Source organism: Leptodactylus fuscus, chromosome 1 (genome assembly GCF_031893055.1).
Source record: "Leptodactylus fuscus isolate aLepFus1 chromosome 1, aLepFus1.hap2, whole genome shotgun sequence".
Classification (NCBI taxonomy): Eukaryota; Metazoa; Chordata; class Amphibia; order Anura; family Leptodactylidae; genus Leptodactylus; species Leptodactylus fuscus.
In genome coordinates, this window is record NC_134265.1 from 235,879,390 (window position 1) to 235,986,080 (window position 106,691).

Here is a 106,691-nt window from a genome sequence, read left to right on the forward strand (position 1 = left end):
GGAAACTCTTAGGGCCCCTTCACACGGCGTAAGTGTGCCACTCATTTAGACAGGTATACACGTGTCCGAGCGTGGTGCTTCAAAACAGAGCCCATTGATTTCAATGGGAAGTGCGCGTATATCGGCATATATGCGCACTTCCCATTGAAATCAATGGGCTCTGTTTTGAAGCGCCACGCTCGGACACGTGTATACATGTCTAAATGAGTGGTGCGCTTACGCCGTGTGAAGGGGCCCTTAGACATTTTCCGTTCTGTTAGATCCACTCCTGACTTTGACTCAAAAAATTGCAACATAAAATGCTGCATTTCCGCAATGTGTGGCTTTAGCCTAAAAGTATCACAATGCAGCAAAAATGCACAAAAATAGTGTTGAAAAATTCCACCTCAAAGTAAACCCACAAAAAGGTGGTATAATCATAGGCTAGATCATCTATGGCTAAGGCCCTACATAGTGAAATGCAACTAAAAATGCTGCAGAAAAAAAATTCCAAAAAATGCTTTGCTTTTTTTCTGTGGCATTTTTTCTTGATTAGGCTAAGGCCCTACGGGACGACCCACAGTTATAAAGCGCTGCAGGAAAAACCGCAGCGGGAACGCATCGTGGATCTTACCGCAGCACTTTAAACAGAAAGTTTGCTGTGTTTTCCTTCCTTACAATTATATCTATGGGAAACCGCCGGCTTTTCCGTAGATAGAATTAACATGCTGCGATCTCCAAAACCGTGCCACTTTGCAGTTACTGTAAAATGCGATTTTCCCCAACCCGTGGGGTCCCGGCCTAATTTGTCTTTTTCTCAGTGTTTTTTCTTTTTACATTATATATAGGGATTAGAGATGAGCGAACGCCGTTCGATCAAATAGGTATTTGATTGAATATCAGGCCGTTCGAGGTATTTGTTTCTAATCGAATACCACGCGGCAAACACACTAAAAATTCATATCCCCTCCCACCTTCCCTGGTGCGTTTTTTGCACCAATAACTGTGCAGGGGAGCTGAGACAGTAACCACGACAACGGAGGCATTGAAAAAATTTTAAAAAACCATTGGCTGCCGAAAACATGTGACCTCTGATTTATAAGAACATCGGCTGCAATCTTCGTGACATTTGCGGTGAGAGATAGGGAGAGAAAGAGATCTGCTGAGGGCTAGATAGGTATTAACTTCTAGTAAGCAGGGAGAAACAGAAGAAAAACAACAGCTCTTTTCAGAGCCATATACTGCAGGAAGAGGAGTCCAGTTTTCCACGGGGTGTCCCCCCAAAACAGGGATACAGAGCAATTCAGTCCAGATATATAAGCTAAACCCAGCTTTGCAGGCGGTGTCTCCCCAAAACAGGGATACAGAGCAATTCAGTCCAGATATATAAGCTAAACCCAGCTTTGCAGGCGGTGTCTCCCCAAAACAGGGATACAGAGCAATTCAGTCCAGATAAATAAGCTCAACCCAGCTTTGCAGGCGGTGTCTCCCCAAAACAGGGATACAGAGCAATTCAGTCCAGATATATAAGCTAAACCCAGCTTTGCAGGCGGTGTCTCCCCAAAACAGGGATACAGAGCAATTCAGTCCAGATAAATAAGCTCAACCCAGCTTTGCAGGCGGTGTCCCCCAAAACAGGGATACAGAGTAATTCAGTCCAGAAATATAAGCTCAACCCAGCTTTACAGGGGTCATATTTTTTGATCGAGTAGACGGATTAAAGAGATAAATAGGGGGCGTGTCTAAGCAATGGCCGCATGAAGACATCTTTCACCTCAGCTCCCAGACCCCGAGTCGTTCTAGCTGTTCCCTGGGGGTTCTACAGCTCTCCTGCTCCCCCCAGTCATGATGGTTCGCCGCCTGGGTAGAAAACCTACCTCTTCTTCCCTGGGCAACTCGCAGATAGCCCGGTTCCTGCTATCTGCAGCTTCTCCCTCAGTGCCGCGGACCGGATCCAAGATGGCACCAGCGCGCGCCTCCTCTGCTGCTGCCGTCCCGCCCGGCGCTCTTCAGCCTTTCCTGCAACCGACATCGTCGCAGCCTGGGCCCTCCACGCTCCTGCCACCACCACCGGACCCAGGATTGATGCCACAGTGCAGCCAGGTACCGTCTTCCCTGCCCCTGCCTTTACAAGATGGCGGCCGCGACGCTGCTGAGCGGCTTCCATCGCTGTCTCCTCTGGCGGCAGGCTCATTAACCCCTGTGCCACCACTGCTGCCCTCCATAATGGCACTACCCTCACTGTTGGACTCTGCTAGGGGCCCCCCAGCCTGCCTCCACATCCTCCTCTACCTGCATGCCTCCACCTGCCACCTCTCCCTCTCTGAACCCTTTCTCACAGACTCAAGGTCCATCCTCAACTGACCCTAATGGGGGACCCCTCCATCCCTCCTTGAATGTGGACTCTCACATGTTTGTGCCTCCTGCTGCTATGGGTCTTACCAGCCCTGCTCTCATTACTCCTGTGCTACAGTCCCCAGGCTCCCATGCTGCTGCCTCCGCTGACATGGACCTGGATTTTTCAGCTACTCCAGTGGTGCTACGAGCCCACCCTCCGTCTGATTCCTCCGATTCTTCCATGCAGGGCGAGTTGTCCAGGTCCTACCGTCGTCTTAAACGTATTAAGCTAGAATGGAACCTCCTGGGTACCCTGCCCACTATCGGACCTAGAAGCTATTGTCCGCAGGGTTGAGGAGAAACAGGAGACCGTCCTAGCAGAATTTAAATCAGAACTCCAATCCCTTGCTGGTCAGGTTTCCACCCAGCAGCAACAGTCGGCTCCCCTAGATCAGCACCTCACTGAGGTCGAACAGTTTATCTCCACTCAGCGTGCCTTCAACCAGCAGGTCTTGCTCCAGGTGGATGACCAAGAGAACAGAGGCCGCCATAATAATGTGAAGCTGAGAGAGGTCCCCGAAGTTGTTTCCTCGGCTGAACTTCGCTCCACAGTAACTGCACTCCTCAATACGGTCCTGTCGTGTCCTGTGGAGACGGAGATCAATATCGACAGGGTCCACCGTGTCATGAGTTCAAAGCGTCCTGCCTCGGATCCCCAGGATGTCTTGTGCAGGATCCATTTCTTCAGGGAAAAGGAGGACATTCTCCAGGCCGCCTGGCGGCTTGGTCCAGTTTTCTATCTTGATTCTTCTATTCTGATTCTCCCAGATGTCTCCCGCCGCACTCTTGCCATGAGGAGGATGCTCAAACCGCTTCTGCACTTGATTCTGGACTCTGGTGCTACATATCGATGGGGTCATCCTTTTCACCTGCAGATCCGCAAGAATGGAGTATTGTTCCTCCTCCGTTCTCCTGACCAAGCAACACCCTTGGCCCAGTTCCTTGATCTTCCAGATTTGTCGTTGCCGGACTGGCTGGCTTTTCCGCTGCCCCCTCCTTAGCCTGCTGGCCTCCTCTCCATCTCGTCCTCGGCAGCAGTGTCCAGTGGAAAGTTCCTAGTGGGACTTCGGCTGTTACTCTGTATCCTTCTCCTTGGCATTGATCTTTGGACTCTGTTTTGCCATAACCTGTTTGTGCCCCGGCCTGGCCTGTCATATGTTATTCTGTTGACATCAGCTTGTGTTACTTAAGGTTCGTACCCTGGCGGTGGTCACCGCGGATCTTAGTCTGCGGGGTCCTCCATTATTGTGTCCTGTCCCCACCTGTGGAGGCGCGCCACAGCTTGACCTCTCTTCCTCGGCTCTCGGGTTGGCGGTTTTGCCGTCTCCCGTTCTGAGAGTTCTCCCCTTCTTTTTGTCGAGAGGCGGGTCGCGGCACGGGCTCACAGGCTTGTTTTGGCCTACCCAGGCCGCTTCCTGATTAATAGGGATGGATTTTCTTTGTCCCCCCCTCCTCCTCTCATGGGTTTGTTAGCCTTTAAGGTTATTTATTGATACTGCTCGGGGAAAGGGTGGCAAAGAGTATTAATTCCACCTTCCCCCCGTTAGTTAGGGCTTTGGCAGTTCTCCGGGTGTGTGCTGCGGCGTGCCCCTGAGACCTGCTTTAGTGGGTTTTCCTCCACTGTTTGGTGTTACCCACTATGGGAATACAGTAACTTAGATCGGGATAGCTTGTATTGTTTGTTTTCTTTATGATTTTGCTTGTCTCTTTTTTTCTTTTTTTTTTTTCTTTTCTTCCTTTCCCTCCTTGTTCCCCTCTTTCTTCGTCTTTTTTTTTTTTTTTTTTTTTTTTTAATTAAGATCTCCGGTGACCAGGGATGGATTTCTTGGTGTTCTCTCCTCTCAGCACCTGAGAAGAGATTTTTTTTTCTTTTTTGCTCCGGCTACTGTGGTGTAGGAGGTCCCTTGTTGTGTTCATACAGGTGACGTATCTCTGTGATGGCGCTGCCCCCACTTTCTCATCACCCAGGTACCTTGACTTGTATCACAGTTATTGCTCAGAGTCCCTTTCTGGGAGAGTTGATATCTTGATAGAGCGCTCTGTGTCATGGCAGTTTAAGGTCGCCTCTTCTGATCATTCGGGTGGGTTCCTGTTTGTTGTGGGGGAGCTGGCACCATGTTTATCCTTGCCGATCTTTATCTATGCTCCAGAAAGTGTTGGACTGGTGCCATCGATCCCCCTTCGGACAGTGGGTCACCTGGGAATGCGCCTTCTCTGACTCCCCTCCTCGCCTGCTCCCCCAGCTGGACTCCACATTCCCTGCCTCTTTGACTTCTTGCCCCACTATAGGTGCCACTTCGTGATTGTGGCTTGGAATCCATGGATACTTTTCCAGGGGGCGCTGGCCTACCTGAGGTGTTGTAACCACATGACTAGCTGTGTCCTTGTCTCTGGTGACCGGAGTTGCTATCCTTCCTCCCCCTTCTTCCCCCCACTCTCTGATGGGGATTCCCTGGTTTCTATTACCGCTTTTGATGCACGATTTACCCTGCATTGTTTTCGTTTGTCTTGGCGTGTTCTATTTACGGACCCTCTTTTTGTGGGTTGTCTTGTTAATTGCTCTGTCAATGTTTTTCTGTTTATTTTTTGTTATAAATACATTTATAAAAAAAATTATAAAAAAGAAAAAAAGAAATAATCACCAAGATGTTTAGTCTCACAAAACGAATCATAGCTAAATAAAAACACAGCGAAAACTAATTGCGTTTTTATCAATTACCATTAAAACAAACATGCTAATTAGTCCCACCATGCACCCTGGGCATTCCGTGCATGCCCCCCCCCCCCCAACGTCATACCTTAAGCACGCCCACCTTTCTTGTTTCTGCCTCCAAGCCCTCCTCCTCCCTGTGATTCAACGCGTCCAGCGTCTGTCTTCCCAGCGGTTTCGATTAAAATCTCATGCGATCTTTTTGCCAGCAGTGGGTTTTTTTTGGTGGGTGGGTTTGGTTGGGTAGTTTATTTTGGCCAGGATTTTATTTTTGGTGGTGGTGGGGAGACACCCCCAAATTTGGCAGTGTAAATTGGGCCAGCAGTTTAATTTTTTTTTTTTTTTTTTTTTTTTGGGGGGGGGGGGGGTTTAAAAACCTGCGGGCCACAATAATCTGACCAATTTTGGGGGGGCACCCCCCCTCCCAAAAAAACCAAAGAACTGCTGGCCCAATTTACACTGCCAAATTTTGAGGCTCCCCCCACCAAAAAAAAACACTGCTGGCAAAAATAAACTGGCCCCTCCGCAAACCAAAATAAACCACTCTGGTGTTCAAAATCTAAGCAGTCATACGATGCTTGACATGTTTGTATTTGTTTCAGACCAAAAAAGCAAAGCAGAGTTTGGCATCAGCAGAAGCGTGCCGATACTTACCTTTAGATGGCTGCCTATGTACTCCCAGTGAAGCCATACACTTCCGGGTGTACAGAGGGACTGAGCTACTGAGCATGCTCACTATGCTGAGTTCTCCTGAGAACTACGCGAGCATGCTATGCATGCGCAGTACGGTCGCAAAGTTCTCTACAGGAAAATGGCGTCGGAGCATGCGCAGTAGCGCTACGGAGGGAGCGCTACTGCGCATGCGCAAGATTTTAATCGAAACCGCCGGGAAGACAGACGCTGGAGGCGGTGAATCACAGGGAGGAGGAGGGCTTGGAGGCAAAAGCAAGAGAGGTGGGCATGCATAAGGTATGACGCTGGGAGGGCGTGCACGGAACGCCCAGGGACTAATTAGCATATCCATTTTAACGGTAATTAATAAAAAGAGAGAGGGGGTCTTCTGTGAAACGATTAGCAGCACCTGAATAGCCTTTTTAAAGGCTATTCAGGCATATGTTTATTTCAAATTATGAAAATCTAGTGAAAGAGCCCCTTTAAATTTAGAAAAAATATATTTGTGTTTCCGCAGCTAAAATTGACATGCTGTGCATGTTTGAAAACGTAGCTTTTCCACAGCATTTTTTTTCTGCAATGTGTGGATGGGATTAGCCAGGGTCTCATTCACTTTGCCGGTACTATAAAATGCAGAAATTTATATTTTCTGCTGCGTTTCTGAAGCAGCCAAAAATGTTGCGTTTTCACAATGTGGAGCTTTAGCCTAAAGTGGCTAAAGGGGTTGGCCACTTTCAGACCAATATTGAGAGACCAATGTTTTATTGCATGATAAAAAGTAAATACTTTCTGTATACTTTCTGTATTGTAAGCCGATGGCTGGTCAGGTAATGGAGGGGGTATACATCTCACCCAGACTACTCAGGTGGGTGAGATGAGAAAACTCCAGGAATGTTTGTTCTCAGCAGACAACTTTTGTCTGCTGAGCATTTTGGTAAATGCTCAGTACTGGGCTGGATTTTTAGGAATGACAGGTAGCATTGGTAGTGGGACCTGTCATTCAACCCCCCTCCAGTCCACACTTTGGGGATGTTCCAGCAGCGACTCAGCTGCAGAGAGTCTCCTTGTCAAGGAGGCTTAAGAAGCCAGCTCCAGTAGCAACACTTTGGCAGAGTTTGGCTGGAGAGCTGATAGAGAGGTCATATTTTTGGAGTTGTGTCCTGAGTGATTCTACTGGCTTTTTGGATTTCTGTTATTCTAGGTAAGGTAACCTATTCTATATTTAGTTAGAGCCTAGACGGGCAGGTATTTAATTTTGCATTGTTTCCTTTTGTTGCTGCACTACCTTTTTGAGTGAAAATAAACTCTACCTTTGTTTTGGACTAAAGAAACTGGACTTTTGTGTCTATGCTACCCCACCTAGCAACCCCAGACCCTGACAATTGGTGGAGGATGCGGGCATACAGTGATTGCTAGGGGCAATGATACGTCCACTCCTTGCTGGAGAATTATTTTTTTTTATGTCCTGGGTAAAGGCTGCTGTTGCTATACAAACCCGGACTGAAGCATCTCGTGCAGTCAAATGTGCAGCAACAGGAGACCAACCCTTTGCTGCTGGAGCAGATTACGCTCCTTAAAGAGACTGATGTCACTGGCCTGCAGAGACCTGTGGAGCACAGAGATGAGAAGCGGGCTGTGCAAAGAGCTTCGCAAAAGATGACCCCAGATGATGACGTGGAGGCCTTCATGACTGTGTTTGAGAGAGTGGCCGAACGGGAGAAACTGCCAGCTGCTGACTGGGCAGACGTCATTGCTCCCTATCTAACCGGTGAACCCCAGAAGGCCTATTATGACCTCTGCCAGCAAGATGTCCAGGACAATGATAAACTAAAGGCGGAAATTCTTGCTCAGTTGGGGGTAACCACTGCTGTCCATGCCCGGCGGGTACATACCTGGAGCTACCATATGGACAAGCCTGCCAGATCCCAGATGTACGACCTGATTCACCTGGTGAAAAAGTGGCTGGAACCAGGCACCTGTACCCCTGCAAAGATGGTGGAGAAGGTGGTCCTAGAATGGTTTACCAGAGCTCTTCCTCCTGCGTTGCAGCGCTGGGTTGGATATGTAGACCCCAAAGATGCCAACCAGCTTGTCAGCCTTCTGGAAAAGTACCTGGCGACTGAGGCGGAACTCCGTGATGACCCTACAGCATGACCATCCCCCAGGAACACCCGGCGGAGGGCACCTCCCGGTAAGACTGTTCCGTTATTTGAGAGTGGAGAGAAAAGAGCTGGAGATGTGTTTTCTAGGCAGTCCACCACCCAAGGGACTCTCTGCTGGAGAAACCAGGGCTGGTACAGTGTTGGAGATGCAATGAGCGGGGACATATTGCTGCCCAGTGCCCATTCACCTCTGAGCCAATGGACTGTGACGCTGGTGGGCGTAGATCATTATTTGCCAGACCTGTCTGTGCTGCGGCACTGGGACTAGAGACTGGGCCTCAGGTCTGTCAAGTTGAGGTGAATGGCCATTCTGTCCAGGCGTTGTTGGACTCTGGTAGCCTGGTCACTCTGGTGCATGCCGTACCAGAGATTTGTATAGAGGCATAACTATGTCCTTGTTATGAGAATCTAGACCTCTTTTGATGCATCCTATAATTTTATTTGCCTTGGCAGCAGCTGCCTGACACTGGTCATTAAAGGTAAGCTTGCTGTCCACCAAAATCCCTAAGTCCTTTTCATTGGTAGTCTTACCCAGTAATTTACTATTAAGTACATAGTCATACATTTTATTACGTCGACAAAAGTGCATTACCTTACATTTGTCAACATTAAACTTCATTTGCCAAGTCTCTGCCCATGCTTCCAGTTTCCTTAGATCCCCTTGTAATATTCTACTATCCTCCTCATTATTGATTACCCTACAAAGTTTAGTATCATCTGCAAATATGGACACCCTGCTTTGTAAACCCTCTACCAGGTCATTAATAAAGATATTAAATAAGAGAGGACCCAATACTGACCCCTGTGGCACCCCACTGGTGACTGTGGCCCAGTCTGAATATTTACCATTAACAAGTACCCTCTGTTTCCTATCAGTGAGCCAGTTGCTAACCCAATTGCATATGTTTTCCCCCAGTCCCAACAGTCTCATTTTGCATACCAATCGTTTATGTGGAACAGTATCAAAAGCCTTTGAAAAGTCCAGGTACACCACATCCACTGCATTACCCATGTCCAGATACACCACATCCACTGCATTACCCATGTCCAGATACACCAAGTCCACTGCATTACCCGTGTCCAGTCTTGAACTGACCTCCTCATAGAAGCTGATCAGATTAGTCTGACAGGACCGATTCCTCATAAACCCATGCTGATTTGATTATTTACAGTGGGGCAAAAAAGTATTTAGTCAGTCACCAATAGTGCAAGTTCCACCAATTAAAAAGATGAGAGGCGTCTGTAATTTACATCATAGGTAGACCTCAACTATGAGAGACAAAATGAGAAAACAAATCCAGAAAATCACATTGTCTGATTTTGTAAGAATTTATTTGCAAATTATGGTGGAAAATAAGTATTTGGTCACCTACAAACAATCAAGATTTCTGGCTCTCACAGACCTGTAACTTCTTCTTTAAGAGTCTCCTCTTTCCTCCACTCATTACCTGTAGTAATGGTACCTGTTTAAACTTATCAGTATAAAAAGACACCTGTGCACACCCTCAAACAGTCAGACACCAAACTCCACTATGGTGAAGACCAAAGAGCTGTCAAAGGACACCAGAAACAAAATTGTAGCCCTGCACCAGGCTGGGAAGACTGAATCTGCAATAGGCAACCAGCTTGGATTGAATAAATCAACTGTGGGAGCAATAATTAGAAAATGGAAGACATACAAGACCACTGATAATCTCCCTCGATCTGGGGCTCCACGCAAAATCTCACCCCGTGGGGTCAAAATGATCACAAGAACGGTGAGCAAAAATCCCAGAACCACGCGGGGGGACCTAGTGAATGAACTGCAGAGAGCTGGGACCAATGTTACAAAGCCTACCATCAGTAACACACTACGCCGCCAAGGACTCAGATCCTGCAGTGCCAGACGTGTCCCACTGCTTAAGCCAGTACATGTCCGGGCCCGTCTGAAGTTTGCTAGAGAGCATTTGGATTATCCAGAAGAGTATTGGGAGAATGTCCTATGGTCTGATGAAACCAAACTGGAACTGTTTGGTAGAAACACAACTTTTCGTGTTTGGAGGAAAAAGAATACTGAGTTGCATCCATCAAACACCATACCTACTGTAAAGCATGGGGGTGGAAACATCATGCTTTGGGGCTGTTTCTCTGCAAAGGGACCAGGACGACTGATCCGGGTACATGAAAGAATGAATGGGGCCATGTATCGTGAGATTTTGAGTGCAAACCTCCTTCCATCAGCAAGGGCATTGAAGATGAAACGTGGCTGGGTCTTTCAACATGACAATGATCCAAAGCACACCGCCAGGGCAACGAAGGAGTGGCTTTGTAAGAAGCATTTCAAGGTCCTGGAGTGGCCTAGCCAGTCTCCAGATCTCAACCCTATAGAAAACCTTTGGAGGGAGTTGAAAGTCCGTGTTGCCAAGCGACAGCTCCAAAACATCACTGCTCTAGAGGAGATCTGCATGGAGGAATGGGCCAACATACCAACAACAGTGTGTGCCAACCTTGTGAAGACTTACAGAAAACGTTTGACCTCTGTCATTGCCAACAAAGGATATAGAACAAAGTATTGAGATGAAATTTTGTTACTGACCAAATACTTATTTTCCACCATAATTTTCAAATAAATTCTTACAAAATCTGACAATGTGATTTTCTGGATTTGTTTTCTCATTTTGTCTCTCATAGTTGAGGTCTACTTATGATGTAAATTACAGATGCCTCTCATCTTTTTAAGTGGTGGAACTTGCACTATTGGTGACTGACTAAATACTTTTTTGCCCCACTGTATATTGAGATACTCCAGGAAAGCCCTCAAATATCTTTCCCACCACAGAAGTTAAACTTACTGGCCTATAGTTCCCAGGTTCCCTTTTACACCCCTTTTTGAAAATTGGCACCACATTTGCTATTCGCCAATCCTGTGGAACAGACCCAGTCATTACTGAATCCTTAAATATTAGATACAAGGGTCTATCTATGACCATGCTTAATTCCCTCAGAACTCGGGGGTGTATTCCATCTGGACCGGGCGATTTTTCTATTTTAGTATTTTGCAGGCGGCGCTGTACTTCTTCCTGGGTTAAGCAGGTGATATTTAATTGAGAGTTAACATTACCCCTAATCATGTTGCTGACCAATGGATTTTCTTGTGTAAACAATGTAGAGAAGAAGGCATTTAATACTTGTGCTTTTTCCTCCTCCTCCATTGCACCCAGATTATTTTTGAGAGTGGCCACATTGTCAGTTTTTATTCTCTTATTATTTATGTAATTGAAGAATAATTTTGGATTACTTTTACTCTTCTTGGCAATTTTTCTCTCAGCCTCGATCTTTGCCTCCTTTATTTGTCTTTTGCACAATTTATTTTTCTCCTTATAGTTTTTTAATGCTGTGTCGCTACTCTCTTCTTTTAGTTCTTTAAATGCTTCCTTTTTATCCCTCATTGCATTCTGTACCGTTTTAGTTAGCCATATTGGTTTTCTATGATTTCTGGCCCGCTTATTCCCATAGGGTATGTGTTTTGTAGTGCTCTTATTTTGTATATTTTTGAAGATGTCCCATTTAGTTTGTGGAAGAATGACCGATGGATGTGAAGAAAACTGCGCTACTCTCTTGGGATAAACAACACACGCACTTTATTCCGCTTTCTTAAAAACACGACGCTACACACAGCGTTTCAGGGATTCCCCTTTTCCAAGTGTAACAGAAACACACAATATACCCGAACAAGGAATCAGGAGCAGAAATCAGGAGCAGAAGCTTCCTTGCAGGAGTACAATGTGATGCACAGCGTGGACGTGGGTATATTGTGTGTTTCTGTTACACTTGGAAAAGGGGAATCCCCGAAACGCTGTGTGTAGAGTCGCGTTTTTAAGAAAGCGGAATAAAGTGCGTGTGTTGTTTATCCCAAGAGAGTAGCGCAGTTTTCTTCACATCCATCGGTCATTCTTCTGCATCTGTCGTTCCCCAAGGGGTTTTTGGATGAAATCACTGCTGCTGTAAATCTCCCTTGTATTTTGTACATGATTAATTTGAGCGTATTTTCTGTGGTTGCTCGGTATTATTTCTTTGCCATTTAGTTTGTGTTCCCATCACGTTAAGGACATTGTCCCAATTTATGCTACTAAGCTCCTCTCTCAGCTGGTTAAAATTGGCCTTCCAGACGTTTAGTGTTTTTGTACCCCCTTCTAATGAACATCTTTATGTGTACAAGAAAACTTATTATGTTATGGTCACTATTACCCAGATGTCCCCCAACCTCCACTTTTGACAGTGATTTCTTAAAACACATCTTTTCAGATAGGCCTATCACAATTCTTAATCTAAACACATCTGCAGTTAGAATCCCTAAAACTGACCTCTCTCTGTTCACTCTCCCGCACTATCCCACAGGTTAAGATGGTGATGGCTCATACAGCTTTATTTATATGTGTAAGGAAAACAACCTTTACCTCAAAACCGGCTGGACCACTGTATAAGAAATACTACCTCCTATGTTGTCCCTGATCTCGCAAGCAGGATAGGATCCTGAATCTCATTGTGTGAATTGATTTACAGTATTACTCTGTTAAAATCCTGCCAAAGACAACATCTGCATAGAGTTTGTATGTTTGCGTGGGTTTCCTCTGGGTACTCCGGTTTCCTCCCACACTCCAAAAGAAGTACTGATTGGGAATATAGATTGTCAGCCCTTTATGGGACAGTGACTGGCAATATCTGTAAAGTGCTGCGGAATATGATGGCATTATCTAAATAAGCACTTAAAATATATTATTATTACATAATAAATGGGATCTTTGGGAACTTATTTTTACCACATTTAAACCTCTTTTCTTTTTTTTTCTCCCAATAAGGGACTAGAACCAGCGATCAGAGAAAATAAGCATTTTCAAAGGGTGAAAACAAGTAGAGCAGCAGATAAGGGCTCGTTCACATCTGCGCCCGGGAGTCCATTTTGCAGGTTTCCGTTTCCTGCACAAAACAGAGCAGGAGACGGAAAGCTGCAGGACTGAATGGGTTTGAAAGGTGTCCGGTGTGAGCACCGGTGAGCGTTTTATGCTCTCCACAACGAAACCGTTTTTTTTTTTTCCAGATGGACACAGAGTCGGACATGCAGTATTCTGTGTCCGGTTTTAAAAAAAAAAAAAAAAAAAACGGTTTCGCCGTGGAGAGCATAAAACGCTCACCGACGCTCACGGCCGGACTCGGCATGACAGGTTGCCATCTTCTACATGCAGAAGACGGAAACCTGAGAACGGACTGCCGAACGCTAGTGTGAACCCAGCATCAGGAGGTGGTATTAGCAGCTAGGTATGGCATTTCTCATCTAGGCGAAAGTGGAGAAGCATCTGCTCATCAGTGGCTATATGCACATGACCAACCATAGTTGTTTTTCCATATATTATCTGCAACTACAGCCCATTCATTTCTATGTATTTGTGAGGTAGGACACAAGTTGCTTGCAATCTCTGTTTCACCTCTCATGAGTTTGATGGAGCTTGAGGACAGGGATTTATGTGGGTCATTGAGAGCTTCCACTCCAAAATATCAAACACCAATCTCACCCAGCCATGCCTTTATGGACTTTTCTTTGTACACTGGAGCAGAGTTATACTGTAACAGAAAGGCGTGGTCCTCAAAATTTTCCCACAGATTTGGAAGCATACAATTGTCCAAAGTGTTTCCATATGCTGAAGTATAAAAACTTTAAAGGGGTTTTCCCATCTCACTGTTTCAGCAGTTTGCCAGCAGTCTTTTCTTCTCACTTCTTGTATTTCTCCTCCTCCCTCCCACCTGAGAAGTAACATAATACTTATGCAGATCAGATAATATGCACATGCTTGTAGAGAATAGACTCAGTGTTATCTATGTGTTCACAAAAAGATATAACAGACGTTATCAGCTGAACGGATTGTCCTGCTGCCACTGAGTGAATGACGTCACTTGTCTCACAGGTTATAGCGATGTTGTGTAAACAATGGGAGGAATAAGTTCACATAGCAGGCAAACAAAGCAGAATTTCTAAACCAATATATTTAGGAAAAGTCTTCAATTTACATACACAACCAGTATAGATAGGATCCTTGAGATGGGACAACCTCTTTAGTCCCATTTTGGCAAATCACAGAATAACAGGACTAACTAGCCACAAGCCCTGACTATCAGGATGGAACTTACTAGGCAATGTTTTATGCTGTTCCCATAACTCCCATGGAGATTAATGCAAGCCATGAAAAAATCACAAAACACCTATACTGTTTCCTTAGCAACACAGATACGGCGGGTTCACACCTGCACCCGGTCTCCACTTTGCCGGTTTCCGTTTCCTGACTGAGAAACTGTACAGGAGACGGCAACCGGCAGCCAGTTTTCAACCCCATTCATTTGAATAGGTTTGCAAAGTGAGTGCCTGTGAGCATCTTCTGGTCTCCGCGGCGAAACTGTTTTTTTTAACTGGACACAAAGTCAGACATGCAGGACTTTGTGTTCAGTTAAAAAATCTGGCTTCATCGCAAAGACCAGAAGACGCTCATGGGCGCTCACAGCCGGACACTGAATGCCGGGTTTCCATCTCCTGTCAGCAGAAGATGGAAACCCACAAATCGGAGATTGGGCACTGGTGTGAACCCGCCCTTACAGAAACAGAGTAGTTAGTAACTAGTTTCCATAGCTTCCATTCACTTCAACTGGAGATATGGGAACAGAATTGGGCACTGTTGCTTGCCTGTTTTTGTAAGTCCTCCCTTTGTGGGCAGGAATTGCAGTACGTTTTTCCCATCTCCGCCATGATTTGTGCAGATGGCAATAACCCTGGTGGAGTCTTTAATCAGGTTTACTCATGGTTGGATATAAATTATGCCGTTTCCAGTGACTATATTTCTTTTTCCAGATGTTCTTTTTTCCTTTAAAAATAAACTTTATGCTAAGACCCCAAAATGCGGAAGTGCAGCATTATTGATTGCTGTGCAAATGCAGCGGGGGAAAAGACACCCTGCATTAAGCAGTACCTTACATTGTGGAGAAAAAAAAAAACTTTTTTTTTTTTTTTTTTTTTTTGTTACTTTTAGCTAGTTTCCTTACATATTTAATAGGGAAAGAAAAAAAAAAAAAAAAACTTTGAGAAACACAAAGCAAGAACTCAATGAAAAATACTGAGGACAAGACCACAATGATTTTTCACCATGTTTCCGTACATGGGGCCTTAGTGTAAAAAAGTACAAGAACTTAACACTCCACTGAATTAGCCATTTGCTTTGAATAATATTTACACAGACGTATATATACAGCTAACCAACAGATACATTTACATTTAGGCCAAAAAAAAGTGCATGAATAGAAATAAATTATGCAGCTCATTGATGTATATAGTTTACTTGGATTAGAGCTGTAAAAATTGTATGTAGAAAGTCTGCTTATCATGCCTACACATATCTTTAAAAACAAATCCCCAAATTTATCATCTCCCCCCTCGACTATCTATGCAGCCCTTAGATAAGACAGAGTAGGAGACCCACTAAAGGTTTTCATTCATTCATTTTAGGTATTTCTGTTTCCATGATTAGAGATGGCAGATCAGGTGGAAGACGAAGCAGCTCTTCCACTTCCTCTTGTAGCGCTTCGGCCTTTTCATTTATTAACATCTAGAAAATAGGTATTCAATGGGTTATTTAAAGTCCAGTGCTCAAGAGTCAGAGTTTATAATATGCATTATCAGAACTGGCAACAAAGCTTTAAATAATAAAAACATAACATGTTTGATTGTGAAATATATTAAAAGACTGTAAATGGTTAAAGAGGACCTTTCATGTCCTCATGCATAAATGGTTCTATATACCACTAGAACGCCTTAAAAGACTAAATGGCTTTCCCATTATCTACCCCAGGGCTGGAGATAACAATGAGCTATGAGGAACAGTAGGGAAATATTGGTGCTCAAACTAACGGCATCGATATCTCCAACTCTGGGGTACATAACGGGAAAGATGACAGTGCGCTAAATTCTGCTAAATTCAGCGCACTGTCGGCTTTCTAGTGGTATATAAAACCACATATTCCTATGAAAGGTCCTCTTTAAAAGACAGTAAGAAAAAAAAAGAAGAAAAAAATTGTATATTCCTCACCTTGGCTGAGCAAATTATTTGGTTTGCTTGACGTTTTGACAAATGTTCTATGGTTTTTACCATCAATTGTGGATCAGCATTGGCCAAATGAGCAAGCGTAGTATAACCTGCATTGTAAAGTTGTCTGGCTCGGGCCTATAGAAAAAAAACAAAAAACAACTCAGATATTACTATATGTTATGCTATTTTTAATTATCACCCATTCCAATTGTACTGTACATGTACTTTTGCCTGTAGTGAGAACTTATGTGGCTGCAGGGTCATTTGTTGAATCAAGAATGTGTAAGGCAGCGGTATGGAATTATGACAGAAACATTTAATGCAAACAGCACAGAGGAAAAAAAAAAAAAAAAGTCATAAACCATGAAATTTTTCTTACTACAGTTATTGTAGATATTCTGTCTTTTATTGAAGTGAAAACTCTATATGTAATCCTGAAAATCATCTGGTTTAAACCTCCTTTCCCTCGTGAAAAACCTCAGATTTTTCCAAGTGTGTAAGACAGCTCTCGCCCAATGCCCTGTCTCCTATAGCAGACCAGCCACATTAAAGGCTTTATCTAGAAACTGAAGGTACTTTTTACGCTAGGTTCACACTAGCGCCCGGAGTCCGTTCTCAGCTTTCCGTCTTCTGCATGCAGAAGATGGAAAGCTGTCAGACCGGGTCCGGCCGTGAGCGCCGGTGAGAATTTTATGCTCTCCGCCGCGAAACCGTTTTTTTTTTTTTTTTTTTTTTAAATCGGACACAGAGTACTGCATGTCCGACTCTGTGTCCAATTTAAAGAAAATGTTTTCGCGGCGGAGAGCATAAAACGCTCACCGGCGCTCACGGCCGGACATCTTTCAAACCCATTCAAATGAATGGGTATGAAAGAGTCCTGCAGGTTTCCGTCTCCTGCTCAGTTTTGTGTAGGAAACGGAAACCTGTATGAACAGAGATCAGGCGCAGATGTGAACAAGCCCTCACTGATGACCTATTCCCAGGAAAGGTCATCAATATCAGATTTTGGCAGCTGGTAGCCATATACAGTGAAACCTCTCCAAAAGATCACCTCTTTGATAAGACCAGCCCCTAAGAACATATTCTGTAGAGATGAGCGAGTACTGTTCGGATCAGCCGATCCGAACAGCACGCTCCATAGAAATGAATGGATGCACCTGGTACTTCCGCTTTGACGGCGGCCGGCCGCTTAACCCCCCGCGTGCTGGCTACGTCCATTCATTTCTATGCGAGCGTGCTGTTTGGATCGGCTGATCCGAACAGTACTCACTCATCTCTAATATTCTGTTACTAATTTTCAGTTTTCTATACTAGCAATCTTCTTTGAGAAGACCCATCCGGAATATCACTTTTTAATGTAATTTTGGGTGGTCATCTCAAAAGAAGTTCAACTGTACTAGGTATCCAGTGTAAGCAACATGGCTCCACTTCAAGACCTTGGCCGATCTGATACTGATGACCTATCCTGTGCATATCAAATAACTTCAGATCCTGGACAACCCATTAAAGCGGTTGTCCAGCAAGTTAAATTTACCTTAATTCATCCAGTAGATTCTTCATGATGGACCTGGGAGTTCCAGCCTGGTTCAGAACAAGCCCCATCCTTGGATCTCTTTGGTGTGATGTGAGGGCTCGTTCTGATAATGTGGCCCAGGGGTCAGAACCAGGGTAGAACCCACTTTAAGTCCATTCTTTGAGAGATTATACAAGACGTTGATCAAGGAGTTTTGAAGGTGTATGGCTCTAATGAGAGTGCATGGTTATGGGACTGAGAACAGATCAGGAGATAGCTTCATAAGAATGATAGCAGCATGTTTTAAAGAAGAGGAGAAGGTGCCATTGGTTAGTGACAGGTTGAGGAGGTGGATTAGGGCTGAGATAAACAGTGGTAAAGTTGGGGATCAGTTGTAATGAGATTGGGTAAAATGGGCAAGTGGTCAAGTGTGAGTTGGAAAGTTTTTTTTGTAATGGTAAGGAGGGTGGTTAAGTGGGAAAGGCACAGAGTGGTTGTCTGAAGGTTTTGCGGATTCGGTATGTTGAAGCTGTCTCTAATGTTGTCCATTTTGTTTTTGTAATGTGAAGCAAAGTGCTTAACTGAGACGAGAGGTGTAGGAGGAAAACAGTAAGGAGTTAAAGGTGTTAAATAATTGTCTGGAGTTGTAGGATAGAGAAGATATAAGAGCAATGAAGTAGTTCTGTTTTGCAGAAATGAGTGCACATACTGTATATGTTTGTTGTTAGATCATCCTTGAAATCTGTTTTCCATCGCCATTCAGCAACAATGGCAGCCTGCCTCAACTTTTTTGCTAGATCAGTGTGCCAGGGTTGCTCGTTTTGTTTTTTTTGCCAAGTACTAGTAAAGATGAGAAGAGTGACAAACAAGAACTGAGCTAAAAATAATAGAATAGAGGTGAGTGAAAATATGGTCTAGTGTGTCCCTTTTTGTTGGTTGCTGCGGAGAACCCCTGTAAGAGGCCAAAGAAGGACAAGAATTGTCATCAATGACAGAGGAGCTGCAGTAACTGCACCACTGCCACTATACAGTGTGTGGAGCTATCTGCTTCCAGCTCTATGCACTGTATAGTACAGACATACGCTGCAGTCCCGATCACCAGATCTATGTGGACGCTGGCTGTCACCTGCCAACAATCACATATTGATATTTATTTTTAAAACATCCCAAAAACCCTATAATATTTTGTTGGCCACTACTGCCCCCAGTTTTCTTACAAATATATATTCCAGGTTACTAACCTCCAAAACACCAGCTACTTCCATTAGAGGTATTAGCTCTGATTTAACACAATAACTAAGTTTCTTGGTGACGTCCAGAAATAGAGCTTTATAGGCCCAGAATTCATCCAGTTCCTGTATTAAAACAGAAGGACTGTAGTAAAACAAATACTAATAATATCGCACATTTTCAAAACAGATCACAAAACAAGTTATCCAAAAGCATACATTGACAAGATCAAGATGATAAAGTAAAGTAATTTAGAGGTGCTGGTTTCTCTCTACTACAATCGTAGAAGGGCATGAATGCCACCACAACTTATTGTGAATGTTATGTGTGAGGAGCTCTGGATGCCTCTTCAACTGAATGTCACCTCTGTTCCAATATACAGAAAATAATGGAACCAATATGGATTTAGAAACCTCTCGAAACTGATAACAATGGTACATTGTTTTTCACCCATCTCATATATGATGACATTTTTTTACTTAGCTTATAAGGCAAACTTTACAGCTTAGTTTATCTCAAGTCAGGTCACAAGGATTCCTTAACCCCTTAATACTCTGTGCCATAGTATAAGGTAGCACTGAGCGAGTAGTTAATGCTCAGCACTGTAATAACATGGTGCTTTCCTGCTGCAGGAACAGTAGCTGTGGGACGTGGGACTAGCCTACGAAGTCAGCAAATAGTCCGGCTCTTGCAGTTTAACCCCTCAGATGCTGTGATCAATAGAGAATATGACATTTGGGTGTAAAGTAAACAAACAGTGTTAATTTATACATGTACACCGTAAATAAATATATATATATATATATATATATATATATATATATATATATATATATATATTATATATATGTTAATGTGAAAAATTGCAATAGCAATAAAAAGTGATCTAAAAGTCATATATACCAATTAATGGTACCAATAAAAACTACAACTTGCCATACAAATAAAGAACTCTAAGGGCCCGTTCACACGGGCACAGAGGGGGCGGATTATGGCGCATAATCCACGTCATAATTAGCCCCCACTCTGCCGCCTTTCTTCAGGCGGATTCCGCGGTTCGTTAAGCCGCGGCGTCCGCCTGGCGGCAGCAACCTCTGGTGTCGGCCCATTCATTTCAGCAGACTCTGGAGTGGGAAGCCGCGACAGTCGTGGCAGGCGGGTTTTGACCAGAGAGTGCAAAAAAAAAAAAAAAGATAAAAAAAATAATAATAATAAAAGTTCTTAATCCCTCCTTTCCCTAGAATACATATAAAAGTAGAAAATGACTGTGAAACACATACACATTAGGTATACTGTGTCTGAAAGTGCCCGGTCTACTGAATATAGGGTATCTGCAGTGCTCCTGTTCTGTCGGGAAGGGGTTAATAGGAGCACTGCAGATACCCTATATTCAGCCAGACTGAATTTAAAGTGGGGGAAGAAAAAAAAACAGTCCTCAAGCTCAGGGAAGGGGCAGACAGACAACCAAAACACACCCTCCCCTTTCCCAGCACCCAAAAACTCCAACCATTTTAATTTTTGAAATTTTCCAGTAGCTGCTGCATTTCTCCCCCTAGGCTTATACTTGAGTCAATAAGTTTTCCCAGTTTTTTTGTGGTAAAATTAGGGACCTCAGCTTATATTCGGGTCGGCTTATACTCGAGTATATACAGTATTTGTTTATACTTCGCCATATTTTGTACCAGACATCTAGCTTGATATTTCTTTACTTTTTTTTTCTTTTGTATTTTCAAACAAATGGTTGAAAACAAAAATCTACCATAAGATTATGCTATTTTGACTATTCAATTATAATATCCAATCAAAAGAGAGACAAAAGCAGATATGACAAATTAGGACTCCTCTTCCACCCATAGTTATGTTACTATACAAGTTAAAGTACTGTCCAGAGAGATCATTTATGCTACATAATAGATATGGGAATATTCATCTAATGTGTTCATCTAGTAAAATTACCTCGCAAAAATGCAGTACACAGGAACTGAAAGAAGCGGATGAGCTAAGAAGGTTCTGAATAAACCCTCGAGGCATGTTAAATTTTGTAGCGACAGTCCATATATCCAGCTCCTTCGTGAGGGCATGTAGAACGAAGGATAGATAAAGCCGATTCACCACTCTTTCCTCTGTACTCTGAAATGGATTATTATTAATGTTAAATACTACTATTAATACTTGTGAAAGCAAATTCAGATAATTAACAGTCCAAGACTTTCATATTAAAATGTGTCCTAGATCTCTGATAAAGCTGTTTTGTCATAAAATTTGACCCCTCAATGCCTCGGGCAAAGGTAATCGAGGTGCCTTTTCCAGGTGGTGCATGGGCCCTGCCATTTTGGAATGGATCATTGGTCAGACAATCCAGTTCTATAATTTTTCAACATACTTTCTGTACTGATTCCTCACATTTTCTAGATCTCTGCCTGCTGTCATTCATTCTGCTTACTTCCAGCCATTTGTCATGGTCACGTGATGGACACACAGGTGCACAGCTCATTGCAAAGCAGAAGTTTAATTACTGTGCTGTGACGAGCCGTTCACCTCCGTGTTCCATCCCATGACCATAGACTGATTTTTATCCACCTGGAGTAAGAAGAATGAATGACAGCAAGCAGAGATCTAGAAAACCGGGAGTAATTGATACAGAAAGTATATTGGAACATTATATAACTTAATTATACAAATAATAACATTTACATGCTGCGACTGAACATCTCCTTTAATGTGGTTGAGAAGAATCTGTTTTCTTTTCCTCCTCGAAAAGGTGACAATGTTCTGCATGTGGGATTGCAGCATACAGTGTTGGCCAAAATTATTGTCACCCTTGCAATTCTGTCAGATAATACTCATTTTCTTCCAGAAAATGATTGCAATCACAAATTCTTTGGTATTATTATCTTCATTTATTTTGTCCAATGGAAAATTACAAAAAGAATTGTCAAAAAGCCAAATTGGATATAATTCCACACCAAACATAAAAAAGGGGGTGAACAAAAGTATTGGCACTGTTTGAAAAATCATGTGATACTTCTCTAATTTGTGTAATTAACAGCACCTGTTACTTACCTGAGGCACCTAACAGGTGGTGGCAATAACTAAATCACACTTGCAGCCAGTTGAAATGGATTAAATTTGACTCAACCTCTGTCCTGTGTCCTTGTGTGTACCATATTGAGCATGGAGAAAAGAAAGAAGACCAAAGAACTGTCTGAGGACTTGAGAAGAAAAATTGTGAGGAAGCATCAGCAATCTCAATGCTACGTCCTTCTCCAAAGACCTGAATGTTCCTGTGTCTACCGTGCGCAGTGTCATCAAGAAGTTTAAAGCCCATGGCACTGTGGCTAACCTCCCTAGATGTGGACGGAAAAGAAAAATTGACGAGAGATTTCAACGCAAGATTGTTCAGATGGTGGATAAAGAACCTCAACTAACATACAAACAAGCTCAAGCTGCCCTGTAGTCCGAGGGTACAACAGTGTCAACCCGTACTATCCGTTGGCGTCTGAATTAAAAAGGAACTGTATGGTAAGATACCCAGGAAGACCCCACTTTTTACCCAGAGACATAAAAAAGCCAGGCTGGAGTTTGCCAAAACTTACCTGAGAAAGCCAAAAACATTTTGGAAGAATGTTCTCTGATCAGATGAGACAAAAGTAGAGCTTTTTGGGAAAAGGCATCAACATAGAGTTTACAGGGAAAAAAAAAAAGAGGCCTTCAAAGAAAAGAACACGGTCCCTACAGTCAAACATGGCGGAGGTTCCCTGATGTTTTGGGGTTGCTTTGCTGCCTCTGGCACTGGACTGCATGACCGTGTGCATGGCATTATGAAGTCTGAAGACTACCAACAAATTCTGCAGCATAATGTAGGGCCCAGTGTGAGAAAGCTGGGTCTCCCTCAGAGGTCATGGGTTTTCCAGCAGGACAATGACCCAAAACACACTTCAAAAAGCACTAGAAAATGGTTTAAGAGAAAGCACTGGAGACTTCTAAAGTGGCCAGCAATGAGTCCAGCCCTGAATCCCATAGAACACCTATGGAGAGATCTTAAAATGGCCGTTTGGAGAAGGCACCCTTCAAATCTCAGGGACCTGGAGCAGTTTGCCAATGAAGAATGGTCTAAAATTCTAGCAGAGCATTGTAAGAACCTCATTGATGGTTACCGGAAGCGGTTGTTCGCGGTTATTTTGTCTAAAGGTTGTGCTACCAAATATTAGGCTGAGGGGGCCAATACTTTTGTCCGGCCCATTTTTGGAGTTTTGTGTAAAATGATCAATGATTTGACTTTTTTTAAATTCTCTTTTATGTTTTTTCATTGCAAGCAAATAAATGAAGATATTAATACCAAAGAGTTTGTGCTTGCAATCATTTTCTGGAAGAACAAGAGTATTATCTGACAGAATTGTAGGGGTGCTAATACTTTTGGCCAACACTGTAGCTCCATCCCCTTGAATGGGGACATGCTGCAAAAAGAGATAATACCCTTGAACAAGTGTTGTGCTATTACAATATCTTGATATTTCCATAGTCTATCTTTCAAATACAAATACAGATCGCTGATAATATACACAACTTTGTAGATTTTAAATGTACACAATACGGCTATAAACATTACCTTCTTCACACTCTGACCCGATACTTTTTTTGCAAGAAAACTTTCTGGCACTCCCACACTCCCGGCCACTTTCTGATCAACAGCATCAAGGAGGTTAAACTGGAATATATTTGGAAAGTACGGAGGTGAATAATTTTTAAAGATATATCATTTGACAAAGCAGGTTTAATATACTATACAAACTTCATATCACGTTTCTGCTGTCCAATCAGCTGATCCGTTTATCAGATGTATTCCTCTTTTTAAATAGTAAAAACATACCCAACTATGCACATTTTCTTACATTAAAAAAACATCTGTTTGGTTGAGCATGGACATGGATACTAGCGTGCAGAGATACAGTGGGGCAAAAAAATATTTAGTCAGTCACCAATAGTGCAAGTTCCACCACTTAAAAAGATGAGGCGTCTGTAATTTACATCATAGGTAGACCTCAACTATGAGAGACAAAATGAGAAAACAAATCCAGAAAATCTCATTGTCTGATTTTGTAAGAATTTATTTGCAAATTATGGTGGAAAATAAGTATTTGGTCAGTAACAAAATTTCATCTCAATACTTTCTTATATATCCTTTGTTGGCAATGACAGAGGTCAAACGTTTTCTGTAAGTCTTCACAAGGTTGGCACACACTGTTGTTGGTATGTTGGCCCATTCCTCCATGCACATCTCCTCTAGAGCAGTGATGTTTTGGGGCTGTCGCTTGGCAACACAGACTTTCAACTCCCTCCAAAGGTTTTCTATAGGGTTGAGATCTGGAGACTGACTAGGCCACTCCAGGACCTTGAAATGCTTCTTACAAATTTCGAATTTCTCCCTCCCCCCCCTCCCTCACTCCCTCCCTCCCTGTCTCCCTAGCTAGCCCACCTACTACTAGCCCTTCCCAACTAACTGAGACAGCAGACAGGGACGGACAGTTGACCAGAGTCAAAAACAGCTATTTTTTTTTTTTAACACTATATGTCTACAGGCAGATACAGTTTTGTTTAGAAAAATGTATCTGTTAAATGGAGTGCATTAATGTAATGTGAATGCCCCTTAGGGCTTGATTAGATACTTAATTTTAGCAACATTTCCCTTCCATAAAAAAAAAAAAACACTATCTACTGTGTGTTGCAGACTGCTGAGCAATGGCATGAAAAATGAAAACAAGGAATGTATCGCAAGAAAAAATTTTAAAGTCAGGTTTGCTGGAACTTGCGAGAAATTTATCTAAAGCTGCATGAGATTTGATAAATTTGAAGCATCTGTAAGTCTACCACTTATACCCTAAAATGTACTCCACTTTCTACTAAAGTGAGATTGTTTGGTGCATAGACAGTGAAAAGAGTGCGGAAAAATTATCCATCATTTTTATGCACATGAGCTCAAATAGTTGTAAAAATCGACCCTGCACCCAATTCACCTATATTTATACCTCAAAAGTAGTTTTTAGAGTTTATTCATACGACCAAGCCAGTCTGTTAAACCCTATCCAATTGTGTGCCAGATTTACCCGTCTGAAAAGCATGCAGGTAGGGAGATGGATCCCTACTTGGTTTATACATAACTATAATGTTAGGAGACCCTAACTCTCTATAAAAGACAGGCCCAAAGTGATCACACTATTGGACAGTACAGTATTTCATTACTGAAACAGGAAGCCCTAGCATCAAAGATACGTAATGCTACGAGTCTGTGTCTCTGCAGACTGTTCAGCTCAGTAAATCTAGCATACAAAAGGGGAGAGATTTACGATAGAGACTCAAATGAAAATAAGCTCTTCTACTTTAAGAAAACTTATCACTTTACCTGTCTGAAGTAAATCATCCAGTCTGGGCTGCAATGAGTCACCATATCATAGGGGGTCACAAGGTAAAGAAGATGAAGATGGCTCTGAAGGACTAGTCCTTCCAGTCCTTTCCGCAGATCACTATATAGCACCTCACAGTAGGATAAATCAATTGACCCTACAGAAGATGACACATATTTGTAGCATGCAAAAAAGTCAAACACACTATTATAATGTTTGTAAAGTGGATACACATCTCAACTACCCACCTTTGTAAGTAGCCTGTCCCAGTCTTGACACCTCATATACAAGTTGCTTTGTTTCAGGGCAATGTTTGGTGCATACAAGACTTTTGCTTGTGAGATAATCCAGCGATTCTTTTGTTATATCCCATAAAGACTTTTCTTTAATTAGATGTTTTTGTTGAATACTGAATAATGTATGACACACAAAGTGATAGATCTCATCCACTGTTTTTGCAATCTTTAAAAAAAAAAAAAAAAAAACCTAAATAAATAATGAACTACAATAGCAGTGTCATATTATACTCCTCTAGTGACTTTATTTATGATGGTCCTTTATTTGGAAAATTTGGTTATGCGCTAAGAGATATACATTGGAAGCCACTGGGGTCAACCTGGTTTGCTGGCAATTTCCATCACATGATGGATTCAGCCCTTCATCATGGCTTCTGTCATAAATGACTAACATAACTGCTAAATACAGTATCTCACAAAACAGTACACCCTTCACATTTTTGTAATTACTTCATTATATATTTTCGTGGGACAACATGAATAAATAACACTTTGATACAATGTAAAGTAGTCAGTGTACAGCTTGTATAACAGTGTAAATTTAGTGTACCATCAAAATCACCCAACACACAGCCATTAATGTTTAAACCCCTGGCAACAAAAGAGAGTACACCTCAAGTGAAAATGAACAAATTGTGCCAAATTAGCCATTTTCCTTCCCTGGTGTCATGTGACTCAAAAGTGTCTCAGGTGAGATGTCTTAAATTTGGTATTATTGCTTTGACAAAGAACTTGAGTGCCCGTGCTCAGCATGATATCCAGAGTTTGGCTTTGCGAAATAGAGTGCTGCCAGCACTGCTGCAGAGGTTAAAGGAGTCGGAGATCAGCCGGTCAAAGCTCAGATCATACACCGCATCACATTGGTCTGCAGAAAAAAAAAAAGTCTCTTCTAAAGATGATGCACAAGAAAGCCTGCAAACAGTCTGCTGAAGACAAGCAGACTAAGGAAATGGAACCATGCCCTGTGATCTGATGACACCAAGATAAACTGATTTGGTTCAGATGGTGACAATCGTGTCTGGTGGCAACCAGATGAGGAGTACAAAGTGTGTCTTGCCTATAGTCAAACATGATCCCATCATGATAATGACCCCAAACACACCTCCACATGCACCACTGCCTTGGTGGAAACTGAGGGTAAAGGTGCTTGACTGGCCAAGCATGTCTCCAAACCTAAACCCTATTGAGCATCTGTGGGGCATCCTCAAACGGAAGATGGAGGAGCACAAGGTCTTTAAAATCCACCAGCTCCGAGATATTGTCATTGAGGAGTGGAAGAGGATTCTAGTGGCAACTTGTGACGCTCTAGTGAATTCCATGCCCAAGAAGGTTAATGGGATCCTATCATAAAACTCCTTTTTTTTTGTGAGTAACACATCGGAATAGCCTTAAGAAAGGCTATTCTTCTATTACCTTTCGTTGTCTTCTACACGCCGCCGTTCCATAGGAATTATGGTTCTTGTCAGTATGCAAAAGAGTTCTCTCACAGCACTTGGGGCGGGCCCCAGCGCTCACACAACACTGAGGGCATCCGCAATGCTGCGAGAGAACTCTCTCCGGCGCTGCCTCCATCTTCGTCAGCAGCGTCCTCTTCATCCTCTTCTTCTGGCGGTGGCTTGTAACTTCTAGGCCTCGGGCAGAGCAGACTGCGCATGACCACAGGCCATGAGAAAATGGCCGCTTACAATACTGTGCAAGCGGCCATTTTCTTGTGGCCTGTGGGCATGCGCAGTCTGCTCTGCCCAAGGCCCGAGGCCTAGAAGTTACAAGCCACCGCCGGAAGAAGTTGATGAAGAGGACGCTGCTGATGAAGATGGAGGCTGCGCTGGAGAGAGTTCTCTCGCAGCATTGGGTACGCCCCCAGTGCTGTTTGAGCGCTGGGGCCTGCCCCCAGTGCTGCGAGATAACTCATTTACATACCGACAAGAACCAGGATTCCTACAGAACGGCGGCGCGGAGAAGACAACAAAAGGTAGGAGAAGAATAGCCTCTCTTAAGGCTATTCCGATGTGTTACTAACAAATAAAGGGTTTGTATGATAGGATCCCTTTAACGCAGTGCTGAAAAATAAATATACAATTAAATAATTCCAAACACGTGATGGGTGTGCTCACTTTTGTGAAATACTGTAGGTAAGAACAACATTTAACACAAAGGACATATTCCTGAAATACATTCACCAACAACAAAAATAAATTAAATTATACACCCAGATAGAACTGGCAGATTGGTGCAAAACCCTGCTTGCAGTTGTCTCAGGCAGATATGTAAATGATTACGGGGGGCTGATCAGACACAAGAGGGAGATTAAAACGGTTTCCCCACTGCCATACTAATATACTCTGAGGCTACTTTAGTGTAACCCCCTCCACCTCATAGATTGTAAGCTCTTGTGAGTTGGGCCCTCATTGCTATTGAGTGAATTTATTACAATGTAATGTCTCATTTTATAGGTACATGCTTAATAAAGTTCTGCAGAATATGTTGGCGCTATATCAATAAAATATTTATTATTACTACACATGTCTTTACAACACACTAGAAGACATTCTGCCAAGGTGAGACTTCGAGAGAGGTTCTATCACCGGACTGAGAGAAGCAGCATAATAATTTCAGTGAATTTCCCATTATCTAGGCCCTTCTCACCTAGTTGTTTGATGGTGTTGGAAACAGTGACTACACGGGAGCATGCACACATGACAAAAAGGCTGCAGGTAAGGCTGCAGGTAGCCCACCCCACCACAACAGCAGGGAGGATCATTTGATCTGTTGACCAGCATGAACAACTCCCAGTTTTCTTCACCATCCAGGCAACAGGTGGCAGCTTCATTACACATCCCTGTCTTTCCCGGACTATTTCCAAGTGTTTAGCAAAAGAAAATTTGGTGCCACTGCCATTGACAGCCAGCCACAGTCTCCTTTTGCTATGAAAAAAATCAATGACCCTGTTAGTGATCAGAAATATGTGCAGGACATATGGTGGCCATATGTGTTGATTCTTATAACAAGTCTTCCAACATGCATTTTTCAAGCAGGTTATGCTCACCCACACTCAACAGGGTATTCTAGGAACATCTTTGTCAGATTGCAACACATTTTTGTCCTGCCCAGTTACCAGATTTAATCGCCATTCAAGCATTTAAGGGATAAGCTGGAAAGCCAGCTCTGGCGACCTAGGAGTGTACAGAATTTATATCCCAGCTGCATATCTGTGAGCAGATATGCATCAAAACTATACAGAACCTGTACACCTTTATGCCCAACCTTATCTCATCTTGTATCTTGGGTAGAGGCAGCTCTAATAATCTTATCTTACATTACATATATAATCATTACATAGATCATTATATAAACAACATTTGATTCCAACAACTCCTTTTTGTTGTGTTATTTTTTTTTTTTTGTCAGAATGTAAAAATTCATATTTTGGCTGATCACATCTTATATGCAGATTACGGTATATAAAATAATTGTTTGTCACCCGCACATTTTCCACTGAAAAAAAAGAGGATTTGCTACCAATATAATATGAAGTGTAGGATATTTAAAGGGGTATTCCCATAAACATAATCATACCTGTATTTGTAGATAATTAAAAGTTAAACATTTTCCAAATATAAGTATTTAAAAATTCTGCAGCGTTTTAAAGATTTTCTCTAACTTAGTGGTGACAGTCTTATCTTGATCAGTTGCCAATGGTTATGACCACAAATGCAGAAACTTTCTATGGTCTGGGACTGGTCAGGAACCCAGCTATGATTTTCTTATTGTAGCAGAGTTATCAGGCAGGGACATTACATGTATCAGAAGATATCCCGGTCACAATTGGCTGATTTTCTGACCTTACAAAGTTCCTGTATTCATGGTCGTATCCACTGGCAACAGATCAAGACAACAAGACTGTGACCACAAGATATTTAGAGAAAATCTTTAAAACTGTACTAAATATTTAACTACTTGAATTTGCCAAAATGTTTAACTTTTAATTGTCTTAAAATTTAAAAATGGGTGTGTTCGTGGGAATACTCCTCTAATGATCACTTGTTCGCTCCCTTCACCATCACTCAGCAGTGAAAATAACAACTAGCACTATATGATTTGCATATCATCGACAATATTGAGTCCAGAGACTTTTCCTATGTAAAAGGATCCTTAAATATTGAGGAATGGAAAAGACTCTGGGGGACTTTTGATGTGTGTATATATGGGATCCCCCATCTAATTCTGCCAGTTTATAACATCAGTGTCTGCTTAGTGGAGTACTATAACATCTGCATAAAATAATTCCCAATACTACACATATCTGAAGACTTAAAGGGGTATTTCCATCTCAATGATCATATTTATATTGCCAGCGTAAGTAAATTCAAGAATTTTCCTAAATATATTGGTTTAGCAATGTTGCTTTGTTTGCCTGCTATGTTCGATTATTCTTCCCATTGTTTACACAGCGTTTCCTTGGTGCTTCACGTGTGATAAGACATGTGATAAGACAGGACAGAACGATGAGTTACTGCTCTCTGGGGGAAGTGAGAAGAGGAAACAGCAGACAAAGCTACTGAAACAGGGAGATGGGAAATCAAGGACCGTGAAAGGACCTATTATTATGCATAAAATTACAACTACTTTCAAGGTATACCTTTAATCCAATTAGTGAAAGCAGCAAACTTTGGAAACCTTTTCCATCGTCATGCATAAGGTTGCTGTGACAATTCTCTGGTGGTTTACTAACCAGTTCTCGAGTCTGAAAGGGGAAAAAACAAAACAAATAGTTAGGGAATACTTTAAGGGATTATCCAGTTTTTAAAAAACACGGGCCAAATAACAAGATGCATCAATACAAAACACTTCCTAATATATATCCTGTTATATTCAGCACCGTTTATCCAATTTATTTTCAGGTCATTGACCACAGTTGATAGACATTCGCTACTACCAGCACCATTAGGTGCTCCTGTCACCCACTCTAAGTCACATTTTACTCAGAGACAATGTTGACACTTTATCAATAGGTTACTGAGCCACCAAAACATTTTACCTCCTCGTTATACTTTGAGCCCTCTCTTTGCCAACAAGGCTGATCCACACTGTTTCAGCCCTAAATGGGATGTTAACCATGAATGTTTCCACAGTTTTCCATGTTCAAGTTCTGTGTGGTGCATTTCCAGGCTGATTTTCCATTTTTTTATTTTTTTTTTTATAGATTGTGAGCCCCACATAGGGATCACAATGTACCTTTTTTTTTTTCCTATCAGTATGTCTTGTGTGGGAGGAAATCCACGCAAACATGGGGAGAACATACAAACTCCTTGCAGATGTTGTTCCTGGCAGAATTCGAATCCTGGACTACAGCACTGCAAGGCTGCAGTGCTAACCACTGAGCCACCATGTTGCCCCCATTTTCCAAATTTATACTAAGATGAATATCTCTGCACTGCTTCATGAGTCTGTGGCCACAAAGGTATAGTTCAAATCTTATTAAAGACACCTACACAGTATTATTTCCAAGGCATTTGTGTCCTTATATACTACATTTAAAAAGGAATGCATCATCAAGTTTGGGATCCCTAAACCAGCAGCATTTGCAATGAGACAACATGTACATTCCCCAGCTTAAATTGCACAAACTAAGAGCAGTCGAAGACAAGAAATACAAAATTACAATGCGAGTTCACAGCCCATCTTAACTCAATTCTGGCATGAAAGTGCACGGACCAGGGGCCACACAGTGGCTCAGTGGTTAGCACTGCAGTCTTGCAGCGCTGGACTCCATGTGGGGCTCACAATCTACATTTAAAAAAAAAAAAGAAAGAAAGTGCACAGACCAGTTCCCCGGGTCGGGACAGCAAAACAGACAAGAAAAAAAGAGATCATAGTCCAGCATCATATAATGTAATGCGCTAAAACATAGCTTTTAATTAAATAACAAAATTTTTTAAAAGCATTCCAAAAGGCACACAGTACACAAAAAACATCTATACTTTCTTCTAATTTGTCATGTATCCATAAATCTGCAAAAGCAGATGGACAAAAACGAGCATGAATGTGAAAAGAAAAACAAACCAAGTCCACGTTCACATGGTGGAAGATCTGACGCGTTTCGAGACCGTTGTCTCTTAGTCGTAGCCATAAGACTAAGGCTACGACTAAGAGACAACAGTCTCGAAACGCGTCAGATCTTCCAACATGTGAACGTGGACTTAGTTTGTTTTTCTTTTCACATTCATGCTTGTTTTTGTCCATCTGCTTTTGCAGATTTATGGATACATGACAAATTAGAAGAAAGTATAGATGTTTTTTGTGTACCGTGTGCCTTTTGGAATGCTTTTAAAATTTTTTGTTATTTAATTAAAAGCTATGTTTTAGCGCATTACCTCATATGATGCTGGACTATGATCTCTTTTTTCTTGTCTGTGTTGCTGTCCCGAAGACAAGTAATAACTCATTTCCAGCAGGTTAAAACTTTAAGGGCTCCTGCTCACAGACTATACAGTCCAAAAAATTTGGTCTGTAGATTAACCAGCTTTCCAAGCATTGTAGTATTAGATGATGCTAGGAGGTTCTGTCTTCTCACTGCTATACTGTCTCACACTATATACAATATTAGCATGTGATCTTTGGGATTCCAGCACCAATACCTTCAAACAGATCAGCTATTGCCGCAACCTCTGGAAGCTGCTAAAGAACGAGCAGCATATGCAGCACCGCTCCTATTCAAGAGCAGCACTTCAATGCCTCGAAACCACCACTATGGACTATATTTAACAAGGAGTGGTACTGCATGCCCTGCAGCTTCTGACACCCATAGGATGCTGCAACAGCTGATCTGTGTGGGGTCTAGGATTTGCATCTCTGCAGTTCACATACTGATGGTCATCAGTATGAGGAAAAATTATTTGGAGCTGGAAAACCTCTTTAGAAGGTAAAAAAAAAGAAAAAAGGATAAAGTATTGGAATATATATTACCATTTCTTTGTCTTTTTCCTGTATAATAAGAATACTTTCCCCTGCACTGTCAATACCAGCTCGACCAGCCCTGCCAATCATCTGTTTATACTGGGCCCTCTTAAGGAAATCCTTAGCTACATAAGGTGCTCGCAAAATAACCCTGCAAGACAGAGTACAACATGGTTTAACAGTTTAAACAGATATGAGGAGACACTATACAACTAATTCAGAAGTGTCACAGGTGTAACTACGGTTGCATATAAACTTCTCAAACCTCCCACCTCTCAGCTTTCATATGACACAAGAAACACTTTTCTAGGTAGTATAAAATCGGAGATACAGTTATAAGGCTAAATGCTACATACACAAAAAAACTGTGATTCTACCTTACATGATAAGATTTTGGCAACATCAATCTATATTTAAATACCCAACATCTGCCATAATAGAACGGCGGATGTCAGGAAGGGGTTAACTGAAAATTTATTTATTGGATAACAGGCACAGCAGCGTACATTGTGAACCAATTTTTGCAGACCAATCTCAATCACTTCAATGGGACTGGGCTCTGATTCTCTATGTGGGCAAAAATCTTTTGTATTTCTCTGGGAAACTAAAAAGGCTCCCACCCATATGGAGAATCAGAACTAGTTCACATATAACCTTCCAGGGGGTCATATCTTTAAAACGGGTGGTCGGGTTTAAAAAATGATAAAACACTAACTCGTTCAGGACCACAGTGAATCAAACGATGTCTGGCATTTAGCATTTTGTACATGGTGATAGATTCCCTTTATAGTAATCAGGAATATTGGTTAGCACTGACCTTCTGGCAGGTAAATTGACCCCAGCTGCTAATGTAGAAGTGCAAGTTAGGAGACATAAGACTCCTGAAGAATAGGCTTCTTCCACCAATTTCCTTTCATCACTGGTCAGCCCACTGTGATGGTAAGCAATACCAAAAGGAATGGTGCGTTTCAAAACTGAGCAAACCGTTCCATTTCCTGTATTCTTCAAGTTTTCAATCAGAGTCTTCTTTTCTGCTTCTTTATGACTCAAGTATATGCTTCAATACATAAGCAAATTTAGAAACCATTATATAACCTACATGGAAGTGTGGACTTCTTCGTTCAAGGAGATGTTTTTTTGGCATCTATTACTGATGTGTGAGGATGCCTACAGCTGACTGGTATTTCTTTCTATTACTGTGGACACGTGGGACTCTGTTACAACCTGGGAACCTACCATCACCCACCTACCCCATGAGTTTAAGGAAGCTTGGCAAGAGAGCAGCACCATATATACCTGGATGGCTTCAGACTTCTTTGGGGAAGTAGAACACAGTGGTAAGGAGGAAGGAGGAGAAGGAGGGTTTGTGATGAAGGACATTTGGGGCATTTTTTTTGTGGTTAATGGACAATAGTGCTGATGCAAGATACCGAATTATCAGCTGTGAGCAGGAGATCTCACTACCTACCAAAGGAACTGCCACATATTATCATGATAGCTGCCTATGTCCCCCACCTCTGCAAAAATGTTTTTCTGCCTGTTATATCTACATGCTGTGACCCCCCTCCTCGTGTCCTACAACCACATTCGGCTGTACTATTAACATCACTTCACACAGAGAACTAAATGATCCTGCAGTGTGTCTGTTTCTTTCCTGTTTAGTTGCTATGATTCCTAGGATTTCTCTATCTGCCATGAGCTTGTATGTGTTTCTCTCTTGTTATATACTACTGTACCATCTATGAAACTGTATCACTGAAATTTCCCCATTGTGGGACTATTAAAGGAATATCTTATCTTATAAATGAACTTTTTCCAAAGTTTACAAAACTATTCCAAACAGGCACATTTTAGTCAATGTATACATATATAACTAAACAAACAAAAATTCTTACTTGTTGAGGTATTTACAAATCATTTGTGCTACGTTTTCACAGTTCTTTTTGGTAGGGCAGAAGACCAAACAGGAGTGATTTGGGATGACCTCCGTTACCAAGGCAATGATGTGATCAGGATCTAATCTAAGCATGTTACTTGAATACTAATAATGAAAAATAAGAATTATACCCTTATTAGCAATCCAAAAATGTATTAATTTATCAAATTTCCCATAGCAATAAAAACAAACAAAAACCCTTAGCCTGTGGCACCACGGGCTGGAAACGCTGCTGGAAAAATCACGCCATTTAACAGTATCTGCAAAGTGGATGGGATTCATGCGAATCCCATGCCCACTTTGCATTTCAAACTCGCAGTACGGACACGTTGCAATTTCCAAAGCTGGCACGGTTTTGGAAATGGTAGCATCTGAATTATATCTATGGAAACGCCAGCGGCTTTCCTGTAGATATAATGGTAACAGCAAGGAAAACTCTGTGAACTTTCTGTTCAAAGCACTGCGGGAAGAACCGTGATGCATTCCTGTCGTGGTTTTTCCCGCAGCTCTTTAGCGCTGCATATCGTCCCCTGGGGCCGTAGCCTAAGGATGTGGTAATGGCTACTTTACATTTTAGAGTGTTGTGACTGGAGAATATAATTTAAAGTGTAAAAAAACACGTAATACAACGAGAGTACAGGAGAAATTGTACTCTATTTCTGGTATGGCTTGATTTCTACATTTTTGGTTTTGGCAGTTTTCCCCTCTGCATTTTTAGCTGTCTCAGTTGACAGGTGGAGAATAGCTGCTATGTTGTCTTTCATACGACAGAATATAGAAAATAGGGGAGAACCTGCTCCATAACACTCTATCAGCAGGATGATATTGAACATTACTGTACTACTGACCTGTACTGATTTGAATATGTAACTACGGCTTTCCATCATTTGCTGTAGTCTCCATTTGTCTCTCACTCAGCACCTCCTCATTCCATTCCCTCCTTTCTACAGACTACCATTTAAAGTTTAACAAGACAAATCTATGACCTCCTCTAGCAAACAGAAGGCATTTTTCGATTTTTGATTTTTCCATTCACAGAGCCATATGAAAGCTTAAAAGGGGCTCTATCATTGGGAAAAGTATTTTTTAACTAGGCACCGGAAGTCTCAGCGAGCACACTCTCTTCTATGTGTGTGTGAGAGCAGGGAGGGCTAACGAGTCATCAGCAGCAGCATGTGCTGTACACACAGCAGTGAGAGTTCTTGCTGAGACTTCTGGGTGCATGCTGGAGGCTAATTAGCAAATAAATAAAAACGGTTTCATTCAAAAACTACTGAGGGGATTAACTTACAAAAGGTATGTGTGGAATATATATAAAATATAGGCTTAGTTAAAAATGACTTTTCCCAATGATAGAGACCCTTTAAAGGGGTTTTACCATCTCCTTGTTTTTACATTCTCCTTGTTTTAGCTTTGCCTGCAGTGTCTGCTTCTCACTTCCTGTATTTCTCCTCCCCTCCCCCTTCCCTGCTGAACAAGACACATAATCCTTCTGCAGATCAGATATTATGCAGATGCTTGTACAGAACAGACTCAGTGTTATCTGTGTGTTTACATAGAGAGATAACGGGGCTTTATCAGCAAACTGCAATTAGCTGAACGATTGCGCTGCCGGCACTGATCACCAATGCAATGCATTACAGGCGTTGACAATCCTTCCCAAAATGGCGGAGCTCATACGCCAGCGGGAACCTCAACACAACCCCAAATGATCCCAATATAAAGTAAGGGGGTCTGTTAGGAATCATCATACGTCAAGACCTAGTACAGCACTGTGATTTTAACTGTAAATGCAGATTTTTTGAACACTACAACTAATTTGTTCTATTGAAGTAGTTTTAATAAATAGGGTTAAAGTCTTCTGAAAGTTTGACTTACCTTGTAGTTTAGCACTCGTGATAATGTGAAGTTATTTTCTGCTCTATTGTCAACCTCATATATACTGTCTTTTAACTTTACATACTCCTTTAATTCAACCTGGAAAAACATGAAAATGATGTATTACAGAATTTTTAATCACATGCTGGCTCAATGGTTAGCACTGTTACCTTGACGCACTGGTGACGTGAATAAATTTGACTACATTTTCTGTATATTTATACAGTATTTGTGTGGATTTCCCCACAATCTCCAAAAACGCTCTGGCTTTCCATGAATTTGGCCTGCACTTAAGTGTGAGTCAAGGAATTCAGATTATTACCCCACTGACAACAAAAACTATCACAGGTGATGACAATTGCTGTTCTGCGCTACAGTATAGGCACTGTGTAATCAAGTTTAGGGGGATATCCAGTCTGGGGGCAGTGAAAAAAAAATAAATTGATACTCACCTTTCCACGGTGCTCCGGTGGCTCCATTGCGCGGTTACGTCTTCTCAGTCCCGTGCTGACATGTGGCAGAAGACCCAGCCACACGTTACTGTTGAGGCCAATCAGCAGCCTCAGCGAAGGGCAGGTGATGTTACGACCTGTGACATCAAGGGTCTCTTCCTGAGGCCCGTTGAGGCCAGTCAGTGGAAGGGCACCCTGATGTCACAGCCAGTGACATGGAGAAGACACTAGAGCAAGAAGACCAGAACATGTCGGGGTGGGGCACTGGAGGACAGGCATTGATGATTTTTTTTTTTTTCCCACCTCCCCCGATTGTCCAGGCATTAAAAAAAAGCCTGGACAACTTTCTTAAGTCAATTTTAACTATAACTAATCTACATACAACCCATCAATCTTGTGAATACATTCACCAATGCCTAAAAAGTATATATCTATACACACACACAAATATATTCTGGAAATTCTGCATTTATACCCCATAGAGTGCCAATTTTGATTATTACAAAAAAAAACCCAAACACTTACTGGTCTAAAATTATCTGTATAATAATCGGCCTTAAGAAATTGTTGTAGCTCATCAACATTGTTTAACGTTGCACTCATTCCAATTATCTGTGTGTTTTCTGTAAGGAAACAAAAAAAGCCTCATTTTATTTTAAAATCTTTTCCAGGAAGAGCTCCCTTGAGTGCAGTATCAAGAAAGATTGAAAACATATACAACAGTAAAACATTTTCTGATATGTCTAGACACAAGTGAGATAATAGCATTGCAAAGATTGCATGAACTGTTACACTAAAAATACATCATACAACATTATATGGTACTGTTGTAGTGTAAAAAGTTGGAAACTTCAGGTTTTGTTACGTGACTTGTAACAAAATTTGGTAAGAGGGTTGCAGTAGGAGTAGTAATGGTGGTGTGAGCGTAGGGGCCCAACCCAACTTGATCACAAAACTTGTAACAAAATTTGTCACACAATATTTTTTGCCATGCTCTCGCCACTTTCCTTAAACTGTAACTCCAATTTTAATATATATATATTTTGCTATTGTGACAGGGGATGTGTTATGAACATTTTTGTACTATACTTTATTAACCTTAAAGTTGGAAATGTGATTTTACATGCAGAAAGAACTAGTGCATATTAAGTTCAAATACCACTAAGTGTCATAAAACCAAAGTTATAGCCATCCATCCCTTGGTAAATGCTTCAGGTCTGCATATTAACAATACAAATGTGTTCAGACTTTCCCTTGTAACAGCTCAGTTAGATGGTTGCAAGGTAGAATCCAGATAGTAGTCAGGGAAAATCCAAAAGTTAGCAGTACTTCCAGTAGGGCCAGAAAAAGCAGGATGCCGCAAAATGGCCATTCCTAATTTGGAGAGATACACTGTTATGACCTGCTGAGAAGCAAAGAATAAAGATACCGTATATACTCGAGTATAAGTCGACCCGAATATAAGCTGAGACCCCTAATTTTACCACAAAAAACTGGGAAAACTTATTGACTCGAGTATAAGCCGAGGGGGGGAAATCCAACATTGCAGATAAAAAGTCTGGTCATGTGTATTGCAGCTTAGTAACTCCATGGGGATCATAGTAATAGCAGCTAACCCCATCATGTCCCTCACATTAACCCCCTGTGTGCCTCACATAAGAGTTACTGATATGTGGAACATATGTAGGTAATAATTAGGTATCTTCATAATGAAGGTCCTTCATTAGTACCCTCATGTGTCTCACATATTAATAACTCTTATATGGAGCACACAGGGGTTAATATGAGGGACATGATGGGGTTAACTGTTATTAATGTGAGGCCCATGGAGTTACTGAAACTAAATTAATAACCCCAAATGCCTGACATTAATAGGCAGAGTAACTAAAGGAAGGTCCCTGTGTGTCACGTTACTGTAGCTTCCTCTCCTCCATACAACAGACATCTTCCATAAGACACAATGAATCCTGGCCACTCATCTGCAGGGTAGATGCTAAATCCTAGTGTGCTAAAGGACCTCTGATGACGTCATGACCATGTGATCGGACTCTGGTGTGGGCGGAGCTATTAGGATTTAGACTCAACCTTATCTGCAGATGTTACATACCAGTGGCTACAGGACCTTTGATTACATCAGTGTCACGTGACCTCATGACAAGCCAATCACAGAGCAGTAGCACTAAAGGACCTCCCCTTTCCAGTTTTCTGTGCTCCGTGGACCCTGACTCGTGTATAAGCCGAGGAGAGCTTTTTCAGCATGAAAAATGTGCTGAAAAGGTCGGCTTATACTCGAGTATATATGGTAAGTGTTTTGTACATCTAATCACAAGTGCCGATTATTTTGGGATTTGTCCTGACTATTATTTGTATTTCTATAAAACAGTTGCTGTTAGATTGGAGCACCATGTGGCTGTTGAAGAAAGAGAGTTACACATTAAAGGGGGCATGACAAGAAGCATTGGTGGGTGGAGTCACTGGCCCCAACTGATTTATGTTAGTTTAGTGAATCATGCCTGAAAGCTACAGTCCTGTGAAAAAGTTTGGGCACCCCTATTAATCTTAATCATTTTTAGTTCTAAATATTTTGGTGTTTGCAACAGCCATTTCAGTTTGATATATCTAATAACTGATGGACACAGTAATATTTCAGGATTGAAATGAGGTTTATTGTACTAACAGAAAATGTGCAATATGCATTAAACCAAAATTTGACCGGTGCAAAAGTATGGGCACCTCAACAGAAAAGTGACATTAATATTTAGTAGATCCTCCTTTTGCCTCTAGTCGCTTCCTGTAGCTTTTAATCAGTTCCTGGATCCTGGATGAAGGTATTTTGGACCATTCCTCTTTACAAACAATTCAAGTTCAGTTAAGTTTGATGGTCACCGAGCATGGACAGCCCGCTCTCAAATCATCCCACAGATGTTCAATGATATTCAGGTCTGGGGACTGGGATGGCCATTCCAGAACATTGTAATTGTTCCTCTGCATAAATACCTGAGTCGATTTGGAGCGGTGTTTTGGATCATTGTCTCGCTGAAATATCCATCCCCGGCGTAACTTCAACTTAGTCACTGATTCTTGAACATTATTCTTAAGAATCTGCTGATACTGAGTGGAATCCATGCCACCCTCAACTTTAACAAGATTCCCGGTGCCGGCATTGGCCACACAGCCCCAAAGCATGATGGAACCTCCACCAAATTTTATAGTGGGTAGCAAGTGATTTTCTTGGAATGATGTTTTTTTTGGACGCCATGCATAACGCCTTTTTGTATGACCAAACAACTCAATCTTTGTTTTATCAGTCCACAGGACCTTCTTCCAAAATGAAGCTGGCTTGTCCAAATGTGCTTTTGCATACCTCAGGCGACTCGGTTTGTGGTGTGCTTGCAGAAACGGCTTCTTTCTCATCACTCTCCCATACAGCTTCTCCTTGTGCAAAGTGCGCTGTATTGTTCACCGATGCACAGTGACACCATCTGCAGCAAGATGATGCTTCAGCTCTTTGGAGGTGGTCTGTGGATTGTCCTTGACTGTTCTCACCATTCTTCTTCTCTGCCTTTCTGATATTTTTCTTGGCTTGCCACTTCTGGGCTTAACAAGAACTGTCCCTGTGGTCTTCCATTTCTTTACTATGTTCCTCACAGTGGAAACTGACAGGTTAAATCTCTGAGACAACTTTTTGTATCCTTCCCCTGAACAACTATGTAGAACAATCTTTGTTTTCAGATCATTTGAGAGCGGGCTGTCCATGCTCGGCGAACATCAAACTTAACTGAACTTGAATTGTTTTGTAAAGAGGAATGGTCCAAAATACCTTAATCCAGGAACTGATTAAAAGCTACAGGAAGCGACTAGAGGCTGTTATCTCTGCAAAAGGAGGATCTACTAAATATTAATGTCACTTTTCTGTTGAGGTGCCCATACTTTTGCAGCGGTCAAATTTTGGTTTAATGCATATTGCACATTTTCTGTTAGTACAATAAACCTCATGTCAATCCTGAAATATTACTGTGTCCATCAGTTATTAGATATATCAAACTGAAATGGCTGTTGCAAACACCAAAATATTTAGAACTAACAATGATTAAGATTAATAGGGGTGCCCAAACTTTTTCATAGGACTGTATGTCAAATATGTCTTTGGTGCAGGCGAAGGGTGAGCCTTATTGTAAATTAAGTGCCTTTTCTGGCAATAAAGAGATTGTCAACACTGGCTTTCTAAATGCATGCCAGTTTTGATAAATCCACCCATTGTATACTGTATATAATAAGTATTTCTTAATAAAGCACCTTATGGAGTATGTCACAATTTTAATCCTCTGTGTGCTATGGACCAGTGCTAATACCCCTGCATAAGGACTGGGCAATTACATAATTAATTAAAGAATCTGAAAAATAACCAAAGTCAAAAGTCAGCTTAAATTAATTATTTAAATTATTTTACACCCATTCCAACTTGTCTCACACTATCGTTGGCTATACGTGGTGTTTCTCGGTCACATGCATGATTTATTTGGCTGTATTTTGTATTTGGAAATCAGCAATTCATGCAGCAGACTGAATTTCTGATGGTGATTTTTTTTTTTTTTTTTATCTCTTTACAATGTAAAGTGCAATGTTTCAACAACATTACAAATTATACTCAGAAATACCTTGAACAACTTTACTAGTTGTATTTTTAATAGATTGCAATGGTTGGCAAATAGAAGCTAGTTATGTATGATATAGGGCACAAGGAAAGATTTACAAAAACAAGTGCAATCATAAATACTTGCACAGCTCACAGCAGCCGAGACTCCTGCACTAACTTCGGAAGGGTTGGGCTACTAAAGCAATGATCTAGTTGTCTGTAATGCAAACTCTGTTCGCTTTCCTTTTGACTGTTTTTTTTTTTTTTTTTTTAATGTAGATTATGAGCCTGATATAGGAATCATAATGTACATTTTTTTCCCTATCGGCATGTCTTTGTAGAATGGCAGGAAATCCACGCAAACACAGGGAGAACATACAAACTCCTTGCAGATGTTGTTCCTGGAGGGATTCAAACCCAGGACTCCAGTGCTGCAAGGCTGCAGTGCTAACCAGTAGTTAGGGAAAGTAGTTGCCCCTACTTTCCTTTTGACTGTTTGTAAATCAGTGTGTGTGTGTGTGTGTGTGTAATATATATATATATATATATATATATATATATATATATATATATATATTTTTTTTTTTACGGTATATATTATAATTGGTATGCAGTCTCTAGAGGTGATTTAAAAAAAAAAACAACTTACCACTTGTATACAGAATCTTAGCAAGAGTCATTTCTATAATTGCACCTCGACTCCCTTCACTAAGCATATGCAACTAATGGAGCAAAAAGAACAAAAGGAGATTTAATACAGTGCAGACACATCAACTACTCACAAAATTAGTGGTGTTTTTCCGGAACTTATGTGCTGATGACCTATCCTTAGCATAGGTTATCAATTATTGTTATAGGCACAGCATCGTACATTTGTACATGAGCTATGCTTCTCAGCCAATTCACCTGAGTAGGGCTAAGCTGTGACCAGGCTGTGCGCCCAAAGGATATGATGTTATATGGCTTGTGAAGCAGAAGTTGCAATTACGGAGTGCTCCTGCCGCTTCAAACGGCTGATCGGTGCCAGGCTCCCGTGGATATTCAGTTCATGACTTGACATGTCAAGGACTTAGCAATTAATAGGTTCTGGAAAACCCCTCTAAACTCAACATTACACAATAAGTCTTTTAAATGGGTTTTTCAATCGAGGCCACAACTGTGGTAGCCATTGTATCCAAAAGAACGTGTAGACATGGGTGGCACTACTCACACAGAGATATACATCTGTACGGGAGACAAAAAAAAACGCTGAATGTGGTGGTGCTCTAAGTCCAGAAAAAAGTATAATATGAAAAAATAAGAAGAAATTACTTGGCACTCACCAAAAGTAGCGTAAAAAGTTGAAACTTTATTGAAGAACGTCCATACAAAGTTGAAAAGCGGGAGGAAGCACGCTCAGCAACCGGGCGACAGCTGTTTCGTACGAGCTTGAAAAAGTATATTTTGTATACGAAACAGCTGTCGCCCGGTTGCTGAGCGTGCCTCCTCCCGCTTTTAAACTTTGTATGGACGTTCTTCAATAAAGTTTCAACTTTTTACGCTACTTTTGGTGAGTGCCAAGTAATTTCTTCTTATTTTTTCATATTATACTTTTTGTGGTAGCCATTGTACCCACATTTCTAAAAAGATGATGTTGGGGAAAGCAATGATTGTGTGGTGTTGTAGGACTGACCCCTTGTTCTCACAGGCTATACGCTGGCATCAGAAGTGTAAGATAGCGGCTTATTCCCATGTCACCCCATTGAGAACATATGATCAAGCAGAGTGTGACTGTGTATGAGAGGTGGTAGGCAGGAACTGTATTCAGTTAAGGTGAATGGCTGTAAGATGCTCTTATTAAAAGGCACATCCTGAGAACACAGAATATCTTGCCCACATACATAGAAGACTTACCTCATCTACAACAACAAGGCCTAATTCAGTGATACGTTGTGTTTCAATCAGTGAGTTTACAAGACTGTGACCTTTTTCAATGGTTGCAATATAGAGAGATTTTTTTGTTCTTCTTTTTGTAGGGGGAAATCTTCCTTTGCTGCCAGCATACTCCTCTATTAAAAACTCCAGCTCCACACCAAAACTGGACAAGCCGCGAACCTTGCAAAGGAAATTAACTATCAGTTATTTTTGTGAAAGTTTTGTAAAGATTCATGTATGCTAGTTAAGACTAAACGGGTGGTCTGAGACCCCAAATGTTTTGGATACTAACTATATATATCTGCTGGAGGGTCGTCAGTTATCTGGTCGATAGGGGTCCAACTCCCACATCAAACAGCTGATCCGGCTGGAAGAAGCTGTACACATTGTAAATAACTAGAAACAGCCGTGCTCCTATTCAAGTGAATGGGAGCAACATTGCAGTTTCCTCGTCCACCACTAAAGAGCTGTACACTTTAGTAAGGGAGCGTTCACACTACCGTCGGTGTCCGACAGCTAGTGTCCACTGCTAATGTCCGTTCAAAATCTTGCGCGGACATTAGCATCGAACATGTGACATTTTGCATTGATTTAAATGGATATCGGGTGTGTTCTTTTAGGGCTAGTTCAGACGTGGTGCGCCCGCGCAGGTCAAAACCCGCCTGCCACGACCATCGCGGTCACGGCTTTCCCCTCCTATGTCGGCTCAAATGAATGAGCCGACATAGGAGGGTGCTGCCTGAAGAAAGGACATGTCGCTTCTTTTCTCCACTAGCAGGATTTTGAAGTGAAATCCGCTGTCAAAATCTGCCCCTTTGGTCACGTGTGAACGAGCCCTTATAGTCCGTGTCTGTCCTTAACTGTCCGTTCCCAAAGATGTCCGACTTTTCAAGCGGACAGCAAAAACCTACATGTCGGGATTTAATGAAGAAGCTAACACAAAATCAAAATCTGGCCACTAAAACAAAACTTACCTTTTCCTGTACAATAGCTACATAAGGCAAGATCATCAGTACATCCCTTTTTCTGCACAGAAGTTCCTGAAGTATTACAATTTCTGCAACAAGAGTTTTACCACCACTTGTAGGTAGGGAGTAAATCAAGTTCTTCCTCTGTCGTAGAGATTCCAAAGTTAGGCATGTGTGCTGCCAGTCTGAAAAATATACACTAAATATTATAGCTGTTAAAAAAAAATCCAATTACTCCATAACACAGTGCAGTCATCTTTCACAAAATGTTGTACATATTCACAACTAGTACTGCATGGGGTGGTGGAGGGACATGTAAAAGAAAAAATTTACAGCTAGCAAAAACTACAATGCATTTTTTACTGCACTACCAGTATGTTTAAATACACCCTTCAGGCTAGTTTCAAATCTGCGTTCAGGTTTCCGTTCGGGGGTCCGCTTGGGGATCTCCTGAACGGAAACCTAATCCACATAAAAAAAAGGGGTCTGCATGGTTTCTGCACCAAAAATGCGGAGAGAAAAATGCTGCTTGCAGCGCTTTTCTCTCCGCATTTTTCATGCGGAGAAGGGAACAGAATCCCCAAACACAGATGTGACCAGAACCTAAGAAGAATAATTGTTGCAATTACTTACTGTCAATATCATGAATTAAAAACTCAATTCTATGTACAATAACCAACAAAAATGTGCCAGAAATAAAATGTGAAATATAGAATATCCTACTCAAAAAAGCTGATCAAATAGTCCAAAAGTCAGACAGAATACAGAGCTAGGCAAGAATACTTTTGGGCCTTTGCACCAAACTTTATAGCTGTAGGAGGCAGAGAAGTGTCTTCCTAGTATAAGAAATGTTTTTCAGGAGTTGCCCTATAGTAATAAACTTGCAAATTCCTACTCAAGACATCATGGTACTTTTAAAAGGCATCACAACACAGAAGACTCCATTTACCATATAATTTTTTAATGCCTTTATACTGTTCAATAAGGTCAGCGACTTTGCTGGGTAAACCATAAAAGGGACCCAAGTCAATTTCAGAGGAGGTTTCCACAGCCTTTTGAGCAACTTCAAGTTCCTCCATAATAGTGTTTTCTTTCATTTGCACAGTCCTAGAGATTTGAGGTGTATGTACTTTAGCATTCCCAGCCATTGTGTTCTTAAGACTGTCCCGTAGACTTTTCCTTTTTCCATCTTTTGGATTTGTAAGAGAAGCAGTGGTTGTATATACATCACCTACTCGATCAATGCTGCACAAATTGTATGTTTGTTCAGTATTTGTTGCAGTATCAGAATTTTGTTTTGCATCTTCATAAGAAAGCTGTGAACAAGGAATATCGTCAAATAAATCCTCAGTTAAATGTTTTGAATCATGATTTCCTGAAGTAAACAATACATCTTCCTTCAGTTTTTTTGTCAACTCTTCTTGAACAGTGGACTTAGAGGGGTTGTCCTGTGTGTCAGTCACAGGTATACTGTTTGCCGTCTGCTGATTACAATTTTCTAAGTAATCCATCTGTGCAAGCAAAGATGGGTCCTCAGCAAAGCTGTCATATTCTCCAAAGAGGTCATCATCGCTGTCATAGTCCTTAACAGAAAAAAAATAAAACAATAAATTTACTTTCAAAACATATATATATAAAAAAAAAAAAAAAAAAAAAAAAAAAAAAAAAAAGGTTCTACCGTGTTTCCCCAAAAGTGAGACATCCCCTGAATATAAGACATATTGCAGTTTCTTATAGGGTAAGAAATATAAGGTGTCCCCTGAAAATAAGACGTAGCGGTCTAGCAGATGTTGCATACACTGTCACATTGCCACACCACCCCCAACGCCCTCCTCCCCACTAACATTAGCGCTATCTGATTAAATAAGCAAGTTCTTACCCAAAGCATTACAACCACTTCTGCCTTCAGGGAACGCTAGGCAGACTGTTCTGTGTCTGCTGCCGCTGCGCTGTGTCCACTGTCCCTGCTGCTGTGGGATGAGCTAGGACAGGCCCGCTGTGCATACACTGAGCATCACATGCAGCGGGGGTCCACTCTCACAGCTTATCTCACAGAAACAGGGACAGTGGATACAGCGCAGCGGCGGCAGGAGCACGCTCTCTTGTGCGCACATGGAGCACTGTGCACAGCGTTCCCTAAAGGTATCAGTGGCTGTAATGCTTTACTTCATATGTTCTTAGCCCAGCAAATATATCTCATGGGTAAGAACTTGTTTTTTTTAATCAGATAACACTAGTGTTTTGCGGGTGGAGCAGGAAAAATAAGACATCCCCCAAAAATAAGACATAGCACATCTTTAGGACCAAAAATTAATATAAGACACTGTCTTATTTTCGGGGAAACATGGTATAATAATACATCAAAAGTTCAGAATCAGTCATGTTGTAATGTTTTTTCATAAGGACTGAGGCTTCATATACAAAAAAACTTAAAGGGAGTTTGTCACGGAAGCCCAGCATATTAGTCCAGGCCACAGATAGGTTAAAGTCACCTGAATGAAGAATTTTTCCTGTTTTTGTCAATATGCAAATGGTGCTACCAGTGCTCCAAGGAGGTAAACAGCAACACCCTTGTTGCTACAATGAGCTCACTGCATATTCACAAAAACAACATTTCATAAGGGACACACAAGATTTGATTCAGGTGACCCTAACCTGTTTATCTGCAGGATGGGTTGATATACTGGGTTCTAGTGACAGATCTCCTACAAGTATACTATAGAGTTCAATGGGTCCATATGCAACCTAACAAATTCAGATGTCACTTGGGTGTCCCATGGGCTCTAACAGGCAACAGAAAACAGGGGTACAATACTTCAGAGGTTATCTTTGTACAGAAAACGGCTAGATGAAAATATTGTAAATTCTGGTATTCATATCCTACCTGTTGGGAAGAACATCCTTTATTCGTCTCTTTAATACAATCATCTAAGTTATGGGACTCAGATGTTATGTTCATCTCCTCTATTCCACTTGGCTTCTTTTTAACTGGTGTGTAAAGGCTATGTCCCAAAGGAAGACTTCTTTTCCTTACTGGTGGCCGCCTCTGAACTTTCAGTCCACCAGTTTCCATCACAACATGAATTAAACCATGCTATGACTTGGATATTATATCTGAAAAAATATTCACTATGGTCCCCGGGTAAAAACATGAGATCCAGTCTACAAGTTCCTTGAAATTATTATAATGTCTTGGAATCCACAGGAACCTTAAATTCTATTTTACAGAAAACATGCATTTGTGGTGAAAGTTTCTTCTCTTTGGATGAACAGACATGAAAGGAAGCATAACACCTTGTACTCTCATAGTAATCGTCACATATCTTAATTTTCTCCACAACTTGCAATGCAGAAGTCTAAAGAAGATAAAAAAAAAGAAAGTTATTAGTTGTCTAGAAACCTAATGCAGGGGAGTTCAAATCCCAAGAGTCAGTTAGACAACATACCTAGAAATGTACTTACTGGTGCCTAGATTTGCAAGGTTTCTTTAGTAGGGTCTGTCAAAGTTTGGATTGTGCCCTGGAAGGATAAACCTAGTTATTACAGTCCATATTCCCTTGCAGCAGAAAAGTGGTGTTTAAAATTTGCATAATTTAGTGCTATACTTTTTTGTGTGGGACTTAAAGGGGTATTCCCACATCGCATACTTACCAGTCTTCGTTGCTGTAAATTCTTCTTTCTTCCGGCTTTGTTGCGTCATTGGTGGGCGGCGTTACATATGCAAAGCCAACGACGAGATGCCGCTCGCCCTGCATGCACGCTCATAAACCAGTCTAGCCTTCACAATGCGAATACAGACCCGGCATCCGCCTCTCTCTATTACAGCGGGTGCCGGGTCTGTATTCGCATTGTGAAGGCTAGACTGGTCTATGAGCGTGCACGCAGGGCCAGCGGCATCTCGCCGCTTGGCTTATGCATATGTGAATATGTGATCCGACATCCGCTGTAATAGAGAGGCGGATGCCGGGGAGTGTAGACGCCGGCATAGATGCCAGCAACATCGCTATGCTTCTGCCCTGCATGAAGCCAGCAGCAGCAGAAGCGATGCTGTTATTCCGCTCCTGTCCTGGCTCTTCCCTGCCTTGATCTTCTGTTCTTCTGGCGGGTTTGGTTCAAATCTCGCATGTGTGCAGTACTGCGCACGCTCTGGAGCCATTTTTTAGTAGTTCTAAGATCCCCTTAGAACTACGCGAGTGTACTGCGCATGCACAGTACGCTCGCAATCCTCTTCATTCCGGAAGAACAGAAGATCAAGCCGTAGAAGAGCCAGGACCGGAGGGCGTGACAGCAAGATAACGTCAGACAGTGCATGACCGCCCACCGTGCACGGGTAATAGAGATGAGTGAACACTATTCGAAACAGCCGTTTCAAATGGCATGCTCCCATAGAAATGAACAGAAGCGTCCGGCGTGTCCATTCACTTCTATGGGAGCGTGCTATTTGAAACGGCTGTTTCGAATAGTGTTCGCTCATCTCTAGATCATTTGCATATTCATTTTTAGGGTATTATTTTAAAATGGGGGGGGGGTAAATAAGATTAGCGGTGCCCGAATACCCTTTTGAAAGGCTATTCAGGCATATGTGGGGCTCTATCAGCATAATCAGGCTATTCAGGCACTGTAAATGTTATATTAAACTACCCCCCCCCCCCCCCCCCCCCCGTTTTAAAATAAAACCATAAAAAAGAATGTTATCTACTTACGCATCATGCATTCAGGGTGCACCGTCTTCTTCATCCACGCCTCTTCATCCTCCGACGTCCTCCGGTCCCGTCCTCCTCTGGCGCTCGCGAGCGGACAATGATATAAAAAAATGGCCTGGGCGCCTGCGCAGTAGCATACGGCTTCTATTACAGCTACTGCGCAGGCGCCCAGGCCATTTTTTTATATCAGTGTCCGCTCGCGAGCGCCGGAGGAGGATGAGACCGGAGGAAGAAGAGGCGTGGATGAAGATGAAGACACACCCTGAATGCCCGCCCAACGTGCACGATCCGTAAGGGGGGGGGGGGGTAGTTTAATATAACATTTACGGTGCGTGAATAGCCTTTTTAAAGGACCTTTCATCAGATTGGGCACAGGCAGTTCTATATACTGCTGGAAAGCTGACAGTGCGCTGAATTCAGCGCACTGTTGGCTTTCCCGATCTGTGTCCCAGGTAAAGCGCTATCGGTCCCGGTATCGTAGCGCTTTACAGTCAGAAGGGCGTTTCTGACACTTAGCCAGGGACGCCCTTCTGCCCAGCAGCGCCTATCGCACTGTACTGTGGAGCAGGGAGGAACGCCCCCCTCCCTCTGCTCACACAGCTCGTCCATAGACTAGTATTATTACGGTACCGGGACCGATAGCGCTTTACCAGGGGCACAGATCGGGAAAGCCGATCAGCCGGTCAGCTTTCCAGCAGTATATAGACCTGCCTGGGCCCAATCTAATGAAAGGTCCTCTTTAAAACCAGGCGTGGAGACTTCCCAAAGGTAAAGTACAATAGAAAAAGATTCACACCTGTTCTGTGTTTTCAATGTATACCTGGTTTTGGCAAATCAGAACACCCTAAGCTGCATAGGAAGCACTTCCATGCCGCAGCTCTTCTTATAGGACACATCTGTGACAGGGAAGGGTCAGAGGTGGAGCAGTTTCCTCTCCTATGTTCTCCATCATATGGCTGGAAGGGCATGCTTACCAATGACTAGATCTGACAGGTTGATACATTTCGTTTACAGTCTGACATTCTCATTAATAAAAGGCAGTGAGGTTTATCTATGCAACTACAAGCTTTCTCTAATGAAACTGCAAACAGTGGGGGCGGATATATAGATTCCCAGCCCACCATGGTCTCACATACAGACTATATAGCAATGTAACTGGAGGCACTCTAACTACAAACTGGTCAGATGAAGTGGCCGTGCTGCGGGCAGGAATTGATTCTGTGCATTGTTTCACGGCCTAGGGGACTGTATGCATTACATTGTTATACAAACAGGCGCAGCAGTCCGCAGCTGCTATAACGTACGTTACCTCACGTTTCTGTTGCTTTTTTTTAATCAATACGTGTATGGCCGCTCTTAACCAGTAGTCCCGAAGTAGACCCAGTTCTAACATGAGTTTATTTGAATCTTTCTGGCAGAATACTACGCATGCTCCTACCAACCCTTTAGCCGGCGTGGACTGATGACGTAAGACACCATGGAGGAGCCATTTTTCATTTGGGAATATAATATCTATACTCTAATTTAGGCACTCGTATAACTCGTATAATAAAGCTGCACGGTTATGTCATATGTCACGTGACTAGGTCCGTTTATTCAGCTGTAGTATTCAAGATCATATTGGTGGTTCATGTTGTTGTCACTTTCAGGATACGGAACTATAATGTAGGGCGCAGTGTTGTGAGTCGAGCCGGTGAGGTGACAGGACGGGACAGGCATTTGCTTCCTCTCCTTCTGCAGGTCACAGACTATAGTGTGGAGTAGGATGCTGCTGGTCAGGTTACTGCGGGGTGCTGTGCTGAAGCGGCATCAGCTGCCAGGATTGTGCACCTCCTCCTCAGTACACAGCACAGGTAAGAGCTGCTACAGGCACACACAGTGACATGTATGAGCCCTCTCTATGTCTGCATCAGAAGCTAGAAAGTAACTAGTGCCAATGGACTACTACTATAATTATTGTCTGTTGTGGCACAGCCTTTTTAAAGGGGGTGTCCAGGCTATTTTATATGTATTTATTTTGATTAGGCCAAGGGAAGTGAAAAATAAAATAACAAAAAACAAATTAACCATACTCTCCTGTCCCTGGTGCTCCGGTGTCTCCCAGCGCCGTCCTGCAGCTCTGTTGTTTTCTTCCAGCAGAAGTCCCCGCCACATGTGATGACTGAGGCAAATAAGCGGCCTCAGCGAAGAACACGCGACGTCTCTACCTGTGATGTCCCTGGCTTCCTTCTGTAATCCAATCAGTGGAAGCAACACGAAACGTCACAGCTGACAATGACTTCCAGCTAAAGAAGACAGCTGAGCAGCACGACCGGACCTCCAATCATTACACTCTGGTGTCTCTTCTCTGCAGTTTTGGTTCAGACATGTTTGGTCCGAACGAAACTACAAATATTGTTCGAACTGAACCGAAATAACCACCGTGAACAAAATCACGTCGTTTATCCTGGTTGATTTGTTTTGGTTATTTTATTTATTTAGCTTACTTATATAGCGCCGTCATATTCCGCAATTGCCCAAGGTTAGTTTCAGCAGTCAGACCCCTACTGATCAGCTATATCTATTCTATGGATAGATGATACATGCTCTTTGTGGAATAGCCCATTTAAGTTTGCAATGATGCCTTAAAGGGGCTCTATCAGCAAAATCATGCTGATAGAGCCCCACATATGCGTGAATAGCCTTTAAAAAGGCCATTCAGGCACCGCTAAAGTTATATTAAACTAACCCCCCCCCCCCCCCCCCGTTTTAAAATAAAACCCTAAAAAAGAATGTTATCTACTTACGGATCGTGCACTGTGGGCGGGCATTCAGGGTGCGCCGTCTTCTTCTTCCACGCCTCTTCTTCCTCCGATGTCCTCTGGTCCCGTCCTCCTCCGGCGCTCGCGAACTGACACTGATAAAAAAAATGGCCTGGGCGCCTGCGCAGTAGCCGTAGTAGAAGCCGCATGCTACTGCACATGCGCCCAGGCCATTTTTTTTTTATATCAGTGTCAGTTCGCGAGCGCCGGAGGAGGACGGGACCAGAGGACATCGGAGGAAGAAGAGGCGTGGAAGAAGAAGACGGCGCACCCTGAATGCCCGCCCACAGTGCACGATCCGTAAGTAGATAACATTCTTTTTTAGGGTTTTATTTTAAAACGGGGGGGGGGGGGGGGGTAGTTTAATATAACTTTAGCAGTGCCTGAATAGCCTTTTTAAAGGCTATTCACGCATATGTGGGGCTCTATCAGCATGATTTTGCTGATAGAGCCCCTTTAAGAACTCTACCAGGATGTACCAAATATGTATTTGATATGTATTATTTAATTGATCTATTTATTTTTTCTAGCAACCCCAGACAGTAACCATGCTGCACTTGAAGATTTGGTAATTATAAACATTTCCTATTATAGAAGTATAGTTTTTATCTATGTATTAATATCATTTTTTTCTGGTGATCAGTAGTTTCTCTCACAAAAGTTCCTAGGACCCGGGGAACTTTTGCTGCCAGCCTTTATTTTGTATCATTGGTGGCTCCTTAGGGTATGGTCACACTGAGAAATTTGGTGCAGCAGGAAGTTGAAGTTGATTTGGTGTGTTTTCTGAAATTTTACTCCAAAATCTGCCTCCCATTCATATCAATTGGAGTTTCAGGGAGAATCCACCTGAAGAACAAGCAGGACACTTCTGTTTCCCATTGAAATGAATGTAAGGCAGATTTCAGGTAGAATTTCAAGCTGATTTAGAGACTCTTTAAACGGCGGAGATGAAAAAGGAATTTGATCCTAACTCCAGTCTTGGCTGTTTTCACTTGTGGATTGGGCCAATTCCTCTTAGCCTAATCAGTGGAGTGTTTCGCACCAGGGGTTATTATTATTTATTATGCTTACTTATATAGCGCCATCATATTCCGCAGCGCTTTAAAGATATTGTTAGTCACTGTCCCATACAGGGCTCACAATTTACATTCCCTATCAGTATGTCTTTGGTGTGTGGGAGGAAACCCACGCAAACACGGGGAGAACATACAAACTCCTTGCAGATGTTGCCCTTGGCAGGATTTGAACCTAGGACTCAGCACTGCAAGGCTGCAGTGCTAACCACTGAGCCACCATGCTGCTCTGCATTTGAATCAACTGCAGATACTGTGGCAAGATCTAGCGGATTCTTATTTTTTTTAGCATCCTTATTTGATCTCTGCCTCCCTTAGAATTACATTGAGAGGCAGATTCAGCGCCTATCTAGTGCTAATAATGAGACAGAATCCTCGTTAAAGGGATTCAATCATTAAAACTGCATTTTTTCTCGCTAACACATAGGAATAGCCTTAAAAAAGGCTATTCTTCTTCTACCTTTAGATGTCTTCTCCATGCCGCCGTTCCGTAGATATCCCGGTTTTCATCAGTATGCAAATCAGCACATGTGCAATCAGCCCTGCCACTACTGGTTCGGGCAGAGCTGACTGTGCATGCCCGGGCTGCCATTTTGCGGTGGTTTGCTACACGATGCTGTTTGTGGTTCAGAGGAGAAAGAGGCCGAAAGAGGACTGAATTTCCTGTTTTACTATCCCTTTAATTTTTTCTATTAATGACAGCTGATCTTCAAAAATAAATAAATAAATACATTTGTACATCACTGAGGAAACTGGCTTTTTACTGGAGGATGTTTTTTTGCAAAACTTTCATAACTAGCCTTCTTTTTGAGAATAAGGAGGGACAGCCTTAGCTTCTTTATCTTAGAAAAATACATAGTAGGCGAAAGGTAAGGATTCCGTCTTAATTAGAGATGAGCGAGTACTGTTCGGATCAGCCGATCCAAACAGCACGCTCGCATAGAAATGAATGGACATAGCCGGCACGCGGGGGGTTAAGCGGCCGGCCGCCGTCAAAGCGGAAGTACCAGGTGCATCCATTCATTTCTATGGAGCGTGCTGTTCGGATCGGCTGATCCGAACAGTACTCGCTCATCTCTAGTCTTAAAGGGGTTGTCCCATCACAAGGATCCTATCTATACTGCTTGTTAATGTGGATGTAAGACTTTTCCTAAATACATTGCTTCAGCAAAACTGCTTTGTTTGTCCACTATCTTACTTTATTCAATTCTTTGTGGCCACAGCCCTGACTTAGCTGCTTATGAGTCAAGTGATATATCGGCTGCTCTCAGGGGGGAGGGAGGAGGGGCTAAGTGCAGGGAGCGAGCCTGTGTATCTAGCTATTCCTGTGTCTACACCACACATGTGACCTAGCTCCTGCTATCAGATAGAGGAGAGGAGCTGCTTTCATTTCTTCTGTTCTCCCAGTTATCAGGCTAGCTAATTCAGTTGTGTTCATTATGGCAGAGACAGGCAGTCTCTGTATGTAACACAGAATGGAGCTGCTCCTGCCTGTACTTCATAGTCCAATATGGGTGGGCGGAGCTACATGTGAATTTGGGGGCAGAGCTAAACGGCAGGTTGCATGTGAAACCCCGCCCACCAAATGATGCAAGAAACCAGGAAGAAAGAAGATTTTACAGCAGTAAAGACTGGTGAGTATGTGACGTGGGAATACCCCTTTAATATGTGACAACCCGTAGCCAGAATACTTACTGGTTCAGGAGCCACAGATCTGGGGGGATATTTAAAGAGGACCTTTCATCAGATCGGGCACATGCAGTTTTATATACTGCTGGAAAGCTGACAGTGTGCTGAATTCAGCGCACTGTCGGCTTTCCCGATCTGTGCCCGGTGTAAAGTGCTGTCGGTCCCGATACCGTAGGGCTTTACAGTCAGAAGGGCGTTTCTAACACTTAGCCAGGGACACCCTTTTGCCCAGCAGCACCTATCGCTCTGTACTGTGGAGCGGGGAGTAACTCCCCCCTCCCGCTCCTGATAATACTCGTCTATGGACAAGCTGTGTGAGCAGAGGGAGGGGGCGTTCTTCCCCGCTCACACTGTACAGCGCGATAGGCGCTGCTGGGCAGAAGGGCGTCCCTGGCTAAGTGTCAGAAACGCCCTTCTGACTGTAAAGCCCTACAGTACCGGGACCGATAGCGCTTTACACCGGGCACAGATCGGGAAAGCCGACAGTGCACGGAATTCAGCGCACTGTCAGCTTTCCAGCAGTATATAAAACTGCATGTGCCCGATCTGATGAAAGGTCCCCTTTAAAGTTGCTACCGATGGCCAGGTGCCGTATTCCCTCACTAGGAACATCTCTTTCCTCCTTGCACCTCCTAAGAAAAGGAGGGAACACTGAGCTTTCATATCTCCTCTGTTGCTATGTGGTCCAGTGTGATTCGCACTCTCTGGGTGTCAGGAGACCCAACAGGGGATGCAACTCCCTTGGAGAACTGAGCAGCGTTATGGGGACACCATACTGGACGGTACACAACAAACCTCTGTCTGCCCTCTAATAAGAACAGGAAAAACACTGAAGAGGGATGTGAGGAGGGACTGTTTAATTTCTTGTGATTTTCCTGTGCCTAATAGGGGATGGAAATTCAGCTTCCTCATGACCGGTTCCCTTTTAAGTATTTTAAATATGATTACTTTATTTAATGGCTTCATAAAAAAAAACTTGACATTTGTCCTTTTCTATTACCGACAGCCGCAGAAAATGGAAAATCCTTATCAAGAGCCTCCAAAGAGATGTATTTTGTGCGGTATCCCAGTAGATTACAAGAATACACAGGTCTGTATTAGAAGCTTTAATATTGTAAGGACTTTTGACTGATAAAAATGATGTAAATGATTATAATTCAGTATTTTGTTGAAATATGTGGCTTTGATGAAAGAGATATAGGTATCTTTCCATAGGTAAAACAAAAAGCAGTAAATTAAACTTTGAACTAGTAACCTAATCTTAATTTGTGATACTGTGGGTTCATTGTGTCTAGGATATCAGGGCTGGACCTTTAAAAGGGGTTGTCCAGGGTTGTGTGTGTGTGTTTTTGTTTTTTTTGTTTTTCATTTTAAATATGGCCTATCTTCCTGGATAAGCCATTACTATATGATTGATAGAGAACCTTACCCCTGGACCAATCATCTGTATGGAGTCGCTTTCGGCTGGACTTCATTGGGAGCCGCTGCAATGAAGACGCCAGGCAGCTAGATAATGGAGAGAGATTTCTGCTTCCAGCTCCATATGGTTTAAAGGAAGCACACTTTAAGCAGCTCCCTACAGGTGACCGGTGTGGGCCTTCAGGTGATCATGTGTCAGCCTCCTGTTCATGGTCTGAGGATCGGCCTTAAAAACAATAAGGCCGGACAACCCCTTTAAAGCTAGCACAGTCAATGTTGGTGCTTCGGTATGCTAGTGTCCACTCCTGCACATACATACTTTCGGATAACTTTTTATTTTCTGGCAGCATTTGTGTCATAATTATTGTAATATAATTTATAATTTATTAACAAATATTGGCTACTTTTTTGTGAAATTCTTCATTATTTTCACTTTTTTTTTTCATTGTGTCTCTATTGATATCTGTCCCTGCTTCTCATTATGTATGAAGTAGGGGCTGCGTCAAGTGAAGCCAAAATGACGGTGTGGGGAGAGTTCCTTCAAATGACTATCTCTGGCATTATAAAACGTAGAAACTTTATTTTGGTGTCATACGAAGAGGAGAATCATCATTAATGATGTGGTTCTACCTTTATGATTTACAGAGAGAACACTGGTTGAAAACAAAGTCAGGGTTGATGTATCTATAGTTGTGAGCTACGTTTTAAAGGGGCTCTGTCATTGGGAAAAGTCATTTTTAGCTAAGCACATCCTTGCATAGACTTTAGAAAGGCTATTCCGCACCTATCTTTAGTATGTAAATTGCCTCAGTGGTTATTGAATGAGCCTGTTTTTATTCATATGCTAATTAGCCTCTTGGTGCACCCTGGAAGTCTCATTGTGCACCCTCTGCCTATTCTTTCCTATACATTTGTACAGCACAGATTGCTGCTGATGACTTCCTGCTTCCTGTTTGCACACACAGATAGGAGGGAATAGGAGACAGGAGTGCTGCTGGGAACTTCCTGTGCTGGCTGGAAGCTAATTAGCATATGAATAAAAACGGGCTCATTCAAACACCACTGAGGCAATTTACATACAAAAGGCATGTGTGGAATAGCATTTCTAAAGGCTATGCAAGGATGTGCTTAGTTAAAAATGACTTTTCCCAATGATAGAGCCCCTTTAATATCCCAATCCTGACTGTGTTGTGTATAGAGCCTGGTACACAGCCTGATACTCTATACACCATGAGAAAATGAGAAGTAGGGTACAGCTCTCAATAGAACGGCAAAGAGTGAAATGCAGGATTTCACAGAAAGGAGACAAAATTTGTTAAAAGAATATAAGAGAAATTATTAGGCTAGGTTCATATGCATTGGAACCTCTGTAAGAGACTATTCTACAGATTCCTTCTAAAATCATGGGAGGACAATTCTCTCTGCCAGCTTCAGTATAAAACCAGCGGAAAGCTTAAGGACCCCATTATAATCCATGGGTGACCACTTTTTTTTAGACTAATGCTTGTGTGAACCTAGCGCTATATATATTTGGCAACACATCTACAATATATGATTTACTCATTTATCTTTACTGTTAGAAATTATTTTTACAAAGTTTGACATCAGTTACCCTTCTATCATAGCTCCTGTCTCAGTTTGTTTCACCTCACACTGGTCGCATTTACGGAAGGCATATAACAGGTATGGATCTGCACTTATTTTTGAAACATTGTGAACTGTGCCTTAGTGTGGAAACACTTTCTGCAGTATGAATTGTACAAAAGGTTATCCCCATCTCCATATACTTCCCATGTAGTAATAAGGGAAGAGAATATGTTAGGTTATGTACACACTGTGCTTGAGCCTGCTATTGATCGTATATGAGCAAGATGTATTCATCTGATGAAGATTTTTTTGATGAATGTCATACCCTACTGGCATTCATCACCCAAACTAAACAGAAACCAGACAGTATACTTGTTGTGGTGGTCTTCTATATAGGAATTTGCAGTCTGCAATTGCTATCACAGCTTTCAGTCACATATAGAACATTATTTTAGGATACTGTGATTTTACAAGGAAATTTCTATTTTCCTTTCCAGCAGAATACATCCCTGTTTTCCCTGCTGTCACTTCTTCTGGGCAGCCGGCATCTCCTCTTCGTGACGGGTGACAGATTGCCAGCATGTGCAGTAGAGTTAGTACACACTACTGCGCATGCCAGTGTTCCTGCTCTGTAGAGCAGGCATGGGCGAGTCGTCTGGCACCTACGCGAAGTGCCGGAATCTAGCGCCATTCATATTATACTGTGAAGGGGCCACTGTGGTGTATTATACCGTTTATGTATTTGTGTGTATATATTTACCAAATGTCAAAAAAAGCATGAAGAAGGAATTGTTGCCCTGAAGCTTTCTCAGTGTGTCTGTAATGATGATATACAGAAGTCATTATAAGAGCTATTTCACACGGGCTAAAATGGTCAGGATTTTGACGCGGAATCCGCCTCAAAACAATAGAGTCCTATGTGTTCTGCTAGCGGTTTGTTTTCTTCCGCTAATGGGAAAAAAAAGCGACATGACCTTTCTTCAAGCATATTCCGCCTGAAAAAAACAATAAGAGTCAATGGGAGGCGAAAATTGCGGAATTGGCAAAAAACGCGACCAAAACCTCAAGGCGGTTTGTTGTGTCAAAAATCGCCTGATGACATCCGGAGCAGATTTTTCCCTAACAAAATTCCTCGACACCTTGTGAACTAACCCTGATATATAGAGCCAAAGGAGAAGGTTAGTGACTGAGCAAGAACTAGTAGTCTAAAGCTGGCTGCTGAGGGTGTAGTGAGCAGGTAATTTAGGGAAACAGGAAGAGGGAGTGCATCAGCTCTAAGTGCAGCTCAAGGAATCATTGGAGCTGAAGTAAAGGCCCAGAACATAGAGGTGCATATGTAAACTAATGCAGAAGGTGCCAGGAGCTCCCAGAAGTCACTGCTAAAGTTTTTGGGTGCATTTATTAGCCTATTTATAGCACTAAGACCTTTTTTTCTGAAAATTATTTTTTTCCCATCAAACCCCTTTAAAGAGGACCTTTCATCAGATTGGGCACAGGCAGTTCTATATACTTCTGGAAAGCTGACAGTGCGCTGAATTCAGCGCACTGTCGGCTTTCCCGATCTGTGCCCCAGGTAAAGCGCTATCGGTCCCGGTACCGTTTTACAGTCAGAAGGGCGTTTCTGACAGTTAGCCAGGGACGCCCTTCTGCCCAGTAGTGCCTATCGCGCTGTGCTGTGAGAGCGGGGAGGAACTCCCCCCTCCCTCTCCTGATAATACTCGTCTATGGACGAGCACTGTGAGCAGAGGGAGGGGGCGTTCCTCCCTGCTCCACAGTACAGCACGATAGGCGCTGCTGGGCAGAAAGGCGTCCCTGGCTAACTGTCAGAAACGCCCTTCTGACTGTAAAGCGCTACGGTACCGGCACCGATAGTATATAGAACTGCCTGTGCCCAATCTGATGAAAGGTCCTCTTTAAGCTATTTCTGGCACTACCATTGAAATGATTGGGAGGGATAGTGTGATTTCTGCGGCTGCTGGTATTTCTTCAATGGGAGCAAAACAAAGTACCTTAAGATTAATGGATGTGTGTTTCATGGACTTTCATTGGGGTTCATTGTAGCGTGCCCGTGATGTAGATCAAAACAATGGCATCTGCAGTGGACGACCCAGCACAAATGTGAACACAGTCTTACTATTGCACTGTTATTTCTTCCACAGGGCTATGTGGTGTAAAACAAAAAGCTGTATCAAAAGCCATTAAAAGGGCAACCATTATGGGTAAGATGATGTTTGTGTTTTTTGTTTTTAATTTTTCTATATCGTCATAACAAAATCCACATGAAATTTTATTTGTGTTCCAGGGTTTATGCCTGTCACATACAAGGACCCTGCCTACCTCAAAGATCCAAAGATTTGTGATGTTTAAAAAAAAAAATAATAATAATAAAGGAATGTTTTGCTAATATGTGTGAATATTTATTAAGCTTGGAAAACACAACAGCAGCCTTTTTAAAAGCTTTTATATATTTACTTCATTCACTACTAATATCAGCAAGGTCAAATGAACTGATCATAAATTATCCATTCACATAGTTAAACTCCTATGTAGGCACAATCCAGGAAAATACCAATAACTTTAGTATATTTGAGTGCTAAAAAGAAAATAAAATGGTTACATTGAATAAAATAAAATACAATTATTTTTAAACAGAAAAGGAAGAATAGAGATAAACATCTCATGACCTGAACACTCCCACTTTTTACTAAGTTCTTAAAACGTCGGGGACTTTGAACCCATCCAATCCATTTTTAAGGGCTCGGAATCGTCCGTTTCTGTGCCACTACTGAACAGTATTTTGTTGTTGGTGCTGCTGTTCTGTCGTGTGGTTCTTAAACTAGTCTTCCGTTGAGGTGGTCTTTTTCGCTTTCCAGTTTTCTGCATAGAGGCTTTGGGGAGGTCACTCTGTTGTATTATTAAGGTAAGATTATTTAGGTCATAGAGCTTATGGCTGACATCACAGATATGTGGTATTATCTCCCCATTTAATCCCAGGGAAGTGGACTGTAGAACAGCAGAATTAGGGAAGAACTTGTGTAAAGCTTGACAAAGGAAAACATTTTCTTCAGGACTTGCAGATGTTATCTCCCCTAAAATACAAATGTAAAATATTATTCAGTTTCTAGAGCAAGTGCTGCAAATATAAGCCTTGAACTCGATAATGTAATTATTCTCATAGTGTTACTTATGAAGGGGGATGGGCAGGTAAAAATTTGCTTCTGGCATACTCGAAGAGATTTTTCATCTTCCATATAACACTAAGGTTGCTATGGATATAAATATCACTGGTAGAAATCATTGTCAGGATTGGGATAGCTCTGGAAATAACATGAGTAAAGCCTTCATGTCATATGAAAGATGAATATCTTTCATTTGACACCAGAAACAAGTTTCTATGTTTTATAATGCCTAAGGTATAAAAAAAGGTTTGAAGTGATCTTCTCCCACATTTTTTTTCTCTTCAAAGCACACATAAGAAATGCAGAATTTCACAGAAAAAAAGCCAAAATTTAATAAACTATATAACAACTGCCAGAAAAATCAAAAAGTTTGAAGATATTCTTTAACCAGAACAGTCCCAGTTCAGCTACAAGCACGGTAAGATAGCTGGGGTTCATGTGAATAAAATGCTTTCTGCTCCCTGATTTGTTTGTCTATGGTCACATCCCACACTCCCTCAGCATCTGATAAAGACAGTGATAAGTCAGTCCTGCTTGTGCAGGTCAGTGAGAATAAGAAAGATACGGGGAATAGAAGAAGCATAAAGCAAGTGTCATGGGATGCACAGGAGCTGAGCATACAAGCAGCTGAAGAGATGGAAAAGGTACTAAAATCATGGAAAACATCTTGGTTGCATAGTATTGAGCTTACTTTGGGTTTATATCTGTGTGTCTACAGCTCCAGATCAACTGTAGATAAAACTTGTCCCATGGTCTAGTTTCTCTGTTAAGCAATAAAATGCAATCTATTGTTCCCCATTATCAACCATTTCAGTCAGCCGAGTGTGGTCCAGGTATTACAGTATGTTTGGCAGCATTTCCAAACTCACTACATTATAGTAATTCATGATGCTATAAGTTCCAGTCTGATTGTCAAGTCTGTTCTGGTCTACTGTCATAAACTGAATTGAGTCTGACAGTAAGCTTCCAGGCGAACTGAAACTCACAACATCAAGGATCTACAGTTCATCCAAGAAAAGCAGCTGTCATGTATACCATATTACCTGGACCACACACAGCCAGCTGAAATGGCGCTTAAATGAATAATCAAAGTTAATTTACATTATATGACTTTTTTGGGTTTCCTGTGTTTTTGTTTTTTTTCATGCCAAAAATGAAAACACAGTGGCATGGTGAACATAGCATTACTCAGATATACAACATTGCCTTCTGCTTGAGCTGGCTCCAAAACTAATCTCATAAAAGTAACTAAATCAACTAAATTTCTGTAACTCTGCAGTTAGTTGTTGATCTGAATGCTTAAAACTATAGCCACTATAAAATTGTAAACCATTACCTTCTTTACGAAGCTGCCGCTTCTCAGCTATTTGCTTCTTCAGCTGCTTAACTTGTTTCAATAGTCTTTCTACACAACTTTCACTTTCTGCTACACGACCACAGGTTTCCTGGATAGAGAAAAGATTACAAAAAAATTATAAACATTGCTTGTAAAAGAGAATATACTATTAAACTAGCTTGTTCTTTATTAATATAAAGAAAGGTTTTTTGGGGGAAAATAAGTGACAGATTTTACTGTTTGTTTTTGTGAGCCAAAGTCAGGAGTGAATTTAACTGAAGGAAAACATTTCTTTTATTTTTTACATTCCTTTTCAAGCCACTGCTGGCTCAAAAAAATAAAATTGCAGGATAAACTTCACCAAAAAATGCTGTTTCCACAGCAGAAAGGGTTTTTTTTTTTCAAGTCGCCCCCAATGATCTGCCTGTCCCTACAGAGGTCAAAAGCCCCATTCTTTGTTTCCTCCCATCAGTGTTTCCTGTCCCTCCAGCTCTGTTTGCAGAGAGTAAAAAGTCTCTTCCCTTCATGGGGGAGATGTATAGTGTTTTTACTAACTTTAAAAGGATTCTATCTGAATGGTGTCCAAACTGTCTGTACTGTCCCGGAAGCCTCATTTTTTTTAATGTCTACAATAAAAAAATAAATATATATATATATATATATATATATATATATATATATATATATATATATATATATATATATATTGTCCTTCGTGGCCACCTTCCTTTTTTTTTTTTTTTTTTTTTTTTTTTGCTGAAGGTGGTTTCTTCCTTCCACACCACCGAGGATATTGTCTTACCATCTCTCTGCCCAATCAGGGCAAGCTGGGTCTATTTGTCTCTCAGTGACCACTTCTATCATTTGGTTACCTTCGTTCTGCTTGAGGGCCCTCACATGGGCCTGGCTGCCTCCATCTCCAGATGAATTCGGTTTGCTAACAGGGAGGCCTATATACTCAAGGATAGTCTGCTGCCTCTCCATGTGACTGCCCTTTCATGAGAGCCTTCAGAGCTGCCTGGTCTATTCGGCATCAGGTTTCCACTTCCCAGGTCTACAAAGCTGCCACCTAGACCTTTGTTCACACTTTTAACAAGTACTATCAGATCCAATCTGTGGTCACTGACTATGCCAGCTTCGGTTGTAAGGTTTTGCAATCAGCTGTGCATTAGGATGGCTGGAAGCCCCGCAGTCTTAAGATTCTTGAGAACCCGTAGGAGAAAAGTAGGGAACACTTACAGAAGGTGGAAATCCAACCAACAGATTGGAATAAAAACCCTGGGAACACTCTGAAGTCGTGATGGGGACAATGGCTCTTTGCTGCAAGAGTGGAAATGGCCTGAAGAAAGGCTGCCGCTCGAGTGGGGGGAAGGTGGCAAAGTGGATGGAAAAAATCTTTCATTTGGAACAAAAGAGAACTCTAAGGAGAAGCCGGTCAACACCACCTCTCAGTTCCAGGTGTCATCATTGCTGGCAAGCCAGACCTCCCAAACGTAGAGCATCCATTCCCATAACCAAGGAGCCCTGAGTGGGGGGAAGACCTTCAAGCAATGGAGGGCTTGGTTTGGGACATCCATGCAGATCTTGGCTTGAAAGAGGGCTTTTTGGAGAGGGAGTTCCAGGAATACTGTCCTCCAGAATGAGAGGTGTAGCCACGAAAGGAGCAAACACTCTGAGAATGCCAGCCACCCTTCTCCAGATACGGGAAAAGAGCACTTTCTCCCCCTGTAACTTCAGCAATGAGCATTTCTGTGCCCTTGCCAAAAAGCCGGCCCTGTTCCTCCTGCAAAAGGGGAAGAGTCATGACCACCTTCCTGGAGGTGGATTTCGTGGTCCACAAATGGATCTAAACTGTATGGTGGACAAAATGGCAAAATGAAGAGCTGTATTCAGGAAGCTTCGCAGAGGTACTTGTAAACGTTCAGGATTTGAAAGCTATCAGTTGGTTGTCCTGGAGAGGGGCTGTATTGGAGAAACCCTTCTAGAGCCAAGAAGCAGCGTAGGAAGGCCACAGGAAAGAACCACCTTGGCGAAAGAATCCACTCTCTTGTCGGGATTTCTGAGAGAGGCGGTGTGTGTTAAAGGCAGAATGGTAGACTTGGATGCCTAGCTATCACTGGGTCCACCACCACAAGTTCTAATCACTTGGAGACACACTGGTCTGGGAAGGGAAAGAGAATGTAGGTCTTCCTAATGCAAGACGGAATGGTGCGGCTGAAGCCATTGTTCCTTTAAAATATGGTGAAACACCCTATGGTTGAGGAAGACCAGAGGAGAGCGGTGCCTATGGCAGAAGGAGACATCCTCTTGAGAAGCAGGATCTGGTTTCTCTGAGAAGGGGTGGAATCTATTGGAGAGGGTGCAGGAGGGTACAGCACTAGCTTAGACGAAAGGCAGACAGAGCAGATGGCCTCAGTCTAGCCATATGATAACTTTTAGTTGTTTTGTTTGGGGACCAAGGGACAGGTTGGCTCTTAATAGGAGGACATAGCGGAGGGAGTCCAAGGAAAACAGGGTTAACCCAGGAGGAGGTTAACCTATCAGTCCACCAGAAAAAAGTCCTATTGCCAGAAAGGCTGAACAGAGAAGATTGCTCAGGTGCTCTCTCTCTCTCAAGAAGACAGAGTATCCCTGAGGAGCTTGAAGACTGCTGGAGAAGAAAGAAAAATAGGAAATAAAGTAAAGAAATTTCCTAAGAACTAAGGGTCTTTTCCGGCACAGTGCCAGGCGAGAGCTTTGGAAGGCCAACTAAGGCCTAAAAGAAGGTACCGGGGCCAGGAACAGGGATCCCCAATATAAAATGGGTGTCACCCACCCTTAATGATTGCCTTTTGGATGAGCGGTAAAGATGGGCCAGACTGCCGATGCTACAAGTTGGGGACTGGGTGACCAACGAGGCGCTCTTTGTAGAGCACAGTGGCGAACAAGTAATGTGGCATATGCCTGCATCTGAAAGAAAGAAAAATGATGCAAGACAGATCTGATTCAGTTCATGTCTCCCTATTACAGATAAGGGAGACACGACAGACCCTTAGCATAGTGTCTGTGGAGACGGTAGACCAGAGGAGAAGCCAACATATTTTTCTATTCCTAGTAGCCAGATTGATGCTCATGGTGCCATGTTCCTCAATGAAATCAGCGAGAAAATGGATTTTTGTACTTGCCATAAAACTCTTTTCTTGTACTCATTGGGGGGGGGACACAGATCTCAACCTTGTTTCTTCTTGTTCCTGCCCAGTGCGGTTTTGGTTTATTTTTGGGTTCAGGAAATGGTGGTGGTGTTGGGTCCATGTTGATTTTTTTTCATTATTTGCGTGTCTTTCCTCTTGCTGCAGTATAAACTGATTAGTATTGTGTCTGTGGTGAGAGTGGAGCCCAGAGGCAGAGCTGACTTATTTTGCTATTCCTAGTGTTAAACTTTTATCCAGGTCTATATGCAGCCAACTGCAGAACACCAAAGCTGAGCCTAAGGTATCTAATGCAGTCTTTGCACTGATTTAGCCCCATTTGGCCTTATCGCTGTTTTTTGTCTTGGAACCTGGACAAGATAGGGTAGGACTCACTAGCCTTATATTCCATAATGCTGCTCCTTCCTACATTTCCTCCCTCATCTCTGTCTAGCACCCAACCTGTGCTCAGAGCCTTCCACTCCCATATCCAAGACTTCTCCTACGTTGTACCACTTCTCAGAAATACTGTACCCTAAAGCATCAGATTAATTTAAAACTTTTACAGCTTCTAGCACACCCTGAAGACACATCACTTCAGGCAGCACTATCACAATTCCTTATCCAAATCTTTCTGCAGCTATACTGACCAGCTTCCCTGTCTCTGCTGAAGAAAAGCCTCCCTACAGCATGATGCTGCCACCACCATGTTTCACAGTCGGGATGGTATGTTCAGGGTGATGAGCAGCGTTACTTTTCCACTTTGCATTTAGGCCAAAAAGTAAACTTTAATCTCATGTGACCAGAGAACCTTCTTCTACAGGTTTGCTGTGTCCCCTATATTGATTGTGCCAAACTGCAACAGAATTTCTTATGTCTTTATTTCAACAATGGCTACTTTTTCATAAAGGCCAGATTTGTGGAGTGCACCACTTATAGATGTCCTGTGGATAGATTCTTCCATCTCACCTGTGGATGTCTGCAGTGTTAGGGTGCATTCACACTGAGTAAACGCTAGCTTATTTTGTAGAGTAAAATTACACTTGTAAATTTTGCTATCCCATTGACTTCAATGACATTTTACAGGCGTATTTTTACAGGCGTATTTTTTACAGGCGTATTTTTACACTTGTAAAAAAATATCATTGAAGTCAATGGGATAGCAAAATTTTTACTCTACAAAATAAGCTAGCGTTTACTCAGTGTGAATGCACCCTTAGAGTTAAGTCCTCCATCTTTGTATTTTGGCAGCCATCTTGTAATCTTTCACATATAAACTGTATAAGTATGTATTTTTTCTGCTTAAGTCAAGGAGGCCCTTTGTTAGACTTTAAGGAATGTGATAATGAACAGTAATACATAGGTTGCTAATCCTTATCTCTCAAGGGCCTCACTTTGAGAAGATGCAGCTGACTTTGTATATCTCTTACCTCCTTTACATGATGTATGGACACATAACCAACAAGAGTATTAATCTTATGGTATCTGGGCACTTTGTCATATTTTATGATATATGAAGGTCACTTAGAGTGTGCATAGACTTAGGGTCTATGAAGCATGTCATCTTATCTCTTTTGCCATGATATATACATATAGACATAGTCTGGGATGTTAGCTCACACATAAGTATTTTGAATCCTTCTTTGTTTCATGGGAAAGTCCATCCCAGTGTGGAAAGCTATAATGAGATGCAGATTATAATGAGCCTCAGCCAATAGTCATGTGCCAGGCTTGTCTTATATCTCTATGACCAATTATGTTGCACTGATTAGAATAGCCAAGCCAGCTCTTTGTCTGTAATGTATTTAAACTACCTTTTTCTTACAATAAAATCAGAACTCACTTGATACACTATCAGCTGCGTGTGTGTGTGTGGCTTCTCCAGGCCCAATGGGTGGTAGCCCATCTAGGCCTGTTAATTAATTATTAATTTGGAACTCTGCAACATACTCTTATGAGGACCTGTTAATGTCCCCGACAGCAGCTCCTCCAGAGTGACCATGGGCCTCGAGCTGTTAGTTTAGGTGGAAAACTATGTCTTAAAAGGTTTTCAGTTGTAGAATACTTTTTCTATTTTATTGGTTGAACAGTGCTCCTTGGTATGCTCAAAGCCTGGGATCTGTTTTTAGAACCTAACCCTGCTTGAAGCTTCTCCATAACTTTATCTCTGATATGTCTGGTGACTTCCTTGGTCTTCATGATGTTGTTTGTTCACTAATGTTCTCTAACATACCACTGAGGTCTTCATAAAACAGGTGTATTTACACAGAGACTAAATTACACAGTTGGACGCTTAACTAATTAAGTGACTTCTGAAGATAATGGATTGCTCTGTATTTTATTTAGGGATATGAGAGTACAGCAGGCTGAGTACTTTCACACGTCACACTCTTCAGATTTTTATTTGATTAAAATTTTGAAGACCATGTATCATTTTCGTTCAACTTCTCAATTATGTGCTGTTTTGTGTTGGTCTATCACTTAAAATCGAAATAAAATACATTTAAGTTTGTTGTAAGGTGACAAAATGTGAAAAAGTTCAAGGGGTATGAATACTTTGGCAAGCCACTACTCAGCAAATTGACTGGACATCTTAATGTCAGTTGCATCTTCTATAAGGTAAATCTTATGAAATGTACACATTGCTGTTTTAGAACATGCTGGGTTTTTTGCAATCACAAGATATTATAAATACAGTAACTTTTTAGTAGCTACCGTATATACTTGATTATAAGCCGACCTGAATACAAGCCGAGGCCCCTAATTTTACCACAACAAAATGGGAAAAGTTATTGACTCGCGTATAAGCCGAGGGGGGAAATGCAGCAGCTACTGGAAAATTTCAAAAATTAAAATGGTCGTAGTTTTTGGGTGCAGTAGTTGCTGGGTGCTGGGGAAGGGGAGGGGTGTTTTGGTTGTCTGTCTGCCCCTTCCCTGAGCTTGAGGACTGAGTTTTTTTCCCCCACTTGGAATTCAGCCTGTCTGACTATAGGGTATCTGCAGTGCTGCTATTAACCCCTTCCCGACGGAACAGGAGCACTGCAGATACCCTATATTCAGTAGACTGGGCACTTTCAGACACAGGGATTCTATACATTGATATTGTGGCTGGTCATAGACCCCCCCCTCCCCTCCCCCAATAAAAAAAAAAAATTTTTTTTTTTTTGCTTGACTCGAGTATAAGCCGAGGTGGGCTTTTTCAGCACAAAACCTTGCTGAAAAATTCGGCTTATACTCGAGTATATACGGTAGACCAAAGAGATCTCTTAAAAAATATGAAAGATGTACATTTATTTACCTCGAGTTCTTCTTGTAGACTTGTACACATAGCAGTGATTTTATTCACTTCCTTTAAAGTACCATCTTCATTAAAAAACTCTGACCTGTTCAAACACAGAAATAACCTCATGTTCTTTAACTATTACAAAAAGTCAATAAGTAAACTTACTGATCAATGTTTTTAAAGGGAACCTGTCAAGACGATTTAGGACACTAAACCACCCACAGGTCCTTATGAACCGGGTGTTTAGTGTCCAAAATCTCCGACATAACGCAATCCACAGCTGCATTTAAAAAAAACAAAAAAAAAACCAAACAAGCTTTATACTTAGGGGGCGTTCACACTACCATCTGTGTCCGACAGTTACTGTCCGTTCAAAATGTCGCACGGACATTAAGAGCGGACACTAGCTGTATCCGTGACACTTGTCATTCACTTAAATGGCGATCAGGTGCGTTCTTTTGCACTCCGTGCCCTTCCTTCACTGTCCGCATGTAAAGATGTCCGACTTTTCAAGCGCACAGAAAAAAAAACGTTTTTCTGTCCGCTTGAAAAGTCGGACATCTTTACATGCGGACAGTGAAGGAAGGGCATGGAGTGCAAAAGAACGCACCCAATCGCCATTTAAGTGAATGACATGTCTCACAGACACGACTAGTGTCCGCTCCTAATGTCCGTGCGAGATTTTGAACGGACACTAGGAGCAGACACTACCTGTCGGACACAGACGGTAGTGTGAACGCCCCCTTACCTAAAGAAGAGTTCGATGAAATTCACCACGCACGTGCCAGAGGTCATATTCCAAGATGTACATCTCCAGCTTCACTGAAGAACCACACCAATGTGGGAAGTACAGCTAATAGGTGAATATAACGCATGTTTATTTTTAAAGGGGCTCTATCACTGGGAAAAGTTATTTTTAACTAATCACATGCTTGCATAGGCTTTAGAAATGCTATTCCACACTTACCTTTAGTATGTAGATTGCCTCAGTGGTTTCTGAATAAGTCCGTTTTTATTAATATGCTAATAAGCTTTCAGCCAGTACAGGAAGTTCCCAGCAGCCTCCTCTCTTCTATTATCTCCTATGTGTGTGAGGCAAACAGGAAGCTGAGTCATCATCAGCAGCAGCCTCCCATAGGAAACAACAGGAGAGGAGTACACGATGTATCGTGCACCAGTCTAATTAGCATATGAATAAAAACAAACTTATTCAGAAACCACTGAGGCAATCTATATACTAAAGGTAGGTGTGGATTAGACTTTCTAAAGGCAATGCAAAGATGTGATTAGTTAAAAATGACTTTTCCCAGTGATAGAGCCCCTTTAATGCTGCCATGGACTGCGTTATTAGGACACTAAAATCCAGCCCATAAAGACCTGTGGTTAGTTCAGTGTCCCAAATCACCCTGACAGCTTCCCTTTAAATCTTTAAAAGAGAAAGATAGTTAGTTGGAAATGTACATTATTGAGATAATAAAAATCAGCAGTTTGTTTTCCATGATGGTCACGCAGGCGTAGTAACATGTCATTTATCTATGAACCGTTATAAACCCATAGTAGGTACTTTTTGAATAAACCATATTTTCTCCATGACAATCCAGTTTCCCCTCCATACCTATGATTTGCAACTGCACGATTAAATCCAGTAGACACACAGGATCCAAATAAAGTGCTGTATCCCTGTTGATCTGACAGTCCCAAGTTGGCAATTATTAGAGGCACTTTCTGAAAAAGACTGAGATTGTAATAAGAATGTCAGCCTGAAAAAAAACAAAGGACATATGTATTCTCAAGCTCTGCCTTCTTTTCAGACATTAAATGGATCCTATCACTCAGACATGATTTTCTTCTAAGTACCACATAGCAATAGCCTTAAGAAAGGCTATTCGTCTCCTACCTTTCGTCGTCTTCTCCACGTCGTTCTTGTCGGTATGCTAATGAGCTCTCTCGCAGCACTGGGGGCGGTCCCCCGCGATCAGACAGCACTGGGGGCGTCCCCATTGCTGCGTGAGAACTCTCTCCAGCGCCGCCTCCTCTTCTTCAGCAGCGTCATCTTCATCCTCTTCTTCTAGGCCTCGGGCCGAGCAGACAAGAACCAGGATTGTAGGCGAATGGTGGCAGGGAGAAGAGGACGAAAAGTACGAGACAAATAACCTTTCTCAAGGCTATTCCGACATGGTACTTAGAAAAAAATCATGTCTGAGTTAAAGGATCCCTTTAAGGCAACAAAATCTGTTCCATCCATCTGAATGGAGTTTGCTTCTTCAACAAGTAAATCTTTTTTTTTTTTTTTTTTTTTTTTTTTTTTTTTTAGGTGAAAGATGTTTGCTGAATATTCTGCAACAAATCTACTTAAAGAGGACCTTTCATCAGATCGGGCACATGCAGTTGTATATACTGCTGGAAAGCTGACAGTGCGCTGAATTCAGTGCACTGTCGGCTTTCCCCATCTGTGCCCGGTGTAAAGCGCTATCGGTCCTGGTACCGTAGCGCTTTATAGTCAGAAGGACGTTTCTGACACTTAGCCAGGGACGCCCTTCTGCCCAGCAGCGCCTATCGCGCTGTACAGTGTGAGCGGGGAGGAACGCCCCCTCCCTCTGCTCACAGTACTCGTCCATAGACGAGTATTATCAGGAGAGGGAGGGGGGAGTTCCTCCCCGCTCTCACAGCACAGCGCGATAGGCGCTGCTGGGCAGAAGGGCGTCCCTGGCTAAGTGTCAGAAACACCCTTCTGACACTAAAGCGCTATGGTACCAGGACCGATAGCACTTTACACCGGGCACAGATCGGGAAAGCCGACAGTGCGCTGAATTCAGCGCACTGTCAGCTTTCCAGCAGTATATAAAACTGCATGTGCCCGATCTGATGAAAGGTCCTCTTTAAAAGATTTTAATGGACAGTATCTATTTTAACAATATATAAACATAATAATATACAGCTATCAATATAGCACCATTAAATTACAGTCACACATGATTAAAAATAACAGCAATAACATATTCCGGACGTGTCAGGTCATGTGTGGGAATTTAGGAGCTGAGAGTCTCACAATGTCCTGATCTAAAGAGCCATGGCATTTATTTTTTTCAGTCAAATCCATAAATATTAAGGGGCTGGTTGACATTTCCAATGGTGTGTATCAGTAGTGCTGGTGTGCTGCAGGTATATTTAGTTTTTCGGAAGATAACCTGGATTACCTTGATAACTAATCTTAGTCTGGATAGAACTACAAAGATTGTTAGATTTGGTGTATCCAGTTAGATATTGCATGTACCAGGCAAGGTCAAGGGTGTACTGTTGGGGTATTTAAGGATCCTCTTAAATTCTAATTTCTGTATTAGACTTTTATTGACAAATAATACTGAAATACTTACTTGTCTTGGGCTTTATGCAAAGCATATTCCATGAGATGCGTAGATTTGGTTTCTGTTATAGATTGTGATGTGACCAATAGGAAAACAAGCTCTGGATTAGATAAGTACGTCTGAAGGTTAAAATGTAAAATCCTTTCCCTGAAACTTATAGTCTCTTCAGTGTTATGGCGAAATTTATACCATCCAATCACTTCCTGCAGCCCCCAAAAAAGGAAATAAATTAATATTAAAGAAGCAGCTCACAAATTTTTATTATCACACAACAATGTTCTGGTCTGAACACAGCTGTTCCTTTGACCAGTTTTTCATTTTCAGTATGCCATAAAATGACAACTCATCGTAATAATCGTAATAAACTACTGGATGGAAGACCATCGCTATAGCACAATTATACTAAAATGGTAGACTTGGGTCTTACAATGACAGTGTATGTGGAATCTATTCCCTCCCTGTCTGCATGGGTTAATTTAAGACAAGGGATCAGCAATCTTCAGCACCCTAGCTATTGTGAAACCATGACTCCCAGCATGCACACCTGCTTGTCTATTCTAAGAACTCCCACAGAATAAACTGGTACATACTGGACAAACTGGAGTTATAGATTCACAAAGCTGGAAAGCTGAAGTCTACTGATTCCTGTTCACCCATTTACTCACCCATAGTTAAGTTGGCTTCATAGAAAATTAGAAGCGAGGCATTTGAGAGGCAAGGTTAAAGGGGCTCTATCATTGGGAAAAGTCATTTTTAGCTAAGCACATCCTTGCATAGCCTTTAGAAAGGCTATTCCACACATACCTTTTGTATATAAATCAGCTCAGTAGTTTTTGAATGAGCCTGTTTTAATTCACATGCTAATTAGCTTCTCCGTGCACCCTGGAAGTGTCTGTGAGCACCCTATGCTATTCTCTGCTATGTGCGTGAGAGCAGAGCGGCTGCTGTGCTGCTGCTGACTCGTCTCCCTGCTCTCACGCACATAGCAGAGAATAGAAGACTGTTAGATACAAAAGGTATGTGTTAGATACTAAAGGCTATGGAAGTATGTGCTTAGTTAAAAATGACTTTTCCCAATGATAGTAGACCTATTAACAGTGAAAGGGTGGCTTCATGTGGAAACCATGGCAGTGACAAAGTTCTGGCCCCATTTGTCCTAACTCAAAATGGGGTCCATCAGGTTTTTACTGCAATAACAACTGTACATAATGCACAGCTCAACACAAATGTGAACAGAACTTAAGCAGGTAGGGAAATAAAAATTAAGTTGTAGGACAATGTGAATTTTCAGTCTACAACATACTATATCTATAGTTCTATAACAGGATGTCTCCTTTTTACATAAACTTGCCCCTGCTTCTATTTCCATTTATATTTCTGCTTATATGCACCATAACTTTTTTATTTTTCCATTCAGCAAGCCATAAGAGGGCTAATTTTTGCAGTACAAATTGTAATTCCTAATGGTACCACGTAATATTTCATACAATATACTAGGAAAGTGTAAAACATATATATATGTGGCTGTTTACGTGAAAAGGGCCCAGATCGTCGATACTAATTATAGAGAAAATAGTCCAAAACATATTTGGGTAAAAAAATCACAATTTTGTTTTATGCAAAAATTTTATTTAAAAATATGTCAAGTTTACAAATTTGTTGAGACTTTTAAGAATTCGGACAATGTTACACCATAACCGTTACAATGATACCAAGAACTCCATATCGACAGTGTGGGCCCTTTTCACATAAACAGCCATATATATATATATATATATATATATATATATATATATATATATATATATATATATATATCTCAATGTGGTAGATTTGGAAAATAACATGCAATTGTGCTATTTTCTAAATGGGTTTTTACAGAATTCACTGTGCAGTATAAAAAAATAATAAAAAAAAAATAATATTATGTTAACTTTATTTTGCAGGTCGGCATAAATTCTGGTAAATTCTGCCCAGCACTGAAAATGCAACATAGCATAGGTTTAAGAGGTGTACAAGCACCCTCATAAGCAGATTTCAGCCGTAACAGTATGTTAACCTCCCCTAGCAGAACTTACGAATGTTATTATCAGACAAAACTGCTTTGGCATTTATCCCAGATAGTGAATGCTATAACAAAAAATGCTGAATTTTGTTACTCAGGTGCCAAAAACAGCAATTAAAAGAAATATTAACAAGTTCTTAAGTACCCCAGGCTGGAACCAATGAAAACCACAGCTCCTTCCACAAAAATAAGACACCCTCATAAAGCATGTTGATGGAAAACTACAATGCAGAAATATAAATTCTAATTATTTTCTAAAACATTGTTTCCACTGTGCAAATGAAATAATATGCATTTAGTACTTCCGCACCCATAATGACCTGCAAAATGAAGTTATCAGGGCATTAACTTTTCCAATAAGCAAAATATAATTTACCGTATTTTTCGGACTATAAGACGCACTGGACTATAAGAGGAGGAGGTTTTAGAGGAGGAAAATAGGGAAAAAAAATTTTGAAGCAAAAACTGGTAAAATATTTAATATATGGGAGTTGTAGTTTTGCAACAGCTGCAAGGCCACATTGACAGGTGACCCTGCAGCTGTACGGGGATGCATAGAGCGTTTTTTTTTGCGGGGCCAGCTGTACTTTTTAGTTATACCATTTTGGGGGATATCTATTTGCTTAGATCACCTTGTATTGAAAAAAAAAAAGAGGAGGTGATTTAGAACTTTTATTTATTTCATATTTTTAAAGCTTTTTTTTTTTTTTACTATTTTATTCCCCCCCGGGGGCTTGAACCTGCGGTCACTTGATCGCAAGTCCCATAGACGGCAATACAACTGTATTGCCGTCTATGGGACATTCTGTCTATTAGTATTACGGCTGGTCATAGACCCAGCCGCAATACTAATATATAGCAGTGACAGGCCCGGGAGCCTCATTAGGCTCCCGGCTGTCACCCGAACAGGTCGGCTCCTGCGATATCGCCGCGCAGGAGCCGGCCTGCAACTTTACAGGTACGGGGCCGGTGGGGACCGGCCCCGGGGGAGAAGGGGCCGCTGATACAGACTGCAGACCCGGCATCCGCTGTACTAGAGAGGCGGATGCCGGGGAGGGATAGACGCCGGGGCCTGAGACATCGCTACGATCCTCTCCCCTGCATGAAGCCAGCGGCGGGGGCACGGAGGAGCCCCTGCCGCTGCTGGCTTCATGCGGGGCAGAGGAGCGCAGCGATGTCGCAGGCCCCGGCACCTGTAATGGCGTCTATCACTTACCGGCTTCCGCCTCTCTATTACAGCGGATGCCAGGCACCACCTTCAGACTATAAGATGCACCCTTCTTTTCCCCAAAAATTTTGGGGAAAAAAAGTGCGTCTTATAGTCCGAAAAATACGGTAATACATTGAAAAGTGTCACTGAAAAATACAACTCTTCCAACAAAAAAATAAGGCTTTCTAAACTTTCTAACAACTTTTTGATTTTCTGCCAGCACTTATGAAACAAATACATTTTTTTAATATACATTATTAAAGAGGACCTTTCATCAGATCAGGCACATGCAGTTTTATATACTGCTGGAAAGCTGACAGTGCGCTGAATTCAGCTTACTATCGGCTTTCCCGATCTGTGCCCGATGTAAAGCGCTATCGGTCCCGTTACCGTAGCGCTTTACAGTCAGAAGGGCATTTCTGACACTTAGCCAGGGACGCCCTTCTGCCCAGCAGCGCCTATCGCGCTGTACAGTGTGAGGGGGAGGAACGCCCCCTCCCCTCCTGATAACACTCGTCTATGGACGTGCTGTGTGAGCAGAGGGAGGGGGTGTTCCTCCCCGCACCACAGTACAGCGCGATAGGCTCTGCTGGGCAGAAGGGCGTCCCTGGCTAACTGTCAGAAACGCCCTTCTGACACTAAAGCGCTATGGTACCGTGACCGATAGCGCTTTACACCGGGCACAAATCGGGAAAGCCGATAGTGCGCTGAATTCAGCGCACTGTCAGCTTTCCAGCAGTATATAGAACTGCATGTGCCCGATCTGATGAAAGGTCCTCTTTAAGGGAAAGTGTATGACAAAAATGCCAACATACATTCCCTTCAGGCCTAGCCAGTTTTGTCCTAATAATTTGGTTATTTGGGGGGGGGGGTTGTCTTCGCATTGTGCAAGCCATTTTTTTTTTCTGGTTAGCTGTCAGGAGCATAATAGTACATCCATTTGCGTTAAGGCAAGTACTATTATGCCCAAGGTCATTAAAGAGTTACAGTACAAGTACAGTACCAATTATAGAGGCTGTGGATAATCCTATATCCACAAGCCTGTTCTACATGAGTACAGAGTAAGAGATGATTCATAGAAGGGTCCCCAAACTTTCTGAAATTTTTTGGAGACAGCCTCTATCTTTGTATACAATTTGATTAAGTGGGAAGATTGACTTTACCATTTTTTCTCCACATAGATAAAGGGGGAGTGCATAGAGCCATTCACCATATAGCTACTGTTTTTCTAGCTACAAATATAGATTCACGTAATACGACTCTTGGGTGTTGTAACCAGACCTCTTCAAAGAACATACTGAACAAACCGACCTCTGGGGAAAGAAGGACAAGTAGACCCAATACTTCAGACAGGAAGTCCACAAACTATTCCAGAAAGCTTGTGTAACAGGGTAACCCCACATCATGTGCCAAAAATCTGATTGCACGCACAGGCAACTACCCCAACTTGGGTGCAGTAGTCTTGTACTCCTGTTTTGGAGAAACGTAGGAAGACAGTGCACCATTTATGGATAAGCCTGCACTGATTGATCCATAAATTAGTGATATCCAGTTAAAGAATCCTTCCCCGAATCATCCAAGAACTTGTAAAAGAAAAGGCCATTCAATCGAGTCATATGCCTTAATGGTATCTAGTGAAGCTAATGTTTAAACCTGTTTAAGAGTAGCCCCTATTTGAGCAACTAACAGGACCCACCAGAGATTTTCAGAAGTGGACTTCCCCGGCATGAAGCTTGTCTGGTCAAGAAGCATCAGATCATGAATGACAGTATTTAATCTATTAGCCAACATCTTAGTCAATAATCGAACAAATCTGAATGAATCCTGCTGATGCAATCGGTAAGGGGGGCAGTAATTATTTCTAGTAGAAAAATAATTTCTGGGGTATACCAGTGTTGGGCTAAATATGACGGAACTCTTTAAAAAAAAAAAAAATAGGGCAAAGTAATGTCTGGGACTTGGAAAATAATTGGTAAACAGCCTTAAAAAGGTTGGCCAGGCAAAAGTAGACAACCCCTTTAACTTTTAAATCAGCAGGGGTACAAAATTCATACTCCCCTGTCCCCGAAACACCACTGATGCCATGGAATGTCATTGCCTGTGACAACACAGGTCTCTTCCTGAGGCCTGCCGAGGCTACTGATTAGCCTCAGTGGTCACGTTACCGCTGAGGCCTATCAGCTGCTTAAGCGGAACTCCGGAAGAGACCCATTCAGCAGAAGAACCTGAACACGTCAGGAGGACACCGGAGCATCAGGGCAGGCGAGTATGATTTTTTATTTTTTTTTCTTCTCAATGCCCTCGGCTGATTTAAAAGTTAAAAGGATTTGTCCATTTTCTCCTGAGAGATAAGGGAATTCCTAAAACATTTGTAATGTTTGGCTACACCCTCTCCAACAATATGTATGAGGGACTGTACGGGGGCGTTCACACTACCGTCAGTGTCCGACAGGTAGTGTCCGTTCAAAATCTGGCACGGACATTAGGAGCGGACACTAGCTGTGTCCGTGACACTTGTCATTCATTTAAATGGCGATCGGGTGCGTTCTTTTGCACTCCGTGCCCTTCCTTCCCTGTCTGCATGTAAAGATGTCCGACTTTTTTCTTATGGTAGAGTTGGAAGGGACCTCAAGGGCCATCGGGTCCAACCCCCTGCGAGTGCAGGTTTTCCTAAATCATCCCAGCTATATGTTTATCCAGATTCCGCTTGAAGATTTCCATTGATGGAGCGCCCACCACCTCCCGTGGCAGCCTATTCCACTCTCTCACTACCCTCACTGTCAGAAAGTGTTTCCTAATGTCTAATCTGTATCTCTTTCCCTTTAGTTTCATCCCATTGCTTCTTGTACTTCCTTGTGCTAATGAGAATAGGGTAGATCCCTCTGCACTGTGACTACCTTTCAGATATTTGTAGACTGCTATTAAATCTCCCCTCAGCCTTCTCTTCTGCAAACTAAACAATCCCAGTTCTTTTAGCCGCTCCTCATAGGACATGGTTTGCAGACCTTCCACCATTTTGGTGGAATTTTCATTTCATTGGTGGATTTTCAAGCGGACAGAAAAACCCGACATGTAGGTTTTTTCTGTCCGCTTGAAAAGTCGGACATCTTTACAAGCGGACAGTGAAGGAAGGGCACGGAGTGCAAAAGAACGCACCCGATCGCCATTTAAATGAATGACAAGTGTCACGGACACAGCTAGTGTCCGCTCCTAATGTCCGTGCCAGATTTTGAACGGATACTAGGAGCGGACACTACCTGTCGGACACTGACGGTAGTGTGAACGCCCCCTACCACTGAAAGAATTTATAGTACACCTCAAGTATGATATAATAGGCTTATGCTGACTCCTGCATTAAGAGGGAAATATGGATATCCCTTTCCCAACTGAATTTATGGAGTGGTTTCTTACAGTTCATAAATTAAAGTGGAGATGGGTGGTTTTATTTTGAAATCTTCTGAGGAGGGAGCCATGTTTAATGCCCAGAATCCACTGTATCATTAAAGCAGATGTCTAACTTGATTCACCCCACAATACTGTTAAAAAATAGAATGGTCAGAAACACTATGAGCGGATTAATCAAATGTATTCAATTAATCATGCAGCTCTAGATAAAAATATAGCATAATTAGAGATATCGCCTACAATGATACAGGTAGAATTGCAATCTTGGTAGCATATGAGAATCACTATTCCTGGTTTTATAATGCCTGAGATGTAACAGTTTGAAGTGATACCCCTGCAGACTCTGCATTATACAGAAGCCCATCCACTTATACTGAATGTGAGATTCCTGGTGACGATAGAGAAACGGGAAAGAATAAAGAAAGGACAGAAGGTGACATTCAGCACAAAATTTTTTTTTTTTTTTTTTTTTTTTTTAAGGAAGAAGACAATATCCATTAAAGTTAATTACAAGATTTATCAGTAAGTGCTGGCAGAAATTCAAAAGTTGTTTGAAAGTTTAGGTAGACGTTAAGGTCTAAACTAGGTGGTGTCCATTAAATGGCCAACAAATAATACTCCACTACAGGAAATTACATGGCCAGTTTCTCACAGTGATCACTAGCTTAGAATCAATGTAAACATTATTGATATAGCAGACAGAGGAAGCTTAACGTTCACTATAGGTCTTGGACAGATGCAACATTATAAATCTATGTATATTAGTTCATGCCTAACTGTGGGTTGGTTACCTTTTCTTGGCCAGCAAGTAGCTTCTGCAATGCAAGCTTGTTCAATTCACCCACTCCACTGTAAAACCTATACATATTTATATACCATTAGACATGCAGAACTTTATTCCTGTAGTAGCTCTTACAAATTGACTTCTACTATTAGCTAACATGTCTGTATCAGAGATTCACAATAGCCAATCTCTGACAAGATATCACCGAACTGGTGGAAGAGAGAGATCACCCTGCTGTAACTACTACCGTCTGTGAGTACCGTAGAACAGAGGAAAACAATGTGATACAAGCACTGTAGAAAACAGAAGGCACTGCAATGACTACTGGAGAGGAAGTGAGCTTCAGCCTGATCCATCAATATAGCCCTAAATGTTTCTATTGTTATTATGGTGCACTTGAGGCATATAGAATATAGAGATTCACTTAAAGGAGTCTATCACCTACCCCAGTCACTTTGAACCACTGCCATAGTGCTGTAAATGGTGTCATCACAATTAAAATCATACCTTTGTAGTGTTTCATAGTCCTAGGAATGGCTCTAAACAGCAGTTTTATCTTTTAATGAGGACATTGGAGCACTGGGTGGAGCTTTCTTAAATCACTGAGCAGAGCCGCATTGTTGGTAAAAATGCCTATGGTGGATGTAGTTAGATCTTCCAACTGCTCTGCCCACATTGAAGTGCTGTAGTCTAGGCTATATCTGAACATACTGCACAAACACCCCCTGTGCTCTGAGATACTCATTTGCATAAAGAATAAAACTGCTTTTTAGATCCATTCCTGGTAATCTGAAAAACTACAAAGATATTGTTTTAATTGTGATCACAACACTATGGCAGCAGTTCAAAGTGGCTGGGGAAGTGGTGATAGACATCTTTAAAGGGTTTTTTCTGGATCAGAATATTGATGGCCTGTCTTTAGGCCTCCCATCAATAAGCTCATTGGCTTCTTCAATGATCTGTCTAGCTGTGCACCAATCACCTAGTAGAAATGGCGCAGATAAAACTTGGTCTTTTTCAAGTAAATGCAATCCAAGTGTATGACAGGCTGATGTAAAGAAAGATGTCATAGAGCTTGGCCACTTCAAACAGCTGATCAAAGGGGTTGTCAATAGTGATAGGCCATCATTATTATGATCCAAGAAAACCCCTTTAAAGGGGCTCTATCAGCAAAATCATGCTGATAGAGCCCCACATATGCGTGAATAGCCTTTAAAAAGGCCATTCAGGCACCGCTAAAGTTATATTAAACTACCCCCAGTTTTAAAATAAAACCCTAAAACAGAATATGATCAACTTACCCATCGTGCACGGTGGGCGGGAATTCAGGGTCCGCCGTTTTCTTCAGCCACGCCTCCTCTTCCAGCGATGTCCTCGGGGCCCGTCTAACTCGCGAACTGACATTGATAAAAATGGCGTGGGCGCATGCGCAGTAGCCGTATTAGAAGCAGCATGCTACTGCGCATGCACCCACGCCATTGTTTAACAATGTCAGTTAGCTAGTTAGACGGGACCCGAGGACATCGCTGGAAGAGGAGGCGTGGCTGAAGAAGACGGCGGACCCTGAATGCCCGCCCACCGTGCACGATGGGTAAGTTGATCATATTCTGTTTTAGGGTTTTATTTTAAAACTGGGGGGTAGTTTAATTTAACTTTAGTGGTGCCTGAATAGCATAATTTTGCTGATAGAGCCCCTTTAAGCTTGTAATTCAGAAGTTACATTTTGTATTAAAAAATAGTGTGACTATTGGGAAATGCGAACACTCTATTGAGAAATAAAGGATACTGTCAGTCACCAGATGGCCGTACCCTATCAGAGGGAAGCATGGCTCCAACTGAATGTCTAAGTGAAACAAGTAACAGAGACTAAAAAATATTTTATGTTTTAATGGGGTTATCCGGTTTCTAGTATCTATGGCCTATACTTAGCGTGGGTTTGACAGGGCACTCTGTAATGTTTACATACCACGAGGTGCACTGCCTCAGTAACAGTGCTGTTCCATAAATGGGACAGTGCTGCAGTATTTACATTCACTGCTACAGTTTGTATGCTGAGCGAACATTGCATATTGTGAGTACCATGCGGCCCCGGTACATGTGCTCTGCTGGGAGCCTGGATGTCGGACCCCGCAGTTGTAATATTAATGGCCTATGCTAAGGATAGACCATCAATACTAGAAACTGGATAGCTTCCTTAAGTTTAATGGCTCAACAGATATAAAGATCTTAGATGAAAAGATGGCTGGTAATGCTAGGGAAAATTATTTCATAGTGATCTAAACATGGGAATACAGTTTATGGTAGAAAGCAAGAAATTATTATACTGTTCTTGGAGCAAACTGCATTTACAAACCTGCACAGATGATAAAAAGGTATATTTCTTTGGATATCTATGGGATTAAAAGAGAAATAACTTGAGTCACAACAATAAAAGTTTACATAATAAGAAACTAATGCATTTAGTATAAAATATAGAGAATGCCTCTGCCCAACACAGTTCAAGAAAGCAGGCTTTATTACTGTACCATAGGTGCAAAAGAGATGTCTAGTACCAAGAATAGCAAAAAATGGTGGGCAAAAGTAATGTAATATCATTGATAAGATTGATAACGGAGCTGCAGGGTAAAAGAGTTATGCCTAGGATTGGGAAATGAATCACAAAATAACCAAAAGTCAGTTCAAATAATCCTTGAGAACTTACTGACAATTATTTCAATTATTTTGTGCCCATACCATCCCATCCTGTCTAAAGGTAAGTTCACACTGAGTTTTTTGCAGGAGGATTTTAAGGCTGAGGCCCCATGTTGCAGAAACGCAGCTTTTTTTATTGCAGATTTTGTTACATTTTTTTTTGAGCCAAAGCCAGGACTAGATTGAACAGAAGTTAGAAGTATAAGGGCTCGTTCACATCTGTGCCGGGTCTCCGTTCTGCAGGTTTCCGTTTCCTGCACAAAACAGAGGCAGGAGACGGAAACCTGCAGGACTCTTTCATACCAATTCATTTTAAAATCGGACACAGAGTCGGACATGCAGTACTCTGTGTCCGGTTTTAAAAAACCGTTTCGCGTCAAGGAGCATAAAACGCTCACGGCCGGACCCGCTCTGACAGCTTTCCGTCTTCTGCATGCAGAAGACGGAAAGCTGAGAACGGAGACCCCAACGCTAGTGTGAACCTAGCGTCAGAGCTTTCTATACGTTTACCATTCCATTTGTAGCCATTCTTGGCTTTGGCTCAAAAAACCGCAACAAAATCGGCAACAAAAAAAGCTGCGTTTCTGCAATGTGGGGTCTTATCCTTAGGTTGGAATAAGACTCAAAAAAAGGTCTCCCTACTCTCCCATTTATTTCAATAGTCAGAAGCAGAATTTTAACTTAGTTGATTTTTCTGATAGAGGAAAAAAAGAAGCATCACAAGCGATCTTTAGGCAGATTTTGCCTTGCAAAGTCCATTGAAATTAATAAGAGGCAGAAAAAAAACACCAAAAACACTAGTTTTATTTTTTTGCAGTGTAGAATGTGCCTGGTCATGATGCTTCTTTGGAAAAAACAAAACAAAAAAAAAAACAGGTTAATAAAAACAGCTGGGATGTTTGTTTGTATTTTGTTTAAATAGAAGCCTCCAAAGTCCACCTGCAAAATAATTCAAATTGCAAACTTAAACCTAACACTGCCATTGGCTAAGGGACATGTCACTAATGGTAAACTATCCAATCAGGATTGCTGTCATGTGAATAATTGAAAACAAAAATGAATAGCATGGTGTGGCATATTAAAAAGGGGAGAAGTGTCCTAACATAATTGTTCATTAATCATAATTAAGGTAAACTGTTCATTTAGCCGTGATTATGACTTAGGTGATAATCACCCAGCCCTAGTTATGCCACAAAGAATATTTATCCTCTATCCATAGTATGTGCATAGAGGATAAATATCTGAATGTGGGTTCTGTCCATTGAGACACACTGTTCCAGAGAATAGGGGTGCTTTACCCCCACTGTGTATTCATCTAGCCTGCAGTCCACACTGGATGTAATGCATCCACATTCCCTTTCACGTCAATGGAAGCGCTGGAGACAGCTAAGTGCTTTACTTAGGAAATCTCCGGCACCTCCAATGCAGTGAATGGGAGTGTAGATTCATACCGCTCACCAGGTGACACACATACATGCAGCTAGCAGCTGCAGGGTGGCCACATGCATAATGGGGGTAAAGCACCCACCATTCTCAGTATCGGTGGTGGTCTCAGCTGTCAGGCCCTCACTGATCAGATATTCATCCACTTTCTCAGTGGTTCTGAACCTGAAGTAAGCATACCCCAAAGGGTATGCACCATGGTTGAAAAATAGTACTCTGGAAAAGTCAAATAAAATTGTGGGATGCATCAAACGAGGCACAGAACCACATGACAAGAACATAGCTATGTCTCTATACAAATCACTGGTATGGCCACACAAACTATTGTGAGAAATTTTAGGTCCCAGCGCAGAGAAGGGTGACCAAGATTATAAGGAAAATGGATGGACTGGATAACAGAGATAGATTATCAAGCTTGGGGTTGTTCAGTTTAGAAAAAAAAAATGTCTACAAGGAAATCTAATAATGTAACATTAATAATACATGAAGGGGGATAGAGAGTTTCTAACAATTTTTTTTAAGGGACATACACTATGTCTACAGGAGAGAACATTTCACCATAAACATAGACAATGATTCTTAAGGGCTAGTTCACACGGAGTTAAATGAACTCCGCATGTACATATTCTGTCGTGGCATTACACCAGCATCCTGTCGCGGCATTCCATGATGGATTATGTCCAAATGAATGTGCCGGAGCCTCGCACCGCGGCTGATTCAGCCACGAAATCCACAGAAAGATAGGGCAGCTACTAGCTAGCGGAAAAAAGAAGCGAGCGGCTCCCATTGAAGTCAATGGAAGCCATTTTTGGCAGCAGATTTTGAGGCGGATTCTGCGTCAAAATCCACTGCCAACTTCGCCCTTGTGAACTAGCCCTTACTGTAATAGCAGTAAGGCTATAGAACTCAATGTCACATGATGTGGTAATGGTGGATTCATTGTAAAAATTCAAGGAGAGCCTGGATGCCTTCATTGAATGGGAAAATATTACAGATTATTGGTTTTAGATTTTGTCATACACATGTTGATCCAGAGTTTTATAGTGATTGTCGGATTTGGAGTTGGAAAGGAATTTTTTCCCCAACATGCGGCAAATGGCATCAGCCTGTTAATAAAGGGTTACACAATAGTGTCATGTGAAACACCAATTGTTTGTACAGTCACAGGCCACTTTATTAGGTACACCTGTCCAACTGCTCGTTAACAGTTAATTTCTAATCAGCCAATCACATGGCGGCAACTCAGTGCATTTAGGCATGTAGACATGGTCAAGACAATCTCCTGCAGTTCAAACCGAGCATCAGTATGGGGAAGAAAGGTGATTTGAGTGCCTTTGAACGTGGCATGGTTGTTGGTGCCAGAAGGGCTGGTCTGAGTATTTCAGAAACTGCTGATCTACTGGGATTTTCACGCACAACCATCTCTAGGGTTTACAGAGAATGGTCCGAAAAAGAAAAAACATCCAGTGAGCGGCAGTTCTGTGGGCGGAAATGCGTTGTTGATGCCAGAGGTCAGAGGAGAATGGCCAGACTGGTTCGAGCTGATAGAAAGGCAACAGTGACTCAAATAGCCACCCGTTACAACCAAGGTAGCCAGAAGAGCATCTCTGAACACACAGTACGTCGAACTTTGAGGCAGATGGGCTACAGCAGCAGAAGACCACACCGGGTGCCACTCCTTTCAGCTAAGAACAGGAAACTGAGGCTACAATTTGCACAAGCTCATCGAAATTGGACAATTGAAGATTGGAAAAACGTTGCCTGGTCTGATGAGTCTCGATTTCTGCTGCGACATTCGGATGGTAGGGTCAGAATTTGGCGTCAACAACATGAAAGCATGGATCCATCCTGCCTTGTATCAACGGTTCAGGCTGGTGGTGGTGGTGTCATGGTGTGGGGAATATTTTCTTGGCACTCTTTGGGCCCCTTGGTACCAATTGAGCATCGTTGCAACGCCAAAGCCTACCTGAGTATTGTTGCTGACCATGTCCATCCCTTTATGACCACAATGTACCCAACATCTGATGGCTACTTTCAGCAGGATAATGCGCCATGTCATAAAGCTGGAATCATCTCAGACTGGTTTCTTGAACATGACAATGAGTTCACTGTACTCCAATGGCCTCCGCAGTCACCAGATCTCAATCCAATAGAGCATCTTTGGGATGTGGTGGAACAGGAGATTCGCATCATAGATGTGCAGCCGACAAATCTGCGGCAACTGTGTGATGCCATCATGTCAATATGGACCAAAATCTCTGAGGAATGCTTCCAGCACCTTGTTGAATCTATGCCACGAAGAATTGAGGCAGTTCTGAAGGCAAAAGGGGGTCCAACCCGTTACTAGCATGGTGTACCTAATAAAGTGGCCGGTCAGTGTATTTGTCTCTCATATAAGCCAACTTGATGACTTATCCAAGAGACACTTGTAGATTTTGTACAACCTTGGAATCTGGTCTATGTATTGTCTTCATTGTGTTGTCTTATCTATACAATGGTATAAAAAGCTGGACTCAGTTACAATAACATAGGACACATATATACCATTAGGCTGTATGGCTGTGTCCCTCACGCATGTGATGTGTTTGTTTTATCATTTAGGGCTAGTTCACACGTGGGCAAAGGGGAGGTTTTTGACAGCGGAATTCGCTTCAAAAACCTCTCCTTTAACATGGTGGTCTATGTAGACCACTAGCTTTTTTTTTTCCTCCTAGCGTTTTCCGCCTGAAGAAGCGATATGACCTTTCTTCAGGCGGAAAACGCCTGAAGAATTGCATAGAAGTGAATGGGAGGCGAAAACCGCGCGGTAAAAAACCACGCGTTTTTTTGCACACAAAACCGCGCGGTTTTTTGCAAAAAACCGCGCGGTTTTCGCCTGCAGTTTCTATAGCACATATAGGAAAAAAAAACCCTAGCGAAAACCGCTAGCGAAAACCGCGTCAAAAAAACTCCTCGAGGTTTTTTACCTCGCACAAATAAGCTAGGCGGTTTTCACGTGTGAACTGACCCTTAGTGTTTCATGGATAGGTAATGAATATTTCATAAGTATTTAGCAGAATTTGTTCTGCACATTTAATTGCTACAAGCTTGATGGTTTTTTTGCCTTCTTCTGCAACACTGTGGGGTTATAGGTTGGACCTGTGTCTGCATCCAACCTCATCTACTATGTAATTGACAAAGTATCAATAAAACATCACACAGCTACATGAGAGACGGCTCCCAATCTGCTGAACATACCTACCAATAGTGTAAACCACTTGAACATCACTCATCTGAGAATCTGTGATGCTATCCTTTGCTTCTCCTTTCACAACCCCAAGAAGAAAGCCTTCCTATGTACAAAATGAAAACAAAGACATTACATAGTACTAAGTCTTCTACAGAAGAATAATATAGTGCAAATATTGTACCATAAGTACTGCAGCATTTAAAGGGAGTCTGTAGGGAATAGGGATATTAAGGCAATTAATCAAGAAATAATCGAAAGTCAGCTCAATTAGTCCTTGTAGACTTGCCCTCATTGAGTATTTCAATTATTTGTGCATCCATGCCATCTTATGTCACATTGCATTGGGTATAGACTATGTCACTATCTGAATGGTATCCAATCAAGATTGCCGACAAATGAATAACCAAAACCAAAATTCAGTGGCATGGTATAACATATAAATAAGGAGTGTGTCAAATAAAATGGGGAGAGTCCTAAAATAATTGTTTATTAATCGTAATAGAGGTAAAATTCTGACTTAGGCAAGGTTCACACCTGCGCATGGGTTTCCGTTCGTGAGGTCTGCTTGGGAACCCCCTGAATGGAATCCTAATCCGCATAAAAAAAGCGGTTAACTCAGGAAACCCACGGACCTTATAGACTATAATGGGGTCCGTGTGGTTGCCGCACAAAAAAATGCAGAGAGAAAAGTGCTGCTCGCAGATGTGAACCAGGCCTTACTCCAGATTTTGATTTAGGTCATAATTGCCCAGTCCAAGAAGGAAATATTATACTGAGCATCATCACAAAACACACCTTTAGATACCATTTTTTTTTTAATCTGTTTAGAAATGAGGCTGAAGTGCAAGGTAGGGTCTCAGAGTCCACAAGGGCTCCAGCTTCAAATAGCAACCCATATTCACTTGACTGACAGCCTGTTCTCATCCTACAGAAATCACAGACAGTGGAGGAGAACCTTAATTAAAGCACAATATCACTGAAGAAAAGCCTACTAAAACTTAACTTTTAATAAATAATCTAAAAGGATGACGTACAGCCAACTAACTTGTGTAAAATGTCCAGACACCAATAGGTAATAAATGTCCAGTACTAGGAATGATAGAAAACAATGTGTGTCTTCCTACTAAGATAGGACAGAGGTGCATATAAAGTAGCTGGTCAATGTATGTCACTGTAATCTGCCTCGTATGTAACACTAAGCACTTGTGAATAAACAAACAGGTGCTAATAGCTGAAGATCCCAAAAGGGATCTTCCCTTAGGGTTAATCCCTAATCAAGGATAGGTATGATGACCCAACCCCAAACACTATACAGGGAAGCCCCAGGCAAATATAACCTATCACTATCCCTGGGTAAATATGTCACAGGTAGTTGCTGTTTATGTATATGAGTAAACAAACTCGATGACAGTTAACAATACTAATTAGTCGTGACCAGCAGCCTCAATGATGGAGGCAACCCCTGCACCTATCATAAAAGAAACACTGGCAGGCTGAGGGTGCCTAAACCAGAACAACATAGATAGACTCAGCTAGACTGTTGAGGCCAGGTTCACACAGGGTTTTTTGGTCCGGAACCTGAGGCGAAGACCACCTCAGGTTCCGGACCAGAAAATGGGTAGCTGCAACTGAATGCCAGTGCACTGCATCCAGTCACACACTCCACTCTGGATTAGGCCCAATGAATGGGCCTAGTCAGGAGGAGGGAGTGTCTTCAGGTGGATGTCGCAAGGCGACTCGGTCTGAAGAATGAGCATGTCGCTTCTTTGTTCCGGAAGCCCATTGATTTCAATGGGAGACGTCTTTTTAGTCAGGATTTTGAGGTGGATACGGTCTCAAAATTCTGACCAAAAAACCCAGTGTGAACTTACCCTTAAAGGGGTTGTCCCATGAAAAGCATCCTATCTATACTGCTAGTTTGTGTGGATTTAAGACTTTTTCTAAATGCATTGCTTTATCAAAACTGCTTTGTTTGGCCGTTATCTTAATTTATTCACTTCATTGTTGACACTCAGTTTCTATTGCCATGGTTTAATTGAATTTGGCTGATAAGGGCTGAGATAGGGAGTCCTAGAGAGTACCTCTGTATGTATTACAAACTGACTCAAATCCAGCTCTGCTACATCGGCTTCATACTGTGGTAATGCATTTACAACCAATCCCCGCCCACCAAGGTTCCCGAGAAAACCAGGAAGTGAAGAGAGCACAGAGCCTGCAGAACAAGAGTTATGGGAATACCCCTTTAAAGTTACTTCACTAAAAACAGATCATGTTCAGTTCCCTGCTTGCTGCTCTACTCTACGAGTTTCACCACTTAAAGAGGACCTTTCATCAGATTGGGCACATGCAGTTTTATAAACTGCTGGAAAGTCGACCGTAGCGTTTTAGTGTCAGAAGGGCGTTTCTGACAGTTAGCCAGGGACGCCCTTCTGCCCAGCAGAGCCTATCGCGCTGTACTGTGTGAGTGGGGAGGAACGCCCCCTCCCTCTGCTCACACAGCTCGTCCATAGACGAGTGTTATCAGGAGAGGGAGGGGGGAGTTCCTCCCCGCTCACACTGTACAGCGTGATAGGTGCTGCTGGGCAGAAGGGCGTCCCTGGCTAAGTGTCAGAAACGCCCTTCTGACTGTAAAGTGCTACGGTCCCGGGACCGATAGCGCTTTACGCCGGGCACAGATCGGGAAAGCCGATAGTGCGCTGAATTCAGCGCACTGTCAGCTTTCCAGCAGTATATAAAACTGCATGTGCCTGATCTGATGAAAGGTCCTCTTTAAGGATTATTTGGTGTCCTCAGAGGCTTTGGCATGGAAACACCAGTCTTAATAAATCTTCTCCAATGCACTTTGGGGGATACATTTGGCACATACATCTGATGAATGCATCAAAAAAAACAAAAAAAAAACATATTTAAAATGCACTTTATGTCAAAACAGCACTATCCAACATAAAAACCATAATAGCTTGAGTTTTCCAAGACATCAAGAAAATTTAAATTCCAAGCCCGATGTAATGGTGCAAAGTGGATGACAAATTAACCCTACTATAAGTCTTTGGGTAGTTAAGGAGGACCTTACATGCGGTTATATATACCGCTAGAAAGCCAACAGTGCGCTGAATTCAGTACACTGTCAGCTTTCCCGTTATTTGCCCTGGGGCAAGAGATAACAGTGCATTTACTCAGAAGTTCCTGACAGTCTAGCCGGGCTGTGAGGACATTACTGTCCATAGCTCTGTACTGTCAGAGGGGGCATTCCTTACCACTCAGCCATGACACCAAGCTTTCCTCACAGCCCAGCTAGACTGACAGTGAAGAGGTATCGGTAACTCATCAATATCTCCAGCCCCGGGCACATAACGGGAAAGCCGACAGTGCACTTCATTCAGCGCATTGTGAGCTTCCTAGCGGTATATAAAACCGCATGTGCCCGAGGACATGACAGGTCCTCTTTAAATGAGCGTGCTTGGGCTGTTTGTTTTTAATGTGAACAATGCCTTACAATTGCATACATCTGAACATAGCTGCCAGACATATCCAGGGCATTTCACCTGCTCAGCGCTTGTGCCAAGTGAAGGGGCTGAGAGCCCTATAATGGCATCTTCTGATAAGTCACCATGACGTACTAAGTGACAGCTAAAATCTACACTTCAGTGTTTACCCCCCTGTCCAAATACATCCATCTTGCAACGACGTTTAGTAACTAAGGACACCTCTAGGAAGTTGTGTTCTTGTTATACACCAGGGGTAGGGAACGTACGGCTCTCCAGCTGTTGCAAAACTACAACTCCCAGCATGCATACTGGCTCTGCTGTTCTGGGAACTCCCATGGAAGTGAATGGAGCATGCTGGGAGTTGTAGTTTCACAGCAGCTGGAGAGCCAAAGGTTCCCTACCCCTGTTATACACGGTCACCTTCCTCGGTATACCACTAGTTATGTCCCCGGAGACAGCTGTGATAGTCTGCTCTACTCACCGAGTCTGAGCCCGAGTTCACGTGCTGGAAGGCGAGGGCGCCAAAAACAAACCCAGACATGAGCGCTCTGGTGCTCTCCCCCGCCATGTTGGCAGCTCACTCTGTGCAATCTGTAGCTTGCTGCTAGCATCCCTGTCTATAGAGCACGGTCCACTCAGTCACATCATGCAGGAGAAAAGCAGTAGAGAGACATTCACACTAGAAGGAAAAATAACGCGTTAGAGTTGAGTCCAGGAAGTATCTCCGCTGATTCCGCATACACACACAGCAGAGAGAGGGAATTGCGGACAGATAGGCAGCTATAGTAGGACGTGAGAAGAAATAGTGACCTCTGCTGGATACAGTGTATAATGCGCCCATCAGAGAACTACACCTGAAAAACTGCTACACCATTCATGGCCGTAGTCACACAAAATAACCCATTAGACTCGGTTCACACCATTCCTGCAGTATTGAGAAATTGCTATATATTAAAGCTGAGTACCTCATTTCTTCCATTTTTTGAAAAGTCGTCGAGGCCTGCACTAAAAAGCCTAAGGGTAAGTTCACGGAGTATTTCGGTCAGGATTTTGAGGCCATATCCGCCTCAAAATCCTGACCAAAAAGATGGCTCCCACTGAAATCATCTTGCGATTCGTCCTAAGGACACACCCTCTTTCAGGCTAGGCCCATTCATTGGGCCTAATCCGGCGCAGAGTGCGCGGCTGGATGCCGATGCAGTGCACCGACTTTCAGTCACAGCTACCTGGTTTTTGGTCGGGAACTTGAGGCGGCCTGCGGTTTCCAGACCAAAAAACTCTGTCTGAACTTACCCTAAGGGGTAGTTCACACGGAGTAAACTGGCGTGTATTTCGGCACGTAATTTTACACGTGTAAAATAAGACTCCCATTGACTTCAATGACATTTTATACGTGTATTTTGATGTGTATTTTGGCGTGTTTTTTTTTCATTGAAGTCAATGGGAGTCTTATTTTACACATGTAAAATTACACGCCAAAATACACGCCAGTTTACTCCGTGTGAACTACCCCTTATACTCCTCTGCACATGGACTCCCAGTGCTGGGGCAGTTCATCAGCATACCTCTCAAATTTCAAAGGACAGGCCTGGTTCACATCTGCGTTTGGTATTTCAGGGACCCCCTCTGAACGGAATACCAAACGTATTAAAAAGCGGTTAACTATGAAAGCACACAGAACCCATAGACTGTAATGGGGCCCATGTGTTTTCATACTTCCCAACTTTCAAAGGACAGAAAGAGAGAGAAAAAAATGTGGCACGCATAGCCAATTTAGCTCCTCCCACTTCTAAATTGACTCCGCCTATTCCAATCCATTTCTCTTTGTGCTCCCTACACGATAACCCTAATATTATATACCCCTACATTATAATGTTCTCCTCAAATTCACCCCACAGCAGTGGCGTAACTACCGCCGTAGCAGCAGAGGCAGCTGCTGGGACATTAGGGGCCCGGTGACAGCCGCTACCGCTGCTATCATTATACTCGGGGGTCTTTTTGACCCCTTAAAAAAAAATCCAAAACTGTGTTAAAAAATGTTTTTTCTAAAAGTCGCCTTATTCCGATGGCCGTAACTTTTTTATACGTAAGTGTACAGGGATGCATAGGGCGTCTTTTTTTGCTGAGTGTACTTTTTAGTTCTACCATTTTCGGGAAATGTTATTGCTTTGATCACTTTTTATTCAAATTTTTATCAGAATCAAAACAGTGAAAAAACGGCGGTTTGGCACTTTTGACTATTTTTCCCGCTACGGCGTTTACCGAACAGGAAAAATATTTTTACAGATTTGTAGAGCAGGTGATTTTGGACAGTGGGATACCTAACATGTATGTGTTTCACAGTTTTTAACTACTTTTATATGTGTTCTAGGGAAAGGGGGGTGATTTGAACTTTAATACTTAATTTTTTTTTTGCATTTATTAGACCCCCTAGGGGTGTTGAACCCCAGGGGGTCTGATCATTAATGCAATGCCTTACAATGCTAATGCATTGCAAAAAATCATCCTTTCTTTTGCAGGCTGCATAGACCAGCCTGCAAAAGAGAGAATTTGCAGACAAGCCTGGGAGCCTTTGACCGCGGCGCCGGAGGGGTTAATGCCTTCGATCGGTCCGGGGACCGATCGGAGGCATTACAGCCAGTTGTCTACTGCTTAAAGTAGACACCCGGCGGCTATGGCGGCCGCCCTGCTCCCGGGTGGTCGCCATAGTTACAGACCCGACATGTGCCGTACTATTACGGCGCATGTCGGGAAGGGGTTAAAAAATCCAAAACTGTGTTAAAAACTTTTTTTTTCTAAAAGTCGCCATATTCTGACATCCGTAACTTTTTTATACTTCCGTGTATGGGGATATCTAGGGAGTCTTTTTTTGCGGGGCCGGGTGTACTTTTTAGTTATATCATTTTGGGGAATTGCTATTGCTTTGATCACTTTTTATTCAAATTTTTAATAGAAGCAAAACAGTGAAAAAACGGCGGTTTGGCACTTTTGACTCTTTTTCGTGCAACGGCGTTTACCGTATAGGAAAAATATTTTTATAGATTTGTAGAGCGGATGTTTTCAGACACAGGGATACCTAATATGTATGTGTTTCACAGTATTTAATTACTTTTATATGTGTTCTAGGGAAAGGGGGGTGATTTGAACTTTTAACATTTTAAATTTTTTTAAATATTTTTTTTACAACTTCTTTTTTGCATTTGTTAAACCCCCTAGTCTGTCATAGTAACGTGAGATTACTCTGGGTGCCAGTGATCACAGCAAGAATGGCGCCTCGGTCAGCTTTAACCGAGGCATCCGAGGGGTTAATGCCCTCGATCAGTGCGGGCACCAACTGGAGGCATTAGCGCTGGTTGTCTACTGTAAAAAAAAAAAAAGTAGACACCCGGTGGCTATGGCGGCCGCCCAACTCCCGGGCGGTCACCTTAGTTAAACATCCATACTAGTACGGCGATGTCGGGAAGGGGTTAAACTGTGTCGGCAAATGGAGGGGAAACATTAAAGTGGGGGAAGATGAAAAGTTGATATTAAACTGGGGGCAGATGGAGGGAGGAACATTAAACTGAGAGCAGATGAAAAGGAGACATTAGACTGGGGCAGATTAAAAGGGAAAATTAAACTTGCGACAGATGAAGGAGGGGACATTAAACTAGGGGCAGATGGAGGGGCAGATAGAGCATGACATTAAACTGGGGGCAGGTTGGAAGGAGACATTAAACTGGGAGCAACTGGAGGAGGCATTAAACTGGGGGAGAAGAAGGGGGGTAGATAGAGCAAGACATTAAACTGGGGGAAAATTGGTAGTGACCTCACTTACCTCGCACCTGCTACTCCATAAAGACTCCGGGACCAGAGAGGAGTGAATTGGGGAATGGGTAAAGGTGAGTATTAAGGTTTGTTTTTCTATGTGATATATTCAGTTGGGGACACGAAACTGTGGGGGTAACCTAAGGGGTGGGGGGACATGATACTGTGGGGGTGAAACATGAAGAGTGGGGGGACATGATACTATGGGTGCAATCTGGGGGGTGGGGGGGACACATGACACTGTGGAGGCAACTTGATAGGGACATGAAACTGGGGGGGGGGCATGACACTGTGGGGAAAATCTGCAGGGGGGGACATAACACTATGAGGGTAATCTGTGGGGTGAGAGGACATGATACTGTGGTAGCAACCTGAGGGGGACATGACACTGTGTGTACAACCTCAGGGGGACATGAAACTGCGGGGGCAACTTGAGGAGGACGTGTCATTGTACGGGGGGGGGGGGGGATGACATGATACTGTGGGGGCAACTTGAGGGGGACACATGACACTGTGGGGGCAACCAGGAAGACATGAATCTGGGGTGTATCCTGAAGGGTGACAAGAAAATGTGGGGGAAACCTGGAAGGAAACATTATCAGGGACATTATATTGTATGGGGCCACTAGAGAGGCATACTGTGTGAGAGCCACTAAGGGGTATTATACCATGTGGGGCCCCATTTAGGGGGAATTATAATTTGTGCAGGTCAAGTATTTCTAAGTGGTGGGAGGGGGGGGGGGCCCACTTATGAAACCTTCACATAAGGCCCACCAATGTGTTAAAATGGCCCTGCCTATCAGTGTTTTCTGACTACAGGCAGAATCGCCAAAGACAACAGGGAGCCGTGCTGGAGTCCAGGGAAGGTGAGTAACAATTGTTTTTGTCCTGACAACTTACATTATAAAGTTTCTTATATTCGTTTGTATTATACATTTATAAAAAAAAAAAATACTGAACCAGTCGTTTACAACACAAGCCTAGATAGAAACTGGAAGAACTACAACTATTACTGTATTTCAGGACGTAGCAGTGATAGTCTATTCATTGTGTTAAAGCATAAACTCATATAGGTGTAGTAGACCGAGTGTAGTGTTAATTCAAGCTACATTCAGTGATCACATACAGCTCAGACACAAAAATTAAGATTTAAACAGTTTTATTCGAGAATGCATTAACTTTTAAACAATTACATTGTAGTCAATCACAATCAAGATCCAACTCTTGTTGACTCACATACAGAATAACCATTAATTATTTCAGCAACATATTTTGCAATACTGTACAGATTATCATCATTCACGTTACCCTGTCCCCATTAGGGCTCACAATTTAAACTTTTAAATACAGTTTGCCAAGTCAGCTCTTTTTGGTAGGGTTTGCTATTAAAACGTATTGACATTCTTACAATCCATTCATGGCATACTAATGCAGAGAGTCTAATATATACCTCTCTACAGATTATCATCATTCATATTATTACCTGTCCCTGTTAGGGCTCACAATCTAAACTTAGAAATACAGTTCACCATGTGGTGCTAGGGCACAGAGTCCTCACCAGGTCTAGGGTCAGGGAAATCACCATTCCTCTAGACCAGTCTTTCTCAAAGTGGGCGATAACGCCCCCTTGTGGGCGCTGGAGGCCTATAGGGGGGCAGCAAAGGGCACAGAGAAGATTGGGGGGCGTTGAAGCGGTTTAGGGGGGCGATGGCTAATTTAAAGGGGTGGTATCATAACAATGATTCTATCTATACTGCTTGTTAATGTGGATTTAAGACTTTTCCTAAATACGCTGCTTCAGCAAAACTGCTTTGTTTGTCCACTATCTTACTTTATTCACTTCATTATGGACACTAGCCCCTGGCCCCCTGCTCATTGCTGAGGGAGCCACATGACGTAGCTTCCTGCTGTGTGGGGGCTGAGTGTACGGAGCCAGCCTGTGTCTGCACCACACATACACATCACATACACATCATCTAGCTCCCTGCTGTGAGATAGAGGGGGGGGGGGGGTGGAATAAGTGCTGCTTTCTTATATAAAGCAGTCTAAATCCTACTGGGCTAAAGGACCTGGTCTCTCTGTTCACTAGGATAAAGCTTTATTATATAGAGCAGGCTGCTAGTGGGCAGAGGAGCCAGGTCCTTTAGGAAACTCCGTACAAGGTAAATCCAAGTCTACAGAACCTTTTGATGACATCACAGGCCCTTCAGTCATCCCATAGGATCACGCTGTGTGGTGGGCGGAGCTACACACTAATTCGGGGGCGGGGCTAATTGACGCAAGCAAACAGGAAGAAAGAAGATTTTTAGGCAGCTTAGAAGGCAGATCAAGCTCCATGAGGCTACCCCTTTAAAATTGTTTTTTTGCTTTTAACACAAACTTTACCGCTCCTTTACGCTTAACACGCGTTTCCTCGTGTAACGCCATCTAGGGGACTAGAAAGTAACTATTTCCTGTCCAAAAGTTGTCAAACTGTACCATTGATAGCGGTAAGCTCCAATGTTAACATAATGACTGCGATTGTGATTCTTAAGATGTCTAAAGTAAAAAAAATTGGGGGGGGGGCGCTAGAAAATAATTAATTCTCGAAGTGGGCGGTAGACAAAATAAGTTTGAGAACCTCTGCTCTAGACCTTCAGGTTGTGAAAGAGTCCAAACTGCACTTCAAGCACCTCATGGAGCCCATTCTAATGAAGACAATGTCCTCTGCCCGATTCCAAATCATTGAGGGACCACTCAAAGAAAGGGGCAGTCGAGCCAAAGCCACAGACAGTCGTCTATATCCTGTATTTTTATCTATTCACATTACAATTTATGTGAATTTGTTTAACCTGTAAGAAAAAAATACCTTTCTGACAGCACACTTCTATTGTCACCTGTATTTTACATTGTAAACTTCCACCAGCCTTATAGAGAGCACTTTAATAGCTTCTTATTCATGCTATTGTCAAAAGCAAGTGACAAAGGGCTAGAGGGCTTGTGATAAGCGAATATTAATTCTGTACAGATTCACTTGATTTAGGTGTAAATTGAGTTTTGGATCTAATAAATTTGATCTGAATCTAATGTGCCCTGAAAAATTTATAATGGCTATAAAGATTTGTTCAGACCCCAAATTATATTAAACTGAGGGCACCAGATCTAAGTCCAGTCACCAAACTTCTGATTCCCTTCTTGGTTTCGTCCACCATATTGCTGACATCACTGCTGAGGTCTGTGTTTGATCTCATTGGTCACGTAGTTGCACATCATCATGCTCCAAAACTCCAGCACCTTTCTGTTAATGTTGATGTGATGACGCTGGAGTTTCCGAACATGATGATGTGACCAATGAGACCAAACACAGAACTCAGAAGTGATGTCATCAATATGTAGAACTGTAATGATGCCATCATTTTACATAATCTAAGCTTTAGGGGAGATTTATAACAAATTTTGTCTGTTAGGGGGCGTTCACACTACCATCGGTGTCCGACATGTAGTGTCCGCTCCTAGTGTCCGCTCAAAATCTGTCACGGACACTAGGAGCGGACACTAGATGTGTCCGTGACACCTGTCATTTATTTCAATTGGCATCGGGTGCGTTCTTTTGCACTCCATGCCCGTCCTTTCCTGTCCGCAAGAGAAGATGTCCGACTTCTCAAGCGGACAGAAGAACCCTGCATGCAGGGTTTTTCTGTCCGCTTGAGAAGTCGGACATCTTCTCTTGCGGACAGGAAAGGACGGGCACGGAGTGCAAAAGAACGCACCCGATGCCCATTCAAGTGAATGACAGGTGTCACGGACACATCTAGTGTCCGCTCCTAGTGTCCGTGACAGATTTTGAGCGGACACTACATGTCGGACACCTACAGTAGTGTGAACGCTCCCTTAGGAATAGATGTGCTCATCTCTAGTCAGAGATTTAACCACTCATTGTTAAAATTGATTGCCTTAGTGACAAAGATCTCACTCAAGAGGGACAGTTGCCGGAACCCTGCACATATAGGCTGAGGCCCCACGTTGCGGAAACATAGCCTTTTTTTATTGCAGATTTTGTTGCTGCTTTTTTGAGCCAAAGCCAAGAATGGCTACAAATGGAATGAAAAATATATAGAAAGCTCTTTTACTTCTAACTTCTGCTCAGTCTAGTCCTGGCTTTGGCTAAAAACAAAAACGCAACAAAATCTGCAACAAAAAAAGCTGCATTTCCACAACGTGGGGCATTAGCCGTACACTCCTTCCTGCTTCTTGGGCATATACAGTGAAACCAGGTGTACTAGTGTGAGATTTCGGGTGCTGTTCCTCTGAAGTGAGACCTTTTGTGCCATGTCAGTCATACAACAATGGATATGCTTAATTCTCTGACACATGACTGTTTAATGATGCGGACTCGCCGTAGTGGTTGGACGGGTAATAAATATCTTGAATAAAAGTGTTTTTAATATGAATTATATTGATTTTGACAATAGCATCACTAGGAAGCTGTTAAATTGCAGTTTATTAATTTTTTATTTTTACATTTTATTTTCCTTATTTTTGGAAAATAAAATTCAGGGAATTGTGATTGAAAATCATAAGATCGATTTGAATATTTCCAATTTTTGGCCAGTAGAGGAATCATCATGTGTGTACTATGTCAATGCACAAGACAGTACACAGATTATTTCTAATTGTAATATGACCTTGATTACAGCAAGAATCCTTGTCTAGCAGACACAGCACAACTACATATATGGTATATTACACACACAGCTCAACTACATACAGTGAACCTCAACTACATACATATCACACACGAAGCTCAACTACATTCATATCACACACGAAGCTCAACTACATTCATATCACACACGAAGCTCAACTACATTCATATCACACACGAACCTCAACTACATTCATATCACACACGAACCTCAACTACATTCATATCACACATACATATTAACTTTATGCACATCAAACAGTCATCTACATGTACTTCACACAAACAGCACAATTACATGCACATCACATACACTACTTAAAGGGGATTCTATCATTAAAATACCTTTTTTTAAACTAAATACACGTTGGAATAGCCTTAAGAAAGGCTATTCATCTCTTACCTTTCTTTGTCTGATCCACGCCACCGTTCCTGAGAAATTTCTTATTTCTTCTATATGTAAATGAGCTTTCAGACAGCACAGGGGGCATTCCCCTTTGCTCAAACAGTGCTGTCTGAAAGCTCATTTACATAAGGAAGAAATAAGAAATTTCTCAGGAATAGCGGCACAGATCAGAAAAAGAAAGGTAAGAAAAGAATAGCCTTTCTTAAGGCTATTTCAACATGTACTTAGTTAAAAAAGGGATTCTAATGATAGAATCCCTTTCACTGTGCATGCAAATCACACCAACTATGTGCATATCATACACAACTAAATGCACAACACATATACAGCACAACTGCATACACATCATACAGCCAACTACTTGCACAACACTCACACAGCTCAACTGCATGCAAATCACACACACACACAGTTTAAAGGGGTATTCCCATGTACATAACTATTTTTACATTTGTAGATAAATAAAAGTTAAACATTTTTGCACATATAAGTAATTAAACATTTTCCAGAGTTTTAAAGATTTTCTCTAAATATCTTGTGGTCACAGTCTGTTGTCTTGATCGGTTGCCAATGCATACGACCATGAATGAGGAACCTTCTAAGGTCAGAAAATCTGCAATGATTTCCTTATTGTGGCCGGGATATCTTCAATAAGAAAATCATAGCTGGGTTCCTGACAAGTCCCAGACCATAGAAAGTTTCTGCATTAGTGGTCGTAACCATTGGTAACTGATCAAGACAAAAGACTGTCACCACTAAGATAGAGAAAACCTTTAAAACTCTGTAGAATTTTTAACTAGCAAAAATGTTTAACTTTTAATTATCTACAAATATAGATATGATGAGGTTTATCGGCATACCCCTTTAACTCACCTAATACACATCTGAGCATATAACTATGCTCTGCTCCTATTCATTTGGATACTAGCAGAGATACTTCCAGGTCTATACCATGTATATAACCTCTGGCAGGTAGAGGCTTCCAGGTCACTGATCGGTCCAGGTGTCGTACCTCCACAATCAGATACTGATGACCTATCCGATCAGCATCCTATCTATATAGATGGGATAACGCCTTCAATACATTACTAGAGATGAGCGAACAGTGTTCTATCGAACACATGTTCGATCGGATATCAGGGTGTTCGCCATGTTCGAATCGAATCGAACACCGCGTGGTAAAGTGCGCCAAAATTCGATTCCCCTCCCACCTTCCCTGGCGCCTTTTTTGCACCAATAACAGCGCAGGGGAGGTGGGACAGGAACTACGACACCGGGGGCATTGAAAAAAATTGGAAAAAGTCATTGGCTGCCGAAATCAGGTGACCTCCATTTTAGACGAATAGTGGATTTCAAATCCGGGTCATATGAGAATGTGAACTTTGTGACTATGAGACAGGGATAGCTGTACAGGCAGGGATAGCTAGGGATAACCTTTATTTAGGGGGGAATGTTATTAAAAATAACTTTTTGGGGCTCTATCGGGTGTGTAATTGTGATTTTTGTGAGATAAACTTTTTCCCATAGGGATGCATTGGCCAGCGCTGATTGGCCGAATTCCGTACTCTGGCCAATCAGTGCTGGCCAATGCATTCTATTAGCTTGATGAAGCAGTGTGTGCACAAGGGTTCAAGCGCACCCTCGGCTCTGATGTAGCAGAGCCGAGGCTGCACAAGGGTTCAAGCGCACCCTCGGCTCTGATGTAGGAGAGCCGAGGGTGCACTTGAACCCTTGTGCACCCTCAGCTCTGCTACATCAGAGCCGAGGGTGCGCTTGAACCCTTGTGCACACACTGCTTCATCAAGCTAATAGAATGCATTGGCCAGCGCTGATTGGCCAATGCATTCTATTAGCCCGATGAAGTAGAGCTGAATGTGTGTGCTAAGCACACACATTCAGCTCTACTTCATCGGGCTAATAGAATGCATTGGCCAGCGCTGATTGGCCAGAGTACGGAATTCGGCCAATCAGCGCTGGCTCTGCTGGAGGAGGCGGAGTCTAAGATCGCTCCACACCAGTGTCCATTCAGGTCCGACCTTAGACTCCGCCTCCTCCAGCAGAGCCAGCACTGATTGGCCGAATTCCGTACTCTGGCCAATCAGCACTGGCTAATGCATTGTATTGGCGTGATGAAGCAGTGCTGAATGTGTGTGCTTAGCACACACATTCAGCTCTACTTCATCGGGCTAATAGAATGCATTGGCCAATCAGCGCTGGCCAATGCATTCTATTAGCGTGAACTGAGTTTGCACAGGGGTTCTAGTGCACCCTCGGCTCTGCTACATCAGATTGCTACATCTGATGTAGCAGTGCCGAGTGTGCATCAGATGTGTAGTTGAGCAAAACTGACTCAGCACTGCTAAGTCTCTGCATTCGCATAGGAATGCATTGGCCAGCCTTCGGCCAATCAGCGCTGGCTCTGCCGGAGGAGGCGGAGTCTAAGGTCGGACCTGAATGGAGACTGGTGTGGAGCGATCTTAGACTCCGCCTCCTCCAGCAGAGCCAGCGCTGATTGGTCGAGTTCCGTACTCTGGCCAATGCATTTCTATGGGGAAAAGTTAGCTTGCGAAAATCGCAAACTGACAGGGATTTCCATGAAATAAAGTGACTTTTATGCCCCCAGACATGCTTCCCCTGCTGTCCCAGTGTCATTCCAGGGTGTTGGTATCATTTCCTGGGGTGTCATAGTGGACTTGGTGACCCTCCAGACACGAATTTGGGTTTCCCCCTTAACGAGTTTATGTTCCCCATAGACTATAATGGGGTTCGAAACCCATTCGAACACTCGAACAGTGAGCGGCTGTTCGAATCGAATTTCGAACCTCGAACATTTTAGTGTTCGCTCATCTCTATACATTACATAAGTGATGCTCCCTCTAGTGGCCAACAACGAGAAATATTAAATATTATTTAATTATTTTTTAAAATTTTGTTATATCTGTAAAAAGAAGGTAAATTACCAAACATTAATAAGCAGAAATTTCCATCAATAATAGTGGTGAGGATTTACAACATAAAATACAGGTATTACCAATTACTACTAAAAGGCTAGAAACGATGAAACGTCTTCTTCTGGTCCTTTGTCTGCTTGAGGCTGAAGTAGATGGAAGTCATATTAGATCACCGCTGAGGATCAGGACTCTGGATTTGGTGGTGAAATAGAGATCTTCTCAGACTAATAACATCAGGTCCTCCTCTGCAAGTCTCTATGAGCAGCTCTCAATAGTACGTTCGGGTCTTCATAGTATATGCAGCTTTCTTCACCACGATCCACGCATTGTCTCTCTCACACTTTGCTATCTGTAAATTAATCAAAAAGAAAAAACACCTTCAGTCTAAGGCCCCACAGGCCGTATCCGCAGCACTAAAGCGCTGTGGGAAGAACCGCTGCGTGAATGCATTGCGGTTTTTTCCGCAGCGCTTTTAAGAGAGAGTTCATAGAGTTTTCCTCTGCGGACTTTCTCTTAACATTATATCTACAGGAAAGCTGCTGGCGTTTCTGTAGATATACCGTATATACTCGAGTATAAGCCGCCCGAATATAAGCTGAGGCCCCAAATTTTACCACAAAAAACTGGAAAAACTTATTGACTCAAGTATAAGCCTAGGGGGGAAATGCAGCAGCTACTGGAAAATTTCAAAAATTAAAATGGTCGAGGTCTTGGGTGCAGTAGGTGCTGGGGAAGGGGAGGGGGTGTTTTGGTTGTCTGTCTGCCCCTTCCCTGAGCTTGAGGACTGGGGTTTTTCTTCCCCCACTTGGAATTCAGTCTGGCTGAATATAGGGTATCTGCAGTGCTCCTATTAACCCCTTCCTGATGGAACAGGAGCACTGCAGATCCCCTATATTCAGTAGACCAGGCACTGTCAGACACAGGGATACCTAATGTGTATGTGTTTCACAGTCATTTTCTACTTCTGTATGTATTCTAGGGAAAGGAGGGATTTAGAACTTTTTTTTTTTTTTTTGCACAATTTTACGGGAGATTCTATACATTAATATTGTGGCTGGTCATAGACCCCCCTCCTAAAAAAATAACTAAAAATAATTTTTTTTTTTTTTTTTTGTTGACTCGAGTATAAGCTGAGGGGGGCTTTTTCAGCCCAAAAACTGGGCTGAAAAATTCGGCTTATACTTGAGTATATATGGTAATTGAGATGCTGCGATTTACAAAGCCGCAACGGCTTTGCAAATCATAGCGTGTCCGCGCTGCAATCTTTTCCGCAAAGTGGGGATGGGATTTGCATGAATCCCATCCACTTTGCCTGCACTGTACAACGCCGCGATTTTTCCTATAGTGTCTCCGCTGCGTGCAAATTGCGACGTTTCCGGTCCGTGGGGTTCTGGCCTCAATCTATTGATATTAATACATTTGGCCCTGGTCTGGGATCAGGGGAAAAAGGTTTATATTTAGGCACAATCATGGCCAAATTCCCTTTGCAGATATTTCACTAGAAGAGATTTCTCTGTTCTCAGAGCTGTATTCAGTAGTGTAGTGCGCCATGTGTCAGGATAATGTTATTCTAAAACACTGAGGGTATGGCAGTGACCTCTTCACATGGTACACATGGTCACGGTCATAACTCTGTAGTGCATTAGTTGCCTTGAGTTTGCAATAGGCCTTAAAGGGGTTTTTCAATAAATTGAAGTCTGTCATACAATGTACAGCACTGTACTATATGTTGGTGCTATACAGTTGAAGGATAATAATAATAATTGTATACTTTACATTTAAATCTAGTAGCTGTTTACTGACTCCTGCTGATTCTTTCAAAATGGCTGCCGCTACCATGGTAACCGCAGCCACACAATTCCAAATAGTCCTTAACTTGTCTCTATAATTATCCTGTTGGATTTACAATATTTGAGAACATGGCAGCATTATTTATGTGTACATTTCGGTCCATTGACCCCTCTTGTGACCTGCTCACCCACCACACCCAAATCTGACTTTACCTTCATATTCTCAAGATCTTGCGCTCAATGTATTTGCTGGTCTAGACCAGGGGTAGGGAACCTTCGGCTCTCCAGCTGCTGTGAAACTACAACTCCCAGCATGCTCCATTCACTTCCATGGGAGTTCCAAGAACAGCAGAGCAAGTATGCATGCTGGGAGTTGTAGTTTTGCAACAGCTGGAGAACCGTACGTTCCCTACCCCTGGTCTAGAGGGTTCTTTATGGTGGCAGCCATGTTGGTCGATCTGAATGGAGATTCAGGCTGTGCTTGTACAATGTTCTTGTGATGTGGATTTAAGCCCCGTCCAGACTGGAAACAAGCAGTAGGAATTAGAAAATAATTCTTTAAGGGATGTAACAACTAATATTATACATGTGGGCGGGGCAGTATTGGTTGGTTTTGCCAGTTATTATGGCTAGCACTAATACTTGTTGTATAATCAAAATGGCTGCCGCTACCAGGGCAACCAATGCATCCTGTTGGCTCCAGTACAGCATTAGGTTTATTCTTATCCTTAGGCCGGGGCATAGTTATGGGCCTTGCTGGGCATGTACCACAGGGGGTGGGTACCCTCAAGCCTTGGCAATGGTGTTTGGAAGATGCAGCTCTAGTCACATTAACCCCTTAACACCCTCCTAGCTCCACCCACTGGTGCACCTCATCAGTTTTTAGCCCCTCCTCTTCTAGATTTTTTCTGACTATCTTCATGTTGTCAGGGCTTTGTGCTCCAGTTGTTCTCTGCTCCAGGCCAGGCTCTGTCTCTGTGATGTGTCCCTTTCACCATATAGGCGGCAGTTACAAGATGTGGCAGTTGGAAATGATGCATTGTGGGATATATAACATGGGGGCGGGGCTTGTGCACAGAACCTATACATGTCATAGGAAATCATAGCAGCCAATCAGATCACTGCTGTAAATTCTCATCTTGTCCTGCAATAATGAAAGGTGCAATCTGATTGGCTATAATAGATACCATTCGTTTCAAATGCAGCAGCGAGTTTGGCATTTTTGGGGTCCTCCCTAAAAATGTGTTTAGGTCATGTTCCTCTTAACCCCTGACAGTCACATTACACTCCGGAAATTGAATTTATGGCTGAAATAAATATTACTGTCACATAACTCTGGGTGGACCTATCTACATTTTAACCCTTTAGCGACCTAACATATTTAGCCTTAAACTAGTAACATTTTATCTCTCTCTGCTTTCATAATGTTTTACATTTTATTTCAATGTAGCTTTACAACACCTTGTATTTGGTAGGTACAGATTTTTGATTAGTTTTTAGCACGTTTTTTTTTTTTTCTTCCTCTGAGGTGAGATGATCAGAAAACATCAATTTTGGCATCTGAAGGATAAGGTATATGGCATTTATCATGTAGAATAAATAATGCACTAATTTCATCTTAGGCATTGTTAAGGATGTGGTGATACCAATTCTATGGTTTTGGTTTTTTTTTTAATTAACAAGGTGGGAAAAAGTCTCTTTTTACTCTTTTCTGTAATACGACTTAGGTGCTATGATATGACTACGGCGTATAAGGGTTTAAATGGCAACTATGCCTGAGACTGATAAAGGGGAGGGGAGAATATTATGAAGAAAAGTCCATAGTGCCCCCTCCCCTGGAGTTATCTGAAAGGACAGGAAAATAACAACATATTTTTCTCCTCTCACTGAATTGTCAGCTGCATGTGTCCCACTGACATCTCAAAATCTATGGAGGCTGGACATGGACCTGGTCTTGTTTTAAAGCCAAGACTCTTCTGGGCCCTGCAGCTCCAGAGTTAGAGCTGTACAAAACACACACAGTATAATGCTGACATAGTACCCCCAAAGACTATAATATTCACTAAGGCTAGTCTTACACGACCGTAGTTTTCCACCGCAAATGGTCCGCAATTGCGTGTTTAAAATTGCGGACCATTTACGGTACCATAGTTGTCTATGAGGCCTCTTACACGACCGTAGATGCAAAAACGTTCAGAATGGAGTGCTAATGAACATTTCGGCATGATGGTGGTAAGGCACATGGAGAAAATCCCTACTGAACGCCAGCTCTTGTGCCAGTCGACAATTATCAGCATTCTGAACCAGTTCCAGGGTGAGCAGGATCCGAAACATCTTGCCAGTCTTGTACAGTCCGGTCCCATGCCAGCACAACAAGCCCAACAACAGTTTCGGCCATTTGAACAACAGCGCCAGTATTCCCAGAAAGGTGCGTTGTACTGCAGTCAGGGTCAGGGTCAGTATCCACAGCAAGGTGTACAGTACCAGCCTTCTCTTCAGGGGCAAGGGCATGCTAGACAACCAGCTGACACTCGGGCATCCACTAGCCATACAACTGGCTCCTTTAGCCAAGAGCTGTTCACCCTGTAAAATGTTATTATTCTGTAAGAAAGTTATAAAAAAATTTTATCTTTGCCCAAAAAATATATCATATTTATATTTTTATAATATTTTATAACAGTTTGTTACAGTTATTTAACAAAGTAAAGTTTTGTACTGTGTTGGCTTTTTTGGTATAAATAAAAACCTTTGATAAACCCAGTCATGAGTCCTGATTGTTCTTTACACACATAGCAGCACAGTAGAATTGAGCATGGGTTATAACCATGCGGTAACTATGCAGTGATTTCCTTTTTTGTTGCCAGGGGGTGTGTGTTGTTTTTTGCGGATCCGCAAAAAAACCAATGCACACGTGCACACTTTGCGGTTGA

At 42.2% G+C, this 106,691-nt stretch overlaps 3 protein-coding genes across 3 annotated transcripts; 1 reads left to right on the top strand and 2 right to left on the bottom strand.

The window, feature by feature from the left end:
* Positions 1–15,243: 15,243 nt before the first annotated feature.
* HELQ (helicase, POLQ like) lies at positions 15,244–50,228 on the bottom strand. The gene is made up of 19 exons (XM_075284516.1): positions 50,219–50,228; positions 47,091–47,562; positions 45,156–45,789; positions 44,213–44,391; positions 43,218–43,418; positions 41,974–42,046; positions 37,214–37,311; positions 36,237–36,335; positions 34,318–34,463; positions 33,240–33,479; positions 32,432–32,573; positions 30,105–30,209; positions 25,418–25,631; positions 25,169–25,326; positions 23,378–23,476; positions 20,725–20,898; positions 18,780–18,893; positions 16,026–16,160; positions 15,244–15,545 (listed from the first exon to the last, which is right to left on the bottom strand). The coding sequence occupies exons 2-19, from the start codon at positions 47,277–47,279 to the stop codon at positions 15,429–15,431; spliced, it is 3,117 nt and encodes a 1,038-aa protein (XP_075140617.1). The 5' UTR covers positions 47,280–47,562; positions 50,219–50,228; the 3' UTR covers positions 15,244–15,428.
* A 213-nt stretch (positions 50,229–50,441) lies between these two features.
* Positions 50,442–59,864, top strand: MRPS18C (mitochondrial ribosomal protein S18C). The gene is made up of 6 exons (XM_075284552.1): positions 50,442–50,762; positions 52,241–52,278; positions 55,479–55,562; positions 57,517–57,574; positions 59,638–59,697; positions 59,781–59,864. Exons 1-6 carry the CDS (start codon positions 50,675–50,677, stop codon positions 59,843–59,845), a joined length of 393 nt encoding a protein of 130 aa, XP_075140653.1. The 5' UTR covers positions 50,442–50,674; the 3' UTR covers positions 59,846–59,864.
* Positions 59,865–59,941: 77 nt separating this feature from the next.
* ABRAXAS1 (abraxas 1, BRCA1 A complex subunit) lies at positions 59,942–90,880 on the bottom strand. The gene is made up of 9 exons (XM_075264864.1): positions 90,605–90,880; positions 86,648–86,738; positions 81,626–81,662; positions 79,280–79,346; positions 71,818–72,011; positions 70,059–70,178; positions 68,459–68,543; positions 61,994–62,102; positions 59,942–60,567 (listed from the first exon to the last, which is right to left on the bottom strand). Exons 1-9 carry the CDS (start codon positions 90,689–90,691, stop codon positions 60,191–60,193), a joined length of 1,167 nt encoding a protein of 388 aa, XP_075120965.1. The 5' UTR covers positions 90,692–90,880; the 3' UTR covers positions 59,942–60,190.
* Between the last annotated feature and the right edge of the window lie 15,811 nt (positions 90,881–106,691).

Coding starts and splice junctions, on each gene's coding strand:
- MRPS18C (XM_075284552.1), top strand. CDS start 50,675: ATGCTGCTGGTCAGGTTACTGCGGGGTGCTGTGCTGAAGCGGCATCAG. Junction 52,279..55,478: donor ATGCTGCACTTGAAGATTTG/GTAATTATAAAC, acceptor TATTACCGACAG/CCGCAGAAAATGGAAAATCC. Junction 57,575..59,637: donor TTACGGAAGGCATATAACAG/GTATGGATCTGC, acceptor TTTCTTCCACAG/GGCTATGTGGTGTAAAACAA.
- HELQ (XM_075284516.1), bottom strand. CDS start 47,279: ATGGAAACTGGTGGACTGAAAGTTCAGAGGCGGCCACCAGTAAGGAAA. Junction 42,047..43,217: donor GCCTTGTTGTTGTAGATGAG/GTAAGTCTTCTA, acceptor TTGCTCCATTAG/TTGCATATGCTTAGTGAAGG. Junction 25,632..30,104: donor TTTCACTAATTGGATTAAAG/GTATACCTTGAA, acceptor TTTTTTTTAAAG/ATTGCAAAAACAGTGGATGA.
- ABRAXAS1 (XM_075264864.1), bottom strand. CDS start 90,691: ATGGCGGGGGAGAGCACCAGAGCGCTCATGTCTGGGTTTGTTTTTGGC. Junction 86,739..90,604: donor TGAACTCGGGCTCAGACTCG/GTGAGTAGAGCA, acceptor TTTTGTACATAG/GAAGGCTTTCTTCTTGGGGT. Junction 72,012..79,279: donor TACTTGCTGGCCAAGAAAAG/GTAACCAACCCA, acceptor TGGGGGCTGCAG/GAAGTGATTGGATGGTATAA.